The sequence below is a fragment of the Tiliqua scincoides genome, chromosome 3, assembly GCF_035046505.1.
Source record: "Tiliqua scincoides isolate rTilSci1 chromosome 3, rTilSci1.hap2, whole genome shotgun sequence".
Classification (NCBI taxonomy): domain Eukaryota; kingdom Metazoa; phylum Chordata; class Lepidosauria; order Squamata; family Scincidae; genus Tiliqua; species Tiliqua scincoides.
Window position 1 is genome coordinate 24,916,100 of NC_089823.1, and position 144,179 is coordinate 25,060,278.

Sequence of the window (144,179 nt, forward strand, 5' to 3'; positions counted from 1 at the left end):
ATGACAAGCTGCACCTGCTGAAATTCTCTCTTCTATACACTTGTTAAAGGTCCAGCATCCCTAAAGTTGAAAGTTTGAGCACCCCTGCCCTGGACCAAAGCCTTATTATTATTAACAGTATTTACACACTGCTTTTCAGCATAAAGTTCACAAAGCAGTTTACAGAGAAAATGTATATACTGTGCATGCATGTATGTAGGTATGTTAGTATATACTGTGCACATATGTGTATGTATGTATGTAAATATATATACTATGCATGCATGCATGTATATATGTATACACTGTGCATGTATGTACGTACGTAAGTATATACTGTGCGTGCATACTTGCATGTAGGTATGAAAGTTATATACTATGCATGTATGTATGTATTGTGCATGTATGTACATACGTATGCTTGTAAGAATATAATGCGCATGTATGTATGTATGCACTGTGCATGTATGTATGTATACACACATGTAAGTATATTCTGTGCATGCATGTATGCATATGTACTATAAACCACTTCTGCATCTTCTTACCAGCTGGCTTTTCTACGGCCAAACCCAAGAGGTCAGAAGGGAGCTGAGGGAGCCCTTAGGAAATGGAGGTGAAAAGAGACTGAGGTGAAGGGGGATCAGGGGGAGGAGGGGCGGGACTGGCACCGCGGACGACACCGCCCCTTTCCCTCACTGCTCCCGCCGACGCCAATCGGGTCGTCGCTCGGCCCAGGCCCCGCCCCCCGAGCCCCTCGCCCTTTCGCAGTTCGGCGTGGCAGACGGCGTGCATGTTTGTAGGCGGGGCTCGCGGGGGAGGGGCGGGTGGTTCTGCCGCTCGCTAGTTGGGTCGAGCGCCGAGCCCGGTGGAGCGTCGAAGCCGAGGGTCTCGCGCGCGCGGGAGCGCGCTGCTGAGCGGACTGAGGCGGCGAGTGGAATGTGGCGCGAGGTGAGGAGGGGGGCGGGGGAGCGGCGCGCGCCCCCGAAGACCGTTATTTTGATAATAAACGACCCCCCAAAAACCGTTGTGTGGAGCAGAAGCGCCCCCGCCGGCGGAGTGCCGAGGAGGGAGCCCCGCGTTCCCCCGCTCCTTGTGCCCCCCAGAGTTGGTGCTTGTGACTGGGGCGAGGGGGCTCCCGCCGTGCGACGCCACTTTCCTGGGAGCGACCCCACTGGACGCAGCGCGACCGACTTCTTGAGGAGACACGCGTGGGTCGTGCCCTGGCCTCGTCGTGTCTGCCCGGGAGCGAGTCCCACTGCGTCCTGCAAGGCTCGCTCCCGGGCAGTGTGTGTGCGGGACAGGACCGCGCGTGCAGCCTCAGGTTGTCGTCCAGGGCCGAGCACCCTGGTGGGGGCAGCCTCTCCGCCTGGCTGCTGGAGTCTGCTGGGGGGCTCCCGCTGGCTGAAGGTGCCCCTTCTCTGCTGCCTGCTCCCTGTTCTCCAGACAAAGTGCGCCAGTGATGGGGGAGGGGGCGTGAGGGGTGGGCTCTCCCCCACCCCACCTCCCTTACTCCCCCCACATCAGGTCGCCCAGGGGCTTTTGTGACCTGCTTTCTGCAGACTGCCTGCCTCTCTTCTTCCCCACAACAGGCAGCTGCTTCGTGGAGAGATCTGCCTTCCTCTCCACTTTGTCTCCTTTCTCTCCTCTTCCTCACCCCCGCACCTTGGAGTTTCTTTCTTTCCTGTGTGTGTTTTGTGCCAGAGCCTTGCAACAGACCAGGCAGACCCAGTCCTGGCTCCATCTCCCCTGAGCCTCCCGGTTTGCAAATCTCCAGTGCTGAAAGTAGGTAAATCCTCTCTTAGTGCAGTTATTTAATAACAGGTTTCCACAGAAGTGCTCTCTCCAAAGATCTCGTTCTCACTTCCCACTTGGGACTTCTGCTTCTGTGGAATTGAGCTCCAGGGGCAAGTTTTCCTTTTGGAGGAAAGAAAAGTTAACAGTTGTCAGTACTGGGGGGAAAAAATCCTAAGCTGCTCGAGCAGTGTTTCTCAAACTGTGGGTCAGGACCCACAGAGGGTCGCGAGCAAATTTCAGGTGGGTCCCCATTCATTTCAATATTTTATTTTTAATATCTTAGACTTGATGTTACCCTGCCTGTGACTGCATTTGGGGAAATGTTACAGACCAGTATTTTTAACACGCTTCTATGTATATTATTTTAACAATGATAGTCAATGGGACTTACTCCTGGGTAAGTGTGGGTAGGATTGCATCCTAGGATTGTTAAGAATTTTCCTGTTTGAGGATGTCACTTCTGGTCATGACAACACTTCCAGTGGGTCCTGACAAGATTCTCATTCTAAAAAGTGGGTCCTGGTGCTAAATGTGTGAGAATTACTGTTCTAGAGAGGCCTGGGTTAGGTTAGCAGTAAAGGCAGGGTACCCCACTAAGGGCCCAATCCTATCCAATTTTCCAGCACCTGTGCAGCGGCAATGCAGCCCCAAGGTAAGGCAACAAATGTTCCCATACCTTGAGGAGGTCTCTGTGACTGCCTCCCCACCATAGGATGCCGTGTACACCCCACTGGCACAGCTACACCGGCACTGTAAATTGGATAGGATTGGGCCCTAAAATGTCAGCTCCTCATCCACAACAATAACCAGCCAGGGGTTTAAACAATGAATACAACATCAAAGTATGCAAAACCTTGCATTTTGTATACTTTGGTGTTGTATTCATTGTTTAAACCCCTGGCTGGTTGTTGTTGGGTATGAGGAGCTGACATTTTAGTTGGGCACCCTGCCTTTGCTGCTCATAATGGAGTTAAGAAAGACTGAGGTACAGTAACTACATTATTTCAACAGTAAGATGCAAAAGGAGGAGGAAAAGTTCATTAAGGGTTACAAGTCATAGTAGGTATGTGCAAGCTCTTGGTTTTAGAGGCAGGCTGCCTCTGATTGCCAGATGCAGGGGATGGCACTGGGATGCAGATTGTGTCTGTTGTTGTGTGTGCTTCCTGGGGCATTTGGTGGGCCACTGTGAGAAACAGGAAGCTGGACTAGATGGGCCTTTGGCCTGATCCAGCAGGGCTCTTCTTAAGTTTTTATGTTATGTTCTTAAGGTGAAATATGGGGAAGAGTGAATACAAGAGACCTAAACCAGCATTAGGACACTGTTGAAATATGGCTGCAGAGTGTCCATAAGAGAAACTTGAATGTTGCCTTAACACTCACTTGACCGAGATTGTTTGGGTCTTGCTTTATTGGGACAAAATACTGCTTCATTAATTAACAAAACTGTTTGTATGGTTTAATGTAAGCTCTAAGGCTTCTGTAGCCGGTCACCACGTAAAGAAGGATTCATTTTCTAGTTCTGAGGCCGCAATCACAAAGTCTAGATTGTATATGATCTAGACTTTGTGATTGTGACCTTAGAACTTGAAAATGAATCTTTCTTTATGTGAGTATGGTTATCATGAATTTGAATAAGTGTCTTTCATGTACCAGCATTCGTGCCTTTGTAATATCAGAGCTTAACTACTAAAGTGGAGCTATTCCTGAATAGAAAGCTTCAACTAGTGCAGAAAGTACAATTCTATTGACATTATCATTCCAGTCCAAACTATTGGTGAGGCAAGCTTAACTATGGCTTTGCATTATATCTCAATTGACAAACTATTGTCGTTTACATTCAGTTGGAAAACCACAGAGTGAACCTGTAGTTTGCAAACTATTAGTTTTGCTAACTGTGATTTGGCAAAATGTCTGCTGGAACTGGCAGCAGGAAGACTGTCTGCCTGAGCTAGTGCAGGTATTGCCCCCTTCAGGTGAGCCTACTACCAGACATTGGCAAGCTACCACCAGCATTGAGTTGGGAGGAATAGCCGTTCCCTGAGAGGGCAAGTAACACCCAACCCCTACGCTGTCTGTTCCGCATGGAGTTGAATACTTTTAGATGCCCTTTGCAAATGTTGAGTCACCACCAAAGGGATGCTCTCCAGGGGCCTCTCCTTTTCTTTTTCATTTTGACCTTCACTTCAGTGAGATGGTTGTAGAATGGTTAGGTGAGAGGAATAGTCTTGACCTTGTTGATTGACAGGTACCCACTTGCAGCCAAATAACCTCTGTGTGGGGGAGTAGGGAAGTGATGTAGGGAGGGAGACAGTGATTGGAGAATTATCTTATGATGACTTTTGTGCAGGAGATGTACTGTAGTATTGACAAGGCACACTTATTGACAGCAGGAGCTCACATCCACCAGTGGCCCTTTTAACAAATAACACTTCCCCAAACTCTTGCGGCACACTTGCAGACCATCCATGGCACACCAATGTGCCACGGCACAGTGGTTGAAAATGGCTGGGAGGTGATGGTGTGAGAAATGAAACTTGGGGGTTTGAGATATATGCATGAGGGGCAGGCAGTATTGTTAGTGATAGAAAGGGACAAATGTGGTGGAGATTGGGCATGCCATTTCAAGAGCAGAGACTTTAGGCACGTGCCTAAGAACATCAGGAGCCCTGCTAGATCATGCCAAGGCCCCGTTTAGTCCAGCTTCCTGTATCTCACAGTGGTTCACCAGATGCCTCAGGAAGCACGCAAGAGAACACGATACCTGTATCTTGTTGCCACTTGCTTTCATGTGACAGTCAGAGATAGGCTACCTCCAGCAATTCCCAACTTTACCAGAAAGTAGCGACCACTAAGTATTTGCCAGGGTAGGTATCAGCACTTCCACGATCATGCTGCCGCCATAAAGAAAAGTTTTTCTACATACCTGGTTGTTTCTTTGGCCCTCCAGAGGGTCAGGGGGTGTACAGCCCCCTCTGAGGGCTTCCTTGCACTTCAGAATGGCTTGCTGAAGTGATCACGAACCACTTCTGGTTTTTGTCACAAAACCGGAAGTGGATTGTGACAGCTTCACGGAGCTGTCCTGAGGCTAGCAGAGGTAGCCATGGACCCTCTCCTGCACCCTCCAGAGGATCGTGGCAGCCCCCAGGTATATAAAAAACCCCTTTTCTTTGTGACGGAAGTTCCGTAATCATTGTCATGATGTTGCCACCTCAGGGGGTAGCTACCATTTCCCTCTGGCTGGGATGTCACAGTGCCCCAGTTTGGAAACTGCTGGGCTACCTCTTAAACTTAGAGGTTGCATATTTGTTACAGTATTTATATACCACCTTTCTTGTAGACTTAAGTCTTGTAGACTCATGGTGGTTTACATTGGCAGGCTGACCATAAACCTAATTTTTTTCAAATGAGGTTTTTACAGGTGTTATTCAGTGAGGAAAACTATAGAATCCTTCATTTCTCCAGATGTTTTGCTTCATGATGCAATAGTCATTCTGATTTGTCTAGCTCTTGCACTTTCCAAGCTTACACAAGTAACTGCAAAACATGCTGGTTCTCAGAATGTTATCAGTTTCTTGCCAGTCCACATTCCTTCATCCCTGACCAGCAACTTCTGGTCACCTGAAGGGTGATCCTGAGCTGATGCTTCTTGGCTTTACAGGCAAGACAACAGCTCAACCTCCAGACCGCACCTCCTTGTGTGGCTGTGTTAGACTTAGGGCCCAATCCTATCCAATTTTCCAGTGCCAGTGCAACCATGCCAGTGAGGCATGCGCTACATCCTGTGGTGGGGAGACAGTCACAAAGGACTTCTCGAGTATCATCAGGACTGAGTTGGTATCATCATGATACCTGAGTTGGTATCATCAGGACTGCGTTGTAGCTACACCGTTGCTGGAAAGTTGGACCCTTTTGTTAGACTTTTCCTCCATAAACCAATCTACTTTAAAAGGCATCTTGGTCAGGTGCCATCACAATATCCTGTGGGAAAGAGTTCCATAGATTAATTATCAAACTGGGTAGATATTATGACCTTCGGGGAGATAAAGTTGAGTAGAAATTTAGTAAATAAGCAAATATAAAAAACAAAAACCATTACAGCATCAGAAAATAATTTGTTAGGCTTTGCTTTTTATTAATATGGACTTTCTTAAAAAACCGAGACTCCGCTGTTTACTGCAAAGCCAACATGAGGTGAGGAAATGAGCCTCTTTTGTGAGGTCATTCGACAACTTCTCATTGCTATCATGAAGACCCTGTCATTGCAAAGGGTCATATTTCTAAGGGCAGGCACTATCAATTTAACTTCTATTGAATTTATAATCCATAGTACTATGTGGACAGAATGAAAGCAGATGTTTGTGTTCTAAAATATTGTTAGCACAAACCATTACTTGTTTTGATGTCTGAACTGGAAACATTACCTTGACAGTGTTGCTTCTTTGGAATCACATCACTTAAGCGTTTGCACAGATTTCCCCACAGTAGTTGAAAACACTATAGCAGGGGTGGCCTAACAGTGGCTCGCAAGCTGCATGTGGCTCTTTGACATATAAGGTGCGACTCTCAGGAATAGATTAGCTGAGCTCCTTTTTGTATCATAATTAACTTGAAAGTTAAATTAGAATTTTTCAAGCTTTATAAGTGTTTACTAGGTGTAAACTGAGAGTCCACTGCATTAAAACATAGGTTTAATGTTCATGGTTAGCAAATATACTTAAGAATTTATATACTTAAATATTGCAGCTCTCAAACATCGTTCTTGCAGCTCTTAAGCATCTGAAGTTTATTGTATATAGCTCTTGTTTTAAGCAAGTTTGGCCACCCTGTGCTATAGGGTGTAGTTTGCTGCAAGACTTGTGCCCTTTTCCATATAAAAGTAGGTGAGGAGATGCATGCTTTAGTGCTGTTTTCTGCTGTTTTTCTGTTGTATTTAGATTTCTGATGGTATGTTATGTTTGATGCTGATATGCCCAGAAGTGTAAGCTGACAAGTATGTGTTCTTCTCTGTTAGTAATAAAAGCACTACGATGATGTCGCTGTTGTTATCATCAGTAGCTGACAGCGCAGACTGATGGCAGGTCCAACTTATGAGAACCGTGTATGGATGAGTGCATCTCCCAAGGCACAGTCACAGATATCACAGCTAATAGTCACAGCCATTATCTATGGCTGCTTTGACATAGTAAGATAGGTAATTTCAGCAGATTTTGCTGTTTTTCTTGTGTCATCATCATTGGCATCCTTCAGTCTCGGGAGACTATGCTGTTGCGCTCTGAAAAGTGGTTCTGGAACAGCATCTAGTGTGGCTGAAAAGGCCAATTTGGGAGTGACAATCCCTTACACACTGGGAGCAAATGTAGTCTGTCCTTGGCCTGTCTCCCTGGCAACGGGCCTTCCTTCTTTCCTTCAGTCTGTTGGGCAAGTGTCTGTTCAAACTGGGAGAGGCCATGCTGCACAGCCAGCCTCCAAGCGGGCTGCTCAGATGCCAGGGTTTCCCACCTGTTGAGATCCATTTCTAAGGCCTTCAGATCCCTCTTGCAGATGTCCTTGTATCACAATGTGGTCTGCCTGTAGGGCGCTTTCCCTGCATGAGTTCTCCATAGAGGAGATCCTTTGGGATCCGGCCATAGCCCATTCTCACGACATGACCAAGCCAATGCAGGCGTCTCTGTTTCAGCAGTGCATACATGCTGGAGATTCCAGTTCGTTCCAGGACCGTGTTGTTTGGAACTTTCTCCTGCCAGGTGATGCCAAGGATGCTTCGGAGGCATTCTCATGTGTACTTTCAAGGAAAAGTAGTTTTAGGTTGGTTAGCAGTTTAGAAAGCTTCAGGTAAAGCAGTACTCAATGCCATTTTGGTAAGATAAGATTAATATATTCTCCCATTTGTTTATTTTTCATTTAAATGATGCTGCCTTATATTTAATATATTATGTGTGAATTTATTACCTCATAACTATTGGTCCACAAACCCATTGTTTCACAAACACAGCCTCCCTTCTGTTTGTTCAGTCTTCAGCATTCCCCACCAAAGTAGGAACCATCTGTTCATAAGTGCATGTACTAAGATATTCACAGTTAATGGCACTAAGCCAATACAGTTCCCACAAATTTGCTTATCTGTGGGGAACAAGAATGCAATTTACCTTGAGCCATCTGCTTTCTGTTCTCGCCTATCTATGGCGGCTATCCTGCAGCTGTCCGAGGTGGCATTCCGAACAAGGTTAGCTACCCCTTAACCCATTGATCCCATAGGATCAGTGATTTGGTATCCACTGGGTTTTCCATGAACCTAACCCTCGCGGATAATGAGAACTGTTTAAAGAAATAAAACAGTTCCCGAAGTCCTACTTGGACTTTGGAAATGTGATAAGTATTTGTGGGGGCAGGGCAGGGTGAGGCCCAATGGTACAGCAGCGATCGTGATGACACCAGGAGCAAGAGGATTTTAAACTTATCTGGGTGGTTGTGCTGCCCTCTGGGAGGGTATGGGAGGCTCACAGACTCCTCTGTAAACCTCCGCGCTGCTCCAGATTGCTCCAGTCCTAACTTGTGCTTTTGCATTTGATGTTGTAAAATTCCATGCACGTTGTTGGTAATAGATGAATGATCATAATTAAATGCATAGGTTTTATTTAGTTTAGATCAAAAACCTTTATAGCATCTGTGCTTAGATCTTTTATAGAACTAGCTAAAGAACTTGGATGAAATGCTCACAATATACTTTTGTATTTGGCTACAAATTAGCTTAGCAATGTGACTTAGAGCGCAATCCTAACTCATTTTCCCACACTAAGGGCAATGCAACTTCAAGGTAAGGGAACAAACATTGCCATACTTTGAGGAGGCCTCTCTAACTACCCCCCCCCCCCAATTGCAGGATGCAGCACATGCCCCACTGGCACAGCTATGCCAGTGCTGGAAAGTTGGTTAGGATTGCACCCTTAGGCATGGACTACAACACTGCTACACTATTATCAATGGGAACTTGTTTTATAACATGGCTATCAGCAATATGTGATGAGAGAGATGCTGCGTGCAAATTAATTCTTTGAATACTGCCTTTTGCATGTATTTGGACGTTCTCTGTTGTGTAATTGTGATGTGATGCAACATTTCCCACATGTTCACTACTAATAACAATAGAAAATATCACTGACTTTAGATACATGTCTAACGGGCAGCCCAATCCTGACAGCCCTATGCTGTATCCAGTGCAGTTTAGGAGGCAGCTGGAGATCACTTCAGGGTGAGGGGTATTTTTTTTCCTTACTCCAAGTAAAACCCCAGCCATCCTATGGGGCTTCTTGGATCTGTTTAGCTTTCGTAAATTCAGGAAGTGTGTGTAGGGCTGCCTCACTTTGGAGCAGGGGTTAGCGGTGGATTCTTCCTCCAACCCACCTCTCTCAGACCTGATCCTTACCGTTCTGCACTCCCCAACTTCACCCTCTCTCCACCTTCAAACCCCTTCCCTTGCCTTCAAACCACCCTCTCCCAGTCCCCTTGCTGCCCAGAACAAAAAATGTATCTGGCACTGCTGAGCTGGCATGGGCCTTGGTGCTGGCCCAGCCAGCTCTAGAGTAGCTGCAAAGTGCCTTTGGCATGTTTGCAAAATTCTGGGCCAGTGCAGGGACAGCCAGGCTGTCCTAAGCTGCAGTTTGGATTTTGCTGTGATTTACTTTCACCATGAAAGTGTTCTGTTCCCATTCATCCCTCAAAACCCTGTTTCAGTGTAACTGGCATTTTTTAATCAGCCCAACATATGAATGGAAGCTACATATATAGGGAATGTATGTTTAGTATAGCCTTTTCTCCATGAGTACTCTGATGGGTTTTTAATCCTGGCTAGTTAAGGTATGTTCCGTTATTGCACTTTTAAGCCACTTAAGCTTTTTAAAATTGATAACATAGTTCTGTATTGTTGATTGCACAAACATTGTGACAGTTATAAAAGCAGTACACTTATACTATACTTTTGGATATCTGCTCAGTTTCTTGGGATTCTTCACCTTGCATATTTACATCATAGACTCTATTAAGATTAATTTAAACAAGTTAAAACTTTGCTTAATCCCCAGCTCAAACATCAGCTATATCAGTTGTACAGGAAAAGGAAATTTTTTAAAAAAAATGTGTGTATAGGAGTACCTTGTTGAACTTTAATTAGCTTCTATTGGAACTCTTTTCCTAGATGATTTGTGTCTTTAGCTCTGACAGGACCCATGGCTAGCATTTTTTTCTCTTTAACCTTGATCATATTGATTAAGTTTGCATCCTTTTATTGCTCTTAACTGAATTACCACTTATAGACCTTAATCCATAATGGAAATCTTTTGAAAAGTTCAGGTTACAAAACATGTGGCTAAGAAAAATGCTTATGCATTCGTTTTAAAAGCCTGAACAAAGTAACAAAAATTAAAACAACAAATGAATATGAACTAATATTTAGTGAACAGAAAACTGAAACTTTTGCAAATGAGAACCTAGTTGCTTATTTGGTTTTTAAACATCTTCTATAGCACTAAAACATCGACTAGAAAAGTAGATATGAGTTAGAAAGTAAATTTAATGTTTGATTATTAAAACAGAAAACAAAAAGCATGGTGTATTTGCTTCTTTGGCAGGTAACTGAGGAAGGATGCACTGAATACAAAAGACCCTATCCTGGTTCAATCATCTGTTACATCTTTAAATCTTTAAATCCCTGTTTCCACTCCTAAAATTTTACAGTACTTTATTGTGGAAAGTATATGAAAGGCTTTAAAGCAGTGTTTCCCAACCAGTGGTACTTGTACCACCTATGGTACTTAAGGTGGTTCTTTTGGTACGCAGTGGATCTCCCAGGCACCTGCTGCCTGGCAGTGATACCAGCAATGCAATGCAACAAGCAGCAGTCGGAAGCTCGGCTTAGCTGGCAGAGTTCCCGCATGTGCTTTCCACATGCTCAAAAAAGCCCTCCCTTCCTCCTTGAGCTTCTTATCAGTGTTGTGTTGTGTCTGGCTTCCCAATCTAAAAGTAACTGGTGATGGCATTGCCAGTGACTTCTGGTAGGTGGTCCAGGCAGAATGGTACAGCAGGGAACAAATGTTGAGAAATGCTGCTTTAGAGGGCCATGTAAATAACAAGAAAAGGCACATTATCTAAGAAAGAAAAGAAACCAATTTCCAGTTGGTGTTTTTCTCAGTTTGTCATCAATATGTGTGTATCCTGCTTAGGTCCACTACTTTCTTTCAGTGTACCATGCCCTTTTTTCATCTAAGAGCAATTTTATTGATTCTACATCAGAATCTTAGTTCCAATGCATTAGTGACTAAACTTTGATTCTACTTATTTGTTGGTTTGTCTCCCAATGCACCCTACCATTATCTTCTACTTTCAAATCACCTTGTTTGCTGCAAAAGGCAATCATGAACCAAAACAATCCTCGTTGGTTTATGCAAGCTCACCAAGGTTTATGATCTGTCAGAAAGTTCTTGAGTTTTTCAGTCTGTATGTATGGTATTTCTCCTTCATATGACTTCAAATGGCTCTTAATTGAAGAGCATGCAAAACATTATTGTATCCAAGAATTCCTCTTGAGATCGGTCAGTTGCCTATGTATTTTGTGCAACTCAAAATGTTCTTTGTGAGATCAAATGTATTATAAAAGAATTGTTGTTTTAAAGTGTCTGTACTGTCATAATTGCTACATTTTTGTGAAGGGGAAATTTTCTGTTCAAAATATGCTGAAGAATCTCCTCTTCAGCTGAATCAAATGTTAAGTATTTTTAAATTTTTAAGCAGACTTGAACTCAATGACAGTGACACCACTTGGATTTCAAAACAAAACTCTCATCCTTCTGTAAATGATATGTCCAAACATGAAATTTCTATCATATCTTGCTCATTCTATTGCTGAGTTGGGCTACAGAGCCAGAACCAGTGACCTCTGTGGTTAACCTGGTGTGCTATTTGGAACTGTATATGCTCAGGAATTCTCATTGTCAGCGTTTTTGAAAGGAAGGCAGTAAACTGCTTTCAGTTATCCAAGCAGAATTCAAATACCCAGTTTTTGTCTATAACTCGTCAATCAAGCCGTATGTTTGTAATCTCTTTGCAATCTCACGTAGAGTATTGAATCTGCAGACTGAAGGTAAGACCTTCTAAAAAGCAATAGAAGTGAGGACTTTATCATATCCTTGTTCATATACTTTGATGCTTATTCCATGAGCTAAGTTACAGCTTCCTGCTCAGACTCCATAGCAAGGAGTACAGCAAGGATGGGCTGCTCGTAATAGATACCAGGTTTGAGATGTGCAACGTGTGCACTTGCCAGTCCATACATTGAAGGATTGGATTTGTAGCCTTTGTTCTTTATAGTTGTAATCAAGAGTTACCAATCAATTTTTTTTGGCAGATGTAGGGGTAACTAAAATTCTTAAGGGCGCAATCCTAGAAACTACTTTGGCTAGCGTAAGTCTTTGTGCTGGCCCGGGAGGGTCGCAAATGTGCCATAAAGCATGTTTGTGCCTCCTTGAGAGGAAGCCAGGCCGGTGCTCTGAGAAGCGCTGGCCTGTGGAGGCTGACATAAGCCTCTGCGCTGGCTTCCCCTTGGATGCTTGAGTTGGCCCAGCTGGCCTGACATGAGTAGAAAAGGGAAGCAGGGAGGAGGTGGGAGGGAGGTGTTCCTGCATAGGGGGAGGGCGGTCAGTGGATGGCCCCAGGGACGTGTGGGGAGCAGGAGGCGGGGCTGGGATTCTGCAGTTATGATCCCTGGGATCATTCCCAGGGAGAATGGAGAGGCTTTAAGCCGCTCCACTCTCCTCTGAGTTGTCCACCTCGAGGTGGCGCAAGTCTGAGGAGACCCATAGGGGTCAGTGACCCTTACCCAGGGATAAGAGGAAAAGTTTCCCCTTGCCTCTGGCTAAGCCGCTTCTGGCCACAATCCTGTGCTGGATACAGTGCAAGCCTCTTGGCTTGGCTGTTCCAGTGCAGGATAGGATTGCGCCCTAAGAATAGCAATCCCCAGAGTCAAAACACTGCTTCTACAACCTCCCCACTTTTTTTGTTGTTGCGAGCCATGTGTCTCTTCACCATAATAGAAGTAGTAATCACTACTACTGTGACTGCCTTTAATTTTTCCTTGCATTTTCCTTAGCTTTACAGTTGTGTGTTACAATGTTGCTTGTTTCACTGTTACTGAGGTCACATTACTTGAGGTTGACCATATTATATTTTGGTTTTTGCTGCTTTTTTCCTGATTTCCTGTGTAATCTATCACCTTTTCCTCCCAACTCGTGCTATTGAGTATGGCTTAAGTGGGGAGGCTGCAAGAACCTTAATAGTGCTTTTTTTGTTTATATTTCCTGGTAGTCAAATGTAGAACTTAAGGAGACCATAAACACTAGGGATTGGACAGCATATGAAAAAGATGTAATACTATCTACCCACGAAATATTTGTCCATGCCTGATTTATATACCGTATTTTTCGCTCCATAAGATGCACCTGACCATATGACACACCTAGTTTTTAGAGGAGGAAAACTTACTTTTAAAGTAAGCCTGCCCTCCCCCTGTGGCGCCTGTGCAAATGAGGACCTTGCCCCCGGTGCAGACCTTGCCCCCTTTGTTCTCCGCCTGCCCTTCCCCTGTGGCGCCTGTGCAAATGAGGACCTTGCCCCTGGTGCGGACCTTGCCCCCAGTATTCACTCCATAAGACGCACACACTTCCCCCCCCCCACTTTTTTTTGGGGAAAAAGTGCATCTTATGGAGCGAAAAATACGGTAGCTAAAATAATATTGATTTATTTCAGTGGACACGTTCATTAATTACCTTGTTGGGTTTCATATCTACTTTTTTCCTGATAACTACAAGTTTAACTAATTAAGCATCTAACCTTCACTGTGGCTATAGTAATATGCACTCTGAATAACTGTCATGCTCATGACTTTCACATCTGTCTAGATTTGAAAATATTCCACCCCAAGCAGAGCTTTCATCTTGCAAAAATATTAAAATGTTTAACTGAATTTTTGTAGTCTTTGAACAAATAGGGAACTCTCAGGTGATCATGAGTTCAAGTATTTTTTATGTTAACTGACGTATAATGCTGGAAAATGAAAACGGTCTACCAGAGATTCTAAATATTCATGAAACATGTGGCCCTAAGTATTTTCAGAAATGTATTAAAATAATGCTAATTCAAATTACTGTATTAATGTAAAATAACTTAGTATCCTGTGAGAAATGGTCTGATCTGAGTATAAATACCTGTCCACACAGGACGCTGTCTGTTTTATCTTCAAATTAACAACTTCTTTTGGCCTCACTTCCTTCCACTGAGAGCAGGCAATTCACTTTTGAGTTATTATCCAGGAGTAGATAACCCTTTCCACTTGCTTTAGAGGTAGAATTAAGCAGATTATGTCATGCTTGATCACCTTCAGTGGATTAATTGGACCCCTACTTTCATCCTATCTGATTCAAAGAAACAAGGTTTTTCACAGAGTTTTTGTCATGCTTGTACCTCACTTTGACATTCGTTTAGCTGCTAATGGCTGACCCTGACCAGGGAAGCTTCTGCTGCATTTCTGCTGATTGCCTCTTGGAGGAGAAATGCATAACAGCAGTGTTTTTTAATCAGTGGTACTTGTACCATCAGTAGTACTTGAGGTTGTGTCCTGTAGTACTTGCAGGACCCCAGACCCCTGTCACCCAGCAGCAAAACCAGCACTGCAAAGCAACATGCAGCGGTAGGAGGTTTTGTGTGGCAGGCAGAGCTCCAGAGTGTGCTTTTCACCTGCTTGGAAAAAGCCTTCCTGAGCCTCTTACCTGTGTTCGTTGCATTGCATCTGGCCTCCTAATCTGGAAGTAGCTGGTGATAATACCATTGCCAGTTACTTCTGGTGGTACTTCAGTAGGTGGACTATGTGAAGTGGTACTGCTGAGGATAAATGTTGAGAAATCCTGCATAACGTGTTATAAGGAAGATCAGGGCTCTCTGTCCTAATTCTGGCTAGGAGATGCAAGGGTCCTGGGCTGGGAGCATCATCATTTCATCTAGCCACAGGGCTGACTAGCTTACATAGAGGAGCAAGCCGTGTTTCATTACTAAGGGGATCCATGGCTTCCAGACTACTTTTGGTGAGCAGGGCAAGCAGATACAGTGTATCCACTTTTGCCTGACAGTGGGGCTGACTGTGTAGAAGGGAGGAGCATGGTATACCCAGAAAAATGATTAATGCATGGTCATTGAGGAATTGATTTGTCTTAGGATTGATGATTATTCTACTGCCTTTAATTGCTGTTTTAAATATTTTTTTAAATTGTTACTATTCACTTTTGTAAACTAGTGTGAAAGGAGTAGTTGAAGTTGTATTGATAGTCCATTAGAATAAAACAATTCTTGTGAAGCAAGGAGAGCCTGCACACATGCATAAACTTTAAATAAGTTACTCAAAAATTTGTTTTATTTACGTATATTGCATTGGTTTGTTGTTCTGTTAATCTATCTATGGGCTGAATGAAAAATTAAAATGGACAAGATCAGTGGTTTCCAATCTGGGAATCACAACCCCCGCAGGTTTTGCATTTGAAAAATCCTCCCTGCTTAAACCATTTCTGCCCAACATTGCATATATGCAACAGGGATCATATGTGTACACCTGTGGGCTGGGCAGAAATGGGTTAAGGGGCAAGGTGACTGGTGGAGACCTGTAGTGATGGCGCCCGACACTTCTGGGTTCTTCCCACTGCCACTGCGATAGGGAAGTAAGAAAAGGTTTTTAATGGGGCATCTTACCTCCCTGTAGTCAGCAGCAGTGATGGGGAGAACCTGGAAGTAACAGGCATTGTTGTCTACAGGTTATCAGTAGGTTCCCAACCCTGTCTTAAAGGAACAGGAGGTTGGGAATCACTGGACTAGGAAATGTGCGGATGCCGAACTTGCAGATTAGCACGGGCCCCTTGTATATGTTAAGTATTGGCAAATAAAAATATTATCTATAGAAAAGTCTGTTTTGAGGTCTGTCAGCTGGAGACCATTTAGCTCCCATTCCAGTTGTATCCCTGAGTGTGCTGTGCTTCTCTCATAAATGACTGCAGTTCACTCTTGTGGGAAAATATTGCACATTCATTTCTAAGGGGAATGGTGAAGTCCTGCACTTGGGGACAAAATCTGGATGGCTACAGAGTGGGTCGATTTAAATCAAGAGAGAAAAGATTAATGGAAAGCTTGTTTTAGATCAGATTATTTGTTTTGCAGTTCATGTGTTTTCTAGACAAATGCATGTGCTCATTGGCTGGTACAGCAATTAAAACCAGGTTGAACCTTTTATACCTCCCTCCCTTTCAGTGCATCTTAGTACTTAAAACTGCATTACCACTTGTGAAGACATTTTTAAATAATATTTTACAAAGGGAAGTACTCTGCTTCAGCATTCTGTTAGCCATCTTATGTGGACTTGTTCCTGAATGATGGAATATAGATATTTTAAATAAAGGGTATATTTGATTATTCAGCAGCAGTTTATTCAGTAATATAGTTTGAATACATCTGTAATCAGTAAAAGTCTTTAAGCTGTATGTATAGTCATATAACAAGATATGAGGCTCAAGAAACAAAGCTTAACATTTTACTGCAGTTCCCCTGTAGTTAATTTGTGTGCTGTTTGGAATTTTCCCTTGAGAAAGCAGTTTTGTAAAACTGTATGTTATTTGCCAGTCAAGCAGGGTTTTTAAGGGTCTACCTACAAAAGCTTTTGGTTTGGGTGTGTCCTCAAGTTGAGTTCCTGTAAAACCCTGGATTTTCCAGGGAGAATATACCTTGGAGAAGTGAAATTAGCTTCCTTAGTGGAAGGGAAAGGCTAAGTTCAGAAAGCACAAAAGATTACTAGCAGCAAGACTTCCAGCATTGCTGATACTGGCACCCCCCCTTCCCCCACCATGAGATGAGCAAGAACAAGAGTAGATTCCAGTTTCTTCAGCACTAGGGTCTTCATCCCAACCAGTAGTATTTGAGACCTTTTGTTCTTGTTCTGCAGTGGCAGCTGCTGCTTTTACAAACCTTTTTGTGTATGTCTAAGGCTAATGTTCTGTTTTTTTCTTTCACAGATTGTGAATCATGCCATTAGTCAAAAGGAACATTGAACCTCGGCACCTTTGCCGGGGAGCTCTTCCTGAGGGAATTACTAGTGAATTAGAATGTGTAACCAATAGTACTCTTGCTGCTATTATTCGCCAGCTGAGCAGCCTAAGTAAGTCACTAAGAGAGTTTAAAAAAATCATTTTCTTTATTTAAAAAAACAATTTCTATGCAAAGTTGAAGAGTAAATGCTATTTTTAAAGGTTATCTTGACAGGCTTGAGGGGTTTGGGGTTAGCAATGCTAGCAACCATGTTTAAGAGGGAGAACTAGTGGGAAGGATGCCATGCCTTCCTGGCTTCATATCCTGTCCACACAGTGCAGCTTTCTTTTGGATGCTTCCTTTCACAGCTGCTGTGAGGTTAGACAAACAGAGAAAGTACTTTGGAGATTTTTTTGATTGGATTACTGAATAGCTTCACTCACCCTCTTCTTTCTAGCTGCTTTTTCTTTTTATTTGAGGACTTGGAGATCTGGGCATACCACATTTTTGGCTGCAGAATTGTGCCCCAAAAGGTATGGTCTTAGGGCGCAATCCCAACCTGTAGATGGGCTGGTGCAAGTCCCTTGCGCCGACCCAGTGGCACCCAGAAGTGCCATAAAGCACTTTCATGCCACCAAAAGAGCAGGCCCAAGCCCCACAAAGGTAAGCCTGCAGTGGCCGAGTCAGGCCAGCATGGGGGTCTGAGGGGGCATGGGGAGGGCAGGAAGGAGGTGTTTCAGGGTGGGAGGAGGGTGGGCTGTGGGTGAGCAGGGGTGTGTGCCGGATCCTAGTTTGTGCCAGATCCTAGTCCTGGGCAGCGCATAGGAGCACTGGGCTGCTCGGATCTGTGCTACTCATGAGGTGATGGAAATCTCAGTAGCTCCATAGAAGCTGCTGCAGCTTTAACTGGGATAAGAGGAAGAAATTCCCCTTTTCCTGGACTGAGCCCCAACTGGCCCCAGACTTACTCCAGATGTGGGGCAGGCCTACAGGCCTGCCTGCTCTAGGGCACGTTAGGATTGGGTTGTTAGTCAAATTACAGGAAAATTGTGAGAGTGTTTCTGCTTGTTAACTTGTATACAACAACAGTGTTATAGTAAAAATGTTTAACTCTCTGAAAAACCTCATGTCATTTTCTGTGCAAAAAATATAACAGTAGTATGTGTCACTGTGATTAAAACTGTTTTAAGTCTTAGGAAGATGTCCTTTTCTATTCCTACAGGCAAGCATGCTGAAGACATATTTGGTGAGCTGTTTAATGAGGCCAACAACTTCTACATCAGAGCAAATTCCCTTCAAGATAGAATTGACCGCCTTGCTGTCAAAGTTACCCAATTGGATTCAACTGTGGAAGAAGGTAGATAATTGCATTTGAGCACTGAGCTAGAAGTGATATTGACAAAAGCATAGTAATGAATTGCACAACAATCACTACTTTTTTCCTTTGGAGTTGGTATTTAGTGATATTTCATCTTGCTTTTTCTTAAATGTTATAGCTTTGGGAAAAGACTGGGAGGGGGGAAAAGTAAAAAAAACAAACACATATTAGAACCAGTTATTTCTAGCCAGGATCCATGACCTTTCTTCTCTAGCAATTAGATTCTGTTTAATTTTCTCATGTTTGGGTATACAGTTAATACATTTTTTATTATTATTCCAAACTATGTGAAACACAGTTATTAACTGGTGTTGAACAACTGATACAAGTCCCAGCCTGAAACCTAAGTATCAACTAGGTATCAGCGACGTGTGTACAATGTTCTTAAAAGTGCTATTTTTGCAGATCTAATGCTGTTATTTTGCAACTCTATTGAGTCTTAGGGCACAATCCTAACCAGGTCTACTCAGAAGTAAGTCCTATTTTGTCAGTGGGACTTCCTCTCAGGAAAGTGTGGTTAGGATTGCAGCCTTAGTAATCTGTGCAATTTTACTATTTTCATATATCAGTTGAGACACAGTCTCATCTTTTTCTTGGCAAAGTCTACACTTAGCGTTTTCTCCTACTTTCAGGACTTTAGCCTCCATAACATTTGTTTGCGATGCCTGTTCTTGTGTGGCAAAAATCAGACCTACGGTTTCTTGAGGAAGATGATGAATATTTACTGATTTTCAACAAGAGTCATTCACAATGTAGTTTACATAGTAAACTTAATCAATAAATGATTCTGTTGAGTACGCAGGAGTGCTGCTGCTCCAGAGACCCAAGGTCAGGCAGTTACTCCCAGAAAATAACGAGGTACAATCACGGCAGTGCACCACCACCAGATGTCCCTTTACTGAAGTATGTACAGTGCTGAGGCAGCACAGCAAAGCAAAACAGCAAAGATAGAATTTGCCACAATCTCCAGTCACCAACTCCACTGACGTAGCTTCCCGCAGACACTCCACATAATATCTCCCACACAGCAGCATGTACAGGCTTAAATATATACTGGGACTGGCCAATGGGAAGCAGAATATGATGTGGTGACAGTATGACGCAGTCTTGTGACATGATATTGCAGGCTATTGCATCATCCATACTGTGCCCTGTTGCATCAGCCAATCCCATGATGCAACAGGGCTACACTGTATCTACTCAGGCCAAGACATCAGGGCCTAACCTTACCCTATCCAGCCTGCAAATTCCTATAGGCCTGGGGCATATATCACAACAGATTCCCTGTTCCCGAAGGGCTCACAATCTTTAAAAACAAGCCCAGAAGACACCAGCAACAGCCACTGGAAAAGCTGCAATTCTGGCATAAAGACAGACTTAGCCTTCTGTATATTAATATGGATGCAGAATTGATGGGGCAATGGGATGTGCACAACCCGTAGATGTAGTGCAGCGGACTGCAGACACCAACAGTAATCCAAGGTAACTCGAAGAAGTAATGAAAACACAGGCAAGGCAGATTTCCACCACCAAACTGTATTTACATATATTACAGATAGCAAGTCTCAGCAGCAGCAAAACAGCAAGCACAGTCTTCAAATACTCCGACATAGCTACATGTTCTTCCAAATTCTTCACAACAACCCGCAAGGGTAGGCTATGGTAGCCTCCCTTTTATATTTCCCTTGACCAATCAGGTAATGGATGGCCTCATCCCCATTACCTCATCTCCTCATGATTCTATTGCATCAGCCTCCCAGGATGCACTTGTTCCTCTTTCATAGATATACATTGAGGCTGCATACTCGCAGTGACTCAGCACATTTACATTGTCTGGATTGGTCAGTTCAGGGTCATGTGGTATATGTACATTTAGCCTTACATTGGCTTACACAAAGACACAGGGCCCAGGCTTTCAGGCCTTGCCATGCTCAGACAGCAAATTTCCACAGGATGGACCTGTGGATGGATCCTGACAAGAATTAATGCTTATCTCCATTGTATGTCATTTATTTTGTGAGCATAATTCTGGTAGGATGTCATCCTGGACGAATATAGAAATTTGCAGGAGCATAAACCTCTTTAATAGTTCAGTATTATAACTTTAGAAGTTCTGCAACAGTGCATTCCTGTCAGGATATTCCCAAGTAATCCCAGGATCCTTGGATTTTTTTTTTAATAGAGGCAGAAATAATTAAAAAGCATTGTTTGTAGTTTCTACTTCTATAACCAAAGTTACAGGTATAACCTAATTATCCACGGATTTTTCACCTGCAGTTTTATCTCAATATGATGAGAAGGCCCCTTTAAATTAAATCTCATTAGTGCGAGAAAGAGCAGCCAGCTGACAATCCATCAATCGTTCTCTCTCCAGGCACTTAGAACAGCTTCACTCCAAGGCAAGCGACCCCTCCCTTCCCCCTGAGCATGTGAAAGAAAGATAATCACTTTGCATTCTTTCCCAATGCTGTGCTCTGGTTGATGGTGGGGGTCTTTGAAGTCTTTCTAAGTGCATGGAGAGAGACAAATTGATGGATTGTCTTACGAATGACTCTGTTTTGCATCACAAAGGCAAGCAAGGCTGTTTTTAAATTGCCTAGCAAGGCGACACTTTTTAAAAATGGATTTGCTTTAATGCGATTTTTGCCATCCACGGGAGTTCTAGGAATGGAACCCTTGCGAATAACAAGACTCAACCTGTGTGTGCAGTCTAACCTTTAAAAATATTGAACAATATACTTCGTAATTTGTAAATACTGATTTTTGAATTTAATTTGAATTCTAATCACAACTGTAGGAGCACAATGCATTTCTTTCAAGGTGGCTTTATTAATTAATGAATTGCTCAAGAGCTGAACCAAAACTTTGATCCATGTAACTCTTGCATGTCACTTGCATTATAGAATGTGGGCCCAGTCCTGTCCAACTTTCCAGCACTAATGCAGCCATCAGTGGGTGAGCGAGCAGTCACAGAGCCCTCCTCAAGGTAAAGGAACATTTGTTCCCTTACCTTGGAGGGACATGGTGGCTGCGTTGGCACAGGAAAGTTGAAAAGGATTTGGTCATAAGAACATAAGAACAGCCCCACTGGATCAGGCCATAGGCCCATCTAGTCCAGCTTCCTGTATCTCACAGCGGCCCACCAAATGCCCCAGGGAGCACACCAGATAACAAGAGACCTCATCCTGGTGCTCTCCCCTACATCTGGCATTCTGACTTAACCCATTCCTAAAATCAGGAGGTTGCGCATACACATCATGGCTTGTACCCCAAAATGGATTTTTCCTCCAGAAACTCGTCCAATCCCCTTTTAAAGGCATCTAGGCTAGACGCCAGCACCACATCCTGTGGCAAGGAGTTCCACAGACCGACCACGCGCTGAGTAAAGAAATATTTTCTTTTGTCTGTCCTAACCCGCCCAACACTCAATTTTAGTGGATGTCCCCTGGTTCTGGTATTATGTGAGAGTGTAAAGAGCATCTCCCTATCCACTCTGTCCATCCCCTGCATAATTTTGTATGTCTCAATCATGTCCCCCCTCAAGCGTCTCTTTTCTAGGCTGAAGAAGCCCAAACGCCGTAGCCTTTCCTCATAAGGAAGGTGCCCCAGCCCCGTAATCATCTTAGTCGCTCTCTTTTGCACCTTTTCCATTTCCACTATGTCTGTTTTGAGATGCGGCGACCAGAACTGGACACAATACTCCAGGTGTGGCCTTACCATCGATTTGTACAACGGCATTATAATACTAACCGTTTTGTTCTCAATACCCTTCCTAATGATCCCAAGCATAGAATTGGCCTTCTTCACTGCTGTCGCACATTGGGTCGACACTTTCATCGACCTGTCCACCACCACCCCAAGATCTCTCTCCTGATCTGTCACAGACAGCTCAGAACCCATCAGCCTATATCTAAAGTTTTGATTTTTTGCCCCAATGTGCATGACTTTACACTTACTGACATTGAAGTGCATCTGCCATTTTGCTGCCCATTCTGCCAGTCTGGAGAGATCCTTCTGGAGCTCCTCACAATCACTTCTGGTCTTTACCACTCGGAAAAGTTTGGTGTCATCTGCAAACTTAGCCACTTCACTGCTCAACCCTGTCTCCAGGTCATTTATGAAGAGGTTGAAAAGCACCGGTCCCAGGACAGATCCTTGGGGCACACCGCTTTTCACCTCTCTCCATTGTGAAAATTGCCCATTGACACCCACTCTCTGCTTCCTGGCCTCCAACCAGTTCTCAATCCAGGAGAGGACCTGTCCTCTAATTCCCTGAGAGGTCCTGTATATCTGTTTGGAGGAGCAAATGTGAAATTGAGCAATTTATCCTCAGTTTTTTCTCTGTGTGTGGATTGTAACCAAGATCACTTACTTGAAGGCTGAGTTCCAAGAACCTTGCTCCAGGAGCAGGGGTTGATAATTACTGGGCAGGACTGTGTTTCTCCATTATTTGTACTTTAAATATCCATTCAGCAGTACCGTAAATATCCAACAGTCTAAATATACACAATAATATACATGACCTATTGTGTCATATTTAGCCTTTTGACTCTTGAGGCCAAATATTTTTACCCAAGTGAAAAGCAGGCCTTTAGCTCAATGTCTGTTTTACAAAGGATGCTGAATTCAATTTAAGAGATTGTGAATGTAGAATGTAATATGTTTATTGCATTTAAAGGACAGTTACTATAAATAGGATTTTAATGTTTTACACTTTGTCTGAAAACTCACTTTTTATCCAGTCATGGGTTTAAAAAATCAGAAAAACTCTCTATGGTGAATCATGATATATGTGAACCGCCTTGGAAAAAGTCAGAGGAGTAATCCGATGACCAGAAAGGCGTTATATAAATACCATTATTATTGTTATTGTTGGAGAAAGTCTGACCTGCTATGTTTTTCAAGTATATTTTTATACAGTTAGTCATCTGAATTTAGTTTCAGTTCTAGTTCTTATTTTACTATTTTGCAAGCCGCAAGATTAACAGAATATTCCTGAGAAATATGGGTGTTAGTCAAAGCAGAAAAGAGCTAAACTGTCTTGTTCACAATTCTGTCATGTGTATGTAGATAACATGGTTTATTCTATAAAAAAACTATTCTGTGTAGAAAATAGAATTTAATCAGTTTTACTCATAACTTTAACTGACCATTTAATATTGCAATCAGATGTTCTCAGTTCTCAGATGTTCTCATCATGTCTATACCTATTTTTTTTAAGTCTCATTACAGGATATCAACATGAAAAAAGCATTCAAAAGTTCCACTAAACAGGACCAGCAAGTTGTTTCAAAGAACAGCATTCCCAGCCCTGTGGCTGATATTTATAATCAGAGTGACAAACCACCTCCATTGAATATCCTTTCTTCATATAGGTACGAAATGGAAATTTAAAATAGGTCAATTTTGTTGGCTGTTGAACTTTCTTTCCTTTGTTATGTTTGTGGTTATGAAGTAGAATGAAATTAAAAATATCTAGTTGAATATGTAAGGTAGTAACTTCTGAGTTTCAGTGTTGGTATTTGAAGGTGCAGGGCAACATTAGGGCAATTTCATACTTGCAACTGAAATAGACATTTATATAGGTAACTGCTTATTCTTCCATTCCGTTTCCATTGTTGGGCATTTCACTGAGATGGTGGTCATGAGGACTGATAATGGTAGTTTATGATATAATTCTGATTTTCAGATGATTGTTATGATATTAATTTTTTTTCTTGTCCAGTGTAGTCCCCAGATGGATACACTGACCCTGGTGAGTGCAAGATCCTCCTGATCAGCTGGTGGGCGGGACATGCAGCATCACTGATCAGCTGAGTGATAGCATTATCTGGGGAAAGGGGGCTGGGGCTAATTCCAGCCCTTTAAAAGCTTCCAGAAGCAGGATAAGGGTAAGAAGAGGATGGAGGTGAAAGACAAGAGGGAGAAGGAACACAGAGGATAGCTTCTGAAGGAAAGAACAGAGATGAGAAAGAGGCCAGAGTAGAGGTGAGACTGGCAACAGAGATAAGGAAAGACAGAGAAGAATCACCCACTGGCCATAAAAGGAGTGAGGAGAAGAGACCATGTTGGAGCTTGGAGGTGGAAAGAGATAAATGAGGGTGAGCTGAACCTAAGACAAATGAGGGAGATGGAAGTGGATTGGAGGCTGGAAAGAGATGGTAGCCCTACTGCAAGTACCTGGTGGAGGGCCCAACAAGCAGGAGGCAGCTATAGACCCTGACTTATATCCACCAGGGCATGAGATAGGGACTCGATCCTCAGAGACCCAGATTCCATCCCAGTCAGAGACCTGGGAACCATACTTGGCCAACTAGTAGTTTGAGGTCTCTGGTATTATGGAACACCCTACCCTGGAACACCACTCCTGCCAAATAGCTTCTATTTGGCAAGTGTCCCTAGAATTAGGTAGTGGAAAAGGCAAAGCCATCCCAGAGAGGTGGGACAACCCCTCTCCTAATTTTGTTAACTTCTTGTTTGGATTGAATAAACAAACTGTTAATCACAGCCTAATATCTAGACTAGTATGTCAGTAGCCTCTGTATGCTCCCTGGGGTTGAATTGCTTTCTTGTGACAAGAAGGTGGAGGTGGCACCTGTTATGTAATTGTTTCTTTATAGCTTAATGGCTATAAAGCTTCATAGCTTTATAGCTTTGAAGACTATATGGATACAGTCTTCAAAACATTAATCCATCACCACCTAGTTCAGTGGACTGATTTATTTATATTTGTAAGTTAATATGCTGCCCTTCAGTTTAAAAATTTCAGTGAGTGGCTAAAGCTAACAAGTCATTGAACAGATAAAAACAGTAAAACCATATACAATTAATAAAAACACAGTCATAATAGTTGAATTGGCATTGTTATTGTTAACAACAGTATTTATATACCACTTTCCAATGAAAAGTTCACAAAGCGGTTTACAGAGAAAAATCAAATAACTAATGATTCCCTGTCCCAAAAGAACTCGCAATCTAAAAAGATGCAAAAGAACACCAGCAGACAGCCACTAGAAAAGACTCTGCTGGGGTGAGGGCCAGTTTACTCTGCTTAAGCTTAAGAAATAAAAATTTAGGAGTAACATTTGATGAGGATCCAAAGGCAGGTGGCCACAACCGAAAGGTCTTTTCCCTGGTAAACACTAATCTAAACTCAGAAGGCAGGGGGCACTTGGAGAAGGGCATTTGAAGATTATCTTAGTGTGTGGGCATATTTTGTGTGAGAGGACTTCTGTAAAGCTACTCTAGAGTGCATGTGAAGTAACCTTATCTTATACTTTATTATTTATTGAAAATATATCTGTCATCAATTGGAGTTGGAGTCCAAACTTTAGTTGGAGTCTTGCTCCACCTTGTCCTGTATTGTCTATTCTGGCAGGCAGCAGCTCTCCCAGTTGAAAGGATGAGTAAATATACTGAAAATTCAATTGTTATTTTATATAAAATTAATTAATTTTATATTAGAGATGCTAATTTGTACACATAAAATACACTCAGTTTTTAAGGCATTGCTGCCTAATGTTAGGCAGCAATGCCTACAGCAATTGTTGTACAGCAATTGCTTCTATTTCTACAGCAATTGCTTCTATTATTCATTATCCCTGTGTTTTCCCAGGTGAAATAAACTGCAAACATGCTAACCTGCTTATGGTTTGTGCTGTCTGAATAAATTTTGTTAGTAGTACTAGATCCACTCATAAGCCCTCCACCATGTTGTGTAAAGCTGCAGTACTTATGATAGATTAGCTGTTGAGGAATGTCCCAGGTTCAACCTTTGGCATCTCAAGGTAGAACTTTGAAAGATCCCTGTTTGAAACCTTGGAGAGCTACTTCCGGTCAGTGTAGCCAGTGCTGAGCTAGCTGGATCAATGTTCTTACCATAGGAGATGTCATATGTTCAGATAGCAGATCTGTCTCAGTATTTTCTTTAGAGGGGTGATAAATCTGTTGGCTACTGCCAGGGTCATGTGACAAATTTCCCCCCCCCCCCATTTTCTCAATATTTGTTCTATTTTGTTCACAGAGATGATAAAAAAGATGGATTAAAGTTCTATACTGATCCCTCTTATTTTTTTGACCTCTGGAAAGAAAAAATGTTACAGGATACAGAAGACAAAAGAAAAGAGAAGAGGCGACAAAAGGTAATTAAAGTAGCCTATTGAATGTGCACGAACATGATTTACCAGTCATAGGGGATAAATGAGTCTTGTGGTTAAAATTTCTTTGATGTAGGAATTGCTTTAAAAGTAACTGCAGGATTATTCTATCAATGCTGTCATTTTACCTTTTAACTGTAAAAGTTTGCCTTCTAATCTGTTCTTCTATAAAAGTCTTATGGGCACCTGCTAATGCAGTTGCTAGTAAAATAGCCTTCAGTTAATAAATACATCTTTGAAAAATAGCTTGAATTTGTTTTCACATAAATTCCTTTGTTTTAGTGGTCTTCAGATAAATTGGTTCTACCACAGTGGTTCCCAAACTATGGGTTGGGAACACCAGAGTGTTGTAACCTGATTTTTGGTGGGTGGCAAAACTGACAAGCTGATAGCTGATAAGGAAAATGTATTGAGCCCTATGGAAACTGAAATGGAGCAGCATATGCACATTTACTTGCAATTAAGCGGCTGTGCCTCAGTTCACTTTGAAGGGCAAGCCCAAGGGGCTCAATGTGGGTGGAGTTGATGGTGGTGCAGCGCCGCCCGCAGCTGTGCTGACAGGGGAAATTTGCCCCTTCTGACCCCCCTCAGGTATGGTAGTGCCTCCATCATAGTAAAAAGGATAAAAACAGAGGCTTGAGCAGCTGGTTAGGTGAAACAGTTTTTTAATGTCTCATAAAAAATCTTGATAGAGTGTGGTTTTAAAAAGTGGGTCCCAGTACAGAAACGTTTGACAACCACTGTTCTACCACATAATGCAAATTGAAGAACTTCTTTCTCTAAGAATGTTCTGCTTTTTATGGATGCTTTTGTGAATGAATATTCAGCATAGCTATATCTATAAATGTGAAATAGACTACATATTAGGAATGATATGTTTGCTGCCTTATATGAATGTGTATACATTCATAAGGGAATATAGAATTCTGATCATATTGCTAAGCCAAGGCTTCCAAAATTGCGCGTCATGACTCCAGTGGGAGCAACTGAGCCAGGTGCATCCTGGGCCTTCTGATCGTCCAGTTGGGGAGTTCCCTGCTTCCCTCCCCCCACTGTGGTATGCCAATAATGTCTTTTTGTTAGAAAAGTTATTTCTCCACTTGTGAAATACTTATTAATTTGAAAAATTTTGCTTAGGGATGTTGAAGTTTTAAAGTCAGACTGGTAATAGTACCTTATACTGCATTTGTGAACAGATTATCTTATATAGGCTTGCCAGTTGCTGTCAGTGCCAATCTGATCTATCCTCCTGGACATGTGACCTGTTCTACAGTGAAAGTATGGTGACTATTGTGTTTCAAAGTTTGCAACAGAAAGAATGTTTGAGCTAATGTCATGAAAAGACATTAGGAGTTTTTATTACATAAAACTGACAGGGAGTTTACATAAACACTCTAGGGAGTGTTTTGAAGTTTGGTCTGCTAACCATGCTGCTGATTGTTTAGGAATGTTCTTTGAAAGCCATAAATTTTTTAAGAGGTGTGTTTGTAGAGTAGCTAAACTGCTGTTTAAACTTTGCTAAGTTTTAAAAAGTGGGTTGGGGAATTGGAGTGAGATCTTTCTTAGACTGCTGTTGCACTTGCAGAAATAGTTTCATGATCTAAAGAGTAGTTTCTGAGAGAGGAAAATTTTGAGGGGAAAATGGACTGCTCTAGTAGTTTGTGGTCACTGTGCAGTTACATGTAATGGAGTTCTGCACATGTGCTGAATTAACCTCAGAAGCTTCTAAACCTTTGTGGAATATTTTGCCCCAACCCTCCACTGGGAAGTTAATAATAATAATAATAAACTTTATTTATACCCCGCCCTTCTCCCTAAAGGGACCCATTTCCATGGACTCTGAATGGCTCAAGGGTAGGAAGGGGAACACCCATTCCATTTTTTCCTTCTCTTCAACCGCTGCTTTTGCAGCTTCACTAAGGAAAGGCATTAGCGATTTGTCTTTTTAGTTACAGAAAGACACACATATCAATTCTTTGTTTTAAAAAATATTTTCAATGTTTAATTAAAAATGTTTTTAGAAAGTTGCTAGCCATATGATAAGCCAAGTTTCTTTTTAAAAGTGTATTATACAATGCAAAACTTCCATCTGCTGATTGCCATGCTTTTTCTACCTCTGCCTGGAAGGAAGCCATGTTGTGGACTTCAGCAGCCACTGTAAACTGTTCTTAAAGCAGACAAGGACAAACCAAAAATATTATTTGAAGTCTGCATTGTTGAAGTCAGTGCTTGTACCTCTTAGAACCACATCAGCTGTCCAGAATGACAGCATAGTCCACCCCTCTGTGATCAGCATTATTGATAGCATAACTGAAGCAGATGATAAAATGTGTGCATAAGTCTTCCACTGAGAAGCACCCACAGCAAGCAGAGTTTCAAATGGGACAGACCTGCAAATGGCAGAGGGACTAACCCAGCAAAACATCACAAATTAGCTTCTAGGAATATTGAAGAGTCCCTGTTACCAACACTTGGTTAGTTATTCAGGCTGCACTAACCAACATCAAGTCTGTACTCAAGTCCCACCCAAGCTAGCAGAGCTGATATTGAAGACAGCATCACCAGGTTCTGCAGTGGGCTCAGTAATACTTTTCCAAATTATTTTGATGGGTCACATCATACAAACTGTTAACTAATCCAGTTTCCAGAAGGAGGTGAAGACTATATCTCATCTCATATCATATCATATCATCTTATATCTAAGTAGAAAGGAAGAAAACAAGTCAGGTATGATGAAATGGAGGGAAAATGGAGCATTGTGATAATTAGAGAAGTGCAATGGGCTTACAACCATTTACTATTAGATTTGCAAATCTTTACATTAGCAGCGATTTTAATGTGAAGAAAGTACTAAGTAAATGTGTATTTTTTGCTATAGAAGTGTTACAACACTACTGATTGCTTGCCAGCTACAACCTAAGAAATCTTTACTGTGTGCAGATACTTTGTTCATTATAATTCTGCTTGGCTCACCAGCATATCTACTTAATTTCTTACTCTTAACAATATTTAACTTGGTCTTCTTTTTCTTGTCTACCTCTTGCATGCTTTCTCTTTTTGTATAACGTTAGGAACAAAAGCGTATAGATGGCACAACCCGTGAGGTGAAAAAAGTTAGAAAAGCAAGGAACAGGCGCCAGGAGTGGAATATGATGGCCTATGACAAAGAGCTTAGACCAGACAACAGGTTGTCTCAAAATTTATACCATGGAGCTTCATCTGAGGGATCTCTGTCCCCTGATACTAGGTGTGTTTACAATGAGCTACTTTGTTGTTGTATTATATATTTAGATATACTATTTAGCTTCTGTTTTTAGAGTAACACTGTAGCACTACAATAAAACAGGCCCATGTGACTTAAATGTGTCACTGTTGAATTATGCATCTGTTTTGCCTGCACATATGTTCAGTGCATCTTTTCTGGATTGTCTATGGCATTATTTTTTTGCCAACTCAGTACATATATTTTCCTCTGCTAAACAATTACAGATCTTTCTATGTAGGACTGAGCTTTCTAAAGAGAGATTAAAAACATCTTGGAGTGTAAAAAGTAAAACTTAAACATTTGAGGGAGAGATACCATTTTGCTGTCATTTTGAATAATGCACAACTTTTTATTAACATTTGGTTTGTGTTCAAAAGAGAGCTGCAGAACTAGAAGTCATCTTTTTAAGTAGAACAAATGGCCTTAAACAAAAAAGACTTTCCAGTGTGCACAGCAGAGTTTGCTATTGGTATTCTGCTCTCTGTTTTTTGCTCCCTTTGAGCTAACTGAGATGTCTGTGTACAGGGAAACAGAATGTTCAAGTCTGTTGGCCAAGCAATCTTAAAAGAGATTTTGTGTGTTCTTTTCTTTCTTTGTATTTTGTCCCGCCAGTTAATCTAATTAAAAGAAAAGACACACAACAAATGGTGCAGCCTCGCGTTGCTTCCCAGTTCCACTAACCTCTGTTACAGCTTGCTTATGCCTTCTTCTAGCTATTTATAAAGCAAAAGGAGATCGATATTTTCAGGTCAAGAAGGATCCAAGAACTGACTTCCATGGATTCAAAGTTTAAAAAGGAATTACTGCTATCTAGTGTTGGACATTCTTTGTAAAACAGTAGGAGGATAATATTGCTGAAAATGTAAAAATTTCTGTAATTTGTTCAGCTGGCAAGTTCTGCTCTGCAACCTTGGGGTACAGATTGCCTTCCCTTCCAAACTGGATTAAATGAATTAGTTTGATTTTTCCAGTCTTATGTGCTTACAGTGGTGTTTATATCTGCAGCCCTCAAAAATCTACTCAGGTTTGAGGGAGAAACAAGATGGTTAGTAGCATGGGAGGGCTGGAAAGGTAAGGAGGAATGGACTGAAATCTTTCTTCCACCTTGTATGATTGGAAGACTGTGAACAGACAGGATAAGATTATTGTAATGCTAATCGTTGCATTAAAAACAAGTCCGCACAAGTTCATACTTTGTTATAATTGTGATGCCCAAGTTTAATATGTAAAATTAAGGAACGTGTCCCTATCGTGGTCCTGTTGTAATTTCAAAAATTGGATGTTTCCAAACTGCGGAATCTTCTTTACTATGCATTTATACTATGCCCATTGTGATCCAGAGAGAAAGACACAAGCTGAATCCAAGCCGACACCAGCAAATTAATGTGAGGAAAGTAAGAACAAGAAGAGAAGAGTGGGAAAGAAGGAAAATGGGCATTGAGTTCATAAGTGATACAAAGAAACAAGAACAGGCAGGAAGCACAAAAGAGGCCAAGATGCCCAAAGGGTTTGTCATTTTGTTTTACTCAAAGCTCTGGTGCTTTGTTGCTTGCCCAGCTTCTAGTCTGAATAAGATGATGAGCATCAATTTTACTGACATCCTTTTTTAACCAAATGACAGTATTGCACAATTTATTTTACTAATGCAGCTTTTTGCAGCTTGGATGTGAAGAGATCGTCCATTGAACTTAACTGACAAACACTACAGACTTTGCATCTTTATGAGCTCTGTGTTCAACTAATAGTTCTTTCTCAGTCTCTTTAATCCAATTGCTTATTTGCAGAAAACAAGCAACTTCTGAGAGATAAAAGCCTTGAAGTTAGTTTGTTTTGAAAAAGATGGTAGTCTTAGTGTTGGTTTGCAGTTTTGCTTTCACATCTTTGCTTTCCTTGTTGTTACTGCTTGTTGCTATTTTCCCAAGAACTAATATCCGATAGGACAAGAAGCACATCCCCACCCACCCACCACTCTTGTATATCCTAAGAAAAGGAAAATCTGTCTACTTAAAAATTCAGATCATGTGAGGTGCACATGGCTGTTGCATTAAGTGTTGCTACTGTATTGTGACCCACTAACAAATAATAATTGGACATTTTCAAATAGGAAGTTGTTCATAAAGAAAGATCTTTGGTCTATTGTATTAATCCTAATGTGTGAATCCTAATTCACAACTAATTTTAATTCAAGTTTACTTCTTTTCTAACATGTATTTTAGATCCCATACCTCAGATGTTACCAGCTACTCATATCCTGCTACTCCAAATCATTCCCTCCATCAGCAACCAGTGATGCCTTCCTATGGAGCAGTAGATGGACCTCAGTACATGCTTGCAAATCAGGGCCTTGAACAGGAATATAGGCCACCTTCTACAACAGTGCGACATGCTACCTTAAACAGACCTCAACAACCGCCTCCTCCCCCACCCCAAGCTCTGGATGGGCCACATGGCACTGTACCTTTGGTACCAGCAGATTATGGGTAAAACTTTTGTTTTAACCATGGTTGATCTTCATAGAAATGCGATTGGGAACATGTTATATAATAGGTTACTATACTTCTTAAGGCTTACATCATGTTGTAGATAAAAAAGCCCCTGCAATGTAGGTAAGAGAGCGTTTACTTGTTTCTAGTGGTGCATTTCAGCTGCTTTAGGTAAAAGTTGGGGTGTGTGAATATGGAAACTGAGAAATGTGTGCCATTTATTTCAAAGTTATTTATGTATTATTGAATGAGTAGGAGGCAACTGGAAAAGCCTGTGGTATGTGTATGTAAAGTTTTCTAGCATATCCAGGGAAAATGAAGAAAAGCAACACAATATAATTCAGCATTTCTTATGTAACTTAAGCAAAATGGACCATTTATTTGAAGGGTACACACTGAGGATCTGCTAGTCATTTCAGTTAACAAATATTGTGTTCTATTTTATGTATAGGATGCTTGCAGCTCAGATGGTGGATTATTACAATCCTTCAGGACCCCCGCCGCCTCCCCCTCCACCCATGATTCCTTCTGCACAGACTGCTTTTGTTAGTCCTCTCCAAATCCCTGTGCCACCTTCCCATCCTGGACTAGTGACTGGATCTATGTATTCTGCTGCTCTTCATCCTCCTTCTACTGGACTTGTTGTTACAGCTCCCCCTCCTCCAGGCCCGCCTCCTCCCCCTCCAGGCCCTCCTGCTGCAGGATCCTCTCTCTCCTCCTCTCCGATGCATGCTCCTGCAGTGGCTGAGGCAAAACGACATGAACCCACACAGTCACCAGTTAGTGATGCTCGAAGTGATCTTCTGGCTGCTATCCGGATGGGTATGTGCCTATCTAGTATTTGCAGGCTTTTCATTGTGTGTTCCCAGGTATCAAAGTACCTGGTTTTTGGAATGTTTAATTCATGTCATTAATCTGTCAGTAGGATGTTTGAAAGATAGGAAATGACATTTTGGTCATTGATGTTGAGTTCACCTTTTCTCCTTGCATACAGTAAGTGGTTCCTAACCACAGTGTGTTGAGATCCATGTGGGATTTGATAGCTTCTAGAGAGAAAAAAATACAACATGTTTGGTTCTTGAGCCACTGGGCAAATACCATTTTGGGGGGCAGGGCAATTTTGTGATAAAGTAGAACACATTTTGGATTCAGGAAGCAAGAAAGAACTAGGTTCACATGGGTCTCCTCATGGTAAAAATGACCTACAGGATACAAAGTGAGCTCATATAAATTTACCACGAATTGATTGATCAGCTGTAGATAGTTGCTTGTAGATCTTCCCTGGATAGGAAACAACTTTTAATTTCTGCCATAATGCCTGATTATGAAGAGTTGTAGACTAGTGACACTTACTGGTAAAAAAAAAAGTTCTTTTTTTATTGGACAAGAATTTCCCTAACTCCTGGTGTTTCAAATGCATCTCTCATAGTGTTACTGTCCTACATAAATAGCATTCCTGTTGATGTTTTGGGAAAACCATTTTTGCTTCTTAAGTGTTTGGACAACTTTTCAATTAAATCAAGACAGGTCACAATAGTAACTTGACAGAATCTGTTTCAAGTCGTTTACATGTACATGTCAATCACTGTCATTCTTTCACTTCTAAGAAAGTCAAATCTGAAAGTTCATGGTGTGAGATACACTCTATGCCACTGTGGATCTTGGCCACTATTTCTTTCAGTAGGAATGGGTGGAGTGTATGGACGTGCATGTATGTATATCTGCATATGTATGGGGTATCAAGAGGATAAGAGACTTATGGATAATTTATGTATTGGTATGCTAGCAGTTGCAACTCACCGAAGTTGTTACCATTATGCAGTGATCTGAAGGATGGTGCTGAGAAGAAACCAGAGAAGGTGACTGGCCCAAGGTCATCCAGGAAGCTTCATGGCTGTGCAGGGATTTTAACATAGTTCTTCAGGTCTAAGTCCAACTCTTGAACCACTACACCATCCTGGCTCTTTATGAAGATAGTTTATTCCAAAAAGGAAAAGTTTTATTAAAACAAATAAGAGAAAATGGAATACATAACTAACTGAACTTCCCACATGCATTTATAATCAAGACAACTTGACTTGTAGGTGTCTCCTGGAACTGGAAGGGTAGAACACCTTGGGAGTTTGCTTTTGCCGGATAGTATCAGCCTTCTTGCAGCTCTGCAGCTTCTTGTACCCACAGTAGCTGGTTGGCTCCTTTTTAACTCTTTTGGGGGAATATGACACTCTAAGCTGTGACTAACTAGTCCCCACCCACCTCAGTCTCCTGTCACCAAGTTCGATAGTTTGAATTTGGTCCAGTGACCAGGTGTGAAGTAAACGCAGCAGGGTTTCAGGGGTTTTTGGAAAGATTCTTTGTTTTCCCTTGTAATACCAGACAGGCTGGCTTGCTCAGCCCACATTCTAGGTTGGGGTGTCAAACTTGTTTCACACAGAGGGCCGGAGTTAGCATTCAGGGCTCCAGCTGAGGGCCAGAAGTGATGTCATTAAGCAGAAAGTGACATCATTAAGAAGCTAATGGCCAGAAATCAGACCCTGTTCTCATATAGAAACTCATTAACTGCAAATGGCAGAAGAGAAAATATGCAAATCTTGATCATATTTCAAGATTTTGGGAAAGCCCAATTTTCTTGTGGGCTGCCATTTCAGCTGTAACACCTCAGCAGCTGAGAACCTGAGGGCCGGATAAAAAGCTTCCAGGGGCCGCCTTTTATAGCTCTTCATCACATAAGAGGCAGGGATAGGAAAGAGATAACTTGGATGTTTTTCTTAAATGTTTTCTCTGAAGTGTTCAGTACCTCTGAAACGTGCAGTATGACCTGCGAATAAGCCATGACAATCAGACTAATTGTGTTAAAACAAGCTGTAAGATTCTGATTCCTATGTACTTGAAAATTTTCTATTTCTCAAAGAAAAAATTGTGCCCATTAATTATGACAGTACTACTTGTTGTTTACCTTCAACAGGAATCCAGCTGAAAAAAGTACAGGAGCAGAGGGAACAGGAAGCTAAGCGTGAGCCAGTTGGAAATGATGTGGCCACAATTCTTTCAAGGCGCATTGCTGTGGAGTACAGTGATTCAGATGATGAGTCAGAATGTGATGAAAATGACTGGTCAGACTGAGACCTGAAGAACACAGTACCAAAGCATTCTGAGTTTTTTGGGAAATTATCCATGCCATGTGAGCAGTGATATATGTTGGAACAAGTAACCTAGATCAGCATTTCTCAACTTTTATTCCTGCCTTACCACCTGGCACAATCTACCTTTTGGAAGCACCACCGGAAGTAACTGGCGATTATATTATTGTCAGTTACTTTTGAATTGGGAGGCCAGATGCATTGCCACAAACATCAGCTCAGGGTGGACAGGAAGGCTTTTTAGAACATGTGAAAAGTGCATGTTAGATCTCTGTCTGCTGAGGCAAACCTTCTACTGCTGCTTGTCACATTAGCATTGCTAGTCTCACTGCCAGGTGGAAGAGGTTTTGGGATCCTGTGTGTACCACCAGACACCATCTCAAGTACCACTGGTGGTATGAGTACCGCTATTTGAGAAACACTGACCTAGATTTATGATATACAGAGTGTTGCAAATTAGTCATAGTTTTGTTTATGCTGATCCAAAAATCTGTCCAGTATAAGCATAATACGCAAGTGGCACTGAATGTAGCAAATAATGTTCTGTCCCAAGGGAAGGAAAGAGTTTTTTCTTGACCACGAACATCTGCAACATTTGTTTATAATTTCTAGTCTCCTTTGATAAATTGATGCTGACACAGTTTAGGTCTTGGAGGTTAATTATTCTAAAAGGCAACACAATATCTGCAAAATTGTAAAATGGCACAAGTTTGCATTTTTTGTCCATCTTTGCTAAAATATAGAAAACTGACAGCAGTTAAAATGTCTCTCTTGCTTATTTTTAATGTCCTGTTCTGTATGTATGTTGTGAATGAATGTTTATCACAGTAACTACGTATATTCAGACTCTTGGAGCCATAGTAGAAAAATAGCTAGTATTTTGTTCAGGTTGGCAATTCCTCCCTTTTTGTGTCTGAATTTTGTTTTATAATCAAATTGTAAAAAATCAATTCACTTGTATCAGGTTTACTGAAGTCTAGTTGAAAAGGTGCTAAAACAGAACTCTTACTTTTCTTAGAATAGTTACACTTGAATGGAAAGAGCACTTGAGTAGTTTGCTCATTCCATATCTGTTTTGTGGATAATTGGAACAGGGAAAGCTTTCGTTAAAGTGAATTATGATAAACTACAAATGTAGGTAACTTCCACTTTTTTAAAAAAAGGGGGAGGCTACACAGAACACACACAGAACAAAAGTATACCCTTAAGCTGACAAAGGCATTACATTCTATGCTGAGTATATGCAGCCATACAGAGATGAGAATTACTTACATTACTAACTTGAGTTTAAACATCAGTTTAATATTTGGAAGATGTATTCAGGTGCTAGCAACGGAAAGCAACCATTTTCTTTTAATGATGCTAAAATTATAATCTAATAATGTGTTGCAACTTATATTTATTTAGTGGCTATGATTTAGGATGTTACACTAATGTTTCATAGAGCTGGAAGCAAATTGCTGAAATCTGTTGCTACAAAAATACATGTAATTAGATTTCTGCATGTGTTGCTCTGCTCACTTCTAAATTTGTAAATTTATCCCTACCTTCTAAATTTGCAAATGGGAAGAAAAATTGTATAACTTGCATATGATATGATTAAGCAGTTTGTTTTTGAACAAGAAGCAGTGTCTGTCTACATTTTCTGTCTGCATTTTCTAATTCCTTGGCTCTAACAAATGAAGGATCTTTTAATTTTTTTTCAGAGATGACTGCTCTTTGCCTTATCCCAAAATCATCATATACTGTATGCTACTTGGTGGCCTTATATTTGACTTTTACATAGTTATCAAATTTGTATCTAAAGGCAAAAGCAAGAAAAACATGCCTAGGAACCAGGGCTAGCTCTAAACATTTTGTTTTCCCAAGGGAGATTTTTTTACTCTTTACTCTTTACTCTTCATCTCAATCCTAAAATGCTATCATATAAATCTAATAAAATAAAGTTCTGAAATTCATGAAATTTAGTTTAACATGTAAAATGCCGTTCCTGTACAAGGGGCACTTGACCTCTGGCATAGAACAGGAACATTTTTTTTATGGCTCTAGTTATTAAGATCTGAATCACTGTGTTCATTAGGAATCATGGATCTTTTGCTGGTCAAAAACTAGTAGAAGGGGCAATGCAACATGCTAGGCTAAAACTCTGCTCCAAAATCTGTTTTCAGCCCCAGGGCTCAGTCTTGGAATGTGTAAAGTACAAATAATGTGTCCCTGAGCAAATTCTGAGTGCCTTTCCCTCACTTATTGAGTGATCATGTGTTGTCACATTTTTAGAAATATAAGCAGTGGGGAACAATATTTCTGAATGATTGGGTAACTTTAAACCAATTTGATTTTTCTCAAAATCAGGCATGAAATTCACACATCCAAGAAATGTAAAGGGGAGCGGAAGAGAACGTGTTTTCAATTGGAATGCAAAATGAGAAAGCATGCAGTGGTTTTTCATCTTCCTTACCAGTGGATTTCCTAATATTAGCATTTTATATTTAATGTCCATGCCTGGCCTTGCTTACAGCAAGATAACATAATTGGGGACCTATTCTACCAGTACAAAACTTGGACATGAAAATGAAACTCAGCAAGACCTGGTTGCAAAAAAGAGTGCATCAATAGCTGATCTGTACTGGAAGAAACTCCTTCCTAACCCAGTGCAGAATACGTTGTTTAGTCCTGATTCTAAACTATGATGGAAACCTGTCTTCTGAACCAATTTTACAGTAGAGAGCAAGAAAAAAACAACTGAAGACAGATTGAGGTAAAACTTAATTTCTCAAACCAGATGTGGGGGGAGGCTGTGTTAATGTGCATATATTAAAATAAATGTACGTGAAAGGGATCTCAATAAAATGTACACACTTTATAGCAGTAGTTCCCAGACTGTGGGTTGGGAGCCACCAGTGGGTTGCAACCTAATTTTTGGTGAGCCACAAAACTCACAAGTTAATAAGGAAAATGTATAGAGCCCTATGGAAACCAAAACAGGTAAGCATGTGCACATTTACTCAGGCGTAGGTGACCTTGCCTTGGTCCACTGCAAAGGGGACTGTTAGCCCACCAGAATGATCCTGATCAAATGAATGTGGAGCTCAGCAATGCTCCAGAGGTGGTTCCCCACTTCCACAATAGTCAAAAAAATAAAAACTTTGGTTTGAAAGGCTGGTAAAGTGAAACCTTTTTTTAGTCTTATAAAGCTAGCTGGGTCCCAAAAGAGTGTCATTCTGCAAAATGGGTCCTGGTACTAAAATGTTTGGGAATCACTGCTTTATAGTGTCAGATTTATTATGCTATAATTCATACATACTGCATGTAGTGTACACAAAAATAGCTACTTGACCCAGTTAACCCATTTTTTGCCAATGTTGCATATACACAACAGTTACCAAATGTGTGCACCTGTGGGGTGGGCAAAAATGGGTTAATTAATTAGACCAACTGTTTGAAATGTTGTGTGGTTCCACACATCTCTTCAGTTGCTTCCCTTAAACCAGCAATTTTCAACCAGTGTGCCACAAATGGTCTGCAGGTATGCCATGGCAGTTTGGGGAGGGTCATTTATTAGTAGGTCCACTGGGCATATGAGCCACAGTTGGCTGTATGGTGTGCCTTGTCAGTTGTCCCAAAACTGATGGCGTGTCTTGACAATTTTAGCACTTTGTCAGTTTGCCATGAGTTGAAAAAGTTTGAAAATTGCTGCCTTAGGCATTCAAATGTTTCAGGTCTTCTACAATGAAGTATGTATGAATTAGAGTTCATTAAAATGTTCTGACACCCCCTATACACTGATGAAAAAGGGCTGGGATAAATTCTCTGACAACCTTACAAACTGCCCATATCATATTATGCCAGTGTAGTGGGAACTAGAATACTTTTAGCAGTGAAGTTTAGTATGTGACCTTGGGTAAATAGCACTTCTCATCTGAGGTAGTTGGGGGGGGGGCTGCCTGGTGCCCCCATGAACCTCCTTGGTTTTTATGGAGGGGATGGGTGGAATACAAATGCTACTAACAAAGAAGACATTTCTGAAGCCCTTATGAAGAGCTAGAAAGACAAAAATTGGGTAGTAAAGGTCCGGGGCTGCAATGTTTGTAGCTAAAGTTACAAAGTTCGTAATAAAGTAGTCAGGGACAGCCTAAAATAAACACAGGTCCTTGGCCTAAAACTGTAATGAAAAATTTCTGGCATGTTTTAGTTGGGGCAACATATAATTGTGTGTAACAGAGCTTGAACAGGGCTCTTTCCTTTCGTGAGGCTGCAATTTGCGTAATTAAGGGTGTTGTTTCCCCAGTTGTTTTATTTCCCTGTTGCACTTGCCCAAATGCTTCTTGTAAGCAACCATCTAAAACACTGGGAAAACATTTGGAGTGGATTTTAAAGCAGAGAAAAAGCAGGGCTTCATCATGTGCACCTCTGCTCAAAATTTCATTTTTAAAAATATTGGAGCTTTTTTCTATAAATGCGTGTAATACATCATTTACAATAGTCAGAACAATTGAATAATGCTAAAACAAAAGTTCATTAAAAAAATCATAGGTGTAAAAGTTACTGTTACCTCCTCCCCATTCTGATTTTAATTTACATTATACAATCAACAGAAAAGGTCACCCTTTTCCTTTTATACACTTTCATATATCTGCAATGGGTTCTAGTCCACACAGGTTTTTGCAAGAATGTCCTTAAGCTGCCAGAAGACTGTGTGTGTGTTCTGTTACAAACTAACGTGGCTTTACTCCCAAGAACAACTCACTCAGATAACTGATTACACTGGTGGCTGCCTGCTGAGAAAAGCATCTGCTCAAGCGTGGGTGGCAGATTGAGCTGAATCTGTTGTCTGATTAAATAAAAGAAACAGTATGAGTCTGCAGAAGTAACTTTCCCCTCTTTAACTGCAGTGCTCAGACAAGTGAAAATTGTACCTCTACACTTACATGCTGTGCAAAACAACATGCTAGCCAGTAAAAGAAGCTACTCATGCTGCTCTGAATCCAGATCATTTCTTTGTCATCTCCTTCTCTTTCTTCCCCAGCACAGTCTATGAAGCAATCTGGAGAAAGGATTTTCTTTGTAACATAAGCAGTTTGGAGCTCACTGAGGTCAATGACTGTAGCACCCCCAAGCAGGTGATTGGCCTGGCCCTGCTCTTACTGCTATAATGGGTGATTTGTTTCAAGGTATGCAAGCTTTAAGGCTACAAAAGAACCCCCTAGAAGGCAGTATTTGGGTCTAAAATTTATGAAGCTGTGGTTTAGTTAGTTTTATTTTGTACAATAAATTTTTTTTATAAACGACATAAAAGGCTACTGCATTGTGTAATGACGGTATGATGGCATAGACTGCTTTTTTCTCAATTATTCCCATTCAGAGTCTGAAGCTTGTAGTGAGTAGAACCTATGTAAACAAAGCACAATCTCCAACTCTACCTGAAGCTCCTGCGGTCACTTAATACCTTCTTAGAACTGTACTCATGATTTGCCTTAAAATACGAGAAGAAACTGCTCTTGGCCTTGCGTGTGGAATTGGGATGGATTTGTATGCATGTATTATACCAAAAAAAGATCAAGACTTACCTTAGTATTGTCTAGATCACTGGTTCCCATAGTCCTCTATGGGAAGAGGGAACCACTTGAGTCTTTGGAGGGGCAAGGCTGTAGCAGCGACATGATCCCCAGGTTTGTGCCACTGCTGAGGCAAAAGGGTTTTTTTTTTACTTACCAGAAGGTTACATCAGCCTCCAGGGGTTGCAGAGAGCCCTGTGGAGCCCTTTGCAGGGCCCCCCAGCCTCTGATTCACTAAAAATAGTGATCAGGAACCACTTCCGGTTTTCAGTAAGTGGTTTTTGAGCACTATCCTGGGGATTGCATCAATACCCTCTCTCCCACCCCTTAGAAAGGGAATAGGCCAGTGCTTCCCAGGCTGGTAGGTCATGACCCACCAGTTTGGGAAATGCTGGTCTAGATGGTTCCTCATTCTGCTACTTTCTCAGACTTCTAGTGTTGAATAATAGAATGCAGAAATAGTCACTAGTGAATCAAATTCATCTGATCACTGTTCTCAAAGCATATACTGCACCTGGAATGGATATCTGATAATACTGGGTGGACACCTGATCACTTTTACTTTCTGTAGTTCAGCACTATAGTAGTTTGAGAAAATACTAGAATTAGTATTTGCATATTCATTGCATGATGGTGGTAGTCCTCCATTGTGCATCATATGATGGTACTGTTAGCCATGAGGATCTAGATTTTACTAGATATAGTTTGACATGTTACTCTTGTTGAATGCATATAGGCAAGCTGCAGTGTTTCCCTTGTACTGTCAAAATGTCCTCAGAGGATTTTCTTTTTATGTGTGCTGAGATGTTCACACCAGTTGTTTCCACTTTTAAGAAATTTGCTATATTTTTAGGAGCAAAGAAACTGAATCACAGAATATTTGTGTACTGAATTAATTTTAAACCATTAAAATGACTAATTTTTAACTGAAAAAAAATTTCATAGTTAAGTGGCCAAGTTTTGTTCTTTCTAAACTTGAAGTATTTTGTCATCTCCTTTCAGTATTTCATCAATAAAAATGTAGGCTTTAAGTTTAGTCATTTAGATTTGATTTTAGATTAATTTTTATCTTGTTTGTATAACCTTGAGTCATGTAAAAGTAATAGTTATGAATAAAGCTCACTTTTGAACTTTGAACTTTGTATTCAAATAGATTTTTCTTCTCATTTCATTTCATTCTTCCTAATGGAAATGCACATACAGTATACTTTTGAGCGGTGTTGTCTTGATTGCAGTTTTTTGTTCAGATAGACAGTAATTCTAATTTGTTATCTTTGGGCTATTTTTATCTATCTAATCGTCCATATAAAGATGTGCAAAATTAATCCAGCCACAGTAAAGCACATTTAAGTTCCAATTATTCCAGTGGGAAAGAACTGCATGCTTAACTCTCACCACTAAAATAAATAGGACATGCAGGTGCTTATCTGAGTGCCTGCGCTTTGTGTGCCTGCGCGAGTGCCTGCAGGGTGCCCCAGGTCAGGGAAAGGGAGAGTGGAGTGATCTGCTCTGCCTCCGCAAAAGCAGAAGTGGAGTGCAATCACCCCACTCTCCCTTTCCCTGACCTGGGGAGCCCTGCAGGTGCTCACGCAGGGCTCTCCACACAAAGGGACGGCTGCTGCAGGGACTGGAGGGTGCACCCCAGTCCCTGCAGCACCGTCAGAAGGGAAAGCGGAACGATCATGCTCTGCTTCCGGTTTTGCGGAGCGGGGCGCAATCGTTCTGCTTTCACTTTTCCTGACCTGGGGAGCCCTGCTGAAAGTTGCGCAGGGCTCCCCGCACCCCCGAGAGGCTGCAGGAGGCTTGGGCAAGTGCACCCAAGCCCCTGCAGCTCCCCTGAGCAGCGTGATCCTGCAGATCAGGCTGCTGTCTTCCCCCTGTCTCCTGGCTGCCCCCCCTTAAGGGGGCAGAGGCCAGGACCCACAGGCTGGGGCGTCGCGACGCCTGTTTGAATACCATTGTTCTTGGGGATCACAGTGTGCTTAGTCTGCATCAGACTGTTCTTTGGAATTTTTATCTTAATAAGTACATTTACATATTAATGTGCTGGTGTACCAAGTCAGTTCCCTCAGTGTTTAGAAAGCCCTGGCTTGTTTTGCAGTAGCCTTGTTTCCTTGCAATCTGGTAGCAAATTCAGGTGATCGAGTACCTATTAGTAGACGTGTGTGAAAATGGTGTTTTACTCAGAAGTAAACGCATTGTGTTAAGTCTGGTAGACAGTGCTGGGGAGGAGGTAGTGGTTGTGGTGCATGTCGGCACCAACGACATGAGCAAGTGTAGCCAGGAGGTCCTGGAGGCCAAATTTAGGCTATTAGGTAGGAAGCCAGGACGTCAAAGGTAGTGTTCTCTGAAGTCCTACCTGTTCCACGCACAGGGCCAGCTAGGCAAGCGGAGATCAGGGGTCTCAATGCGTGGATGAGATGGTGGTGTAGGGAGGAGGGGTTTAGATTTGTTAGGCACTGGGGAAAGTTTTGGGACAAGCGGGGCCTGTGCAAGAGGGACGGGCTTCACTTGAACCAGAATGGAACCAGACTGCTGGCGCATAACATTAAAAAGGTGGCAGAGCAGCTTTTAAACTAATCCCTGGGGGAAGGCCGACAGGAGCCGAGGGGCATCTGGTTCGGGACTCCTCATCCCTATGGGACGAGGATGGGGAGGTTAGAGAACAACAAGACAAAGGCAGAGTAGGAGAAGTACGTAACTGGGAATGGTAGCATGATGGGATGTGATAGACGGGTTGGCACAGTGAGAGAATGTGGGGACAAAGGAGCGAATAAGCAGCCCATCCTGGGGCATTCCATGTACAAATGCTTTTATGCAAATGCCCGAAGTCTCCGAGCAAAGATAAGAGAACTGGAATGTCTGGTGACAAGGGAAAACATTGACATAGTGGGCATAATGGAAACCTGGTGGAATGCAGAGAATCAGTGGGATACTGCAATCCCGGGCTAAAACTCTACAGGAGGGATAGGGAGGGGCATGTTGGAGGTGGGGTGGCCGTTTATGTTAAGGAAGGGATAGAATCCAGCAAAGTAGAGATTGAAGGCAAGTCCGACTCCACCGTAGAATCTCTGTGGGTTAAATTACCAGGCCTGTGGAGCGATGTAATACTGGGGGCATACTATCGTTCGCCAGACCAGAAATCGGAAGGGGACCTTGAAATGAGGAAACCGATCAGGGAGGTGACAAGGAGGGACAGGGTTGTAATCATGGGGGACTTCAATTATCCTCATATAGACTGGGTCACTTTGTGTTCTGGTCATGAAAAGGAGACCGGATTCCTTGACATGCTAAATGACTGTGCCTTAGAGCAGCTAGTCATGGAGCCCACCAGAGGACAGGTGACACTGGATTTAATATTGACTCTGGATTTAATAAAAACAGGACCTGGTTAGAGATGTCAGTGTTACGGAGCCATTGGTGAACAGTGATCATGCTATGATCCGTTTTGACATGCACGTCGGGGGAAGAATACTGTGCAAATCTCTCACAAAAACCCTTGACTTCCAACAGGTGGACTTCCCTCAAATGAGGAGGCTGGTTAGAAGGAGGTTGAAAGGGAAGGTAAAAAGAGTCCAGTCTCTCCAGAGTGCATGGAGGCTGCTTAAAACAACAGTGATAGAGGGCCAGCAGAGGTGTATACCGCAAAGAAAGAAGGGTTCCACTAAATCCAGGAGGGTGCCCGCATGGCTAACGAGCCAAGTTAGAGAGGCTGTAAAGGGCAAGGAAGCTTCCTTCCATAAATGGAAGTCTTGCCCTAATGAGGCGAATAAAAAGGAACATAAACTGTGGCAAAAGAAATGTAAGAAGGTGATACGGGAGGTCAAGCGAGACTATGAGGAACGCATGGCCAGCGACATTAAGGGGAATAATAGAAGCTTCTTCAAATATGTTAGAAGCAGGAAACCCGCCAGAGAAGCGGTTGGCCCTCTGGATGGTGAGGGAGGGAAAGGGGAGATAAAAGGAGACTTAGAGATGGCAGAGAAATTAAATGAGTTATTTGCATCTGTCTTCACAGTAGAAGACCTTGGGCAAATACCGCTGCCCAAACGGCCCCTCCTAACCAAGGAATTAAGTCAGATAGAGGTTTAAAGAGAAGATGTTTCAGACCTCACTGATAAATTAAAGATCAGTAAGTCACCGGGCCCAGATGACATCCACCCAAGACTTATTAAGAAATTAAAGAATGAAGTTGTTGATCTTTTGACTAAAATATGCAACTTGTCCCTCAAAACAGCCACGGTGCCAGAGGATTGGAGGATAGCAAATGTCATACCAATCTTTTAAAAGGGAAAGAGGGGGGACCTGGGAAACTATAGGCCGGTCAGCCTAACATCCATACCGGGTAAGATGGTGGAATGTCTCATCAAAGATAGAATCTCAAAAAACAGACGAACAGGCCTTGCTGAGGGAGAATCAGCATAGCTTCTGTAAGGGTAAGTCTTGCCTCACAAACCTTACAGAATTATTTGAAAAGGTCAACAGGCATGTGGATGCGGGAGAATCCATGGACATTATATATCTGGACTTTCAGAAGGTGTTCCACACGGTTCGTCACCAAAGGCTACTGAAAAAAACTCCACAGTCAGGGAATTAGAGGACAGGTCCTCTCATGGATTGAGACCTGGTTGAAGACTAGGAAACAGAGAGTGGGTGTCAATGGGCAATTTTCACAATGGAGAGAAGTGAAAAGCAGTGTGCCCCAAGGGTCTGTCCTGGGACCAGTGTTCTTCAACCTCTTCATAAATGACCTGGAGACAGGGTTGAGCAGTGAGGTGGCTAAGTTTGCAGACAACACCAAACTTTTCTGAGTGGTGAAGAACAGAAGTGATTGTGAGGAGCTCCAGAAGGATCTCCCCAGACTGGCAGAATTGGGCAGCAAAATGGCAGATGAGCTTCAATGTCAGTGAGTGTAAAGTCATGCACATTGGGGCAAAAAATCAAAACTTTAGATATAGGCTGATGGGTTCTGAGCTGTCTGTGACAAATCAGGAGAGAGATCTTGGGGTGGTGGTAAACAGGTCGATGAAAGTGTCGACCCAATGAGCAGTAGCAGTGAAGAAGGCCAATTCTATGCTTGGGATCGTTAGAAAGGTATTGAGAACAAAACGGCTAATATTATAATGCCGTTGTACAAATCGATGGTAAGGCCACACCTGGAGTATTGTGTCCAGTTCTGGTCGCCGCATCTCAAAAAAGACATAGTGGAAATGGAAAAGGTACAAAAGAGAGCGACTAAGATGATTACTGGGCTGGGGCACCTTCCTTATGAGGAAAGGCTATGGCGTTTGGGCCTCTTCAGCCTAGAAAAGAGGCGCCTGAGGGGGTACATGATTGAGACATTCAAAATTATGCAGGGGATGGACAGAGTGGATAGAAGGATGCTCTTTACACTCTCACATAACAACAGAACCAGGGGACATCCACTAAAATTGAGTGTTGGGAGAGTTAGAACAGACAAAAGAAAATATTTCTTTACTCAGCGTGTGGTTGGTCTGTGGAACTCCTTGCCACAGGATGTGGTGATGGCGACTGGCCTGGACGCCTTTAAAAGGGGATTGGACAAGTTTCTGGAGGAAAAATCCATTACAGGTTGCAAGCCATGATGTGCACGGGCAACCTCCTGATTTTAGAAATGGGCTATGTCAGAATGCCAGATGCAAGGGAGGGCACCAGAATGAGGTCTCTTGTTATCCGGTGTGCTCCCTGGGGCATTTGGTGGGCCGCTGCGAGATACAGGAAGCTGGACTAGATGGGTCTATGGCCTGATCCAGTGGGGCTGTTCTTATGTTCTTATGTCTTAGGCTGTAATTCTATCTTCCTTACAGGAAACAAACATCTCTATTAGTGCAGCGATTCTCAAACTCACAGGGAGTCTGAGACCGCAGGTAAGTCTTGGCCAGGAGAAGGCTGGGCTTGCAGGGGCTTATTTTAAACTTATCCCTGCCCACAGCTGGCTCCTGAGAGTGTGGGGTGTCCCATGGAGCCCTCTGCAAGGTTCCCCGCACCTCAAAATATTTTTTTAAAAATGCGATCGCACCCACTTTGAGGTCACGATTGCATTTTTTATTTTGAGGTATGGGAGCCTTGCAGAGGGCTCAGTGGGGCTCCCCGCACCTCAGGAGGCTGCAGCAGGCAGGAATAAGGTTTTTTTTAAGCCTCTGCAACCCTGGCAGCAATGCAGTCCTGTGGATTGCATCACTGCCTTCCCCACCCCTTAAAGAGCCAGGGGCAGTCGTTCTCAAGCTGGTGAGTAGAGACCCACCAGTTTGAGAACCACTGTATTAGTGTATATACAACAATATATATGACAGCAGTATCAGGTTAAGTTTTCTTTTGCTTAAGTGAAATCTGGTTTGTCATTGTATGAATCACTCTTGAAGTATGGAGGTAGCAGCCTTTAAATGGGCCAAGTTGTATCCCAGAAGCAAGGATAGTTGTATTTCTGTGGAAAGACATTGACCTCTGCTGGCCAGTTAAGGTAATTGTGATTCAGCCAAAGTCTGTCTAAGCAATAGACTAACCCTGCGGTTTTCAAACTCTCCGGGAGTTTGAAACCCGCACTAAGTCTTTGCAGGGGTGGGGGGGAGGCAGCGACGCGATCCCCAGGATTGCGTTGCTGAGGGATGCACTCACCAGTCCCTGCAGCAGCCATCCCAGTTTTGCGGAGCAGAGTGCAATCACTCCACTTTCACTTTTCCTGATCTGGGAAGCCCTGCCAAAGGTTGCGCAGGGCTCCCCGCACCCCCAGGAGGCTGCAGGACACTTGGGCAAGTGCACCCAAGCCCCTGCAGCCCCCCTGAGTGGCGTGATCCTGTGGATCGTACTGCTGCTTTTCCCGTCTCCTGGCTGCCCCCGCCCCTTAAGGGGGCAGAGGCCAGGACCCACAGGCTGCGGCATTGCGATGCCCCAGTTTGAATACCACTGGACTAACCTCTAATGATAGGAAGAGAGCACATGGGAAGTGTGCAGACAAAATATAGAGAACATGAAGCACATACATAGTGCTGTGAGGTTTTTTGGAAAATGCATTCATACCAGCAAGTCACAATGGTTTATCTTTTGGTTCCTCTTCTCTCTGGTTGACTGCCTCATTACTCTTGCCTCTTTCTGCTGCAGAAAAAGCATTCTACAGCTAGTTGCCTGAGAGGAATGTCTGCTACATCCTAGGAACATAGTCGCTAATGCATACTGTCAAACGGCACCTGCTGAAATTCCCTCTTCTCCAGAGCCAAAAGGAAGAATGTAAGCCAAGTAAGACTCTGTTCCTTTTATCCTGCCAAGGCAGAGAACTGTATAGGCCTTACAACGTTTGGAAAAGAAAACTTTCCAGGTCCAATCTTAAGCCTCCAAATGGGGACCCTTCACCCTTCCAACAACTAGACATAAGTAGATACATTGTCCACTGGTCTGTTTAAAGTTGACACTATTTCCCTCTGGGAGCCCCTCATGTAGCTCTCTAGATTGGGCCATGACCCTAGGGGGGACAACCCATGAGGTCTAAGAGTGCTCTCCTGCCAAACCATACAAAGAAAATTTACAGTAAGTAGAACTTTACTGTTCCTTAAACTTTAAATTATGTCTTTTAATTTGTTTTAACCTTTTTTGTAAGCCACCTTGAGTCCCTCAAGGGGAGAAAGGCGGGGTAAAAATAAATAATAATAATAATACTGTCTCTTCATGGAACATTTTTATTATTCACTGGTGTGTGTTAGTAAAGAAATTCTTATTGCCTGCACCTGCTGCCTCCTGCAACAAAGAAATAGAAAGCATGCACATTATGGAGAGCCTGAGCTAAGTCCTAATTAATGACCAGAGGAAAATGCAGTTGACAAAGCAAGAAATACATCCAAGTGTAACTTATTCCCTGTGGGTAAAGGATCGAAATTGCAATTTTCTTGCACAAGCTTTCCAGCTTTCTACTCTCCGACTCCAGATATTTGTCTTCGTTCTCATTCAGGTCTACAGTTTATTGCCTATTAATGCTGATCTGTGAAGCAAAAGGGAGATTCAGTCTGCCTTTGTTCCCAAAGCTGCCCTTCATTTTTGAGTGCAAATAACTTTATGCTTGGTGTGTTGTGCAGAAAAAAATAGTGATTTTCCCTCTTCCGCCAATTGCATTCTGTTTTCTACTAGTCTAGAGATGGACCCTGGTCTGATATAGCAAAGCGGGTCTGTTGTTGCAAGGGTAGTGCCTCGATTCATACATTTAGACATTGGTGTTGAAATGAGTGGTTTTGGCAAAATAAAATGTTTGCCCCCATTTATGTTTGTTCACCATTTCAAACTCCTGTTCAGCAGCCTTGGTTCCCTTGTTACCAAAAAGGCTATTTTGTTTAGGGGAATTAGTATATTAACCTTTTGGAAACTTTTTAGGACCATAGGCTGGATAACAAGACAGCGTAGAGCAAAGAAATCCCTTGTTTAGCTTAATGAGGAGACTGGGAGAAAGGTAACTTTCAATCAAAGGATTATACTTTTATTGCAAAAACACACAAAGGTAAACAATACACATGGAGACTTGATAAGTATAGGTTTGTAATACTTGTGTATAGTGTACCTAGCTAGTGGTGGCTGCATGTGCTATGTATTTGGGTGCATCCGAAAAGGAATCAGAAACGGATAGGGTGTAGGGAAGTATTTAGGGGTTCCTTAATCTGCTAAACCCAGTTTGCTAACTAAAGATGGGGGAGAAGGGAGGAATAGATAGGGAAGAAGGTAGGGAGTTTAGACGCAAGATATACTTACCTGTCCGGGGGGGCAGTTGGAGGAAGAGTCCCGTGTAGGACCACTCCCGCAGGAGGGCAATCAGAGAGAGAGCGACATGTGCTCTCAGCTTACTCTTAAGGGGTTGTGTCTGACCTAGAATGACCCGGATGTGTCGTAGTGCTGGTCTAGATGCGCATGCTAAGTACACGTGGAGTATGTAAAGAAAAGGTGGAAGGGTCCATAAATCAGCTATCAGCAAAGCCTGACTCTGGGGGAGGGGGAGTAGCTTACTTCCTGTTGCTACTGGATTTTGGAGTCTGGAGGTGGCTTAATGGCTGTGATTTAGTTAACAATAGGTGATAGACTTTGCTGCCAAAGTCCTCCTCCTTTAAGGTGTTTGCATATTCAGTGACTGACTTAAACAATAAAGACAGTTCCAGTGTCTCTAGAGAAAATGAGTCTTCCCAGACTGACAAACAACATGAGAAATGAGTGAGCTTATGATTTGACTCCTTTTGTGGCCTGAAAGAGAAGTTTTAGGCCTGCATTTTAGTCCAAAATACATAACTAGATATAAAAACACAACTTGGAAGGAAAAAGGGGATTTTCATGTAACACCCTGCTGCCCCTGCTTAAATGTCACTTCTCCCTCTCTCTTGCGGGGGCTCCATCCTGAATTAGTCTCTTGAGCTATCCCACCCAACCAGGGATCACATAATGAGTTGATGGCATCCAAGGCAGTGATGTCATCTAATGTCAGTAAAAGGAAATTGCAACTAGAGTTGGTTATGTGATGATGTCACTGAGGGCAAGGACCGCAATCAAAATGAATAAATCGGCTTCTGCAAGAACTGTTGAAAATAATGCCAAAAAATTTCATAGCCTGAGTTGTTGTGCTAAGTATCTCCTTTTGCTTACAGGAAATTGCCTGTAGGTCAGTTTCATTGGCTGACCCCCTGGTTGTAGAGATGGAAGAGAAGGAGAAAGCCCTCTCGCTCCCCACACACACCATGCATAATTTTATAAGCCTCAAATCATGTCTTCCTTAATTACTTTTTTGTAAGCTAGAAGCCTCAAATGCTTCACCTCATCAGGAAATGTTCCAGCCTTCTGATCATTTTGGTTGCTCTCTTTTGCACCTTTTCCAGTTCTGCAATGTTCTTAAGATGTGGTGACTAGAACTGTACGCAGCATTCCAAATGTGACTGCAGCAGAGGTGTGTGTAAACTGAAAAGGCATGATAAGATTAGCAATTTTGTTTTCAACCTCTTTGCTAAAGATCTCCGGAGAGCTGTATCTCTTGTCATAACTACTGCTGACTGACAGCTGCCTAGCCATGTTGCACACATTCTGTCAGTTCCTGGAAACCTCTTGCAGTACTAATTTGCACTTCCTTAAATTGGAAAAAAGTTCAGGTGGCTGAATGTGGGAATTTTCTTTTAGCTGAGTCTCTTTCCGTGTGTGTTACCACATAGTAGTAGAATTGACCTTGGTATAAGCAGAGCCACAAAGGGAAACTTGATCTCGTATGTGAATTGTTCTCTCAGAACTGGGGGATACGGTTTTACACACAGGAGTAATTTGCTGGGATGTCCCATCACTTGCAGTGGAGCCAGCTCTAGGTTTGAGGGGACCCCTTCTACATGGGTGGCCTCCTTAAGGTTCTGCTGGTAGAGTTTACCCTGGAAGCTGGGACCAGGATTGGGTCTCTTTTACCATATGCATTAGCAGCAGGAAAGCTTTTCCCCTGCGGCCACTGTTCTCTTTCCCTCTTTGGACCCTGTTTCTCCCTCCAGCACTAACAGGGATAAAAGACACATGAAAGACTTGAAGCCCTCTGCTACTTCCTTTCTTCTCTCCACAAATGGTAATTTGCCTAGAGGCCCACTGCAATGATGCAGAGAGGAGTGGCACCTGGTAGTAAAGGTAACAGTGCTGCTTTCTGAATTGAGATGGCTGATCTATCATTACTACTTCCAGGCATTCTCCTCATCTAAAAATAGGAGCTTGCCCCAGAATTGTCTGTCTGTGGCTGATGTTTTTAACAAGTCATCATGCAATTAGCTGACAGCATCAAGGGAGTTGTCTTGGGGTCTTGTATTGAGTGCATGCAACTACTGACATGATCACTGGCACTAGCTTCCATAAGGAGAACTGGCATCAGTGGTACTAAGCTAATTTATGTCACTTAAAGGCTGTGAAAACCAGCAGCAGCTCCTTCTTATTTGACTACACAGGCCTACAAAATTGAGGGTCAGAAATGTTTTTCGCAAACTTTATGGTGGTTTGATATGAATTTGGGGTGCTGATTCCAAAAATGGCATCCGTTTTGCCCTATCACATCTAGTTTTGGAGATACAGTATAGCCTCTTTAGTGAATGGTTCAAGCAGCTTCCTCATGAGGAAACCATGGTGTAGGCTTCCTCATCAGGAAGCTGCTTGAACCATTCACTAAAGAGGTTATACTATATCTCCAAAACTAGATGTGATAGGGCAAAATGGATGCCATTTTTGGAATCCGCACCCCAAATACACCCAGGAATTGGTGTAACATTTAAGGAAGCAAAATGTGTGTTGGCCTGTGCTATCTGCTAGCGGAATGTAAAAATAAAAATTGACATGCATACAGTGAAATTCTTAAACGTCACTGGGACCCACTTTTAAAAATGACTATCACATCCTACTAGACCAGGGGTCTCTAAACTTTTCAGCCAAAGGACCGCATCAAATATCTGGCACAGTGTTGAGGGCCGGAAAAAAAAATTAAATATAAAATTTAAATAAATATATTAGAGATGAAACTTAGATGAATGAATAAATGAATGAGCTCAAATGCCCAGAATTTCTCCAAGCACCAACACAGCCCATCAAATAAAACACACGCTTAAATGAACCCCTGTTCCCCCACCCTACAAGCACAACTCTGGTTGTGTTTGGTCAAGTGGGCCAGAGGCTCTCAGGGGATCAGAGGCTGGCTGCGGGCCAGATAGAGGCTGGCCGTGGGTCGCATTTGGCCCCTGGGCTTGGAGACCCCTGCACTAGATGAAATATATTATTTATTAATAATAAAAATTACATTTGCTAGGCCCTCCCTAGAAATGACATTCAAGGATTGTTCTCACAAACCTTGACAGTTGTTCTAGGGTACCCAGAAGGCTGAACTGGAGAGCAAGATGTGCAGTTAGGAACTTCCAGGCCAGACAAAAGGCTGAAACAGCGTTCGTGCTAATTACTGGGCTTACTAATTACTAAGAATAAAGATTACCTTATACCACAGGTTAGCATTGCAGCTAATGATTTTTTTTCTGCAAGAAGAATTGGGTAGGGGTGCTTGCAAAAAATGTTTTTGTTTCAAAAAAAAAAAAAACTGCGACCCACCAAAAATTTGCGCATGAACCACTGGTGGGTCCCAACCCACAGTTTGGGAAACACTGATATAGTGCTTAAAGGGTTGTTGCCATAAAGTGAGTTTTATAATTCTCATATTGCAGCTAGGAAACTGAGGCTGAAGAAGAGCAGGCCTAACCAAAGGCCACCTAGTGAATTCATGGCAGATGTGAGATTCAAACTGGGGGAGTCTTGAGTCATACAAGCTCAATCTTGTAACCACCACACCACACCAGCCCTTCAATCGCACAAAATGTCTTAGATGCGGGACCTCTGCTTTCCAAAGTACTATCATCCCAAAGCTCCTTCCAGTGATTACATATTCCTGTGATGTAACAATGCCTGAGTGAAGTGTTGCTCATTCTTTGCAACCAAAAGGATTTATGCAGAATCGTGCAATGCTGTGATTCTTGAGCCTATTACTTAAAGTAGGGGGCTTGAGCATTGCAACTCAAAGCTATATTTTGTAGTCAGGCTTTTGCTGACACATCAGCTCTGAATCCGGCTCCCTGAATGTCAGCTAGCGTGACTCACATACTAAGAGTAGGATATAGCAGAGCACTGCAAACCAGATATAAGCAAGCAAGAGAGTACAAGACATGGCTCGTTAAACTGTGACAAAAATCCATTTTGCCCACCCCTTCTCCTCCCTAAACACCCAGTTCAAGGAAGATTCCTTTGAGACTCAAATGCAACCATGTGGCATTGCCATGTTGCTTTATGTTCAGTGTTTAAATGCAGATTTCTCTGCTGTCACATGTATAATTATACCATTCTGCCATTACCTTGGTGATATGAGAAACACCACAGCATGTTGTATTCTTGTGCTGCTCCAGCAATATCACATGACTGTGTCATACAGAAACATGAAATTGCCTTTTGGAATTAGGCTCCACTGGTCCGCCTAGCCCAGTACTGAATGGTGGCAGGTCTCTGGTGTTGCTTTCCTGACCCTACTATTTGATTTATCACATTTATATCACCCATTCAGGCACTGACTAGACCACCACCCCCCTCCCCAAAAGCTTTAGTAAGGTGGCTGTATCATGTGCCTTCAGACCATGACCTGGGACTGTTGCCAGAGACCTTTTCAACAAGAGAAGCCAGGGACCTTTTGCATGCTAAACCTACACTTTACCACCAAACCATGGACCCTCCCAAGCCAGTAATGTAGTCCCCTCCCATGTCAGTCTTGCCTTCCCAGGAGTGGAGACAACATGGCATGAGAAAGAGTTGTGACCATTGTGACTTTCAACATTACCTGAGAAGGGTGACCAGATGTCATAACCGCAAAATGTAGGACATCCAAGAAAAATGCCCTACAAATGCATTCTCCTACAAATGCATAATCATTGCAAGCATGTTAGGTCTGCAAATGTCTATCATTTAGCACTGTCACATACTACTGGATAGCAAGAATACCTAGAGTACTTGGCAAATTGTGTAGGTACTCTTCTCCAGGCCTAATCCTATCCACCTTTCCAGTGCTGATGCAGGCCCAAGGAGGCCTTCATGACTGCCCCAAATGGCAGGATGCAGCACATACCCTATTGCCACAGTTGCATCAGTGCTGGAAAGTTGGCTAGGATTTGGCCCTTAATCAGTTTGCTAGCAAGTAAAAAAATCAGTAATAATATGACCAATCCAATGACTCAGTTACTACTACTACATAGAAATACTTCTATTACACTCCTATGTAGATCTCAGAAATCAAGGTGATGCACAATTGGCTCTACATTACCATGAATGATTTGCCACATGTCTCTGATACTGGGACTAAACTGACACAAGAGCAAGATTTCAGTTCTGCTTCTTAAGCCATTACAATGATCAGAGTTGTTCTGGGGCAAGGATTTAGCAACAGCATGGGATATGGGGCAGGGGGTGCAGAAGAGGGCGGCAATACCTGGAAGCCACAAGGGGAACTGCTAGTGAAGTAACATTCATAGTATTGCTGAAGGTCTTCCAACCCTTCACGATGGATGCAGGCTATCCAAAGATAACTAGTTACATATTAATTTTTGTGGTATTCATGTTTCTGAATCACCCACCTCAGATAAGCACAATTTGAAAATGAACCAAAAATGTAACTATGAGTAAACCACTGCAGTTCTCTGGGTCTTCACTGAGTTGTGTAAATAGAAGAAAATGCTTTAAAAGAGGTTTAGTGAGTTTTTACCGGGTTGTTCTTGGTACTGTAAATATAATTCCAACTCTCATTTCATTGTTTTTTAATCTCTCTCCTTTAAAAATTATAGGCTTTGTGCAATTTATATCTGTTCACACATTACTAATAATTATGAAGCATGAAAAGGAAGAGGAAAATCTTGAGAGATCTTAAGTACATCAGAGTTGTGCAAGGTCAAGACCCTCCCAAAAGGAAAGAACAGACATGATTAGTAAGGTGTCTGTGACAAACTAGTCAACTAAAAAATATTAAAAAAACACACAAGATCATAGTAGTCTGCTGGACCAAAGGTCCATCTAGTCCTGCTTTGCTCAGTGGCCCAGGAGATAATTCTGGATAGCCCAGAAGCAAAACATGAAAGCAAACAGCCTTTCTCTGCTATTGTTTCTCAACAATGTTCATGGTAAGGATATATACCTCTACCCTCCATGAATTTTTAATCCCTGTTTAGAGCCATCTAAATTGGTGGCTATTGCCACATTTGCTGGCAGTGAATTCCACAAATGAATTACTTTCAGAGGGGTAAGCAATTTTGTTTGGTTGCAAAACAAACACCAAGTCTTGCAGCACGTTAAACACGGCCACATTTATTTCAGCTTTTATGGGCCACCATCCACTTTATGGCTGTGCTTCAGAGCCCTGAATGTATGGGGGTTCTCCTGCTCTTCTAGACTCGAGGAAGGAAAGCACCCTAGCAGTGCATGAGAATTCCCTACACATGCACTGCTTATGGAGAAGTGGAGCAAAGATCCTGCACACAGAGTTTCACTGAAGAGTGAAGAGTTTCACAGAGTTTCATTAAAACTATTGTGGCTTTGGGGATAATATCCATTTAATTGGGGCAAAGACTGTTATAGGCAATATTATATATTCCTTTTAAGGGATGAATGAGTGGCACCAGGAGCAGGAAAGAGAACAGAAGTCATTATGTTGTTGCTTTTATTTAAATTTTTCTTGTAATCACTTCTTTAAAATCTCAAAACAAATACGGTAGTTTAATTCTGCAATGCTGGGGAGACATTTAGATGTGAAAGGAGCCCCGATTGCTGAGCATGGGTGCACTGTTGGTGCAATCCAATCTATTCAGAAGTCCCATTATGTTCTATGGGACTTACTCCCAGGAAAGTGTGTATATAGGCTTGTAGCCTGTATTGTCTAGGCCAGTGGTTCTCACACATTTAGCACCAAGACCCACTTTTTAGAATGAGAATCTGTCAGGACCCACCAGAAGTGATGTCATCAAGCAGGAAAAACTTGAACAATCCTAGACTGCAATCCTTCCCGCACTTACCCTGGAGTAAGTCCCATTTAATAACATTGTTACAAGCATATCCATAGTAGCCTGTTCCCCAAATGCAGTCACATAACATGGCAGCATCGAATCTAATACATTAAAAAAATATTGAAATGAATGGGGACCCACCTGAAATTGGCGTGCAACCCACCTAGTGGGTCCCGACCCACAGTTTGAGAAACACTGGTCTAGGCTATTCTTCAGACAATCTGCTGCTGCTATAATTAGGGCTTCCTTGTGCTGTTCACATCACCACATGCACACTGTCAGGGGAAGCACTGGAGGCTAATCAGAACAGGAACTAGCCAAGGGCCCACCTGGCCAGACCAACTCCTGAATCCTCACTCCTGATGACAGTGGCAGTGCCCAGTGTGCTCTCAAGCCATTCCATTGGGAATCCAATTAAGTGCCAGTCAGTCATTGCTTTTCCACCTGCAGTCATCTGTAGAACTGCACTGCAACATTCCCTCCACAGGGCAGCTGATACAGCATGTTTTGGAGAGGTGGTAGACAGGCCCCTCCATTTTTACCCTTCTGCCATGTGCCTTTCAAAAGAGACAGAACAGTCGTCCTAGCAATCATCTGCTCCTGTGGTGGTGTGCTGCTGAACTGTTGTTTTTTTCCATTAAGGAATGTTTCCTGTTAATAATTGTGACAAACCAAGTATGTGGAAAAGACAAATGGACAATGAATGAGTGACAATGTATGCACCACCCCATAGAGAGTGCATGACTGAAGTGTGACAATTCTGAAATAAACATCTGATGGAAAAGCCCTCACTTGTTCCCCCCCCCCCCCGTATCTCAAGGTCCCACACCTCATCCCCAAATGCAAACACAGAGTGATACTGCTCTGTCAGTCACAGCATGCTTGGGAAATCTGAGGAATTGCACCTCCTCTGTTCCCTTTCTCCATCCGCTTCCTTCTCTTGTCATACCTGGCTTTTCTCAACATCTTTTTGGTAGGTCACAATTCCTGAGTACTCATCTGCTAAGCCAGGGGAGTCAAACTCATTTCATACAGCGGGCTGAATAACATTCATGATGCCTGCTGAGGGCCGGAAGTGATGATGTCATTTGGCAGGTAGTGATGTCATTAAACAGATCAAAACCAGAAATAAGTACTTTGTTCTTGTGTAGGCACTTGTTAGCTGCAAACTACAAGAGAAAATACGCAAATCTTGATCATATTTCAAGATATGGCGGAGCTCAATTATCATGCGGGCCACCCTTTCAGCAGTGAGACCTCAGCATTGCTCAGCAGCTGAGAGCCAGAGAACCAGATCAAAAGCTTCTGAGGGCCGCATCCGACCCCTGGGCCTTATGTTTGACACCCCTGTCCTAAGCAATCCCATTTTGCCTTTAAGCATGTGTGCGCATGAGAGCACAGGTGTGTTGTTTTCAGGAGCGCCTTTGTGTGAAGATAGCATTCCTCCCATACACAATGCTATAAAGTAAGATTTTTTTTTTAAGATGACGTTATGGCTGGAGAGAGGGGGTGGGGCAAGCAAAAGAAGAGACTGTTAAATGCTGGATAAATATTCTTGTGTGAATGGAAGCCAGAAGCACTTCTTTTCAACATACAAATAGATCCACTGTGAGCTTGTGACATGCAACTACCAAAAGAAACTGATCTATAATCATGCACTGTCCTTCACAGGTTCCCAACATCTGACGTATGACAGGGCAGGGCCTTCTTGTAGTGGCGCGGAAGCTGGGAATGCCCTCCCTAGGGAATTTCAACTCATTCCTTCTTTATTGGCTTTTTAGATGCCAGCCTTCTTTTAGTAGTCTGGCCCTTGAATATCTTTCTATTCTTGTGGCTCTGATCAAGCTAGCTACTAATTAGTTTTTATGAGCTGTTTATTAACAGGTAGTATGCTTTTGTATGCTTTTATATGACTAATTTTTTGTCAGCTGTCTTGGAGACATTTAATTGAAAGGCAGGTTATACATATTTTAATAAATCCATGCATACATCTCAGATCTGTTCTCCACTATTTGCGCCATAACAAAGCACATCTGCAGCCGTTCACCGGCCAGTTCCAAAAGCAAGAGTTTGGGGATGCAAGTACACAAAAAGAAACAAGAATGCAATTGAAAAAGAGCCACATTTATAATGCTATAAAATCATGATGTGACTCATGACTCTGAACATCTGGGGACACATAGCACTGAAAAAGCTATTAGTCACTCCCAACAGGCTGAAAGACTCAGCTGGTGGAAAAAGGGTTAGGGACATGCCAGGGCTTTTTCTTGCAAATGAAATGCTATACACAAGGCACACAGTTAATGATACAGAGCTCACACTGGGGCAATTCACAGCTGAGCACGCAGACCAGAGCTGTTGCTAATTAAAGAAATTCTAGTTGATTTAGCTATACGAGTTTTAAACTATATCAATTAATTGTCACAAATTCAGTCAGATGGTGGTATTAATTATTATTATTAACAGTATTTATATACTGCTTTTCAACAAAAAAGTTCACAAAGTGGTTTACAGAGAAAAATCAAACAACTAGTGGCTCCCTGTCCCAAAAGGGCTCACAATCTAAAAAGATGCAAAAGAACACCAGCAGGCAGCCACTAGATAAGATACTGCTGGGGCACGGCGGGCCAGTTACTCTGCCCCTGCTGAAAAGAGGAGCACCCACTTGAAAAAGTGCCTCTAACCCAGTTAGCAGGGGTTGTATGGTCAATAGTGACACTTTACCCTGCTGACCCCAGACTCTCACTTCTGGTTAAGTCAACAGGAAGGATAAAAGAGCACTATCAGATCCTCTCTCAGCCTTCTCTTCTCCAGGCTGAACATACCAAATTTCTTCAAGCAAGCCCTACAAGGAAAGGTTGAGGGAACTTGGTATGTTCAGCCTGGAGAAGACTGAGAAGGGATATGATTGCACTCCTCAAATACTTGCCATATGGAAGAAGGGGCAATTTTGTTCTCGACTGCCTCTGGAAGTAGAACTAGATCCAATGGGTACAAACCGCAAGAGATTCTGATTGGTTATCAGGAAAAAATTCTTGACGGTAAGGGCAGTGGAAAAGAACTTTGAACCCTCATGTAATCTATTCTAGCAAGTATAGAGTTATTGGCCAGTTGTTGGCCAGCCCTTCCCTGACCACAGGAACTGCAGCTAAGCAGGGGTCTTGTCTATCTATACAGTTACTCTAGTTTTTATTGTTTTCAAGTTTGCCTCTAATTTCAAGATCTGATCTGGTCTAAATTAAAGGACCTGATTTTGTCCTTCCCCCCTTTCTTTTTGCCTTTTTGCCCACTTGCTTTTTATTAGTCACTTGCCTGGTTCTTTCTGATCAAAGCAGAGTGTTGTTGCCCTTCTCTCTCTGACAGACACTACAAGGGCAAATGTGAGTGCTTAAAAGGCGCAGTTGGCCAGGTCACCTGGCTTTCAGGAACATTCCTTTGGCAACTGGCTTCTGGACTGAGGGGCCTTCCTAACTGGGCCCACCCCAGATAAGGAGGTGGGTGAGGAAGGGCACCCTTTTTTGGCTCTTTCCCTCTTAGTGGCAGCAACTACCACCACCGACAGAGAAACACTGATGGCTGTACTTGATACCTAGAATCTCATCAATCTGTTAATTTGGTGCAATATACAGGTAGCTTGGAGGCAATGGACAAAGAGCATCTCTGGTAGATTTTTCAAAATTTGGGTAATGTTTAACCAATCATCATTTAAAAGAGACATTTTGAGACATACAAAATTATGCAGGGGATGGATAGACTGAATAGAGGGATGGTCTTTTCCATCTCACACAACACCAGAACCAGGGAACATCCACTAAAATTGAGTGCTGGGAGACTTAGGACAGACAAAAGAAAAATATTTCTTTACCAGCATGTAGTTAGTCTGTGGAACTCCTTGCCACAGGATGTGGTGATCTGGCCTAGATGCCTTTAAAAGGGGACTGAACAAATTTCTGGAGGAAAAGTCTATCAGGGGTTACAAACCATGATATGTATGTGCAACCTCCTGATTTTAGAAGTGGGCTACCTCAAGATGCCAGATGCAAGGGCACCAGGATGCAGGTCTCTTATTGCCTTGCGTGCTCCCTGGTGGGCTACTGTGAGATACAGGAAGCTGGACTAGATGAGCTTTGGCCTGATTCAGCAGGGCTTTTCTTATGAATTCTATGAATGGTTTCTTCAGGTATCAAACAGGAAATCGCATGTACATCCACTACATTCATATTAATGTTATGCAAATTATGGGTAAATAAAATGTGAAAACAACACAGTCTTTCAGCTCATGATACTTGGTGGTCTTCAACACTAAATGTTCTGGAAGCACAGGAAGTTGCCTTATATGGAGTCAGATTATTGGTTCATCATGCTCAGAATTGTCCAAACTGATGGACAGCAGCAATACAGGATCTCAGATAGGGGTCTTTTCCAGTTTTACTTGGAGATGCCGGGACTTGAATCTGGGACTTTCGGCACACAAAGTATGTGCTTTAACATTGAGCTAACGTGTCTCCCCAAGCATATCAACAGGGTTCCTGAACGAATCCACTTTCAAATACTGTTCTGCACAACAATTCATGCATAACTCTTTTAGAGACTGCATTCTTCTAGTATAAATCAAAATTAGGGCACTTTCACAAGTGACATTGGATTCTAGCACTTGGAAATTTTTTAAGCAAAAGCAGGTTTGAAACCCTATCAAAGGGAGGGTGAGAGAGTGAGTGAGAGACAACTGGACTGAGAGGGGGCAGGTTGTAGCACCAAAATGGAGCACAGAAAAAGCCTTTCCCCACTTGCAAAGTTTGGCTCTTAATGTGAAATACAGACCAGAAAAGCACCATTTTAAATGAAATGTATCTTCTAACTTATGATTGATGTAGGTTTTTCCATTTGCATTACAAACATTAAACATGCAAAAGCCTCACCACTTGTGCAAATGGCCTTAGCATCCTATTAATTTTTTTTCTTCTTTAAAATCTGTCCATGCGTTATCTCCAGAACCATTCTAGAACTATAAGCAGCACTGTGCATGCATATCTTGCTGCTCCTGCTCAGACTAGGAAATGACATCTGTGTGTCCCTGATACTCTCTCCAGGGAGCACTTGGAAGATCTGAGGCCTTGTTCAGAGCCAGAGGCTATGACACAAACTAGTAAGACAAAGAAATAGGTAGAATGAATATCTTGGGGAAGAATATAGAAGTTCTCTGCTTTCTGATGAATCCTTTCATCATCTCTGAGAACTACAATGGCAGAAAATGACATCTACATTTTCTGGCCTTGTATTTATATTATTATTAATTATTATTAACAGTATTTATATACCGCTTTTCAACTAAAAAGTATTTTTGTATTTATATGTGCATAGATCCCAGTCCAAGAGCTTTGGCAGGGAAGTAATTTGAACTTAAGATATAGTAAAATATAAATCTTGATGATGCCTCACATGCAATCAAGTTACTATTGGCTCGGCAGAAATAAAGTCCATGAACCAAAGGAGGGACAAGAGTAAGAGAAAAGAGAAGCACGGATATAGCTAGTGCTTTGCTTGCTGTAATCACTGCAGCTACTGACCCTGCCAAAGTGCACATCTAAACAGCGGCTTAGAATTGTGAACATGAGAAGTGTGGCAGTGAAAGCAGACAGCAAAATTGCAGCCATTCATACAGTTTTCTTCCCCACATGAACAGCCCTTCTTTGGATCCGGTTTAAAAGCTTACATGAAGGTCTACAGAGATGTCAGGGACTGAACCTGGACTTTCCGGATGTCAAAAATGTGCTCTACTGCTGAGCAACAGCTTCACCTACTTCTCACTACTGCGTATAGAATTGAGGACTGCGGGGGGGGGGGGGGGATTGATTCTGCAAGTTTGCATCTGAAGCCAGTTGTGTATGGTAGTCATTGGCTGGTGATGTTTCCAAAAATCTCCCTATCCCCAGAGCAGTTTTACACTTTTAAGGTTTGCTTAAGAAAAAAAATTAATGAACCAACAGATAAGCCTCCATGGAGCAATTTCAAAAATGAAAAAGGGCAGACAGTCTGCCTGAGGAATGGGGGAGGGGAGCGTTTGATCTCTGAGCTGAGCCAGTATTTGATTTACTACTATGTAAATCCATCCTTTCAGTTGTGAGCTCCTCCTGCAGCTGAGGGAGGCACTGTGAGATCCGTCCCAAATACGTCTGTCTTCACATTTAACCCAAAGAACAAACTGAAATGCTAAAATCTCCATTCCTATCAATAAATCACCTAACCATTAAAATCATGGAGGTAAGCTATCTTCCATGTTCCATTGCCTTTTGAAGTCTGATGGACAGCAACACATTAAAGGGGCTTTTCAGTAGTGGCCCTCACTTTGGAATTCCCTGCCCTCTTGCAGTGGTGCATGAACAAGAAGTTACATACTCCTTTCTCCCCCCCCCCATTTTTTTCCTCACTTCTTTCATGGGGTGGTATAATCTGCCACTACATCAAAACTGGGCAAATAAAGGTTTGCTTGCAAACCCAAACAGGAAGCCTCACCTTGATTATGGTCTGGTTTCCAGGTAAATGATGATTTTCTAAGAACCAGTAAGTAACAGGATACTGTATAGCAGAGAAAGGTGTCAATGAGGACATCAAAGATAGGATCTCAAAACACATAGATGAACAGGCCTTGCTGAGGGTGAATCAGCATGGCTTCTGTAAGGGTAAGTCTTGCCTCACGAACCTTATAGAATTCTTTGAAAAGGTCAACAGGCATGTGGATGCGGGAGAACCCGTAGACATTATATATCTGGACTCTCAGAAGGCGTTCGACAGGGTCCCTCACCAAAGACTACTGAAAAAACTCCACAGTCAGGGAATTAGAGGACAGGTCCTCTCATGGATTGAGAACTGGTTGAAGACTAGGAAACAGAGAGTGGGTGTCAATGGGCAATTTTCACAATGGAGAGAAGTGAAAAGCAGTGTGCCCCAAGGATCTGCCCTGGGACCAGTGCTTTTCAACCTCTTCATAAATGACCTGGAGACAGGGTTGAGCAGTGAGATGGCAAAGTCTGCAGACAACACCAAACTTTTCCGAGTGGTGAAGACCAGATGAGATTGTGAGGAGCTCCAGAAGGATCTCTCCAGACTGGCAGAATGGGCAACAAAATGGCAGATGCGCTTCAATTTCAGTAAGTGTAAGGTCATGCACACTGGGGCAAAAAATCAAAACTTTAGATATAGGCTGATGGGTTCTGAGCTGTCTGTGACAGATCAGGAGAAAGATCTTGGGGTGGTGGTGGACAGCTTGATGAAAGTGTCGACCCAATGTGCGGTGGCAGTAAAAAAGGCCAATTCTATGCTTGGGATCATTAGGAAAGGTATTGAGAACAAAACGGCTAATATTATAATGCCACTGTACAAATTGATGGTAAGGCCACACCTGGAGTATTGTGTCCAGTTCTGGTCGCCGCATCTCAAAAAAGACATAGTGGAAATGGAAAAGGTGCAAAAGAGAACGACTAAGATGATTACGGGGCTGGGGCACCTTCCTTATGAGGAAAGGCTACGGTGTTTGGGCCTCTTCAGCCTAGAAAAGAAGCACCTGAGGGGGGACATGATTGAGACTTACAAAATTATGCAGGGGATGGACAGAGTGGATAGAGAGATGCTCTTTACACTCTCACATAACACCAGAACCAGGGGACATCCACTAAAATTGAGTGTTGGGAGAGTTAGAACAGACAAAATAAAATATTTCTTTACTCAGCGTGTGGTTGGTCTGTGGAACTCCTTGCCACAGTATGTGGTGATGGCGTCTGGCCTGGACGCCTTTAAAAGGGGATTGGACAAGTTTCTGGAGGAAACGGGTCTACCAGTGGCTTCTAATTATGATGTACCATTCAAGCTCAGCATCTGTGTCTCTCTGAAGATCAATGACGGGAGCAACAGTGGGAGATAGACAGGTATGATGCCTTCATGCCCTGCATTTGGCTGGGTATTATGAAAAACAGGATGCTGGATTAAATGAGCCTTTGGGCTGATACAGCAGGGCTTTTCTTCTTAATAATATAAGAAGGACCCTGCTGGATCAAACAAAAGGCTGATCTAGTCCAGAAGTGGGATATGTGTGGGAAAGAAATAAAAGAGGAAGGAACCTGAGGCTCACTGATGTAACACCAGTGCATGATTTGGTGTTGCATTTGAACTGAGCCATGGACTAAAAGAAGTTGGTGGGTAGAATCAATTTCTCTTCCAGTCTGGTCATCTTATTGACTTACATGGAATTAGGTAGGAGGCAGTTTACAACCTGCACAGATAACAAATCACAATTACTGGACATATTGGAGAAAGACAGAGAGAACAAGATGTTTTCTACAATGTTTTCACAAGTTAATTTTTGACAAGATTTTCTGTTTGTCTTAGCAAGACAATACAATTTTAAAATCAATTTCCTTTTTTTTAATTTTAGCAAACAAGTCTAACATGAAGTTTGTCATATTTCATACATTTTACACTTTGTATAAAAATTGACAGTATTCACCCTAGACCACATTATGCCTCCTTGTTAATAATAAGAAACTGGAAATTACCAGGACTGCTTTAATATACAAACATAGACAAAGAAATGTATTATAGTATTTTGAGACATGGATTCTTGCTCAGATCTAAGCGTCTGATGAATCCAGAAGGTATTGTGGGTTTATTACACCATTTTGGGTAAGTCCTTACAATTTTACAGATGAAAACCTCAAGCTAGAGTCAAATTTGGCATAAAAACTAAGTTATTGCCATTTATACCCCTATGGTCTTACACTCCTAAAGTCTCAAACAAACTGAGACCTATGCACACATATGAAATCCTGTTCTGTGTATAGCTTACAAATTGTTAAAATCACAGAAACTTGCCACAAAAGCCACAATCATCAGAATAGTCACATGAAAAGACAGGGAGTGAGGACCGATTCAAACATGCTTAATTGAGGAGGTGCAGCCCTTGCACTGGGACTGTACCACCTCAATTTTCAGGTGAAGAGTTGTTCGTTTTAAAGTGCCCCCTGTAAAAACACAGCAAATCATAGACTGGCTAGGCTGCAAAAACTCTCCACTTGAAACAAGAGGCTATCAACCCCACAGCACTAGAAGACTGTACTATGACAAATTTGTAAGATTGAATCAGCCCTTCATTTAGTAAGATTGAATGCCAGCAATATGGTAACTTCTTCCATCTATATACTATACTGGTTTTGTTTTTTTAAATATAATTTTCAATATTTCTGTTTTTACATTTTAAAAATTGGAACTGATTTATACAGAACAATACTAATGAAACAATCTACTCAATTTCTAAACATTCAGAAGATATGTAAACTCATGATAATGCATAGCAATCACATTCCTGGACATCCCAGGTCCAAGTTCATAAGCTTCCAGGCTTACCTTGCCCTCCCCTCAAGCAGCTCTTCAACCCCTTGCTCCCCCTCCCCAATAATTCCTGGGCCTTCAGCCAGATCCTCTCCTTTATTGCACCAAAGAGTTGTCATCTTTCTACTGGCAAAGTTTTGGTGCTTATAATGGCTGCATAACGGGCAGAAATTCAATAGGTGTTGCTTTGTCTGACATGAAGATATAGTGACAGGGACACCTTGCTACAGTGCTGCGGGCTTTGCAACCATTAAAGGCACAGAGTCTCAAAACAGAAAAGGGGCAATCCTGTTAGATTTCCCAGAAATCCTCAGATTTTTTTTTCTAGCTGTGGTCTCCAGGTTCATGCTTTCTGTCTGCTTGGCAAATGGGAGAAGCCTTGGAGCTGGGTATCCTGCTGACTGATGCAGACCCCAGGGATCTCCCCTCCGTGGCTCAGACACAGCAGTATAAGTGCTTACATTTCATCAAAACTAATAATGAGTTAGCACAAAAACGCCCCTTAAATTTTACACATTAGAGAAGATTTTTTTAAAAAAAAATTCCATTAAGATTTTTACCTTTGTCCAAACACAAATCACACATTGAAACATAGCCCTGCATCATAACACTCTTCAGAAAATGTTGTCTTGCACAAACACAGATTTAATTATTCATGAGAAGAACCTTCCTCTTTCACGCTGGAATTAATACTCTGGGATGGATCAGAATGACATGCCTACAGTACTGTGCTCTGAAAATGGGGGTGATTTGTTGTCTTTGCTAGAAAAGTAGAAAACATGATTCATATGCATTTTGCTATATGGCATTTCCATCTAATGTGCTCAAACTAGAAACTGTTAAACTTCAGAATCTGAGGTCAGAGTAGAATAAAGAGACTGTCATGTCATCATTTTATTAAATTGTTCTCGCAGCCTGGAAGATGACTATTTAAAAAAGAATTAACAGCCCCCAACATAATTCTTTTTCACCAGCCTGCATGTCTCCCCTTGTGTCATCAAGTGTCACAGCATGCCAATGTACACAACTAGTGAAACTGTTACTCCCCCAAAGCATGTGGGCAAGTGGCAAATTGCAAGACTGTCTGGGAAACTTAATCCCGTTGAAAAATGGCATATACTGAGCTTTATTACTGCGTCATAGCGCTCTCAATTATTGCAAATTAGTTGCTCAGAATGTCTCATCATAAACCCCAAATTAGGCAATACTAACAGGGCTATTAAAGATTCCTGTTGCTTTGACAGTTTGGCTCATGTTAAAATGAACTGAGGTATGGTTTATGTTTGTTCATTCTGGGCCCAATCCTATGCAATTTTCCAGCTCTGGTGTAGCCACACTGCAGCCCCAAGGTAAGGGAACAAATGTTCCCATACTTTAAGGAGGCCTCTGAGACTGCCTCCCCATCACAGGATGCAGTGCACCCCCCCCATTGGCAAGGATGCACTGGCACCAGAACATTGGATAGGATTGGGCCCTCTGCCTGCTAAGATTGAGAAGGATACTTTTGTGACCAAAAAAAAAAAAAACATGCAGCATAATTGGTCTCAATTATGTACACAATTTAGAAAAAAATTTTTTTTTGCTTGATCAGAGAAGTGATGGGAAGCCATAGAGAGGGGCTGCTTGTGAGGTTACCTTTTAAGCAAATTTCTGTGCATCCCTTGCATGGGATACAAAAGATGCATTCCCAGGCTTCCTTTGAGAAGTTTACAGTCTGGAAAGCAAGTTTCCAGGCTACCTTTGCTAAAACAGGAACCATGCACAAAGTTTAGATATAGATATACATCCACACTGGGATGCACATCAGAAAGCAAAGAATCCCATACAGGTCCCAGCCACACTCCTTTCCACTTTGTAGTCCCAAAGGGAACATACATCCAAATGGATGTCTCAGGCTACTAGCTGCACATAAGGCTTCATGGTCTGTGACTAACTCTTCTTAAACTTTATTTGCATGTGTCCAAAAATGTGGGTCATAAGATAAATACCTCTTAAAAACATCAGAAGAGGTCCTGTGAGACAGGCAGCCCACTGACTATAAAGTAGTCCTATTAAAGTCAATGGAACTACTCCACTAAGTTGGTTGTGGGTTGCAGACTTTGCCCTGATTTGGAGCTCCATGTGCACTTCGGTACACACACAGAGTTCCTGTACCAGTCGGCTCTCCATTCACTCAAATGGAGAAAGCAGGTTTGCACATGCATCCCTTTCAATTCAGAAGACACCCCCTTTGTACAAATTAACAGTGAAGCCTGCAAGAAACTGCTGGATCAAAGGAGGCTGGCCTTGTTAAATAACAAGAATAGAACCTGAGCAACACTCAAAGTTGACAAGAATATGATTTTTTGCTTCCAGAAATGTTCCTGAAACTATACAATGCAATGGCTATCCACACATTAAACTGTAACTGGGCCCATCTGTGTATTCAATACAATACTTTTAGTCTGTACCTGGGAACAATTATTCACACATTTCATTCAACAAAGTTGGAAACTTTATACAGTGTACACAGATAGCTGGTTTGTCATCGTGAACCCAGATTCAGCCACTCTCTTGGAACTATGTACCTGGGTACAGACATTCTGTACTTGGGCAGACTATAACATGTGAACACCCTAAAGTTTACTTTGGTCACTGGGATTTTTCTTTCTGAAAAGATCAATACCCCCTGTGGCTTGAGCATGAATCTATTATGTACAATTTAATGAAAGTTGCGAAGCCATATAATACGCTAGAAAATAGATACATGTCCTGCTATCTCTCAATCAAACATCACTGGGTGATCTCGCTCTTGCAGAGAGGTTAGAAGGAATGCAGCCACAGCAGATGAGCCAAAGTGCCTTCTGTATTTCTTGATTTCGAAAAGCATATATTACAGGGTTGATGATGGAGTTGTATGTGGCCGGAAGGAGGGTAGCATAGGTGTATATAGAAGGATAGGTGTAATCAGCTATTAAAGAATACAGTGTAAAAGGCATCCAGCAAGCAGCAAAGGTTCCCAGGATAATCGCTAAAGTTGACACTCCTTTTCGGGTTGTCACATAGTGGGAAGTGGCCAGGAAATGGTGTTGCAAGGCAATCTGATGGGCATGGCGCATCACGATTTTACAGATCTGAATGTATAGCTGTAGCATGAGAGCAAACATAAGCAAGAAAGAGACAGAGAGGACAGCAGCGTTATTTTTAGTGAGCGGTCTGATAACACTGCAGGTGGATTCGTCCTTGAGGCAGTTCCAGCCCATGACAGGCAGCAGTCCAATACAGATAGAGGCTCCCCAGAGCAAAATGAGCATGATATAGGTGAAAGTGACAGTCCTCTCGGAATTGTAAGTCAAGGCGTAATAGAGGGAGAGGTAACGATCGACAGTGATAGCCAGCAAACTGCCGACAGAGGCAGAGAAAGAAGCAACAATCAGTCCGACTGTTACCAGCTTAGTAGATTCCGACTGGACAAGGTAGGCAAAAATAAAATTGAAGATCAATCCAATTCCCGCTAAGAGGTCTGCCAAGGCCAGGCTGCCTATCAGGAGGAACATGGGGGCACGAAGGCTGGGATTATGGAAGATAATAAGGACCACAACAGCATTTTCACAGGAGATAAGGGTTCCCGAAGTACACAAGACAATATCCCAAGGGTTTACTATAAAGCCAGGCTTTGGGTCATTGACAGGAATCAGAGAGGTGACAGCAGCCGATACATTCTCAGTCGGGCTGGCTTCTAAGTGATCCTGAGGCAGCCACGTTACATTAACCTTCAGGTCTTCGTTCATATTTAAACCCGTCTTCTTCAATGAAAAGACAATTTTTATTGCAATTTGCAGATTATAGCAGCACTGAGCATGCAATTAACCTTAAGATGTCTCAACAAACAGGCAGCCACATGTTACATAAACATGACTGTACAAGACGATGGGAGGACACATCAAATAGTCATGAGAAACACTTTCTCTCCTTCACACAAACACCAGAGGAAAGCTGCAGGAGGGTCCTGCTGTCCTCACCAATGCAGGGCCACACCACATCAGGACCTGCCGGAAAGATGCTGAAAGTAGATACATCTCTACCTAAGTTGAGATACTGAAAGAGGCAGGCTGCGCCCAACACAAAATCCTCCTCAGTCACCATTTCAAATTCATGACACCCCAAGCCTCAAAACAGAGCCTATTGGAGGTTTGTTCTGTATTTTTTTTTTACCTCAATTAAGAGAATAAGGCTGCAATCCTATCCACGCTTACCTGGGAGTAAACCCCATGGACCATAATGGGACTTACTTCTAAGTAGGCATGCATAGGATTGGGCTCTCAGGTTACAATTCTGTCCATATTGACCTGGGAGTAAGCCCTGTTGACTATAATGGGACTTACTTCTGAGTAGGCATGCATAGGCATGGGCCTGAGGCTGCAATCCTAGCCACATTTACCTGGGAGTAAGCCCCACTGACTATAATGCGACTTACTTCTGTGTAGGCATGCATAGGATTGGGCTCTCAGGCTGCAATCCTATCCACATTTACCTAGAAGTAAGCCCCATTGACTAAAATGGGACTTACTTCTGAGTAGGCATGCATAGGATTGCTCTCAGGCTGCAATCCTAGCCACGTTTACCTGGGAGTAAGCCCCTTTGATTATAATGCGACCTTCTTCTGAGTAGACATGCACAGGATGAGGCTCTAAACCCCCGAGCGGGGGCCACGTCCTATCGCAGCTAAATAGGTGGAGGGAGGGGGAGGGGAAACGGATGCTGCAGCAGAACCTCTTTGGCACTGAGTGAGCATCAATGGGGGGGCAGGGGCAGGTAGACAGAGGGGGAAGAATGTCATGCAGGGGGTGGTGGCGGGAGACGCAGCAGCTCCCAGCAGCAGGCGCATGGGGTGGACATGGACGGACAGACAGACACAGGCACGAGCACGACAGCCGGGACGAGCCCTCTGGTCACCTTGGCTTCTCCTCTGGAAGAAGAGGAGGAGGAGGAAGATCGCCGCTTCCCTTCTATGCAGCAAGGCTGGCTGCTGCCGCTGCCGGCACGCTCATTGTTCGCAGCGCAGCGCAGCGCAGGCACGAGCGACGGGGAGCAGCTCCAGCTCCAGCCCCCGCGCCGGGGCTCTGCAGGCGGGGAGCGCAGGTGCGGAGAGCAGCACCCCCTTCAGCGCGGCATGGCATGCGGCGCTGCCTGGCGCATCTGGGGGGAGGCGGCGGCGGGATGCAGGGCGCGCCTGGCAGCAGCAGCCCAGCCTGCGAGCACGTGAGCCGCGCGGCCAGCAAGGTGGGCTGCGCGATGGGGGCGCCCAAAGCGAGGCGGCGGCTGAGAGGGAAAGACCTGCTGCTGCTCCGTCCGTGCGCACGCGCCGGCGTCTCCAGGGCATCCGGGGCCGAGCACACCCTGGAGCTGCCTGCAACCTCCCCAAGTCTCCTCCATAGGCTCAGAAGCCTATACCCCTCCCCCCTCACCAGCCCCTCCCCAGGGCACAATCCTATGCCTGCCTACTCAGAAGTCAGTCCTGGCGCCTTCAGTGGGGCTTACTCCCAGGAAAGTGTGACTGGGGTTGCAGCCTGACTTCACACCCTCTTACCTCCCCCTCCGAAACCCAGACACACACTTCGCCTCGTTGCCCAGGATGAACCTGACTGCAGATAGTGCTTTCAATAGCAACAATTCAGGCCTGGGTCATCTGATGTGGTGATAATGGAGAGGGTGACCTTGGGCATGTGCAGAGTGCCTTGCTTTCTCCCGTGTATTTGAGTACCCACAACCACCCCCTACACCTTTGATGGGAAGAAAAGGCTTCCAAGCCAAAGAGCTGATTTGCAGATAGGCACTGGCCACCCCTCACTTCTTTTCGTCTAGGGTGCTCACATTCCACCAGCCCTACAAACCCAGGCATCTTCATTTACATAATATGTAATTAAGCAGGCTAATTGGCATACATAGAACAAATGCTGCTACATTAGCATTCTGTATACAGATCCCTGCAAAGTGTGAAATTCTCCAAGTATGACTTGAAAGCTCTGATTGTCAAATTTAGGGTAGGTCCAGTCCTGAGACTGCAGGTTTTGTTGTGCCTCTGCTCTGCTTTACTGCACTGTTGCTGAGTATCTGGGACAGTGTACTAGTCAGTGGCATAGCTAGAGGGGGTGCAAAGCACTAAATTTTACAGGGAGTTTTGCCGCAGCATGAAAGCTGTCCCTTCCCCTCCCCTTTGGAGCCATTCCGGGCAGTGAGTGCAAAATGGAGGCATAGTTGCACCCCCTCTACCTATACCTATGCACCCCCTCTACCTATGCCACTGGCACCATGTATTAAGGGACTTTAAATGGTTTAATTTCCCCTTCCCAGGGAAAACTAAAAGGGGTGTGAAATAGATCATCTGCAACACCAGCACCAAGAAAGGATTGCCTCAATATCTTGAGGGAAGTCATGACAGTTAAGCTGGCTTAAGGACAATATAAATTTGGAGGGTGGGTAGGACCCATGATACTTCCACATAGTAGCTTCTTCAGCACCTGTAGCTCCAATAATAATAATAATAATAACTTTATTTCTACCCCGCCTTTCTCCCCGAAGGGACTCAAGGCGGCTTACAACATATTAAAAAACAATTTAAAAAACAAATAAAAACATATTAACACATACTAAAAACAGCAGTCAGAGTAAAAAAAAAATAGGTAAAAAAGAGCATAGAGCAGCAGCAAGTCATAAAAGAATCAGGCCTGTAAAAAAAAATATTAAAAGATGTTAAAAAGATGTTAAAAGGCCAAGAACTCAGAAGGCCTGTTTAAACAGAAGGGTCTTCAGGCCTTGCCGAAAGGTCTCAAGAGAGGGAGCCATTCTTAAGTCAAGGGGAAGGGAGTTCCATAGCGTTGGTGCCACTACTGAGAAGGCCCTATTTCTTGCAGCCGCCCCACGTACCTCCCTAGGCGGCGGCACTTGTAAGAAGGCCTTCTCTGATGACCTGAGAGGGCGAGCCGGATTGTACGGGAGCAGGCGATCTCTAAGATACCCTGGTCCAGAGCAGTATAGGGCTTTAAAGGTCAATACCAGCACCTTGAATTGGGCCCGGAAACGAATGGGCAGCCAGTGCAGCCGCTGGAGAAGCGGACTGACAGAGTCGAACCGCCTACCTCCAGTAACCACACGGGCCGCCGCATTCTGCACTAGTTGCAGTTTCCGAACCGTCTTCAAGGGCAGCCCCACATAGAGTGCGTTACAGTAATCTAATCTCGATGTCACCGAGGCATGGATCACCGTGGCCAGGTCTGCACGATCCAAGTACGGCCGCAGCTGGCGCACCAGCCGAAGCTGAGCGAAGGCCCCCCTTGCCACAGCCGCCACCTGGGAATCCAGGAGCAGCTGCGAGTCCAGGTGGACCCCCAAGCTGCGGACCTGCTCCTTCAGAGGGAGTGCAACCCCATTCAGGGCAAGCCGATAGTCCAGCACCTGTATCGAGGATTTCCTAACCAGGAGAGCCTCTGTCTTATCCGGATTTAATTTCAGCTTGTTAGCCCCCATCCAGATCCTCACTGCCTCCAGACAGCGCTCCAGGTCCTCAACCGCCACCCAAAACAGGACATGGAAAAGAAAGAGGATCCTCAAAGAAAAGTGTGGGCTCATATGCTGCTGTTTTTGTACTATGGTACTGGTCAGAGACGTCCATTAGGACAATTAGCAGAAATTAACACTGATATCAACACAGTCTCTTAGTGTTGGATAACACGTTGCAGGTCATGACAACATGCTGATTCAGGGCTGGATCCTAAGGACCCAGCGCCAGCAATGAGTGTCACCAGTGCTTTTTTTGTAAATAAAAAGGTGCAGGAACTCACAACTTGTTAATCTTTTATTTATTTATTTTTAAACCATTTTTTATTGGAGAAATAAAATATTTTTTATGTGCTTCCGCCCTAAAGATGAACTTACTTCTGAGTAGACATGCATAGGATTGGGCTGTCAATCTCCACATTCCCTTCCCCCTAGCTATTTTTTCTACACATGCGGAAAAATACTGTACAGGTGCACTTGTAGCATGTAGTATGTAGTGTGGCACTACTTCGAGGAGAGGAAGCAGTGAATGGATTCCGAAAAATGGCTTACATGAGTTCCATGTAATAAAATTACTCTAAGTAACTGTGGGAGTAAGAACAAAAATTCTTACACGAGAGGGGTCCTTAGGTGCACATAGAAACAGCTACGTTTGCAAACAAGCTATTAAATATGGTTTAATTCAGGTATCAGAATACTCTGTGTCTTTGGGAAGGTGCTTGGCATGCAATTGTATGTTCTCTGCTGCCCTGAGCAGCTGCTGTGCATTGCTGGAGAGGAGCTGCAAACGCTGGCTGGCGGAGGGCATGCTTGTGGGGGAAGAGGAGGATCTCTGGCAAGGCTGGACAGCACATTGTACACACATAGAATCCCTTTTCACCTGCCCTTAGCATGTGAAAACGGGTGCAGATATATATCTCTGCCAGGATTAAGAGCCCAATCCTAGGTATGTCTACTCTGAAGTAAGTCTCATTCTAGTCAATGGAGCTTACTCCCAGGAAAGTGCCTAGGATTGTAGCCTAAGAGCCCAATCCTATGCATGTCTGCTCAGAAGTCCACTTTAGTGAATGGGGCTTACTGTGGATAGGATGGCAGCCTCAGGGCCCAATCCTGTGCCTGTCTACTCAGAAGTCAGTCCCATTAGAGGCAGTGGGGCTTCCTCCCAGGAAAGTGTGGACAGGACTGCAGCCTCAGAGCCCCTCCTGTGGCTGTCTACTCAGAAGTCAGTCCCACTAGAAGCAGTGGGGCTTCCTCCCAGGAAAGAGGACTGCAGCCTCAGAGCCTTCCTCTGCCTGTCTACTCAGGCTGCAAGGCTATGGCACTTTCTCAGGAGCAAGCCCCATTGAGCCCCACCCACCCAGCGAATGCCACCCTTGGAGATGGGGGCAGGAGGGGGTCATTGTGCAGTCAGGCAGGGGCCAGGCACCCACCCACCCTGCACCCCCCAGCACCCACCCAGTGAATGCCTCTATTTTGCTCCCCCCTCCTGGAATGCCTCCAAAGGGGAGGGGCCCCTGCAAAAAGGTGCCGGAACTCCGTCCCCCCCCTTCCATTAGAAAAAAAACCCTGAGTGTCACAAACATGCCTTAAGGCACACCAGCAAGACTCACTGCCAGGTCAATGCTGGTGTCAGATCAGCCCGCTCTCAGCCAGAGGCCCATTGCATGCTGCCCAGAGCAAAGGACAAGTTCCAGCTGGTGGAGAGGTGAGTGAGAGCAGGGGGATGTGTTCCAAGGGAGGGAGTGGGTACGGCGGAGCTCTGCTCCACCAGATCCAGAACACCTTGTCTGGCCTCTCACTCTGTGCTAGCTAAATATCCGGCAAAAACTTGAGTAGGCCCATTGTGGTGCCTGCTTCCTTCCCCCAAGGAGCCAGTGAGCAGTGGATGCAGCTGCAACCGTTTTGGTCCTCTGGGTGCTGGGCATATGCCTGCTTTATGATTTTCAAACCTACTTGGAAATTCTCTCACCTCCACAGTGTTTCAATCACCATCCAAACCTTCTGCAATTATGTATCTCCTATTCATAATTAGTATGCTACTAGTCTTGCCCCAGATGTTTTCTCCAGCGCCTAGGACCCAGAGGATATCTCAAGTTGAGATAAGGACCAAGAATTTCAGGTTTTTATCTCCACACTCTCTGACCCAGATCTTCCCTCTTTCCATTTCACCTTTTGGAATTGAAACAGATGAATTCTACAAAAGCAACAATGAACCTTTGTTTTGATGAAACAGTTTCAGGCATTATCAACTCCAAATGGAGACAATCTCTGTGTAGGTGGAAAACTTGCGTTCTGAAATGTGACACGGGAAGACTATTTTCCAAAAGTACTACGCACAGAAAAAGAAGCCACATGTGAAGCAGTAATCATTTGTAGGTGATGTAGATGTCATAGTATAACTTGACATGACAGAAGCCATAGATGTTTGTTTCAATTATCTAGAAAGTTTGACAGATCTATCATTCACATTCCCCTGCACAATATATTGGCAGACTACATTTGAAATGAAATTCCCTGGTTGACTGACAGCCCAGTCCAGCCCTCAGCCCTGCAGAGGGAGTAGCAGTGCCAAAATGGCCTCCACTACATCCTTTGTGGGAAAGGAGGCTGCCAGCAGGCACCTCGGAGTAAGGGAACATTCATTCCTTTGTCCCAGGCAAGTGCCAGCACCCACAATGGGGCTACTTGGCCTTGCATCAGCAAAAGAGCTGGCGCAAATCCAGGCAGCCCCATGTTGGGAAATCAGGCCTGGGAAGGGGGATAGGATATGGTGGAGGCCTCTGCCACAGTTCCCACCTCCTCCTGGGGCGGATTCACCCACTCCCACCCTCCCTCTGCCCTATTACACCCTCTCTTCACCTCCATTCTACCTTCCCCCCACCCCTTCACTGGCCTGCAAAAACATTGTCCTCTTTGGTGGGCTCAAGCCTTTGACTGGCACCAGCAGGCCAGCACAGGCTTTTGCGCAGGCACTATGCCTCTTTGCACTGCCACAACATGCCTAATGGCACATTTTTGATAGCGCATATGCCCATCCCACCTACAGAGGCCAGCATAGGCCTGTGTAGTGAGTCAAGAATGTGTGCTGTTTTATGATTCCAGTAAAGGCAGCTTCAGATTAGGCCCTGGTTAATGAAACCTTTGAGCCTTTTGATCTCATTTTCAATTTGTTGCAAAGTTAAATTCACATTAATATATTATTTGCTTTCTGGGCCTCGATGCCAAATCTTTGTGAAAATTAATGTGTGTGAGTGGATTGTTGTATAGAGTATTGCCTAAATAATAGCAATGTACTGTTACTTTGGATGTTCTTTCTTCACAGCAACCTGATCTATTGTACTTGCTCTCTGTTGGGCATAATCTAAGGGAACTTAACATTGAACTCAGTGGAATTGTCGAATGCCTAAAGCCTCATTGTTTTCAATGTCACTTTAATAACACGAGTTTCTTGAGTTGGTCCAACTTAATAATAGTGAGCCAGTGTGATGTAGTGTGTGGACACTACACTTGGGCTGGGAGTCCTAGATTCAAATCTCTATTCAGCCATAAAGCTCAGTGGGTGATCTTGGGACAGTTGCAAATATTCTGGCACCCAACTAGAGGTGTTGAAGAATGACCCAAGGCATAAAGCCTCTCTATAGAACTACTGCTACAAATGTTTAACCAATTCTTTTGTTGGGAGTAAAAAAGGGTGAGGAATGTGGGCAGGAATGAAAGAGTGGAAGAAAACATTTTGTCCACATTTTTTTTTTGTTGAGATTAGGGTGATCAGGGCTTTTTTTGTAATGGAACGCACTGTTCCGGCACCTTTTTTTCCCCCTCTCCTCCTGGTCCCCACCTTTTCCCCCCTCCTCCTGGCCCCCACCTTTTTTCCCTCCCTGTGCCACCCAGCACTGCTGGCTAAGGAGGGATTTGAACCTCCAACCTTGTGCTCCACAGCCCAGCACTCTCTCCATTGGGCTATAGGAAAGCCTAGAGTTATAGTGTTCAGAACTAATATATAAGGTCCTGAGCCCAGCTGGTGGCCATCAGCGCCTCAAGTATTAGTTCCAAATACTTTGAGCCTAAGACTTCCAATGGCTCAGTTACTAAAGTGCTGGTCTGTGGAGCCAGAGGTTGGGGGTTTAAATCCCGGTAAGGAATAATTTTTTTTTTTCTTCTTCTTTTTTTAGGTGGGGAGGTAAATAAATAAAAGATTACACTTGTTAATCTTAAACTTGTTCTTGTAAGTGGGTTCCTGCACCTTTTATTTTTTTTTTTACAAAAAAAAGCACTGCCCCTGCCTCACCGCACTCAGCTCTCCCCTGAGCCCAGCCCGCCTTTCCTCTCCCCGCGCTCTGCTTCCCCACGCTCAGCTACCAAGCCGGTGAGGGCGTGGGGACATGTGCTGAGGAGGACAAGGAGGACGACGCCGACGAGGGACAGCAAGCCAGGGAGACGGGTTGCAGCACCCAGGTACTGGCTTGGCAAGAGGAGGGGGGGAAGGAAGCTGGCTGGTGCAGCCCCTGCACCTGAGACAGCCTAGGCATGTCTACTGAGAAGTAAGTCCCCTTGTGTTCAGTGGGGCTTACTCCCAGGAAAATGTGGATGGGATTGCAGCCCAAGCCTATGCAGGTCTACTCAGAAGCAAGTAATTCATTCATTTTTATAGTTATTAATATAAGGCTTGGCTGATCTAAATTAATTAAGCAAAAATTATTACTAATAATTTAGTAGCTTTGTAATGTCATCAACAGGAGATTCAGGTTTTTAACTATAAATGGGGAAGCTTAAGTGTCCTTGCTGCATTATAACAACAGGAAATATGTATTCCTCTGTGCAGTAGGTCAGATCATTGTTGTCTATTAATTTTTGGTTTTTTTAGACTATATTTAATAATCGCTATTATTATAATGGGGAATGGGGACATAGTACACAGGGGAAAGGGGGAACCACAAAAGATGGGTTAATGAATTGATTAAGCTATGAAGTTATGAATCAAAAATCATGTGGTCACACACCCTCTATTGGTTCCAGATGAGTTGTAAAATAGATTATATTCCGGTATTATATAATTTATCTATTTTACAATTCATCTTTTGTGTTTATTCTTCTGCTCCCCCCCTTGTGTGCTTATATTGCGCATTCATTGTTATCTGATCACATATTTCTTTTTTTTTTTTGCACCAATCATGTTTCAATGTCTTGAGCCAATAGAGGGTATGTGACCACATGATTTTTGATCCATAACTTGTTTATTAATCAATTAATTAACCCATCTTTTGTGCCCCCTCTCCCCTGTGTGCCAATTGATTTGGGTTCAAACAAATCTGTAGAGTGATGTAATGTAATCATTTTTTATATTTTGCCATCATCAATTGTTTTAACCAATATTTATTAAATGTTTTAAAAGTTTTAATTAATTTTTTTGGTTGTTACATATTTGCAAATACATGCAACAAGCCGTGATATAATCCTTGGTGTGTGCTCCAGAGGTGGTCCGTCTCTTTTTGTTCTTCTCTCTTGAAGATCTCCCCTCATTTTCTAGTTCTTAAGTAGTTGGGGAATGGGGATTTAAAGAGAGAGAAATGAGATGAATGAATGAATGAATGAAAGATTTATTTTATTTTAAATAAAAAAAATATTTTATATATATATATATATATATATATATATATATATATATATATATATATATATATATATATATTATTTTAAATAAATTTAAAAATAAATAAAAGATTAACAAGTCGTGAGTTCCTGCACCTTTTTTTTTTTTTTTTTTTACAAAAAAAGCACTGAGGGTGATTATACGAGATCATAAGAGGTTGTTCTAGTTAACCATCTCATCTACTTTTATCACCAATCTGAAAGTGCAGTAGCAGCAGTAAGTACCCTAGAATGGAGGGAGGCAATGAGGAAAGGCAGAATATTGCTGTTGCTGTATATATTGTACATAGTAAAGAGACGTTTGGTGGAGGACTTCTGCCGTGTGTCGTCTTTGTTCCCGGGAGTGCCTACACTCTGTCCTTGAGAGACAGGTGGAGAGTGCATCTGGACAGCTGCTTGCTGTGGAAACTATACCTGCACCGTAACATTATCTGTATTTGAAGAGGGAGGTAACAAGAGGGGAGAAGGTGTGGTTTGCAGGTTGAGCTATGGCCTTGCCTGAAAAGCTAAGCAGGATCAGTTGCTTGGATGGGAGACCGAGGCTACTGGTTTATATCTGTGAAAGAGTGGAGTGTGGAGGAGTCAGGTGGCTAAACAAGAACTTTGATTAGTGCAGCTGCTGTGAGAGCTTAGAAAGGTGCGAGAAGTTGGCAGCCAGGAGGATGACTGCACTATGAAAGGAAACTTCTGAAGAAATGGATTCTCTGTGAGATTTTTTTCATGGAATAATACTTGTAAAAACCCCATTGAAAAATGGAGTTTATGTTCAGTCTGCCTATGTAAACCACCTTGAGTCTATGAGAAAGGCAATATATAAATGCTGTAGTAAATAGATGGGACTCGTCAGCCTGGGAAGGCAGCTCATCTGAGAGAAGGAAAACTCTGATCCCAAACCTCCACTGCCTTGTGGCTACATCCAGTTATGGAAAAGGCTTCAGGAGTCAACCTCGAGGCAAAATCCGGAGCCGGAGTCCCTGAGGCAGTTCATGGCTGAACACAGTCACGTTCTGGCAACTCCTGCGACGCCGCTGGAACCAACCGTATGGGCCTCTGCCTTTCCATTGGACCATTTCAGCGACGTGGAGAGGGGGGATTTGCTGCATGGGTAACAGCCTATCCTCCATGCCTACTTTACCCAGGCTTCGCGCACTGGAGAGGACACTCTTTTCCAGAACCACCATTCAGAGCGCGATACCATAGTCTTCCGAGACTCAAGGATGCCAACAGTAGTAAATAGATAAAAGATGTTAATCTTAGCCTAGGGTGTTGCATGTGCCATGGACATTCATGTTTACCCATACAAAAAGAGACACTTTTTCAAGTGGCACTCCTCTTATATTTAGCAGAGGGAGAGTAACTGTCTCTATTCACTCCAACAAAGGATCTTCTAGTAACTGTTGCCGATGTTCTTTTTCTGCATCTTTTTAGAGTGTAAGTTCTTTTGGGACAGGAAACCATTTAGTTATTTGATTTTCTATGTAAACAGCTTCATGAATTTTTTTGTTGTTGAAAAGCTATATAATTTATTATAAATGTTATAATAATTACAATGTTTATAACCTTAATAAGAACAATGTACATAATGTGTTGGTGTTGTCTTGTGGACAATGGATTGTTCAGATAAATAAAATGCTTGGAGTAGGGGTTTGTGGAATATAAACTGCCTAATAATTACTGGGGATAAAGTTTCAGGTTCCCCTTTGTAATTTTTCCAATCCATTGTAAGGATTGCATATTCACCAGTGGTAGTGGTACCATAAATCCAAATTAAAAAATAAAAATTGTTACCAGTGGAATTCTTTTACCATAAATTATAGTTCTTCCAGACACTGTAAAGGCATATACTGTTCCTCCATGAATTTATTTAACAAGGAATTCTGGTAATATTGCCATTAAATGTATCTGTGGTGACACCTTTCCTGTGAAGCTCTTTGGTGGTTTTAAAATGGTTCATTGAATGCTCCTCAGAGGAAAAAAAAAAGGCACCCAAGAATTTATCAGATTACGTAGCAATGAGCTCTGTGTTTTTTATTTGGGTGGTGACATGCCTCTGCTCCATGTGCTGTTGTATATCACTTGTTTGGTTGGTTGAAAATGGCCCATCAGGGAAATCAGAGCAGCTATAAAAAGCATGCCTGGGGATTTTGAAGGCAGTAAAAGGACTCATTTCTCTGGCAAGGGCTGAACTGTGGTGCGCTTTCTCAGTGGAACAAAAGGAATTGGAAACAGCAGTCATGGGAAATCTGCTGTGTAGCACCAGCTTGTATTAATTTAAAATGCACATGTGCACATGCATGCATTCATGCAGGCTTGCACACAACACACAGCACAGCATATGGATTTTGTGCCTTGCATTATAGTGATGCCTGTGCATCTGTTGTGAGAGAGTGTGCTGGGCTGCTTTTTCAACTTCTCCATATAGTAATCTTAATCTAAGACAAAAAAAAAGCTTTATCAAGCAAATGCCCTAAACAAGAGAAATACTATGCAAAGGTGCTGAAGAAAGTTACATCTACATGCGTGTGGATTTTTAAGAATTAAAAACACTGAGTGTCAGGTCTCTTACTTCTGGCTCTTAATAATAACATCCATAATTTTAGGTTAGAATGTATACCAAGAACAGGCACTATTCATATGTTTTACAACACAACCCTGTGCCTGTCTACTCTGAAGTAAGTTCAGTTCAATGAGATGCCCTCCCAGTTAAGCCTATATTGGAGTGTATCTGCAATATAGTCCTAAGCATGCTTACTATAGTAAGGGCACAATCCTAAGCAGGTCTAATCAGAACTAAGCCCTAGTGTGTTCAATGGAACTTACTCCCAGGAAAGTGAGGCTAGGATTGCAGCCTCATTGGACTTGATGGTGGTTATTCCCTAGTTCAGTGGTTCTCAAACTTTTTAGCACAGGACCCACTTTTTAGAATTACAATCTGTTGGGACCCACTAGAAGTGATATCATTAACCTGGAAGTGATGTCATGGCCAGAAGTGACATCATCAAGCAGGAAATTTTTTTTAACTACTCTAGGCTGTGATCCTATCTACACTTACACAGGAGTAAGCCCCATTGACTATCATTGTTAAAAGCATATACATTTTAGCCTGTGAAAAGTACAGATCTCCCCAAATGCAATCACATAGCATGTTGGTATCAAGTCTAATACACTAAAAATAAAATATTGAAATGAATGTGAACCCACCTGAAATTTTCTTGCAAGCCACAGTTTGAGAAACAGTTCCCTAGTTTGTGTATTTGGGATTACAACTGGGATCCATGAAACCGCCTTCATTGCAGTCACACTTGTTGGTTCAAGTATCGGCTTTCCTCATATTCAGTCATTGGTCTCTGTGTGAGAACCTTTCCAAATAGATGTTATGTGGTAAATTGCCAGCTAATGTAGTTAGACTTGTTGCCAGCAGTCAAATGTTAAATAATGTCAAAAATTTGATGATATTGCCATGTGAAGTGCTGTAGTGAATATGACATGGCTGATCATGACACAGTAGAGTAGGAGTGTGGATGATGGTGAAGAAGGAAATGCAGGGGGCTGGAGGAAGTTTAATATGCAGCTGCTATTTGACACCTTCTCTATGAGTCCAGCTCTTGCCAAAATATCAAGTCAGAATGCTGGTGGTTTCCAGTTCCCTAGTACTTTCCCATCCTGACATGGCCGTGGGAGTGGGGAGGAAAGGGTGCAGTAGCATAGCTAGAGGGGGTGCAAAGCACAGCCCTTCCCCTCCCCTTTGGAGGCATACACCTCCATTTTGCTAGCAGCCCAGAATTACTCTGGGCTGCTTGCATGGCACGGTGAGGCTCCCTGCAAAACTTAGTGCTTCGCACCCCCTCTAGCTACACTACTGGCTAGAATACAAGATGAAAAATAAGGCTGCCACTGTTGTTTCTAGAACACTCCCTGAGCCTTTTGCATGACAGGCAGAAATGCAACCAGTGCAGACTTCACCTTTGTAGGACAATTACACAGGCCTACAAAATTAAGGGTCAGAAAAGTTTTTCCCAAACTTTATGGGGGTTTGATATGAATTTGGGGTGCCAATTCCAAAAATGTTATCCGTTTTGCCTGATCGCGTCTAGTAGCCATGGTGTAGGCTTCGTCATGAGGAAGCTGCTTGAACCATTCACTAAAGAGGCTATGCCATGTCTCCAAAACTAGATGTGATTGAGCAAAACGGATGCCATTTTTGGAATCAGCACCCCAAATATACCCAGGAATTGGGGTAACATTTAACGAAGCAAAATGTGTGTTGGCCTGTGTTATTGCCACAAAACCATATCCTGCTGAATTTCTGTCTGTTGCACAACTGTTGAGAACAATCTAGTGCTGCCACTATGTCACTGGTTTTGATCTCAACCAGGTAGATTTGCAAAGTCTTATCACAAGGGGCAGAACAGTAAAGAAAGTGGTTTTCAAAGCCCATGTCCTTTGTTATTGGGAAGTGGCAACAATGAGGCAGTACTGGTTCGGTTTGTAGTTTTTCTGCTCCTCAGCAGCAGATCTTTGTATACTCAGAGATGGGATCAATCAGGGTGAGATTGTGCCATTGATTCAGTAGTGTTGCAGGTACAGTCCCACTCACCAGTCTGTCTTCCAGATGAAAATGGGTGGTGACTGCCCTGACTCAAAAATTGACCTCCACTAGCATTTTTTCTTAAATTGTTCACCAAAGAAAAAAAATTACAGCCCTTGCTGATCCATATGGAGCTTGGCAGTGGACCATTGCAGCCTGGTGTAGAATAGAAAGGCATGAGCAATGAGCTAACAATCCCTGGTTCGAATCACAGTTCATTCATCATATAGCATAGGCAAATCATGCTAAGTCCCAACGACCATCTGCATATATCTGTACAATATATAAATAAATTATGTAATATATTACATTTCTGTCTCATCCTTCTTGCCAGGAGCTCAGAGCAGTATACAAGATTTTCTCCTTTCTGTCCTGCAATGTTCATGTTCTGCCAAGCTCCCTGTTCTGAGCTTTGCCTAGAGATCCTATGCCCACTTTAAGGCTAATTAGTTCCCCCAGCCTGACTACAGCTAGATGTGCCAGTACCAGCAGGAAGGAGACCAGTAGGTGGCTTGCTTGTAAGCCTGCAGGGCCCCAGCTCTCTGAGCAGCAGTCCTTGCAGGTACAGCAGCAGCACCTCAGCTTTCCACCACTCAGTAGTCTGGTTGAGTAGTCCATTAGTTAGTGAGCCAGATAATCAGTCCAAAGGGCCAATATGCCATTTGCCAGTCTATTGGTTTGTTAGCAGAATCATGGGTCAGTTCATGAGTCAATAGCCATGTCAGTTACAGAAGGTCAGTCCATTCAATCAGGAAACAAATCTCCTTTCCCTCCTCCACTACAGCTCACAAACCTTTCCTGCATCAGGTGCTCCTTATATCACTAGGGTCCTCATTGCCTCTAGTGGCTGCAGTTGTGCAGCACACCCTCTGCTCAAAGCCCAGGCCTTAACCCTTAAAGGGGCCACTACTGCCACCACATGCTATCTCCTCGTCTGATCTTCCGCGATTCCAATACAGTTGGTTAGATTGAGAGTGGATGATTGGCCCCACAGCACCCAGCAAGCTTCATGGGTGCTGAGTGGGGGATCAGAATCGGATTCTCCCCACTCCTACTCAGCACTCTAACTACTACACCATTCTGGCGTTCACATACATTATGATGTGCAGGAGTGACGCCTCTCCTCCCAGTAGCCCAGTGGTATTCAAACTGGGGTGTCGCGGCGCCCCAGCCTGAGGGTCCTGGTCCCTTTCCCCTTAAGGAACCTTGTGCGACCTTCGGCAGGGCTCCACGGGTCAGGGAAGGTGACAGCGGAGCAATTACACCCTGCTCCGCTAAACTGTAAGCGGTGCGCGATCACCCCACTTCCCCTTTTGACTGGGCTGCAGGGACTGCAGTGCGTACAGAGGTCTACTTTGAGCAGCAGCAGAGTCCTACTTGTGAGTAAGAGCCCAAGGTCTAGGCACTTGGAAAAATAAATAAAACAGAGGAGGATAAAGTGGAAAGCAAGTTTTTCTACTTGGTTTAAATCAACCCTATACTTAACCCAAGTTAAACTTAATCTAAGTTAGAACATAATCTAAAGGTTCAGTAAATTAGGACACAGGATCTAGGTGAGAGCAATAAATAAAATAAAGGTGCACACTTAATAAAAGCAGGATTTTAGCAGGACTAAACAGGATTTAAACCTTAGTGTACAAGTTCTGCCAAGCCAAAAAACTCTTAAACCAGTGCAGTTTAACCTCAAATAAAAAATCAATTTGAGGTTCAAAATCAGTCCAGCCTCAGAGAACTGAAGTAGGAGGATAAGAACCTAGGAAGGGCCAGTTCCCACCCAGACAAGGCAATTTAGCATAGTCATTGTCCTTTAGGTCATAGCAGTTGCCCTTTAGGGGTTGTTAAGAGCCCCATTAGGCAAATCCAAGCACCCTATTCAGGGAAATCTCACCTGGGAAGACCAGCCCCTTTTCAATCAGCAAGGAGGGAGGGAGGAGGAGCTAGCTGGCTGGCTAGGAGTATAAAGCTAGTGCCTGCCCATGCATGGCCTCTGGGAACCCCAGTGCCTTGGGAACAAAGTGTCAGGTAAGGCACCATGAGTTTAGCATCTATGTGAGTTCAGCAGCTGGGTGAGGAAGCCAGGGCCCCAGATACAGCCCTTCCCTTGAGAAGAGGACTGCTAACCAGTGTAGGGTTTTTAAGTACCCCTAAACAAAAACAAACAAGCAAAATAAAAAAGCTATGCAGTAAGTAAGTCGGTCAGACAGCAGCAGGGTGGGGGCTACCCAGTGTTTTGCATCGAGTGCCACATGTATGACTGTATGCCTCTGGGGCATGTCATGGGTGTGTCCTCCGTGCAAGGAGCTCCAGGGACTTGGGGAACGCATCTGCTCCCTTGAAGCCTTGGTGGCCGACCTGGAGAAGCAGAGGAAGGCAGAGAAGGACTGTGGGGAGATTTCAGGGGATGATCAGGCTTCATCCCAACCTCAGGTGTGCAGCTCCTCAGCTGCCTGGGTGGGAAGTCTCGGGGCTGGAGGACATCATCCTGGAGAGGAGGGAAACAATCCCCTAGGGGTGACCCCTTCTTCAGGGGGTGGACCTGTATCCGAACACATGCAGGATACTCCTCGGTGGGAGGGGGGTCGGGGGCTTCTTGTAGTGGGGGACTTGATCATTAGAAACATAGACAGGGGGGTTTTGCGACGGATGTGAGGACCACGTGGTGACTTGCCTGCCTGGTACGAAGGTTGCGGACCGCACTTCTCATCTAGACAGGCTGGTAGATAGTGCTGGGGAGGAGGTAGCGGTTGTGGTGCATGTTAGCACCAACGACATGGGCAAGTGTAGCCAGGAGGTCCTGGAGGCCAAATTTAGGCTATTAGGTAGGAAGCTGAAAGCCAGGACCTCAAAGGTAGCCTTCTCTGAAGTGCTACCTGTTCCACGCACAGGGCCAGCTAGGCAGGCAGAGATCAGGGGTCTCAATGCGTGGATGAAACGGTGGTGTAGGGAGGAGGGGTTTAGATTCGTTAGGCACTGGGGAGCGTTTTGGGACAAGCGGGGCGTGTAAAAGAGGGACGGGCTTCACTTGAACCAGAATGGAACCAGACTGCTGGCACATAACATTAAAAAGGTGGCAGAGCAGCTTTTAAACTGATCCCTGGGGGAAAGCTGACAGGAGCCGAGGGGCATCCAGTTCAGAACTCCTCATCCCTGTGGGATAAGGTTAGAGAACAACAAGACAAAGGCAGAGTAGGAGAAGAAATTGGGGATGGGATGTGATAGATGGTTTGGCACAATGAGAGGATTCAGGGATAAAGGAGTTAATAAGCAGCCCATCCTGGGGCATTCCATGTACAAATGCTTTTATGCAAATGCCCGAAGTCTCCGAGCAAAGATAAGAGAACTGGAATGTCTGGTGACAAGGGAGAACATTGACATAGTGGGCATAATGGAAACCTGGTGGAATGCAGAGAATCAGTGGGATACCGCAATCCCAGGCTATAAACGCTACAGGAGGGACAGGGAGGGGCGTGTTGGAGGTGGGGTGGCCGTTTATGTTAAGGAAGGGATAGAATCCAGCAAAGTAGAGATTGAAGGCAGGTACGACTCCATCATAGAATCTCTATGGGTTAAATTACCAGGTCTGAGGAGTGATGTAATAGTGGGGGCATACTATTGTCCTCCAGACCAGAAATCGGAAGGGGACCTTGAAATGAGGAAACAGATCAGGGAGGTGACAAGGAGGGACCGGGTTGTAATCATGGGGGACTTCAATTATCCTCATATTGACTGGGTCAATTTGTGTTCTGGTCACGAAAAGGAGACCGGATTCCTTGACATGCTAAATGACTGTGCCTTAGAGCAGCTAGTCATGGAGCCCACCAGAGGACAGGTGACACTGGATTTAATATTGTGTGGTACTCAGAGCCTGGTTAGAGATGTCAATGTTACTGAGCCATTGGGGAACAGTGATCATGCTGCGATCTGTTTTGACATGCACATTGGGGGAAGAATACCGGGCAAATCTCACAAAAACCCTTGACTTCCGACGAGCGGACTTTCTTCAAATGAGGAGGCTGGTTAGAAGGAGGTTGAAAGGGAAGGTAAAAAGAGTCCAGTCTCTCCAGACAGCGATTCCATGTTTTGACAGCTGTTTGATAGTTCTGGGAAGGGCAGGGCTGGCTCCACAGTTGTAATCAATCAAGGCCAATGGAGACTTGGTTGGACACCTGAGCTTCATTTGACCCTGATGGGGCTTTGAATGAGCTAAGGAGGTAGCTCACAGCTGAGCTGCATTTGCCCTTAATGGGACGCAAAGGATAAAAGGCAGCTTCAGAAGTTCCAAAAGAGCCAGAGGGAGAGCAGGAGCCGGACCCTGACCCAGACGCTACCTGACCCGGAGGGAACTAGACCAAGAGGGCTACCTGACCCAGACCTACAGGAGAAGGGGACTGCCAGGACTCTGCTGGAGGACATGGAAGACTGGACTGTGCTGTGCTTTGGAGACTGGATTGGACTTGAATTGGAGGCTTCAGACCTTTACCCACTGAGTTAAGCGGAGTTTTGGGGAGGGAAAGCCTCTGGACAAGAGGACTTGCAGGGAGTGTCTGTATTCATAGCAATAAATTTGGGTAGTTGCTATAGATAAGGAGTTCTATGTTCATTCCTCTGCACACCACAGCGGTCATTCTAGAGATAAAGAGGGTGTTAATTAGCCAAAAAGTGGGCATTAGAAGGGAGTTGAGAAACTAGGACAGGACAATGTCAGAATGCCAGATGCAAGGGAGGGCACCAGGATGAGGTCTCTTGTTATCTGGTGTGCTCCCTGGGGCATTTGGTGGGCTGCTGTGAGATACAGGAAGCTGGACTAGATGGGCCTATGGCCTGATCCAGTGGGGCTGTTCTTATGTTCTTATGATTGGGGTGCACCTTCCTGTCCCTGCAGTAGCCGTCCCTGGCTGCAGGGAGCCGGGAGCGAGCACCTGCAGGGCTCCCCGGGTCAGGGAAAGTGAGAGTGGGGCGATCGCACTCCACCTCCGCAAAACTGGAAGTGGAGCACAATTGCCCCAGTCTCACTTTCCCTGACCCAAGGAGCCCTGCAGGTGCTCGTGCCTGGGTAAGGAGTAAGGCACTCCTTGGGTCCAGTTCAGAATGGGTTTAATTAACTTGCAGTAATCAGGAATAGGACTGCAAAGTTTACGGCCCAATCCTATCAGATTGGGACCTCTGGCAGAATGTGTTTTCTGCCAACAGAAGCAAAGGATCCAGGTGGAAGCACCTGGAACTAGCACCCAATGCACAACATTGTTGCACTTGCTGGTGGGCAGTGCAACGAGGCCACCAGTACAGTCAATGGTAGCCACATAGACTTGCGAAACCTTGTGAGGACCCTGTCCCCTGGCACCTAGAAAGGCAGGGTTGGGGGCAGATGGTAGGAGGGATGAGGAAAGAGTGGGAAGAATAGAAGTGTTTCTGGGCAGGGAGGGAGAAGGAGTTGGGGGAGCAGGGAGAAGGCAGGAGAGGGCGGATCTGGCAGCAATGGTGCATGCCTGAACATATACCCTCTTTTGTAAACTCGCCTCTTTGGACATACCTCTCCAAAATATATGTCCAAGAAGACCCATAGACGACCAAGGGTTTGTTTGGAGGTAAGTACAAATGTTTTCTACTTATCTCCAGTTTGCCTTCAGGTTGCCCCCCACCATAGGATGCAGTGCATACCTTTTTGGTTGGTGCTGGACGATAGGATTGGGCAAGTACCATAGCTAGAGGGGGTGCAAAGCGTACACCTCTGTTTTGCTCTAGCAGCCCGGAATGGCTCCGAAGGGGAGGGAGAGGGGTCACTTGCGCAGTGTGGTAAGGCTTCCTGCAAAACTTAGTGCTTTGCACCCCCTCTAATTACGCTACTCAATTGGGCTGTCTATCAATCAGATTAAATTAAAATTCCTTAATTGATGAAAAAGTACCCCCAATTTACTGGGTAGTTCTTTAACAAAACTGGATGGTAAGTGTCCCCTTGAATGAAGAGTCCTTCTCCCATTTTTCATGCAGGAGAAAGTGCCTATTTTAAGGTAGCGCCTCCTGCTTCTTGGACAGGCACCAACAAAGAAACCATGATGTTTTTTTTTTCTTCACTGCTGTTTATTTGTGTACAGATTGAGTAGGTTAGTTAATCAACAGATTCATTAAAACCTGCTCAGTGAATCATCTACAGCCCTAACCTGGAGGACATCTTCAAAGCTCACAATGTGAGATAAAGTAATGAAATTAGCAAGAACACCTTGCTTGGGGCTGTTGGAGCACAGTTAGTTTTCTCACTTGATGCTGGCTCCATTTCTTGCTGGCTTTGTTTTCCTCCTGCCAAATTGTCTTCAGTAGCTGCAGAGGAATATTTTAAGGGTCAGTGAAAGGTAATATGTTGCTTAGAAGGAACTATGCTAAATAAAGACAGGTGTAATTTGGCTAGGAATTTGGTTCAACTCCAAGGATGCTTTTAACCCAAATACCTGACTGCTTCCCTGTATTTGTTTTTCTAAGGACAAATCCTCACTGTACATTTCATACTCAGGGAAGTATTTTCGAGTACCCATAAACACACCTCTCATCTCACCTGAAGGAACTCATTTGGTCCCCTCCCCCAAACTGCTGAAATTTCCATTTTGACCAAAGATGTCCTGGATCAAAGGGGAGCATTAGGAAAAGCCTAGGAATTGGCAAGGGAAAATGTTTGGATAATTTCTCATTGGCTTAGCTGTGCCAGTGGGGCATGTGCTGCATCCTGCTGTTGGGGGGCAGTCACGGAGACCTCCTCAAGGTAAGGGAATGTTTGTTCCCTTACCTCGGAGTTGCATTGCCCTTACCTCAGTGCTGGAAAATTGTTTAGGATTGCACTCATAGTTACTGAATTGGAAAAGTAAAATCCACCTGGCCACTTCACCCCACCCCTTTATGTAGGCAGACAGATTTGGGTGCCTGTCTGGTAAGTGCATGCTAATCTCAGTAGGACATTTAGGGCGCAATCCTAACCCCTTATGTCAGTTCTTTCCAGCACTGGCATAGCGGTGCCAATGGGACGTGTGGTGCATCCTGTAGTTGGGTGTCACTCACGAAGCCATCCTCAAAGTAAGGGAATGTTTGTTCCCTTACCTCAGAGCTGCATTGTCCTTATGTCAGTGCTGGAAAGCACTGACATAAGGGGTTAGGATTGTGTCCTTAGTTATGCCAGGCATGAAGAAGAAATCTACCTGAGAACATGGTTGTGAGGTAATGATGTTTCAAACAAGGGCTGCTGCCAGATCATAACCCAACAACTTTTAGGCTCCTGAACCAACACAGCAGCTTTGGGGGAGGGGGCGTTAGAAGTGTCAAAAAGTAAGACAAAAATAAGCAAAAATGGAGTGGGGGAACAGGGCATTCATCACATTAGTTAATGTAGACAAAATGATGACTGTACTTGCCTGTACTTGATGGCAGTAGCATAGCTAGAGGGGGTGCAAAGCATTTGTCTCTGTTTTGCTCTTGTGGCCCAGAATGGCTCCGAAGGGGAGGGGCCACTTCCATGGCGCAGTGCGCTGCCTGCAAAACTTAGTGCTTTGCATCCCCTCTAGCTGTGCTACTGCTTGATGAACCGATATTCTGACCGCTATAAGGCCAATGTTCAAACAGAACGTACAAAGCAGCCTTGATCATGTGACAGTGTCTGATACTGTACATGTTTGGCTAACACAAAATGGCTTTGCATGACACATCAAGAGCAAATATTTTGTCAAGGCTCTTTCATAAGATGCTGTAGAGGTGTTATTACTACAGAGGGGCTGCAAACATTGCACTGTGTGGAAGGGATGTTTTCTGTATCATACATAGCACATACAACTGTCTTACTGAGTCAAGTTGCTAATTTATCCAGTATCCCCATGTTGTCAAACATACATGTCAGAACTGGCCTGAAGGCTTTGAAGGAAAGTTGTTTGAGGCTCACAGAAGCCTTGATGCATTCAGCCCCCTGCTTATTAGGAGTGAATCCATGTAACTGTTTTTCTCTCATCAAACAATGGTTTTTGCAGTCATCCTGAAGTGATCATATCTATGAGGAATTCAGTCTGATGAAGGTTCTGCCAAGAGGTTTGCTCCAAGCAGTTGCTTTGCTAGATGGGGAGCAAAGCACTACATTTTGCAGGGAGCTTCACTGCAGCATGCAAGCAGCACTTCCCCCTCTGAGCCATTCTGAGCAGTGGGAACAAAATGGAGGAGCCACTTGCATGCTGCGGTGAGGCTCCCCAAAAAACATAGTGCTTTGCACTCCATCTAGCTATGCCATTGGCTCCAAGTATGCCACACAAAGCAATTGAGCTAAACATACATCACACTCTTTCTCAAGATCAAGAGTTGTGTCTTCAGCTGAGTCAATTGGTCCATGAAATATTAGCATATTGCCAGCTCTGATTGGCAGCAGTTCTTTCAAGCTACTGGCAGGGGTCTTTTCCAGTCCTATTACATACAATCCTTAACTAGCGGTACAAGGGATTGAATCTAGAACCTTCTGCATGGAAAACATGTGCTCTTTCACTGATCCATACTATCTCTTAGAATCCCGGTCGCCCAATTAAAAGGTGATCGGAGTTTGTTTGGCCTGGCCGAGACATGAGAGTCCCTCCCCAAGAGGCAGGAGAAAGGGGCTGGGTCTGGCAGCTACAGAGGACCTTTTAAAAGGGTATGAGACCCAGCCCTCTTCCTTCTTTGCATGTGGGCACCATGGGAATAGAGTGGACCTGACCCCATCCAGCCACCTTAGCACCAGTGCAACTTAGGAGGAGGCCTCCTGTGCTGGATCTCATGTGCATCGTGTTTGATCTGTAAGGTGGGGATGGGGGTTTGGACAGGCTCTGCCCAAGGAAGGATCAGGTGCAGTCCAGGCACACTTTCCTGGGAGTAAGCCCCGGGAAGTGCAGGGGGACTTGCTTTCCTGGGAGTAATGAGGCATTTTGCTTTCCTGGCAGCCATGAGGCATTTTGGAACGCAGCTTGGGCACAGCCCTGCCATGCAAGCTGGCTGACTGGCCAAGCAAGGGATGCGGTGGGGCCAGCTGCTACCCGCAATGGCAGAGTAATTGAAGGAGAACGTGTCATCTGACATATTGGTGATCCACCTGTGCAAAAATGATCTGTGTGGGATGTCCAGGGCTGCCGCTCAGGCCCAGAGCAGGCAAGGAGCTCGCCACCCTTCAGGGTTGGCTGCCCAGCATCACGATGGTCTGGTTGGACTCCTACAGCAGCGGGTGTGGCGTGGTGCCAACCACTGTGCTGAGGTGGAGAGGATGAGGTGGAAAATTGCCAAAGAGATTGGCCAGTTTGTGGCACGGACCGGTGGATGGGTCATTGTGCATCCAGTCATTGCCTTCTCAATGCCTGCTCTCTACAGAGGAGATGGCTGCACTTGTCTGAGCAGAGGGCGGACATCTTTCTGAGAGACCTGCAGGATGGCCTTAAGGCACTTCTCCCCCTGGTTGGGAGTGGGGGGTCAAGCGCTAGGCTGACCCCTCCTTGTGGCAGGTGGTGCGGGTTAGGAGACATGAATGGGACTTTTGGCATGCACCTTCAGGCAGCATAGGCAGGGTGGAATCCTATTTCAGTCCTCAGGGGCTCGGCGGCATGAGGATGTAGACGGGGCCCTGGCCGGGACCGCGGGGCACACCTCAGAGGCTCAGCGGCTCAAGGTGGTGCAGTCCGCGGTCCGGCTGCCTTCCCCTTAAGGGATAGACATGGATGAGAAGTGCCGCCCAGCAGCGGTGCGTGACTTGGAGTCGGGTGCATGCCCACCTGGGGGCAGAGGTTTCTGGTACCGCCCAGAAGTCCCTCCCCACACCACAGGGGCTTTCGCTGCCTCGGATGCTGCAGGTCTCAGCCTCTGCTTCTCTTGCTAATGTGAAATAAAGTGGCCCTTTCTCTCATATCTGTTGTCTCGAGTGTTCATTGGACAGTGCCGAAACAAAAAAGTGAGGAAGGATGTGTGAGTGATTTGTGCTTCCTTTTCTCTCACTTCTGAATCTTGACAAAAGGGTGATACAGCGGGCCCTTGGAATCTGCCAGCAGACCAGAAGTACCAGAAGTTGCATCTGTGGGGCTTTCTGAGGTGCGGGGAGGCTATGTGCAGGCTCCGTGCATCTCAGAACACCTCCTGGATGCAGCCAGAAGCCACCCAGTCACATCCAGAAGGCCCTCTGAGACCTTCCAGCTGTGGGCTCAGAAACTGTGGATGTTCAGATCCATGAATGCTGAGCCTGCAGATAAGGATGGTGCACTGCACATATATTCCTCCTGGAGAGATGCGTATTCTCTTTGTGCAGTGAGAGAATGTGAATCTCTTTAAAGGGGACATATTCCTCTCTCCAGGCAAGACCTGGAAATGAGTGGAGTGGATGCTGGGACTGCCCAATTCCTGAGGCCAACTGTGGTGATCACCTCAGGAAGCAGGTCTAACCTACCATATTTCACCCCTCCACACTTTCTTTTCTGCTGTATTCCCCCTTCCTTTTCCAGTCCAGAAAGTGGAAGAACTGGGGCTGACACATCACCATGTAAGAGGGCAGCATTTGGCCTGCTTCCTGTACTTCCAACAGGGAGTCCTGGTGGAAGTACATATCTGTTATGCATCCCCTCTCACAGCTTCAGTAGAATGTTTGAAGCAGCTCTCAGGTCAAGAAGGCTTGTGCTATGGTATGACCGTAGCCTGTGCAGTCATGCAGTGGGAGACTGGCTGTGTGAATCCTCCTTACAATTTTGTGTTTTTGCTCCTTGGATATTGCAGGACAGGCATTGGACATATCACAATATGTTCATTAGCTGTGAGATCTGTCCGGGACAGCTGGCTCACCTGGGTTGGAAGAGGAGAGAGGCAGGCATCAGGAGGCCCCCTGTGTCAAGTGGCAGTAGTGGCTTTGATGGAGTAGGGGCAAAGCTTTGCACCTCCTGACATTGGGAGGGGAGGGGTTGGACCTGCGCTTGCCTGGGCTGCTGTGGCTGACCACACCTCAGTACCCTCACCCTGTTGGCTTGCCTGCGAGCAGCCAGATCACTACAAGCCAGGATCTTCCAAGGACCTGGTGAAGAGTGGGGGGCCCAAGCCAGGGAGAGCCAGGTGGGTGGTGTGCTGGAAAGAAGGACTTCTGACAGTTGGCAACCTTCAGTCTCGAAAGACTATGGTATCGCGCTCTGAAAGGTGGTTCTGGAACAGCGTCTAGTGAGGCTGAAAAGGCCGATTCGGGAGTGACAATCCCTTCCACACTGGGAGCAAGTGCAGTCTGTCCCTGGCCTATCTCCCTGGCTATGGGCCTTCCTTCTTTGCCTCTTAGCCTCAGACTGTTGGCCAAGTGTCTCTTCAAACTGGGAAAGGCCATGTTGCACAGCCTGCCTCCAAGCGGGCCGCTCAGAGGCCAGGGTTTCCCACTTGTTGAGGTCCACTCCTAAGGTCTTCAGATCCCTCTTGCAGATGTCCTTGTATCGCAGCTGTGGTCTACCTGTAGGGCGCTTTCCTTGCACGAGTTCTCCATAGAGGAGATCCTTTGGGATCCGGCCATCATCCATTCTCACGACATGACCGAGCCAACGCAGGCGTCTCTGTTTCAGTAGTGCATACATGCTAGGGATTCCAGCACGTTCCAGGACTGTGTTGTTTGAAACTTTGTCCTGCCAGGTGATGCCGAGAATACGTCGGAGGCAGCGCATGTGGAAAGCATTCAGTTTCCTCTCCTGTTGTGAGTGAAGAGTCCATGACTCGCTGCAGTACAGAAGTGTACTCAGGACGCAAGCTCTGTAGACCTGGATCTTGGTATGTTCCGTCAGCTTCTTGTTGGACCAGACTCTCTTTGTGAGTCTGGAAAACGTGGTAGCTGCTTTACCGATACGTTTGTTTAGCTCGGTATCGAGAGAAAGAGTGTCGGAGATCGTTGAGCCAAGGTACATAAAGTCATGGACAACCTCCAGTTCATGTGCAGAGATTGTAATGCAGGGAGGTGAGTCCACATCCTGAACCATGACCTGTGTTTTCTTCAGGCTGATTGTCAGTCCAAAATCTTGGCAGGCCTTGCTAAAACGATCCATGAGCTGCTGGAGATCTTTGGCAGAGTGGGTAGTGATAGCTGCATCGTCGGCAAAGAGGAAGTCACGCAGACATTTCAGCTGGACTTTGGACTTTGCTCTCAGTCTGGAGAGGTTGAAGAGCTTTCCATCTGATCTGGTCCGGAGATAGATGCCTTCTGTTGTAGTTCCAAAGGCCTGCTTCAGCAGGACAGCGAAGAAGATCCCAAACAAGGTTGGTGCAAGAACACAGCCCTGCTTCACGCCGCTTCGGATGTCAAAGGGATGTGATGTGGAGCCATCAAAGACAACAGTGCCCTTCATGTCCTTGTGGAAGGATCTGATGATGCTGAGGAGCCTGGGTGGACATCCAATCTTGGGGAGAATCTTGAAGAGGCCATCCCTGCTGACCAGGTCGAAAGCCTTCGTGAGATCTATGAAGGCTATAAAGAGTGGCTGTCGTTGTTCCCTGCATTTCTCCTGCAGTTGTCTAAGGGAGAATACCATATCAGTGGTGGACCTGTTGGCTCGGAATCCACACTGTGATTCTGGATAAACGCTCTCTGCAAGTACCTGGAGCCTCTTTAGTGCAACTCGGGCAAACAACTTTCCTACAACGCTAAGGAGAGAGATGCCACGGTAGTTGTTGCAGTCACCCCTGTCGCCTTTGTTCTTGTACAGCGTGATGATGTTTGCATCCCTCATGTCTTGAGGTACTCCACCTTCTCTCCAGCAGAGACAAAGGATTTCATGCAGCTCAGTGATGATGATCTCTTTGCAGCACTTTAGGACTTCAGGAGGGATGCTGTCTTTTCCAGGTGCCTTGCCAAAGGCAAGGGAGTCCAAGGCCACGTGAAGTTCTTCTAGGGTTGGTTCACTGTCAAGCTCCTCCAGCACAGGCAGGCACTCAATGTTGTTCAGCGCTTCTTCGGTGACTACATTTTCTCTGGAATATAGCTCAGAGTAGTGCTGCACCCAGCGTTCCATCTGCTGCGCCCGATCCTGGATGACCTCGCCTGTTGCAGACTTCAGAGGGGCAATTTTCTTCTGTGTTGGACCTAGGGCCTGCTTGATACCATCATACATTCCCTTGATGTTGCCCGTGTCAGCTGCTATCTGTATCTCGGAACAGAGCTGGAGCCAGTAGTCGTTAGCACATCTCCTGGCAGTCTGCTGGACTTTGCTGCGAGCACCTCGGAGGACCTGCAGGTTGTGCTCACTGGGACAGGCCTTGTATGCTGCTTGAGCTCTCCTCTTTTCCTCAATGACTAGTGTCAACTCCTCAGAGTGGGCTTCAAACCAGTCTGCTGCCTTGTTGGTCTTCTTGCCGAATATGGACAAGGCGGCGTTGTAAACGGCATTCTTGAAATGTTCCCATCTGTTGGATGCGTTTGCATCGACCGGGCCTGGAAGAGATTCCTCAAGCGCTCGTGCAAATTCCTCCACTTTTCTCTGATCCCGGGTCTTGCTCGTATCAATGCGAGGTCTTCCTTCCCTTTTCGTGTGATACAGTCGCTTTGTTTGCAGTTTCACTCTGCTGCACACCAGCGAGTGGTCGGTGTCACAGGCAGCACCCCGATAGCTGCGTGTGATCTTGATGCTGGGAAGGCTGGAGCGTCTGGTGAGAATCAGGTCGAGCTGGTGCCAGTGCTTTGATCTTGGGTGTCTCCAAGAGACTCTATGTTGGGGCTTCGTGTTGAAGAACGTGTTGCTGACACAGAGACCGTGATGACAGCAAAACTCTAGCAGGCGTTGGCCATTTTCGTTCATCTTCCCAGTGCCGAACTGACCTAAGCAAGTGGGCCACGAACTGTTATTAGCACCAACTCTAGCGTTGAAATCACCGAGGATGAACAATGGCTCTTTTACGGGGATCTTCTTGATAGTGGTGGCCAGGTCATCATAAAATTTGTCTTTGGCTTCTGTGGAGACGACAGAGTCGGTGCATAAGCACTGATGAGAGTGACAGGTCCTGCTGATGACTGGAGCTGCAGGGACAAAATTCTTTCACTTCCCACAGTAGGTGGGATGATGGATTTCAGCAGGGTATTTCTGACCGCAAAGCCAACACCATGTTCCCTGGTTTCATTTGGTGGTTTTCCCTGCCAGAAGAATGAGAAATTTCGCTCCTTGACAGATCCGGAATCTGGCAGCCTTGTTTCTTGAAGGGCGACAATGTCCATCTGCAGTCTGCTCAGCTCCATGTTGATGACAGCTGTTTTGCATGCATCGTCTATTGCTTGCAGGTCATCAGAGAAGCCAGGTGTCATTGTCCTTACATTCCAGGTGCCCAGCTTTAGGGCAGGAGTTTTCTGTTTTCTATTGCATGGTGCAGAGTTGTCGATCCGCTTGTCGGTTTTCACCCTAAACCCCACGCACCCCGTGAGGTTAACGGACCGTGGCGAGGCAACACCTTACTGGCTGGGGACTGCCCAGCTTAAGGCGGGCGGTAGCTGCCCAATGAGATGCAATGATCTCTCCCACCGTCAGAAGCAGCCCCTGGTGTCATGCCCTACGCCAATCGAGCAAAGACTTATAACCGGTAACTGCTGCTTCCCGTGTTGTGCCGACACCGTATGGCGAAGTTGGAGTGTCCTCTCCAGTGCGCGAAGCCTGGGTAAATCACCACAAGCCAGGATCTTCCAAGGACCTGGTGAAGAGTGGGGGGCCCAAGCTAGGGAGAGCCAGGTGGGTGGTGTGCTGGAAAGAAGGACTTCTGACAATCACCCTGAAAACCCAGATCCCTCCCCCCCAGGCAACTGGCCTCCAGGGGCAACACCCACTAGGAGCTTGACCCCTTCCCAGGACAGCAGCCATGCCCACAGCCCCAACCACAGGAGCAGCCAGTGGAAGGGCTGGGTCTGAACAAGGTGTGGGTAGATAAAGAGAGGGGCTCCAGGGGCAGGCCTTATGACACCACTGAGGGACTGTCCTCCCACATAAAATCCAGGCCAGCCAAGGATGAGGGTCAGTATTGGCTAAGCTGCCAGCTGGTGTGGAAGCTGGTCAGTACCTGAGCTAGGAGCCACAGAGGTTAAAGACCCCACAGGGGAGAAGGACCCCTGGGTGACACAACCCCCTTCCCCCACAACCCTACTGAGGCCTTTGGGGTTGGGTTGTCCATGCTGGGGCCAAACCTGGTGGTGCCCTGCCATTACCCCTCAGGGACCCAGTGGGCCTCTGCAGCCTGACAAGGTCCTACTAGTGTTCTTTCCAGATAGCTCTGTAGCTGGGCCTTATCATCCCACGTGGAAGCCAGACAGCAGAGACACTGTGTTATGAATCATCATCATCATTAGAGGAAAAAACTAAGCAAGGTGTAAAGTGATGATATAATCATTAATGGGCTGTGTGGGTTCTTCTCCTGATTTCAACTTCCTTTGCTTTGCATGTAGGAGTGTATTTGTATTTCTGAGCTGTCTGCTTTAATTTCCTCAGTTGTCTCTTTCATCTGTTACTCTAAAGGGAATATTAAAGGTGATGGAAGGGCAGGTTCTTGTTTATTCAGCATGCTAATGAGTGAATGTACTTCTCCCTATGGCACAAGGTGTTCTGTATCATGTCAGCAGCCATGACAGTTTCTGTTTCATTGTCACAGGAAAACAAATGTGTATGACATGTTAAGCAATGGGTCCCCCGTGAAGGAAGGCACTGATGGCACAGTCAAGTCTTCATTACGTGGATCTGAATTGTACAACTTGACCTGGAGCCAGTTGAGGTGAAACACCTCCAATAAATTCTCCTGACTTGAATTTCCTTGCAAAAGAAAAGAAATTGGGTATGTTGTCCCAATGTCTTTTTATCACATTTTAATTTAGGAGGCTTAAAGAAAAATATTGAATCTAGCAAAATGATATGTAATATAATTCATTTAATTGATCAACAAGACCTGAGAAGGAACCCTATTCCCAGCACTCAAGGTCAATTTCAAAAGTAAACATGGAAACTTTCCAAAGTGCAAAAGTTTGAAAGGATCCTGAAATATTGTCAGATATTGAATTTGAACTGAAATTTGTGCTTTCAATACTGGTTTTCTGATGATCTGAATCCTGTATAAATCTTCTGTGTAGATTGATCATGGTAACGTCATCGCTGCCCTTCAGCTGTTGTAACTCTCTTGAAGCCAGCGGTACTCCATAAGGATCTGCTTCTACTTGCTGCAGGGCACAATCCTAACCACGTCTACTCAGAAGTAATCCTATTTTGTTCAGTGGGGCTAACTCTCAGGAAAGTGTGGTTAGAATTGCAGCTGTATTGTTACGTTAACATTGTATATTCTGACAGTGCACTGCTGGTAGTGATTTTGAGAAGTTATAGTGATATGTACAGCATTCTGACCCTATGCCCCTTCTTGCTCTCTGCTTGCCATTTACTAAAACAGTAAATGAATGGGGGAGAAGACTGGTAGTTTCTATCTGCTGCCACCATCCTGGTTTACAGAAACCTGGGGAGCCATCCAGGAAAAAAAAACCCTCCCAGGACATCACTGAACCCCAAATTAATTAAAAATCAAATTAGTTCTGGGCCAGTGGTACAGCAGTGACTCCACTGTTTGGCAAGCTGTGGCTACCAGTGCAAGTGGATGAGGCTGTGTGCGGAGACAGCAGTCCTCTGAACCTCTGCCATCAGCTGCCTCCAGTAAGGTGATGGTGGAGGTGTTTTGGGGGAGGATCATGGGTGGTTTGGGGTAGGGAGCAGGTTGGGCTGGAGGCTGGAGGGGGCAAGAGAGGGAGGATCTGAGGGCTCAGCAGTGCATGCTCCTATCCCCCCTTCCTGACCTGGACACACCTCTCCAGGAGTCTCCTTGGACTTACACCAGCAAAAGAGTTGGCATAGGTCAGATGAGATCCATTGAAAGCCAGGTGGCCCATAGAGAGGTAAGTATAAAGGATGAGACCAGCTGTCTGGTTGCACCCCCCCCCCCAATAGCATGCATACTCCAGCAGTGGCGTTGCATGCTATGGGCAGGCAGGAATAGGATTGAGCCCTTAAAGTTTTAGTATCAAGATTAAGGTGTTTTTTTTTTAAGATTGCTTTTTAATTTTAGGATTCTTTTGTTCTGTAATTGTTTCATCTATAATTGAGCAACGTAATGGAAGTTTTCAGAATCAGCAATGATACTGCTGCATACTTCATACGTACTTATATTTTAATGGGTATTATTTTGACATCTTATTGCCATACTAAGAAAATATCCTTGTACGTACAGTATGTTCATCCAGTTCATTTCATCCTCCGTGCATAGCTCACTTCCTGTGGATTTCAGTGAATGTAGCCTTGCGATGGGTATAACAACACAACAGTGTCTCTTTATACTCACTTGTATATCTTATATTAATGCAGCAATGCTACTTCTTTATGCTGAACCCAGAGTTTTAAATGATAGAATATTAACTTGTATGAATGTGAAACATGTATAGTGATTTGATCATTAACCATCACTGCAGCTTTTTCCTGCTCTGCATTTAAGCAAACATTTATTGTATGTGATCCCTATAGTGGCCATACAGTTTGACTGCATACTTTTCAGAAAGCCATTAGAGGACAGCCATGGACTGGTGTGGGTGTAATGTAGACTACCGTTTCTCAGCCTTTGTCCCCTGCTGTACCACTTTGCATGATCCACCTATTGGAAGTGCCACTGGAAGTAACTGGTGATTATGTCATTGCCCGTTACTTCAAGAAATACCAGTAAAAAGCTCAAGGCAGATGGAAGGGCTTTACTGAGCAAGCAAAAAGTGCATGCTGGAGCTCTGCATGCCATGCTAAGCCTCTTACTGTTGCTTGTTGTGGTGCATTGCAGTTGGCAGGGGTCTGGGGGGTTCCTCAAGTACCACTAGTTGCAAGTACCACTGGTGTAGACTGACCTTTTAGCCATGGTTAAAAAGTGACATCTTTCCCCTCTCTCACTCCCCTCTTTGATGCAAGAATTTCCACTCATTAGTTTTGTAGCTAAGCATAGTTAGCACGACATCTGTGGTGCTGTGTTTTCTAACTAAAATTACCTCCAAATGCCAAGGATTGGACCGAGACCTTCTGCATGTCAAGCATGTACTCTGCTACTGAGCCACAGCCCCTCCCCACAAGCTGCCAGGCTTGTGGTGATTTTGAGGATGTTTAGAAGTGTCAGGGCAAAATGGCTGCCCAATGCTGTAGAACAGGGGTGCCCAAAGCCTGGCCCTGGGGCCACTTGCAGCTCTTGAGGCCTCTCAATGCGGACTCCAATGAGCCTCTGGACCTCCGGAGATTTGTTGAAGCCCACACTGGCCCAACGCAACTGCTCTCAGTGTGAGGGCGACTGTTTGACCTCTCGCGTGAGCTGTGGGATGAGGACTCCCTTCACTGCTTGTTGTTTCATGTCTGTGATGCAGTAGCGGCAGCAAAGGAAAGGCCAGCCTTGCTTTGTGTAAGGCCTTTTATAGGCCTTGAGCTATTGCAAGACCTTCATTCATTCATTCATTCATATAAGTTCATCTTTAATATATTCATTTATGTAAACCTATGTAAGTTCATTCAAATTTTAAAAGTAAATTAATTCTGTTTTTCCCCTGGCCCCCAACACAGTGTCAGAGAGATGATGTGGCCCTCCTGCCAAAAACTTTGGACACCCCTGCTGTAGAATGACTGTTCAAAATCAGCTGATAGAGAAGCGACTCGTTAAACAATAAAGAGAAATCCCCTTTCAACCTAAGAGGGTGTTAGTACAGTGCCTACAATACTAAATGTAACTCTTTTGAACAATCCAAAAGGGAGGACATTGATAATGAGAACTCACAGAAGCATCGCATGGCAGTGGGGGGGGGAGAAGCAATGATAAATAGAAGTAATTTGCTACAGGGATAAAAACTCAGATATAAATTCTCTTGCCTGCAGGGCCGGGGACTTCATTGTTTATATCCAAATCATCATAATATTCGATTTAAAGATCAGCTTGGAGCAGAAAGAGGTTTACATAAAGGATAAGTAGCAAGGAGAATTTACAAACAGGCATCAATCAATCACATTAGGTTTAATGAAATCTTGCTAAAGCCTGGATGCCTGAATATTTACTGCAATCTCTAAGAGCAAAGTGCCAAGATGAATCTTATCATCCCACCTTTTGAAAGCTAGAAGTTGGCTGCTAGCAGAAGCATTCTGGTGTGGAAGTGCCACAGAAATCAATGGGGTTCACTGCAAATTAAAGTGGTGTCAATGGTGTTTGCTCTGCTTGGGCCTGGGAATGAGCTTCGTACATGTGCCACGCTTGCTTCAAAAGAACAGGTGGGCAGTGTCAGGACTTGAATTCTTCCCCTGCTTGGATTAAAATCTCTGCCAGATGAGCATTCCTGGTTGAAGTCCCCCTCCCCAGCTCCTCCAAACCACACTGCAGAAGTTCACAGGAAAACCACATGCACCATTGGCTGCCATGACATTCTTGCAGCACAGAGATGTGGGCAAACTCTTTGGCCAGAGGGGCCACTCTGGACCATAGACATTGTATAACCAGCCGTAATGCAGGCAATCTCATAGGTGGCTTTGGGTCAGTGAAGTAAGAACTTGCCTACATTCATGCCCCCTGAACCCTCATCGCTGGTGATAGTGATCATGCCCAATGCACCATCAGGGAACAGGCGGGAGAAGGTTACAGAGGCTCAGTGCAGAGCTTTACTTTCCCCCCAGGAGCTGCAGCAACCTAGTGCTAGCACTGCCTTCTCACTGTCTATTTTTTTCTCCAGCTCTCATTTTTCAGGAATTCTGGGGCGGGGGGGGGGGGAGAGCCATTTTTCCTTTCTGGCACTCTTTGTTGTTTACAGCATGTTCTTTTAGACCCACACTGCTTTCAGACAGACACACCTTCTCAGGCCAGTCTTGGCATGGTCAGTTGGTTAGCATGCATCTGTGCTCTTTGCAGTGCACATGCCCTCCTTGTGGGCATGTGCCCAAATGTGGCAAGTGGTGCCAGCACTGGGGTGTGCATGTGCAGGGGAAAGGCTGAAGGTTAGATTGCTATTATGGATGGGGAATGTTTGGAAAGCCAGACTGGATGCTACTGAGGGCTGCATCTGACTCCAGGTCTTATCTTATCCTGTTGTGCTAGTGGCATGCCATAGGGAAGAGAATGAGAGATCCTCTTCCAGGTGCAGAAGCATTGTCCAGGTGCTGCCCTGGTCCTTGTAAATTTTAAAGGTAAGGGGGGAAATATTTGGGGGGATTGAAGAGGCTGGGAAGATTAAATGCTGATGATTTTGGATTGCTCAGCAAAATAAGCCAAACTTTCCAGATTTTCTAGAAATAGCTCAGCAAATCCAAAGTGGGCAGGAAGACATTTGCCCAACTCCACTGCAAATCCCCCAAGCTGCTGTACAAAGCAGTGAGCCATTTTTGCTATGAGTTGACACTCTCAAATGAATATGCCTAAGCATGGTGGTCAGGCAGCTTAACACACCACAGAACTGGGTTGACCCATAGAAGGGGAAACTCGGCTCAAGATGTCCACCATAGTGATGTCATGTACTGTGGTGACTTAAAGCCCATCCTGAGCTGCCTGGTGTGGGGCTTCAGCGGTGCCGAAAATGGCTGCCATCCAGTGCGCTCCAGGCAGCTGCCACCTCCTCCTCGGGAGAAGGAGACTCCCTCCTGCCCCACCTCCTCCTGGCATGCCTCCTCCCCGCTCTCCCTCTGCCTCCCCACACCCCAGAACACCTCCTCCCCGCCTCCCCCCACACCCCCACCTACCTCTCAGCTGCTCAGTGATCCACACAACTGCTGAGTGGCAGAGCTCTGGTGCTCTACTGGTGCTAGCCCAGCACCAGCCAGCAGTGAGCCAGCGTGCACTGCTTAGAATTGGGCTCTAAAAGAGCAATCTGAAAAGGATCCTGGCTGAAAGGTTCAATTCTGATCACAGCCACATCAGGCAACCTGCTCTCTTTCACATTCAGCCCCTCAACTTTAATATGAGTGTTATGTATGTAAGTTATGCAGGATCAAAATCCTGCATAACTGATTGGCCCAGACTTATGGCTGGCCAATTGGGTGATGGATTGAAATCCTACCATCCAATTGGCCCTCTAGTAAGGTTTCAGTTGCACCAATCACAGGAAGTCTGGGCAGAGTTAAAGGCTACAAAAAGCCAGGGGTTTGCCTTGTATTCAGCAATGTTCTTTTCTGAAGATGGAATAAACTTATTGAGCTGTTATCACTATGCCTTCCTTTATTCACATGGACCCACTATATAACAATGAGGATAATAACTACCTATCTTGCAGGGCAATTCTAATGGCATCAGCGTCACTTCCAAGATTTAAATGGGTTAGATTAGAACACTCAAAAAGTGCTATATAAATGATGATTATAATTATCTCTTCAACAGGAAGTTGACTTACAAATGCCCACTTTGGGAACAAATAGCACTGTGTGTGTGTGTGTGTGTGTGTGTGTGTGTGTGTGTGTGTGTGTGTGTGTGTAAGGGGAATTTTCAGTGGGAAAATGGGTTCTGGGAGACCGAGTCAACCCCTATGTCTAGATCCAGATCTATGCTTTCTCCTGCAGCTGTTTTTTGCAAATGAAAAGGCGCTTCCAGTTTCATCTCCCAAAAATACATTTATGTCCTATAGTCTGCCCTAAGTGTAAAGTTTGGTCCTAAGTCAATCAAGACTGCAGAATGGAGGAAGGGCCAGTGTTGTCACAACCTCCCCCACTCTTAAAACTTTACTTCTGTCTTCAGTCTGACAAATATAGTCTTAGCATTAACATTTCCTTAGGAAACCACTTGGATCTAAGGGAAAGGAAGAAGCTGTGAAGAACAAGGTAAAATCACTGGCTTCAGCCTGATTCCATCTTGTAGGCTGCAGCCATTTTTCGGCAGTTGTGAGAACAGAGCTTGTTAGCAGGCTGAGAAGAAGCTCTTTATCTGCAATCTCACTTTGGCAGGGCGAGAGGCATGATAATATGTCGGACTTCAGGGTCTCTCTAATTGAAGAGCCAGTTGTGAGGTTCCAGTTGGGAGGGGTCAGTGACCAGCAGTAACACCAGCTGGTGAGGTAACTTGCCAGAAGGTTCAGCAGGCCTGAATCTCTGGTTGGCTAAGAGCAGTAAAAAACCTTGTAGTTGGGAGTGAGTGAGTTGCTCTTTGCTATTCCATCATGATTGTCTGTATCAGCCATGGTATGACAGGTAGAAGAGCTATGCTTATGCTCAGTTGTTGGAAAGATCCAGGTGAGCATTAGGAACAGGAAGCTTATAAGCTTAGCTTTATTGTTTTAGCATTGTGTATTGTATTTATTCTCTCAAATACCTAAATGCCTTTCAAGATATTGTGTAATCATAGTTCTGTTCTTGAAATGAACCATTTATTATTATAGGCTTGTGTCCGTATGAGTAACAAAGGAATGGATCCATCTAACAGCCCAATCCTGAGCTACCCAGAGTGCCCAGGCTCAAAAGGGCTGCCGCCAAATCCTGCGCCGAATCCACTACCACGCTCCTCCACGCCCTACCCCCGCCCCTGCCAGCCGTTCCGCAGCTCGGCAGTCTGGCAGACCACTGAGCCACGGAAGCTGGGCAACCGCCCTGTGCTAGCCCAGCACTGGCCGGCGCTGGGCTAGCACCAGCAGGAGCCCAGCGGTGAGCCCCGCGAACTGGCCTTATGGCACGTTTGTGACTGTGGTTGGCACGGAGTTGTGCCACCAACCACAGGACTGGGCTCTACAGCCCAGCCCAACCCAATCCTATCCACACTTTCCTGGGAGTAAGCCCCATTGACTATAATGGGACTTACTTCTGAGTAGACATGTATAGGATTGGGCTGTATGTCTACTAGGATGAAGCCAACCAAAGCCTTGAGGCCTTGGAGTTTGGGGAGAGCTCAGAGTTTGCAAGGGCTAGGGAGTTAGTCCATTTCAGCTTTCCCTTGGCTGGAATATTGGCTGCTATAAGGCCTGATGACAGCTACTGTACAGCAGTTTGCCCTGAGGACTTGAAGACTTAAAGGGCTAGGAGATGCTGAGGACTGTGACACTAGCCATAATACAATTTCTTTCTTGTTCATTTGTTTTTCCTCTCTTCTTTCATTGGATGAAAGTAGACAATGAACAAGGTTTCCTGGGCTTTTGGATTAAAAAATAACCACAGATGGCATTTCTGTAGGAGATTATCTTGTGGGGTATACAAGTCTCTCCAACATTTGCATCTTGTTTCCTTGTATGGTGATTGTTCTGCTGGGAAGCAGCTGGCCTGAGTCCTAGGGAAGAAAAAAAAACACCCTAATATCAATAACACAATTGGCAGGAATGTAGGCTAGAGCCAAAGCAGTTGGTTCCAGGAGAATCTTTCCTCATAGGTGAAATGGTGCCAGGGTAACAATCAAGCAATGTTGCAAACTATGCACAGGAGAAAATGAAAATTATCTTTCTTCACATGTTACTGCTGTCCTTTGTATCAAATGTTCTGAGCATGTCTCTGAATGTTCTAAAGCAAACCAAAATCTCATTTAATTGAATGTTGGATGTCATTTAATTTAGGAGATTCTGTAGCTGAAGTCCTTCTCTCTCTCCCCAGCTTATACAAGTTTCAGAAGAAAGAGAAGAAAAAGCTAATTCTCTTACTCTCTTTCCATATGCAGTGGTATCGCTAGGGGTGCGGGGGGTGCAGGCAGCACCAGGTGATGCGCGTGGGGGGGTGATGCGCTAAAACCAAGGCATTAGAAGATACTGCATCATGCCATACACCGTTGGATGCAGAATTCCCAGCGGAGTGCAATGCAAAAAACAGAATTGAAATCGCTCCTTTCGTTCAAAAGTTATCGCCAAAAAACCAGAAGGAAAAAATGAATGGATCCCTATGGAAAGTGAAAGTGAGCTCGTGTGTTTACTCGCAAGCACCGTATTGCCGTAGTCTGTCGGAAAAGGCAGGCTGAGAGGAATCCAATGACACCAGAATGGTGCCGATCCAATAAATGCAGCCCCCCCCCCAAAACACCCAAGGAGGTCCCTGCCTCCCTCCCAGTTGCGTCTAATGAGCCTGTAACAAAGCCACATGGCTGCATTTACTCACAAGTAGGTGAACTTGCTTTAGTCAGTCAGAAAGGGCAGGCAGAGAGCACTTCAAGGATGTCAGAATGGTCCTCATCCAATGAATGTAGGCCCCCAAACACCAAAAGCAGGTTCCTCCCTCCCAGCTGCGAGTCTATTGAGCCCTATGGAAAACAAACTCAGCCACATGGTCGTGTTTACTCACGAGTAGGCAGGCGTGCCTTGGCTGGTGGTCAGGCCAGGCAAAGGGGAATGTGAGGACACCAGAATGTTCCAGAAGGCAGCCCCCCCCCCCCCCACTAAAAAGGACAAAAAAGTGGCTTGAACTGCTAAGGGGAAAGTTTTCTATTTTGCACTTGCAAAGCCAGGTGGGTCTTTGTATTGATATGCTTGAAAAAGAATAATTTTAATCTGGGCACTGGGGAGGGCAGGAAATCTCACTGATTATTTTTGGGGGTTGTTATTGCAGGCAGACTACAGAGTAAGCTCCACTGACCACTATGGGACTTACTTCTGAGTAGACATGCATAGGCTTGAGCTCACAGGCTGCAATTCTACTCACACTTTCCTGAGAGTAAGCCCCATTGACCACTATGGGACTTACTTCAGAGTAGATTCACGGTGGAACAGGACTGGCTCCCCCTTATTTAATTATTCTTTTATTTTAATTTAATTATTTATAATTATTTATTTTAATTTGCTTGATGATGTCACTTCTGGCCATGACATCACTTCCAATGGGTCCTGGACAGATTGCCATTCTAAAAAGTGGGTCCCGGTGCTAAAAGTTTGAGAACTGCTGGAATAAGGTGTTAGTAAGTTGACATGGGGGGTGTGTGTATGTGTGTGCGACTCTACAAGTTTTCAAAATCACTAAAATCAGAATTTGGAGGAATAATAACATCATGTTATATATCAATCAATGTGTAATTTCATGCAGAATGCAATGAAACAAACCACATTGAAATATCTGTGTTCTAACAAAAGGTACAGCCAAAAAACCAGTGGGGGCGGGGTGATGGTACGTCACCGCGCCCACCACCCGAGGCGTTATATGGCTAATATTATAATGCCATTGTACAAATTGATGGTAAGGCCACACCTGGAGTATTGTGTCCAGTTCTGGTCGCCGCATCTCAAAAAAGACATAGTGGAAATGGAAAAGGTGCAAAAGAGAGTGACTAAGACGATTACTGGGCTGGGGTACCTTCCTTATGAGGAAAGGCTACGTTTGGGCCTCTTCAGCCTAGAAAAGAGGCACCTGAGGGAGGACATGATTGAGACATACAAAATTATGCAGGGGATGGACAGAGTAGGTAGAGAGATGCTCTTTACACTCTCACATAACACCAGAACCAGGGGACGTCCACTAAAATTGAGTGTAGGGAGAGTTAGAACAGACGAAAGAAAATATTTCTTTACTCAGTGTGTGGTTGGTCTGTGGAACTCCTTGCCACAAGATGTGGTGATGGCATCTGGCCTGGATGCCTTTATGGAGACAAATGGAGATTTGTCTTTATATAAAGCTGCCTCTACTTGCCAGCTTTTCACCTGGGGGAACTTATTTGTTTCAGTGTCCAGACACATTACTGGTAGGATGAAACTAGCTACCAGATTGTGGGGTGGAAACTACTCTGCAGGAGAAAGAATACTCAGAAGCCAGGATAATTAAGTAACAAGAATAAACTTTTACTAGATACATTATATTGAGTTTAAATAAATAGGGAAAGCCATTTGAATGCTTTAATAATAATAAAAAACCCTTCCAAGAGAGCAGAATGAAACAGAAAATAAATAAATAGGAATAGCCACAGCCAGCTGGCCCTAAGGAGGCTCGTTTCCCTACCAGCCAAGATTTAGAGGCACAATCCATTCAGCATTGGCACTAGTTACTTCTAGTTACTTGGATGGCTTTCCAGGCAGCATCAGGTCCTCTGAGTCTCTCTTCAGTTTCCGTAATCACCTCTGTCCTGTTGAGCCTCCTTCCTGGAATGAGCCCAATTTCATAGCAAATTCCGTTTCTCCAGAAATTGTTTTTAGCTCACCATTTCCCAATAATTTTCTTCAGTTTTTACTGTTGATTCTGAACGGAGGAGAAACATGGTGGTTTTGATGGAGGAAGCAGGCATTTAGAGGCAAGTCATGAAACCCTTGCATTGCTGCTGTACTTAATGATTACTCTTTATTATTGAATCTGTGACATTCCTCTCCCCACATGAATTTTGGAGTAAAGATCAGAAAGCTTTGACACGAAGTTTGCATCCACCATAGATTCATAAAGCCACATCCCATTCTTCTTTGCCATCAATCATGCTCAAACTGCTTACAGCGTATTTAGACAAATTCATTTGCTCCTTTGTCATCAGTCTCCTGCAGCTGGGTCTCTGTATTTACTCAACAATTATGAATATGGATGAGACCATTAATTAATGTCCACCTTTTAAACTAAGAAGTCAAGTGAGCTGTCAAGGAATTATAGCCAAGTGAGAGATGACATGTCACAGATGCTTTCATTTCCTTAACTCTAGGCACAGAGCCAGTGGATTTGTGAGTAGCTGAGATAGCTCATTCATTCTGCTGTGCTGACCTGTGAACCGGTCCTCCCTCCATACCAAACCTAACAGATCAATTTAGATAGATTTCTTGTATCCACTAGGCAGCCTTTGTTCATGGAGATCCTCGAGGCATTTTCATGACTTTTCAGATTATTAATTATGACAAAGATGTCCAATAAAGGTGCAATTCTTTGCCAAGTGTCAATAAAGCAAGAAAATAATTGAGGTTTTGGAAAGATTATGGGACCTGATAAATGGACACCCAGGCTCTTGCCTGGAAGGCCTTCCACATAATGTTTATTCATGAATTAGAAAGCTCTTAATTCAGAGGAGCTGCCATTATTTTGTGCTTTCAGACCTCATGTTTGCCCCATGGTATTGGCATTTGTTAGGATGGATGGGTGAGGGACTGTTGCTCAACATGCAGAGTAAATGTTTCACATGCAGTTGGTCCCAAGTTCAATCCCTGGCATCTCTAGTTGAAAGGTAGTAGCTCTGGCATGAACTTTTGGAGAATTACTTCCAGTTAGGGGTAGATAGTCAGTGTAAGGAGGGGAGGCAACCCCATCTTGCAAAAGTTCAAGATGCAAGAATGGGGTCCACTGAGTGAGGGAGGATGATAAAAAAGATGGAGGGTGGAGTCCCCATGCCACCCACAACTTGAGGGTCCCCCAACCCTTTGGAGGGGCTTGAGGGACTTGTTGGGAAGAAAGGCCTGGAAGACCCCTTGCATGAGATGCATTTTCATTCATTCATTCATTGACATAGAAGATAGGTAAAGTGGAAGTGCAAACAGAAGTGGTGGATATTTATTTGCCATTGTGGTTATACTTTTTAAAAAATGTTTAATTCTTGCCTGAGCAGGTATTGATAGCTCATCCTTGTGCATGTGATTGTCATTGATTTACATGAGATTGATTTGTCATGAAAGACCACAAAGGGTGACAATTGTACCGGAATGATGACTGCAAGGTTGAATCCCTGTTGTGCTGCCCTTCTGTCCACCTTCTATTTTGGACTCGGTTCTTTGGCCAAATGACTGAGGTGCAAGATGGAGAAAGAAATATGTCACTTGCTCTCTGCCACAAACCAAACCAGAGACTTCCGGCATCAGGCTGCTATTCCTTGATTTCATCAGCATCTGTCTTGCTTTTACCCCCCCCCCCCAAGCGTCTTAGAGAGAAGCGTTTGGGAAATGGAAATAACTTGTCAGCTGTGACAAGCTGATGAGGCTTTGACAAGCGGTTTCATTTGCTGAGAGATCAATGAAATAGATAGGCAGTCGGAGGAAATGGGATAGTGTATTGGGGGGATGATTCAGGTAGAAGCTTGTTAATTAAACTGGAAGATATCTCACTCCTTAGATCCCTACTCACAATCGCTAATGTGGATTAAAATTCCCACTGGACCACTTTAAGCGTGCACAGAAAGGACCAAACTAAACATGACAGGAATCCCAGCAGTAATCCCAGCTTGCTTTTCCCTCCTGTAAATTGCATGGGTGGGTCACAATCCAGATCGAGGCTGTGACGGGGGTAGAGTGAAAATGCCCTAATCCTCCACCAGGGTCCCTATCCATATCATATACCTGTACATGCTTTTTATTGAAGAGACAAAAACCAGCATAGCTGGGCTAATGACATCATTAAAAATAACATCTAGTCTGGTCAAAAATTGGGGCAAGGACTCATTTTTATCATGTCAGGGATAACTAATCTAAGAGTGACTGCCTTAGGTCAGGGGTTCTCATATGTTTTAGAGGTTCCAGAGGCCACTGCCTGATTTATAAATGCCAAGGGGTGTGACCATAATGGTGATTGGTCAGCAGTGCTCCCCCCCCCCCCCCGTAGCAGCTTGTTAAATCCTTGATGCACATTGCCTAATCTGCCCCGTCAGTTTTGTGAACCACCAAAAATTGGGTCATGACCCACTGGTGGGTCTTGGACCTACAGTTTGAGAACCACTACTTAGGTGTTTGCTGGGGTGAGTAGTGCTTGGTGCATAAAGGAGACACTGTATCTACAACATTTTTGTTAAACATTCTATGCCTAGAACTGCTGGAGACATAAAAGGTAAACAATGACTGACAGAAACAGCTACATTAAATGTATAGTGGGAAATAAAGGAGATTATCTTCCTCTCATATGGTTCATACGTACAGTATCTCAACTGAGGTAGTTTTAAGTGCCTGCTCTATATACAGTGGTGGCAACCATAAGCAATAGTAAACTAGCTCCTGTTTTGACAGGCAGCCCAGTCCTAACCAGTGCTGGCACAGAAGGGCCAAGTGGTCCATGCAATATCCTGTGCTGGTGAGGAGCACGCTGGATGTCTACTTGGAGTAAGGGGACATTTATCCCTTTACCCTGTGTAAAACCCCAGCCTGCCCAATGGGGCTTCTCAGATCTGTGCCAGCTAAATAGGGTCTGAGAAGCCCGTGTTGGGGGGGGGGGAAGGCTTGGGAATGGGGCATAGGAGATGGCAGGAGCCTGCTTTGCTGATCCTGCCCCCTTCCTGGGCCTGATCTGTCCTATCTTGCTCAAAAACATCCCCACTCCATCTTCATTCCGCCCTCCCCTCTTCCCTGTTGATTTTATTGAACTTTCATATTCATAGATATTTTGGCTGTTTAGTTTTTGTACACCACCCTGAGACCTTCAGAAGAAGGCTCATATAGAATTTTTTTTTAAAGAAATACATGCTTTTTATGCTAAGGACTAGAGGTGACACATGCCTTTGCTCTGCTTGAATTCCCTCAATACCTTGAATTCCGCCAATAGTGCATGGCCTCACTCCATGGACGAAGGGGAGAACGGGCGGCAAACTAGTAGACGCGCCTCCATCTCTCCTTCCCTTTACTTGCAAGCACACAGTATGCAGCCTCCCTGATCTGCATGGCTTCTTTTCAAAATGAATGGGAGCAGAGAAGTTTGAACCAAGCACCCCTTGCTCCTGCCTATTGCAAACAGGTGCACTGCAGGGCAAGTTGGCTACATGGTGCACTCTTCATAAGGGAAGGGTTGGAAAGGGAATGCGGGGGGAGTCTCCAGATTGCCAATCTTTTCCAACTTGGTGCTTTCTTTTTCTTCTTCTTCCAGCAACATTGGAGGGAGAAGTGGGCTGCCACTGCTGTGATCCTCTTCTGACTTTCTGCCAGCAAATTGGAAGAGAATCAGAGTGCCCAGTGGAGTGACAGGCTAAAGAGGGTGGCAGACAGATGGGCTGGGGGCTCATCTATTCACCACCCCTCCAGGGCTGGCCAAAGGTGCTGCTCCACCTGACCTTTTTGGGTCACTCCAAGGCAAGGCTGGCCCTGCTGAGCACCTTCTACCAGCCTCCCCTCCCATCTTCCAGGCCGTGATGGCTTCCCAGCTTCCAGAGAAATGTCCCATTAAAAAAGATCAACTCTTTTGTCAAATCTAAGATTCTGTCCAGGGACAGTCTCAGGTGAAGGCCCATTAGGACAGGTCCATTTACCAGGAATCGGTTTCAGGACAATATATTCCCAAAAGTTCACTGTAGTTGCCTTTTTGACATACATGGTGGGGAGAAAGATACGTCTTCCATGTATACCTTTCTGAGAAGCTGAGATGATTGGATAGCAGTGCCCAGTGGCATCACTAGGGGGTGTGGGATGCAAAGGATGATGCACATGGGGGTGTGTGTGTGTGACACCACTACTGGTTAAAATTTTTAAAATCTAGAATAAGACCATCATGTTATATATCATTCAATGTGTAATTTCATGCAGAATGCAATGAAACAAACCACTTTGAAATATCTCAAAAGTTCTCAAGTTCTCTCATATCTCAATATGTCAAAAGTTATAGTCGTCGTCCCCCCCCCCAAAAAAAAAACCCAGCAGGGGCAGGTATTGGCCCACACACTGCATGGGAGGAGATTCATCGTGGGGGTGACATGCTGGCCTCCTGCACCAGGAGATGCAAACCCTAGTGACACCACTGGTACCGCCATCTCTTCAGCTGGTGGCCGCTGCTCCTGAGCCACTATTGACCCTCTGCTGGCCAGAGGGTGGCCCAAAGTCTTGCAACAAACTTCTCCCTGAAGTATAACAGATCTAGAAGCTTGCTCCTTTTCTATGGGCAATCATTCAGGCAGGTTTATCATGGAAAATGTTCGTGGGATTATTATTAGTGCCTGCTTTCATTGTTTTGATTTGTCCCTGGGGTTGTTTTATTGTATTTTATTGATTTTATACTGTTCTTGGGAGAAAAAAATAGATGCTCCCTGGTTTTCAAGTTTTGCGTGAAAACAAATTACTTAAAATTAATAGTTTAAATAAATACATTAAATAAAATGCTATTAATTATAAAATGAAATTATATTTTTAATTGAAGTAATTATTTGATTATTTTAATAAGCCAAGCCACGACTCAGTGTTAGAGACTCTATTTATAATGTTATCTATCATTCCTTGTTATTGAAAAGTAACACGCTAGCACCAGAATACCCTCTAAAATAAACTAGGATGCCCTAAACTCTCAACCACATGATGAAAATTTATCCTTGCCAATTTAAATTGGTCCCACTGAAGTTAAATTTCATTTGATTAAACTGTTGGTTAATAGCCCAATCCTATCCACACTTTCCTGGGAGTAAACCCCATTGACACTAATGGGACTTACTTCCGAGTAGACATGCACAGGATTGGGGTCGTCTATTGACTGACAACCTTGTCCTATCCCTCACCATGTGATAGGCACATGCTGCATGCTATGATGGTCTCCTTGGGCCCACACCAGCCATTTTGCTGGAGAGGAGAACCAGGGGGGCATTCCAAGGTGGGGTTTTGGGGATAGGATCCTGGTGCAAGTCACTGCCATCAAGATGCAACACCTTCCTTCCCCAAGAAGCTTTCTGCCCTCATCCAATTCTCCCCATGCCCTCTCCCTCCCCAACCATGACACATCCCCATCACCGACACCAAGTGTAGTCTGGGATCCAAGGCAGTGGGGCTCCTATGCTCTTGCAGCTTTGCTGCAGCAGCTCAGCCTGGCCCAGAGGTGGTGCTCTCTGTGCCAAAACTGGGCATTTGCAACCCCAGGGTGCTCTTCTTGCTGTCACCAACAGCCCATAAGATTGGGTCATGAGGCTGTAATCATTACACACATACTTGGTAAGTCTCTTGAATGCAATGGGACTTCCTTCTGAGTAGTGATGAATAAGATTGTGCTGTAATAGTACAATCCTATGCATGTTTAGTTCAAAAGAGGTCCAGTGGGGCTCAGTGGGATTTATTTTTATGTAAGTATATATAGGATTGCAGCTTGTAGCCCCCCAAAGGTAACACTGTTTTAAAGTATGTTTTTTTTAAAAATTAAGACTGTGTGAAACATGCTTGAATTGCATGAGCTGAACCGGCCCAGTCAATGTGTACTGTGGAGTGATAATTTCTTTTTTTCCTAGGTATTTGTGGTTCCCCCAGATTCATCAGGAGACCATTTCTTGAGAGTCCATACCAGAACGATTTCCAAAGTTTGTCATATATTGTGATGGATTCCTGGAATGCTGCATCAAGTATTAAAATTAATTTCTCAAAGCTACACAGAAGCCCATTAAATTTATATTGATCACAAACTCAGTGGCTGACTTCCAAAGTATATATATCTTCTTTTTTTTCCTCCCCAGTGGTTATGGACCAGCAATTGACTCCCTTTGCCAGAATGTGAAATTAGATTTAAATAGTCAGTATGGTCTTCTGCCCTGAGAATGATGATTAATTATATGGCTGGGTAATACATAATTTGCCTTGATATCTGAGATTTATTGCTGCATAGGCATAACTCTCAGATGATGTCAATACTAAAAAGTCAGCTAGGATGATAAACGCAATATTCTTAATATACTCTTAAGACACTGAAATCTATTGCATGCTAAATGAAAGGACTTATTCTTTTTGTTGGATGATGAAAGTGTGACAGTGCTAGAAAACCAATGAATTCCAAAAGTGCAGGTCAATGATTGTTTTAGGCAAAGGATTGAATAGATCATGTCAGAAGCACATAGCAATTCCTCTGATTTCATGTTCTGTTAATCTATTAAAACTGTGTATGGCTACAAGTCTGCATTTAAAACCCAATAGCGACACAGAACATCTAAATGGATTTTAACTTAGTTTCCCCCAAAGGAACTCTGGGAATTGTATTTTGTTGTGAGAGATTTGCTAGAGATAAGTTCGTTTGTTACATTTTAATCCTGCCATTAGTCCAAAAGAACTCAGGGTAGTGTACATGGTCATTTCCCCTCCATTTTAGCCTCACAGTTACCTAAGGCTCTAATCAGCTGAAGGATAGTGACTGTGAGCTTCATAGATGGACAGAAAACTGAGCCCTCTCACCTACCACCCAGTAGGTTGGACTTGGGTTCACTGAACAGTGAGAATTAGTCAAAATTCATACAAGAAAGTAAACATATATACAAAACAAATGCACCAATTATACATGTATTTAACACAGGGTAATGCCTGTCAAGAGTTATATGAATATCATAGATTAGAATCAGAGTCATAGAATTGGAAGGGACCTACAAGGTCATCTACATACATATACACATATATAGGTACAGTGGTGCCTCGCAAGACGAAATTAATTCATTCCGCAAGTCATTTCGTATTGCGAAAATTTCATCTTGCAAAGCATGGTTTCCCATAGGAATGCATTGAAATTTAATTAATGCGTTCCTATGGGCAAAAAAAGTCAGAACAAAGTCAAATTTGGTTTACAAAGTGTTTATTAAGTGCTCTTTAAAGGCATACATACTGTACAGAGGATTTCAAAAATTTCAAGCACAAAACTTCAACTTTTTAATTTTAAAAATTCGTCTTACGAAGCACAGCCATAGAAAAAATTCGTCTTGCGAGTCACCAGAAAAAAATCGCAAAAACGCTTTCGTCTTGCGAGTTTTTCGGTGTGCGAGGCATTTGTCTTGTGAGGCACCACTGTATTTATATACTGCCTTTTTCTCTTTTTTTAGATGGCATTCAAGGCAGTTTACATCGGCAGGCTAAGCTAAATCACCATTTTTCAGTTTTTTTTTTAAACAATACATTCTGTGGAAAAGACTCACAGAACCCTCAGTCACCACATGTTGCCTTTGCAGTATGATTATCTCTTCTGGCTGTGTGCCTGTCCAACCCCCTGCGTGGTAGTCCAACCCCCTGCCTGAGGCACAAAATCCTCCTAGAAGAGCATCTCCAGCATGTGCCTGTTGAGCCACTACTTGAAGTGAGGAAGACTCCTCCACCTCCCACATATGAAGGGAGGGGGAAGAGAAGCAGGCTTTCACAAAAAATTCAGCCCTTCATGCATTTCCCAAAAGGTCTGTAAAGAGCCCCCACACGTATGGATCAATTCTATGCTGTTGGAGCAGGGTTCCCCAATGCCTGGAAAGAGTCTTATGAATGCACAATAGTGGCAGTTCTTTTCAGCCTTTATTAAGAACATGTGGAGATCTGGAACACACAATCCCACTATCCCCCTTTCCCACACACATATAATGTCTGAATGGGATAGGTATGATTTCTCCTCTCTGCTGTCAATAAAAGTGAAAAACAGAGAAAGGAAAGAGCAAGTTCCCTTCCTGCATTTGGATGAATGAAATATTCTGCCCTGTAGAGGCAACCATCCAATTTAGGCCTCACTCACTACTTTGCAAAGGCCAATGCAGTCACAAATTATATCCAATACCAATTTTTCATTCAGTTGACTGAAATCTAGAGCCACTCAGAGACAAACAGCAGAATATGTCCATAAATTATCTTCATTTGGAGTCAAATGGATATTTTAGCATCCAGTTGCAGAGATAAGACAGGGTGACTGTCGTTTTATTCCAGAAACTCTCAACAAATAATCTCCATCCCATGCCAGTTTTCTTTAAGACACTACAAAACCTACTTTCATTATAATTTCATTATCGTAACAAGAAGAGTGTAAATTAACCCATATTTAGTAAAGCCATGTGAGATGCTTTCCATTTTGTGCAAAACAGAGATTCAGTATACAGGTCAGGTCTTGTCATCTACAAATTTTGCATCCCCAAATTTGACTCAATGTCCCATCCAAAAAATGTTCGGTATCCTGCCTACTATGCCAATTTGTTCTATCCAAATGTTCCAACCCCCTTCTAATGCCTGCTTTCTGGCTAATTAACACCCTCTTATCTCTAGAAACAACAGCTGTAGGGTGCTAAGGAATGAACACAGAACTCTTTATAGCAATTAAGGAGACTTTATTGCTACAAACACTTATTCCCTGCAAGTCCTCTTGTCCAGAGGCTTTCCCTCCCCAAAACTCCACTTAACTCAGTGGGTAAAGGTTCAAAGCCTGCAGTCCAAGTCCACTCCAGCTCAATCTCCCAAAGCATAGTTCAGTCTGCTGCAGCAGAGTCCCTTCTCTGTGTCCTCTCCAGCAGAGTGTCTCCTCCAGCAGGGTCCTGGCAATCCTCTCTTCTGTGTCCTCCAGTAAAGTCCTGGCAGTCCCCTTCTCCCATAGGTTCTGGTCCATCCATATCCCACAGGTCTTAGTTCCTGTGGGTCTGGGGGTACCTCTTGTTCAGGGGCTTTGCTCCTTCTGAAGCTGCCTTTTATCCTTGGATGGCCCATAATCTAAAATGCAGCTCAGCTGTGAGCTACCTTGTTAGCCCCTTGTCCATTCAAAGTGCCATCAAGGTCAAATGAAGCTCAGGTGTCCATCCAGGTCTCCATTGGCCTTGATTGATTACAGCTGTGCAGCCAGCCCTTCCCTTCCCAGAGCTGTCAAACAGCTGTCAAAACATGGGATCACTGTCATGATTGGCAATCTTCAGTCTCGAAAGACTATGGTATAAGCCTACAGCACCTGGTATTCCCATGCGGTCTCCCATCCAAGTACTAACCAGGTCTGACCCTGCTTAGCTTTCGAGATCAGACGAGAATGGGCATGTGCAGGGTAACACCACATCATCCACCTGATGATCTTCTGATCTTCCATTGCACTCAACACGGGTTCTCTGCCCTGCATTAAGGTCCAACCTCTACCCTCTGAACCAGGGCCTCTGAGAGGAATTTTATCAGGGGGTACAAAGTTTCTTTGGGGCCCCTTTGCAAAGGGGGAGGGGTGAAACAGAGCAGGGGAGGGTGGTGATGGGCAAGCAGAATGGGGGCAGGGAGGGGCAAAACAAGATGGGGAGAGGGTGGAGACAGCTGGAAAAGTCTTCTGAGCCCAGGTCTACCCACCCATGTGACATCAGCAGATAGATACAGTAATACAGAAAGCCAAACACACTCCTAAGTATATATGGCTTGCCAGTAGCTGCAGCTGCATACTTGGGGTAGTATCCCCAGCATCCCATGAAGGCAACAAGTCTGAATAGATAGGAAAACGTAAGATCCCAGGAAATTTCTGGGCTTCCTCCTTCGGCTTCTGGGCCCCCTTTTTGACCGTGGGCCCAGGTACAAATTACCCCCTCTACCCCCCTCTCCTAGACCCTGCTCTGAACAAGAACAAAGCTGTATTCCATGGAAAGGCACATCCAAAAACTGAAAGTGCCGTTCTAATGCCTTTGAGAGGCTTTAGCACATTCTCTGGAATGGGTGTTCTGAATTGGGTTCATAGGTCCGGACCGTCTGGGTACCCTGAGCTGTGGATTTGATTCACTGCAAGTTTTGGCATTCATGGGGGGGGGGGAGGGGGGTTCTAGGAACAGAACCCCTGTGGATGCCAAGGCATGGCAGTACTGTATACGTGGGCCTACTATATCTGTGATTCAGGACTTGTGTATTTTGTTATCTGCTGGTCACCAAACCTGCAGGTCAGACACACATAGACTCACTGGCTCAGAATGCCTTCTAAGGCCTCTTGGAGGCCTTAGAATAGTGGTTTTCAATTTTTTTTTATCTCATGGCACACTGGCAAGGCACTAAAATGGTCAAGGTACACCATCGGTTTTTGGGCAACTGACAAGGCACACTGTGCTGTCAGTGGTGGGCTCACATCCCCCAATGGCCCTACTAATAAATGACCCTCTCTGAAATTCCCACAGCACACCTGGGAACCATTCACGGCACAGTGGTTGAAAATGGCTTAGAAGAGTACTTCTGATTTATTTTTTTTTAAAAGGCCTTCGAAAGGCCTATTTGACATTTGAAAATCCATCATACCTTTACTTTAGAGAAGTCCAATCCATCTTCCAGTTATACTCCTTGGGTATAATTTATGAGGTGTTTAATAAACAGCTTCTCTAGTGAGAGGTGATGTGTTTTACCACTTTCAGAGGGCTCCTTCACATCCGCCCATTTCACTGTCACAAGGGGCAGTTCATAAACCACAAGCCTATACATGTTTACTTGAATGTAAATCCCATTTTATTCAATAGTGTGTGTTTAGGATTGGAACCTTAATCTTTAAAAAATAACCAGGAGGGACTTATTGCTTGCATTTTTATTTGGAAATGTTGTTTAAACTGCTGAAGGAACTGCACAATCAAGTCAAGAAGAGGAGAGTTCGAAGCAGGCATTAGGACAAGAGGTTGCACTCTGGATATTTCTGCTGTACCTTTAGGCAGTGGTTCCCAGCTCATGGTCTGTGAACCATGTTCTTATGTAACCACAAGTGGTCTGTGAGACCCTGAGAAGTGGTCCGTGTGTTCTCAGGAAAAAAATTTGATCACTTCCAGTGTCTTGCTGAGTGAGTGCCCCCCTCCACAGACTACCAGAGAGGGCAGAGAACAGACCACCCTGCAGCCGGCACTTCTAGCGTCCCACCACGCATCCGCCCACGGAGTACCAAATTTAGTTATATTTTTTGTGTGGGGGAGTGAAACGGTGCATATGGTCTCCTATTATCCCAGTTTTTGCCTGAGTGGTCCTCAGGCTCCTAAAAGGGAACAATTGCTTTAGAGTAGTGGTTCTCACACATTTAGCACTGGGACCCACTTTTTAGAATAAGAATCTGTCAAGACCCACTGGAAGTGATGTCATGACCGGAAGTGACATCACCAAGCAGGAAAATTTTTTTACAATCCTGGACTGCAATCCTACTCACACTTACCCAGGAGTAAATCCCATTTACTATCATTGTTTAAAGAATATGCATAGTAGCTTGTTAAAAGTACAGGTCTAACATTTCCCCTAATGCAGTTGCCATACCATGGTAGCAATAAGTCTAATATATTAAAAATAAAATATTGAAATGAATGGGGACACACCTGAAATTGGTTCGCAACCCACCTAGTGGATCCCAACCCACAGTTTGAGAAACACTGCTTAGAGAAATGAGGTAAAAGCAGCTTTTCCTGTCTGCTTCCCCACCCTAATCCTTTCATCCACCCCATCTCAGGCCTGTTATGCATCTTGTTTGCTATGAATGTGGGGAGCAGAAGAAGGCTGGGAAATGGCAGGTGGGAGATAAGAACATAAGAACAGCCCCGCTGGATCAGCCCATAGGCACATCTAGTCCAGCTTCCTATATCTCACAGCGGCCCACCAAATGCCCCAGGGGGCACACAAGACAACAAGAGACCTGCATCCTGGTGCCCTCCCCTACATCTGGCATTCTGACATAGCCCATTTCTAAAATCAGGAGGTTGCACATTATACATTGTGGCTTGTAACCGGTGATGGATTTTTCATTCAGAAATTTGTCCAATCCCCTCTTAAAGGCATCTCGGCCAGAGGCCATCACCACATCCTGTGGCAAGGAGTTCCACAGACCAACTACACTTTGCCTCTGTTCCAATCAGAACACATGTAAAAGTGCAGAGGAAATATTTGGATCATACCCTGTCAGATAGACACATTCTTGTGGTGCTAATTGCATAGGTGGCGTGGGGGACTTGTGGGCCACCCCCCCCCCCCGGCAAACATAAATAGTTTATGATGAATCATAAACCAGTAATCCTAAACATGTTTTCTGGAAAGTAAACTACATCAGACCCCATAGGCTTTACTTCAGAGAAAATATGTTTAGAATGGGAATGTTAATATAAAATATAAGCTATTTCTATTTCAGAAATCTAACAATTGGGACACAGCTGTAAGTGTCCTATGTTAACATGTAAGTGCAGCTGCTGTTTGATTGTGTGAATTGGCCCTCACAAGATCCTCAAAATGGGTTAAACTGGGGTCAGGAAGAAAATGGGATGCTAGGGATGCTTCACCACATTGACCCCAATACTGTGCCTTCCTAGCATCTCTTCATTGTGTATTTTTGTGTAAGTCAACAGTGTGTGATCCTTAATTAAGCCATATCCTAGAAGCTGAGTTTGTTTGCATAGAAATGAGGTGCTAAAACAGGTGATGCTTAGTATTTAATTATGCTAATTCTGGCCAACTAAATAGGATGAATTAAAAGCATCTGATTCATTAACAGGCAGAAGGAAAAGTACCCTCTCTTTCAACTACTGCAGAGAACTGTGTCTAAAAGAATTGCTTCCATAGGCTTCATTGCCACTGAGTGCAAGAGTATTTGCTGGCTTCAGGATCTAAGATGAAAGGAGATGAGTTCTCCATCTCACAGTCATGCAGAGGAACCAACATACAATATACACTCCCTGTTCCTAGGAAACTGTATTGCAACACACATTTTGTGCCTTAATATAGGAGTTTCCAAATGGAAGCATCTTTTGTGGCTTCCAACTCATTTCATGAGACACAATCCTGTTCTATGAGGTGCTTCATAGACTGGGCCTGGTAACCAAATACAATGGCCTGCTATGAAATTGGACTGCTGGCCTGCCTAGCACAGCACTATGGATTCCAACTGCCAGCTGCTCTCCTGGGCCATGGGTTGAGGCCTTTCCCAGCCTCTCTGCTGGGAATCATTTTAACAGGAGTGGCCAGGGCTGAATCCAGGATTCTCTGAAAGCAAGCAGGTCATCTAGCACTAAGCTATGGCTCCTCTGCATGCCAAATAGATGAAACTGCCTTCTCCTATTGGGCCATGGAGCTTAAGGTTGACTACAGTCACTGGCAGTAGCTCTCCAGGGTTTCAGAGGGGGCCTTCTCTTCAGTTGGTTGAGCACATTGAAGCCTCATGGCTTAGCCACACTCTTTTTTTGTGCCTCATGTCCATCTCTCTCTCTCTCTCTCTCTCTCTCTCCAGCAGTAGGCAAAGAGGCTGGATATTTGGCAAGGACAAATCATCACTGAACTTCTGGGTTGCCAAGCTCCCTGAAGTAGCTGTATGGAGGCACAGCTTAGAAGGCAAAGCTTCCCACTCAGTTTGCCATGTACTGGACAAGGCATGGCAGAGCCACCTGCCCAGGCTCGTGGGTCCCTGGGTGTCACAGCAACATAGCCTGAGCAGGTGGCTCTGCCATGCCCTATGGCAGGGGTCTCCAAACCCCAGCCCGGGGCCCAGATGTGGCCTGCTACAAGCCTCTATCTGGCCTGCAGTCAGCCTCTTGTCCCCTGAAAGCCTCTGGCCCACTCAACTGTACATGACCAAGCAGTGCTCTGGTTGTGTCTGGAGGATGTTCTGAGAGTTGAATGAATGAGCCTATTCATTTATTCACTCATCTAAGTTCCATCTCTAACTTATTTAAATTTTATATTTAAATTTTTTTTCTGGCCCTCAGCACCATGCCAGATATTTAATGCAGCCCCCTGGCCAAAAAGTTTGGAGACCCCTGCCCTATGGCATGAGGCAAATTGAGAAGGAGGCCTCCCAATCAAAGCTCTATGTGGGCTGGATGACTTTGGGTGATGGGCTGGATTCCCCCCTGCTATTATTATAGACAATCCACTAATAAGTGGTGTATTGTAATTCCCCCCTTTGACTCTCTCTTCTTTCCCCCCCCCCTCCAAAATACCAATCCCTCTAAGTGCACCATGACCACCAATTAAAAATCCTTTTCAACATGCTTCTTTGGCGTCCCCATGCATGGTCATTCCTACATGTTCCTGAGCAGGTGTGTGGTACACAAAGCAGGAATTCATCTGGCTCTGAGAACACCTAATTCAATGTCATGGCTGAGTGTAGACTGGAACCCTGATGACATCCCTGATCCCAAACTGATGTTCTTGACTGTAGGAAGATGGTCTCCTGAATAAGCTTCCTAGTCAAGACCATCCCAAGACCTCCTGGCATCTGAGGCAGTAGGTCAAATGCTGCTCCCCTTGCCTCTGCAGCTCCCATTCACCAATATTCTGGCCCAGCACTCAATTCCACATTTTCTCCTCTTTCTAACCCCCTCTTCTTTTCCATCCAGGGAGTAGAAGAGAAGAAGGAACAGCAGAGGCAGATACGCGGACAAAGATGGACTCTTCCCACCAATCTGCTACGACTGCTTCAGTTTTCTTCCTGGGTGAGCCGGCTTTGTTCCCAGCACAGGGCAAATTAAATGCTTGTGCTTTATTTTATAGACACCACACTGCACAGACTTGATTAACGAAGCAGGAATTCCATCCATAGAGACATAATTCACAAACATGTTGTGAAGCTGTTTCCAGAGGTTTTGCTTCACCTCACTTGGACTGGAGGCATCCATCAATTTTTTTTCCCAGGTTCTCCCACTGCTGCTTTGGAATGTGGTGTGATTAATGCGAACACATGCAGCGGCAGATATATAATCTCATTAGCAAACCCAGCGATGATACTTGACCTCTACTTTGATTATTGACTGACCTTGCAGAGTGCTTCATGACCGATTAGCTATCACCTCCTTCACCAAATGGGATCATTAGCCACAGGCATAGTCTGGATGCCTTTAACAGCTGCATGCCGAGGAGAAATTCAGTAAGTGAAAGTTTCCCCCACATCGTAACTCCCACGTGGGAGAAAGCTACACTAAGGTGGATTTCTAGCAATGATGGAACTATAATTAAATTTGTTTTTATTTGCTTTCTCATTTTCTCGTATATATCACCCTTCTTCTAGGGAGCTTAGGGCAGTGTACATGGCATCTCCCCTTACTTTTATCTTCACAACAAATGGTTGGCAACCTTCAGTCTTGAAAGACTATGGTATAAGCCTACAGCACCCGGTATTCCCAGGCGGTCTCCCATCCAAGTACTAACCAGGCCTGACCCTGCTTAGCTTCCAAGATCAGACAAGATTGGGCATGTGAATGCTGAAGGTATGTTAGGTATGTTAGGCCCGAGCAGGGTGGGCCCGTTCATGAGGCCAACTGAAGTGATTGCTTCAGGCAACAGATTCATGGAGACTGACCATTTCTCTACGTCAGTTTGCCTTCCTTCCACTCCCTGGATTGGAAAGGGGAAGGGGACAGGAAGCGTGGAGGAAGAGCTGAGCTAGAACATTGGAGAGTGTGAGGAGCAGAGGCTGCCACATCATTGGCAAGGGAGGGCAACATTTGTCATGATGCCATAGGCATCAGAGGCCAGCCCTGGGTGCAAGGTTATTCAATAATCTTCATGGCTGAGTGAGGATTTTTATCTGGCCTTCTGGTTCTGGGTAATCACTCTAGCTATTGCACCACACTGGCCAAGGTACACCTACCTGATAGAAATACCTCACCAACCTGATAAAGGAATTGCTATGGCAGATCCAAAAATGTTTGCTATTTGAAAGCAGCATCCCATCTCTTAATAGAACTGGTACTAAAATTAAAGGTGGCAGGCCCATGTATTTGTTCAGCCAGGATATATAGGGCTCTGTCCAAATGCTGAGTGTTGCACTATAAAATAGAGACTGCAGTCATATGCATGTTTCCTTGAGAGTTAGCCCCTTTGCACTCAGTTGGGCTTACTTTTGAGCAATACATTGGGCCATAAATCTTGACAGTGCATTGGTTTTGCAGGGTATCTATATAGCAGAAAAGTCTTTATAAAAATGTATACATGTAATCTTTATTTCCTCTTTCAGAGATAAATTGAATTCTTGTTTTTCCTGGTTAATCTTCAGCCTCCTATTTGTGACTTGGCAAATGGAAGATGTGAAGGCATCTGTGACTGAAAAATATTTATAAATGGGGGGGGGGGAACTGGTGAGCCGCATTTTTTCCAAATGCCTTTCAGAAATTTTCTATTATTAGAAGTCTATCATAAATGAGATGCTTGCCTTTTATATTCAGGCTGTCAAAATGTCCCCATGTCATTGGATGGGTTTAGGCAGTTTTTTTTTTTTCCTTTTTGGTGCTTTATTTGTGTGTACCAGCACTGAATTCTTCTGTATGTTGGAGATATAAAAAAAAAAAAAACAACCAATGCTCACTTTGCCTCTTAGTTAGTCTACTGGGAGAGGTTCTCTGTGTTCCTCACTCACAACTGGTTTGAGTTTGAATTCAGCTTCTGTTGTCAAGGAAAGGATAGGAAGTATTCTTTGCCTTGCTTAGTACAACGATAGTAAAAGACACTGCCAGCCCATCCATGCTGCCACCTGATTGTGAAGAGTCCAAGGGGGTAGTGTATTTGGGATGCCTTTCACCCTGAGTCTGCTTCCCCTGCCACCTCCCTCTAACCTGCCACCAACGCAAGAAGCAGTTATTCTGCTTTCCACTTGCTTGAGTGAGAAGCAGTAAGGCATCTGGTACCCAGGGGTGCACAAAATTTTTTTAACAACCCCCATACAACAAAAATCAAATTTAATTAAATGAAAAGGTTAATTAAAAGATTACATTAAATTAAAGTTAATTAAAAGATTACAATAAGTATATATTAAAAATAAAATAATAACATACACATTGTGACTTATTATACATTGTAAACTATGCTAAGAGTTCTATTTAGAAGGCCTCCTGGGGCACATCACATTTACCAAGGAGAGCGTTTACATTTAGCTGCCTCAGGATCCGCCATCGGGGGTGCAGGTTGGCACCCCTCAAGGTGTGGTCCCCAGGGCAATATACTCCCTACCCCTCTTAGCTATGCCACTGAGAAGCAGATCATTCCTCTTCTTACTATGTTCTCCACACGCTGCTGCAAAACTTGGAAGTGTGGGAGTTCCAGTTACGTTTACAGGGACGGTGTGTTGAAGCCAGGCTTCATAGCAGTGTGTGGGGAGCATAATTTGGCTCTTCTTTATGTAGAGCAGAGAACCCATAAGTACATAAGAAGAGCCCTACTCCATCAGGCCAAAAGTCCATCTAGTCCAGCTTCAAGGGCAGGGGAGTGGGACTTGGGGCCTTAGCATGGGAATAAATGGATTAGACCAGTGGTTCTCACACTTTTCACACCGGGACCCACTTTTTAGAAACAGAATCTGTCAGGATCCACCAGAAGTGATGTCATGAAAGGAAGTGACATCATTGAGCAAGAAAATTTTTAACAATCCTAAGCTGCAATCCTACCCACACATACCCAGGTGTAAGCCACATTGATCATATAAAAGCATATGCAGAGCAGCCTATTAAAAGTATTGTTGTATTGGCAACCTTCAGTCTCGAAAGACTATGGTATCGCGCTCTGAAAGGTGGTTCTGGCACAGCGTCTAGTGTGGCTGAAAAGGCCAATCCGGGAGTGACAATCCCTTCCACACCGGGAGCAAGTGCAGTCTGTCCCTGGTCTGTCTCCCTGGCTATGGGCCTTCCTTCTTTGCCTCTTAGCCTCAGACTGTTGGCAAAGTGTCTCTTCAAACTGGGAAAGGCCATGCTGCACAGCCTGCCTCCAAGCGGGCCGCTCAGAGGCCAGGGTTTCCCACTTGTTGAGGTCCATCCCTAAGGCCTTCAGATCCCTCTTGCAGATGTCCTTGTATCGCAGCTGTGGTCTACCTGTAGGGCGCTTTCCTTGCACGAGTTCTCCATAGAGGAGATCCTTTGGGATCCGGCCATCATCCATTCTCACGACATGACCAAGCCAATGCAGGCGTCTCTGTTTCAGCAGTGACTACATGCTAGGGATTCCAGCACATTCCAGGACTGTGTTGTTTGAAACTTTGTCCTGCCAGGTGATGCCGAGGATGCATCAGAGGCAGCGCATGTGGAAAGCGCTCAGTTTCCTCTCCTGTTGTGAGCGAAGAGTCCATGACTCGCTGCAGTACAGAAGTGTACTCAGGACGCAAGCTCTGTAGACCTGGATCTTGGTATGTTCCGTCAGCTTCTTGTTGGACCAGACTCTCTTTGTGAGTCTGGAAAACGTGGTAGCTGCTTTACCGATGTGCTTGTTTAGCTCGGTATTGAGAGAAAGAGTGTCGGAGATCGTTGAGCCAAGGTACACAAAGTCATGGACAACCTCCAGTTCATGCTCAGAGATTGTAATGCAGGGAGGTGAGTCCACATCCTGAACCATGACCTGTGTTTTCTTCAGGCTGATTGTCAGTCCAAAATCTTGGCAGGCCTTGCTAAAACGATCCATGAGCTGCTGGAGATCTTTGGCAGAGTGGGTAGTGACAGCTGCATCGTCGACAAAGAGGAAGTCACGCAGACATTTCAACTGGACTTTGGATTTTGCTCTCAGTCTGGAGAGGTTGAAGAGCTTTCCGTCTGATCTGGTCCGGAGATAGATGCCTTCTGTTGCAGTTCCAAAGGCCTGCTTCAGCAGGACAGCGAAGAAAATCCCAAACAAGGTTGGTGCAAGAACACAGCCCTGCTTCACTCCGCTTCGGATGTCAAAAGGGTCTGATGTGGAGCCATCGAAGACAACAGTGCCCTTCATGTCCTTGTGGAAAGATCCGATGATGCTGAGGAGCCTGGGTGGACATCCAATCTTGGGGAGAATCTTGAAGAGGCCGTCTCTGCTGACCAGGTCGAAAGCCTTTGTGAGATCTATGAAGGCTATAAAGAGTGGCTGTCGTTCCCTGCATTTCTCCTGCAGTTGTCTAAGGGAGAATACCATATCAGTGGTGGACCTGTTGGCTCAGAATCCACACTGCGATTCTGGATAGACACTCTCTGCAAGTACCTGGAGCCTCTTTAGTACAACTCGGGCAAACAGCTTTCCTACAATGCTAAGGAGAGAGATGCCGCGGTAGTTGTTGCAGTCACCCCTGTCACCTTTGTTCTTGTACAGCGTGATGATGTTTGCATCCCTCATGTCTTGAGGTACTCCACCTTCTCTCCAGCAGAGACAGAGGATTTCATGCAGCTCAGTGACGATGTTCTCTTTGCAGCATTTTAGGACTTCAGCAGGGATGCTGTCTTTTCCAGGTGCCTTGCCAAAGGCAAGGGAGTCCAGGGCCACGTGAAGTTCTTCTAGGGTTGGTTCACTCTCAAGCTCTTCCAGCACAGGCAGGCACTCAATGTTGTTCAGTGCTTCTTCAGTGACTACATTTTCTCTGGAATATAGCTCAGAATAGTGCTGCACCCAGCGTTCCATCTGCTGCGCCCGATCCTGGATGACCTTGCCTGTGGCAGACTTCAGAGGGGCAATTTTCCTCTGTGTTGGACCTAGGGCCTGCTTGATACCATCATACATCCCCTTGATGTTGCCCGTGTCAGCTGCTATCTGTATCTCGGAACAGAGCTGGAGCCAGTAGTCGTTAGCACATCTCCTGGCAGTCTGTTGGACTTTGCTGCGAGCAGTTCGGAGGACCTGCAGGTTGCGCTCACTGGGACAGGCCTTGTATGCTGCTTGAGCTCTCCTCTTTTCCTCAATGACTGGTGTCAACTCCTCAGAGTGGGCTTCAAACCAGTCTGCTGCCTTGTTGGTCTTCTTGCCGAATATGGACAAGGCGGTGTTGTAAACGGTATTCTTGAAATGTTCCCATCTGTTGGATGCGTTTGCGTCGGCCGGGCCTGGAAGAGATTCCTCAAGCGCTTGTGCAAATTCCTCCACTTTTCTCTGATCCCGGGTCTTGCTGGTATCAATGCAAGGTCTTCCTTCCTTTTTCGTGTGATACAGTCGCTTTGTTTGCAGTTTCACTCTGCTGCACACCAGCGAGTGGTCGGTGTCACAGGCAGCACCCTGATAGCTGCGTGTGATCTTGATGCTGGGAAGGCTGGAGCGTCTGGTGAGGATCAGGTCGAGCTGGTGCCAGTGCTTTGATCTTGGATGTCTCCAAGAGACTCTATGTTGGGGCTTTGTGTTGAAGAACGTGTTGCTGACACAGAGACCGTGATGACAGCAAAACTCTAGCAGGCGTTGGCCATTTTCGTTCATCCTCCCAGTGCCAAACTGACCTAAGCAAGTGGGCCATGAACTGTTATCAGCACCAACTCTAGCATTGAAATCGCCGAGGATGAACAATGGCTCTTTTACAGGGATTTTCTTGACAGTGGTGGCCAGGTCATCATAGAATTTGTCTTTGGCTTCTGCTGGAGACGACAGAGTCGGTGCATAAGCACTGATGAGAGTGACAGGTCCTGCTGATGACTGGAGCTGCAGGGACAAAATTCTTTCACTTCCCACAGTAGGTGGGATGATGGATTTCAGCAGGGTATTTCTGACCGCAAAGCCAACGCCATGTTCCCTGGTTTCGTTTGGTGGTTTTCCCTGCCAGAAAAATGAGAAATTTCTCTCCTTGACAGATCCGGAATCTGGCAGCCTAGTCTCTTGAAGGGCGACGATGTCCATCTGCAGTCTGCTCAGCTCCATGTCGATGACAGCTGTTTTGCGTGCGTCGTCTATTTCTTGCAGGTCATCAGAGAAGCCAGGTGTCATTGTCCTAACGTTCCAGGTGCCCAGCTTTAGGGCAGTAGTTTTCTGTTTTCTGTTGCATGGTGCAGAGTTGTCGATCCGCTTGTCGGTTTTCACCCTAAACCCCATGCACCCCATGAGGTTAACGGACCGTGGCGAGGCAACACCTTACTGGCTGGGGACTGCCCAGCTTAAGGCGGGCGGTAGCTGCCCAATGAGATGCAATGATCTCTCCCACCGTCGGAAGCAGCCCCTGGCGTCATGCTCTACGCCAATCGAGCAAAGACTTATAACCGGTAAACTGCTGCTTCCCGTGTTGTGCCGACGCCGTATGGCGAAGTTGGAGTGTCCTCTCCAGTGCGCGAAGCCTGGGTAAAGAAGGTATGGAGGATAGGCTGTTACCCATGCAGCAAATCCCCCCTCTCCACGTCACTGGAATGGTCCAATGAAAAGGCAGAAGCCAATACGGTTGGTTCCAGCGGCGTTGCAGGAGTTGCCAGAACGTGACTGTGTTCAGCCATGAACTGCCTAAGGGACTCCGGCTCCTGATTTTGCCTCGAGGTTGACTCCTGAAGCCTTTTCCACAACTGGATGTAGCCACAAGGCAGTGGAGGTTTGAGGTCAGAGTTTCCTTCTCTTAGATGAGCTGCCTTCCTAGGCTGATGAGTCCCATCTACCCGGTATTGCAAGGGAGAGCAATACTTCCCTTTGCCTCCTCCCTGCTCAGCCTCTGCAATCCCTCCCTCTCCCAATCCCCCTGGTTTTAGAACACAGTAATTATATTTAGTAGCTACATAGCACTTTTTCTAAATGTATATTGTACTAATATTGTTCTGTGATTTTTGCTGTTTTGTAATAACTGCCCTGAATGTGCTATGGAGCAGTAGAATAGAAGTTAATCTGATAAATTAATTAATCCTCAAAGCACTTCTTATACCTGCTTTCAGCAAAACAATCCTATAGGTATCATCTCCATATTGCAAATGGGCACCCAATGGGCCAAAAATGCTGCTGCTGCATCTTGCTCTCACTAGGCAGCCACTGCCGCCTCCTCAGAAGAAGAGGACTTTTGTCCCCTAGCCCTAGGTAAACTGAGTAGCACCGTGATGGGGGTTCTACTCGATTCTACGGCGATCTACTTGGATCTGCACCACCTAAAGAGATGGTGCAGATCTGAAAAATCTGTTGTTTTGCCCTAGGCCAGGATACGACTTTAGGTTTAAGTTTCTCTTATGGCGGGCTGGGGATGACCACCGGATGCCATATAAGGGCAGGAAGAGCTGCTGCTTCAGGATTGCTCAGGGCCCAAACATCAGTTGCCCTTGGGCTGGTACAAGCTGGCCCAGAGGTGTTGCAAAAGTGCCATAAGACATTTTCATGCCACCTCAGGAGTCAGGAGGCTGGCACTGGAGGAGAGGTATGTTTGTGCTGGCCCACGGGCAACTGAAGCCAGCACAGGGCTCTGGGGAGGGCAGAGGGAGGGTGGAACAGAGGTGTTCCAGTGGGGGGGGGGAGAAGGCGGGCGACAGGCAGGCCCATGGGTGGCCAGGCCTGGGGGGGGCAGGATCCACACCTAGGCTGGCTCCTTACCCGACTCCCAGGCAACCCAGTGCAGTGCCAGATTAAAAGTATAGATCTGTAATATTTCCCCAAATGCAGTCACATACCATGGGAGTATCAAGTCTAATAAATTAAAAATAAAATACTGAAATGAATGGGGACCTGCCTGAAATTGGTTCACGACCCACCAAGTGGGTCCCGACCCACAGTTTGAGAACCACTGGATTAGATCACTCTCCCCCGCACTGTGGCCATCATCCAAATTGCTCTCCTTGCATTGCCAGCATTAGGGAAAATTCTGGGAAATCCAACCCTTGTTGCATCCTTGCCTTCCTTTTTAAGGCAGGTGTTGGAGCACAATGCGGATACTATAGCTATTGGCTGCCCATCATTCTGTTTTCAGAGCCAGGCTGATTAAGTTTTTTTCACTGCATTGCATTTTCAAAATACAAGCTGCCTTTGGAGCCTGCAAAAGACTCTCCCTGCCCCCTCCAAGTTCCCCCCCCCCATTTTCTCATTAAACAACATAGTTAACCTCTTAATCACTCTACAGGTGCAAGGAAAGCCCCAGGGGAAGGAGATATATTAAAAACTGCTGCCTGCTTTGCTGGAAGTGGTGCCAGTTATTGACAATATGCTGGAGAATATTTTTAATGCTTGCGCTCTGCAATAATTCTGATCTGTCCCCAGTGTATGGGGTTGGCAACGACTTGCAGCCAAGAACATAAGGGAATTGCTGCTCATATATAAATATTGGGCCCAAATCTCTGCTTTGCTCTCTCATTGCCTCTCTCCTGGCACAGTGAGCTCTCTGCCGATCCTCTCTGGCAGAAAAAGCCACAGAATAAATCAGCCATAATTGTGTGTGCAACGCTTTAGCCTAGGAATGTTACTTATGATGACCTAAAAAAGTACAAGAATACCGTCTGCTCGCCTGCTCGGGCTGCGCTGGAATATAATGGGAAACCTCAAGAGACTCATTCACCATCTAATTAAAGAATTTGGAAGTAATTTCACATTCCGATTTCCTTTGCAGTTAGCTACTGATGCCGCTGATTGCATTAGGATGCTGTTCTCCTGCCATGAAAGCATTAGGGAATGCTGTCAAAAGCAATCTAGCAGGTTACAGCCAGCCTTGTGCATTTGTCACCCACCCAAATGTGCTATTGCCAGATTGCACCCCATCGATCTTGTGTTTCTCCTCTATTGAAAAGGGGCTGTTGGAGATGTTGCAGCCACAGCTTCTCATGCCTTGTAACTCAATCATTCCCTTTACACACATTCCTTACCCACATTTTCTGTAGTAGACAGGACTCCAATTTTGCCCCACAGCAACTGGGGGGGGGGAGGGAGTGCAAGGGGATCAATGGAAGAATAAACTAGAAGATGTGGCCACATCATCTTTGGCAATCTTGTGATTTTGAAACAGAAATACTGTGCATCTAGTCTGTTATTAGCCAATTAAGCTGCGCACATGTAAATGTTCATTTTACACAATTTAGTCTGCTATTATGCAGTCTGATGCCCTCCTGAACAGATGCAAATTTGTATGAATTGAAAATGGGCCAACCTAGGTTGGGTGCAGTAACTCGGGGCCCAATCCTATCCAGTTTTCCAGTGCTGGTGCAGCTGTGCTAATGGGGCGTGCACTGTATCCTGTGATAGGAAGGCAGTCACAGAGGCCTCCTCAAAGTATGGGAACATTTGTTCCCTTTCCTCTGGGCTGCACTGCAGTTGCACCAGTGCTGGAAAGTTGGATAGGATTGTGCCCTCAGTCCCCAGTATAGTTAAGGAGACCCACTCATGGGAGTAGGCTTCTACACCTAGATTCTGCTGCTGGATTGAAATCTACTCAGGAAGACTGATTGCAGATGTACTTATTGCAGATGTAAAACACAGCTCCACTGCTCTGCAGCATAGCAGCACATTTAGAGAGGGCAGGACTCGACCTTCCCCATCTTGACTTTGTGTGACTTATTCTTCAGCAATGCCTGAATCAAAGGTCACTGGTTCTGCATATCAACTCAATGCTTAAAAGATCTCAGTAGTAGCTGTATGCATGCCACAGGTATAAGTGTGTTGCTTCATGACAGGATGACTGAAACTCTTTCCAGGCATTCCACTGAGTTCACATAAGGAACAAGGCCTGGGACCACAGAGCCAAATCTGCCCCAACCCCTACATTTTAAACTGAACAGTCTTATGAGCATGCAGCTGTAAGCTCATGGGGCACTTTGTGGGGCACTGCAGAATACCCCTGCCTGAAACCCTTGCAAGCTGCTGCCAGTCAGGGTCAACAGCACCAGTCTAGTCTGACTCAGCCTGAAGCTGCTGCTTCAGTTCATAGGAGGCAAGCAGAAAATGAGGTCCTGCGAAAGCAAGTGTTTTGCCCCACACCCATGTTTTAGTTTCTGCAGTGCAGGCTGCGCATCCTTCTGCGTGGCATGGTAGGGACAGGCAGTGTCATAGCTGGGGGGGGAGTCAAAGCACTAAGTTTTGCAGGGAACCTCACCTCAGCATGCAAATGGCCCCTCCCCTCCTTCAAAGCCATTCCAGGTGGGCGGAATGCCTCCATTTTGCTCCTCTGCTGGAATGGTCCCAAAGGGGGGAAAGGAGGGGCTGCGCGCATGCTGCAGTGGGGCTCCCTGCAAAACTTAGTGCTTTGCACCCCCTCTAGCTATGCCACTGAGGACAGGTGGGGGGGAACCAGTGCAGGCTGACATTGTAGGTAAACATTAAGTTGTCCTCTTCCCCCCCCCCACCAGCTCCACTGGAAATCTTCCTCTGTGCCTGTGTGTTCTGTTATGCATTGTACTGCACATAAAGGAAGAATCAGAACATTTGTGCACTGAATAAATACAGCCAAGCAACTTTTCAGTGTGTGCTGACTGTTCTTGACATGTTATCTCAGATCTTCCTTGGCTTGTTTATTACATTTCCAATCTGCTAGTGGGTCAGGCTGGCCTCTTTTTTGTGTGTGTGTGTCAAGAAGGAGAAAGAGCTGCTCAGAAGAGACCGTTTGCTACCCCTAGTGGTGAGCAGTTATTGCTGATTGTGCAGCACATGCTCAGCCATGCTGCCTTTCCATCAGCCAAACACCATAACCAATAGCACAGTCCTAACAAAACGATGAATCTTATACACAGCCACAAAATTAGTGCAAACAGAATCTCAAACAAAATAAAAAGTGACAGCAATATGCCTCCGCAAGGCAGCAAATGTAGGAGGGCCCCTTGACCAAAGCGTTCACGTGAAAGGAGGTGGTTCCTCAAATATTCTGGTTTCAAAGGGGCTTGAAAGGTTAAACCCACTGCCTTCAGTTGTGACCAGAAATTGAGACTGGACCAGCGGATAAAATGAACTTTGAGTGGTTGCATTGAATTCTTCATAGTACAAACCTGATGTTTGAGCTTGTGTTGCAGCTATTTGCATTAGTGCAGAGGTTCTCAAACTTTTAGCACTGAGACCCACTGTTTAGAATGAGAATCTGTCAGGACCCACCGGAAGTGATGTCATGACCAGAAGTGACATCATCAGGCAGGAAAATTTTTAACAACCCAAGGCTGCAATCCTCCCACACTCACCTAGGAGTAAGTCCCATCAACTATCATTGTTAAAAGTATATACATAGTAGCTTGTAAAAAGTACAGATCTGTAACATTTCCCCAGATGCAGCCAGATACCATGGCAGCATCAAGTTTAATATATTAAAACTAAAATATTGAAATGAATGGGGACTGACCTGAAATTGGCTTGTGACCTGCTTAGTGGGTCCTGACCCACAGTTTGAGAAACACTGCATTAGTGAACTGAATGCTGGTTTAAGGAGTTGCTTCCCATGTCAGATAGATAAATCAGGATTCAGTTAGCTTAATTGCTGGGTTTGCCCTTATTGCACTGTTGCTCATGTCCTAACTGGATCATTCTGACTTTCAGTTGAGTCAATATCCATGCCCTACTGGTTTAATTCCAGGATAGAGTATGAGCATGAATCCTCAGTTGTCATGACTCCTGGCCAGATGCTTATGACCACCTATGTAACTGGTTGTCTCTCATATTCACAAATATATATTTTCGCGTGTTGCTGTCAGCCAAACATTAAAAAAAATACTTGATATGAAAACTTCCAGCCAGAAGAGTCTACTAGGGAACTGGATAAATTAATAAACCGGCTAAAAAGACAGCACACGCATATTTAAGCCACCATATTTGGACTGCTACCGTATGCACACATTTTGGGGGGAATAACTACTTTTGAGTAAATATGCCTTATTGTACATATTGAAATTGACTAGCAATAGACTTTTACAGCATAGATTCATTCTCACCAAAAGATGGCAGTATTGCTACATGACAGTAAAATCAACACAGAAGAAGAGATTGGTCCAAAGATGGAGATGCAAAATCTGAACAGGTCAGCTTATTAGGTGGTTAGTGCTACAAAAAGGATATATTTCATGGACGAAATGCAAGCCCAAAAGGTGAGGTGACACCCTTCACCCACCCCCACCCACCCCGATTCCTCGTGCTCTTGAAAGGGAAAGTTTATTATTTATTTTATTTTTCACCTTTTTATACAGCCCTTCCTCCTGGGTGGTTTATATAGTTCCTCCCCTCCTCTTGTCCTCACAAAAACCCTGTGAGGTAGGTGAGACTGAGAGAGAGAGAATGATTGGCCAAGGGCCACCCAGGAAGCTTCATAGTTGAATGAGGATTTGAATCTGAACTGCAAGTGTCAATCTCAGAATAGGTGGGGAAATGCTTAACATTCATTAGATAGAACTTGATCAGGTAGAACTTGAACTCAAGACCAAATCTACTGCTGTTTGTCCATGGCTTTCGATGCACTTTTCTCACTATATTACAAAAATATCTGTGAATAGCCTAGGTTTTTGGGAAGGACTCAATATTCAACAGACCAAATCCAGAAACCAGTATCTGGCGGGCTGTTTATAAGAGCCATAATTATTACATTTCTGTAGTGCTAGAACTCATATTTGGTAGCACCGCTGAGGACATTGCCATCTGCAGCACAAAAGTCTGGTCTGAGCAGTAAGTACTAATAAGGCTGTGCTGACATAAGTAGAAGTTTGATGGTGCTCGTTATTAGGTTGCTCCAGTAGGTAAGGTTATCAGAATCCATTTCAGGGAAAAGAATCACTTTGAACACATGAATGGGTGTCTCTACATGTTTGTGGTGAACTTCTCAAGGGTAGATTTCTCAATTCTGCTGTCACAGCCAATCATCACCACTGCTGTTGTTGTCACTTCCTCCTGCTGCTTCTAGTCTTTCAACACTACCTGCCATATTCTTTGCTTACATGCCTGCAGGCTCAGGTGCAAACTATGTCTCAAGTAAGAATGGGGCAGAGGGGCAGGTGGCAATGTTGATGGTTGCAGTGATTGTCAGGCGGTGACTTGAAGCAGGCCAGTCCTGAACTTCCAGGTGCCTCCTGGAGTAGCGGCACCAAAGTGGCTAGCGCTGTATCCAGCAGGTGCTGGGAAGCAGCCGGAGATCTCCTTACAGCTCCAGGAACTTTTGTCCCCTTCCCCCAGGGAAAGCCCCAAGCCCCTCAATGGCATTTCTCAAGTCTGCGCTGGCTATTTGGTGTGTAGACTTGAGACACTCCGCGTCAGGCTTTTCAGCCCAACATAGAGTTCAGGATTCAGTGAAGCTGAGCTCTGCTGGTCTCACTCTTTCCTGCACTGGTTCCCCCCCCCCCCGCACTCCAGAGGCCGTACTTCCACCCAGCAGTTTCACTTATCCCCAGTGGTAGCACATCCTTCTCCTGCCAGTGCTGGGCCCAGCGCCTGACTGGCTTGGCTCCAGTGCCAGCGCTCCCTGCTCACTGGGTGCTGTAAAAATGCTTGACAGCATGCTTATAGCATCCAGCGCCAGCACTGGGGCTCAGCGCTGGCGCTGGGCTGGTTTAGGATTGGGCCCTAAAATTTCCTAGCATTCTGTGTGACCTGCAAGGCCCTTTTTGGAAGCCCCCCAAAGCCCTGCCACAGCCCCCTCTCCACTGCCTCCCCCTACTTCAGCTGCTTTTCTGTCTCCCTGTCACACTGTTCCAGCTTCTTCTTTGGCACGGCAGAGAGATTGAAAAGCCCAGCTGCACTTATTGCTGCCTCTGCCTCATGTCACAGCCAATTATTTCTTCATCTGTGTAGTCGGAGCATCTTGCCTGGGTCATGTCCCCCCCCCAGCTGCTAGAAGTTGGAATGCCCTCTTCTAAGTATAGATTGTGTGACTTCTAGGGTGACGATGAGAGGACTAGAGCTAGTCTAGAATTTATGCCCCATCTAGAACTCATAAATGATTGTAGTGCTCAGAATGTTGCCTTCTGCACCACAAGTGTTTGATCTGAGCAATGATTATTAATAAGGCTGTATTGACACAGGTAGGCACAAAACTAATTTCATATACTTGAAGGTTTACAGCCGCGCCAGTTAATTTGTCGTTTTACTGGCCTTTAAGTGAGCTGTAAGGTTAATCTAAATGTAAGCAACTTTACAGGGTTGTCTATCCTCTTTACAAGCTTGTTCTACACAGAAGTGTCAAATTAGGGCTATATCAATAGATAAAGGGGAAGAAAATAGAGCCATTGATGGCCTAGTCTTTCCCAGCTGGTATCTTTATACTCTGCTATAAAAGCCAATCACTCTTAATTTAAAGAGGAGAAAACTGTTGACATCTCTATCAAATTGTGCTCTTTAGGAAACTATGAAAGACATGCCTAATTTGAGTGCACGCATCTCTTTGAACAGTAATAAAAACTACATCCACACAAAAGCTCAGTGATATTTACACTACCCAGATAATATAAGTTATTAGTTTAAAGCATCCAATCTCTCTCTCTCTCTCTCTCTCTCTCTCTCTCTCTCTCTCAGGATTATTCTTTTCATAAAGCCACACTTAATAGTTATTCTAGTTTGTCATTGATGGAGGACAAAGAAGGTGTATCAGGTTTATTTTCAGACAAGAATGATTCTGAGAATGCAGCTAGTCTTTGCCTGGGTGCTTCAACGAAATCTGTTTCTTTTTGCTTTGCCCAAATGTGCCTGAATCTGTAAGCACCAATTACTTGGACCAATGATGGACAGTGTCATTGCATGTCCAATTTTCCACACAGTTGAATGATTTTCTTCTCCGTGGTCATAATCTCATCATGCTGTTATTTGGCTCAATAAAAAAGAATCATGGTTTGGTGGGTTCTAGGAAGTGTTTACAAGATTGTGGTTCTAGGAATGTTGAGAATGGACCATGGATGTAGAGATGCCAGCCCCTAAGGTAGTACGGTCTGTGAGAGAATTCTCCCTCATTTCAGTTGTGGATCATTGTAATTAAGGACTATTTCAAAACACACTTTAGAAAAGATTTGGTACTAAAAGAGCTTCATGGCTAGGCTTAGTTAATATGTCCTAAGCAAGGCCATGTGATTAAAAAAGGTGATAAGCCTGATTACCTTGAGGAGTTAGTCAGCTTAGTTATCTGAACTTCATCTTTTTAAAAATCCCTATTATCAATGAAGTACAGGATTATAGTTCCATCTTTCAGGTAAAGGACAGAACTTTATGTCTTCTGGTAAATCTGACAGGTGTGACCTCAATGATAGCCTAGGGATGTCACGCCATTTGGGGGACCCTTTGATGCTGCTAGGGGTCAGAGAGAATTAGCTTGGACAATGTTTATGGATCTGGTTGGGAAGTGGGGGGGGGGGGAATGAGTTGGCTGTGATGCTGCTTATGTTTTTATGATTCTTGATTTTAGACAGTGCTGGCCTAACACCTCCTCAGGCCTGAGGCAGCTTGCCAAATACAGCCCCCTCCACCCCCTTCACCCGGTGATGCAACAGCTTCTCCTCCCCTCAATGCATTCATTGCTTTCTGCTCTTCTGACCTCTGTGCACAAGTGGGCACAGTCCTTGGAAGTCCTCTGACAAAGCCCATTTGATGGGGGGGGGATCGATGGCTGCTGTCTCTGGTGATTTTCAACCAGTGTGCCTTGGCACCTTGGTGTAATGCAAAAGGTTCGTAGGTGTGCCATAGGAGTTTGATGTGGTTGAAAATCATGGAAAAACTCTTCTGGGTTCTGAGGCTCTGTTTCTAGGGCAACTGTCATAACAAATTGTTTCCTAGCGGAATTGTCTGCTGCTTTACCAACAGAGGAATAGGGGCAGACAATTCGTTACTACAGACAGTTGCCCTTAAAAGAGAGCCACAGGACCTGGAAGAGTCTCCTGAAAGTGACAGCACACGAGGCAAAGACCATAGAGATGACCACAATGTGCCATGAGAAGAAAAACATTGAAAATGGCTGCTGTGGATACTCCTTGTTCAGCACTCCCTTCTGATGCTGAAGGATGCGGGGATGCAGTGAGGGGACCACTTTCCTTTTCTTTCCACCTTTACCTTCTTGTGCAGATAAAGGTGAGGCTGCTGCTTTCTCAGTAACACCAGAATACTGAAAAAGGAAGGGCTAAACTGCCTCTTTGTACCTTCCCAGATGTCTAGAAAAGAAAAAGGCAGGCAGTTTGGGTCACTCTTTTCTTGGTGCCCTGTAGTGCTGAGACAGGAGCAACTATGCTGCTGGGGGGGGGGGGATGGGGACAGGGACAGGACACCATGCATATGCAAGCCCACATGCACATGCCAGAGCGTCTTGCAGGATTTGACTTGAGCATCCTACTGAAATGGGGACCACTGCTAGGAACAGTGTTGCTCCCAGAGTTTGAGGCTGCTTGTGGGACCAACTCTATCCAATTTTCCAGTGCCGGTGCTGATGTGCCAATGGGGTTCCCATTTGTTCCCTTACCTTGGAGCTGCATTGAGGCTACACCGGTACTGGAAAACGGAATAGGGTTGGGTCCTTAGTTATTCACAAAAAAAAAAACCCACAATAATATTTCCCAGTAACAATGAAAGTAAATGCAAACAGACTAAAACCACATTTGTAGTTGCAGCTCTTCTGAAAAAGGCCTCGGTCTTGTTGAGTGTTGAGCTTTTGAGTGTTAAACGTTTTCAATGATATGAATGTTTTCAGATAACAAGAGGAAAGCTGATTGGAAGCCAGAGTGTCCCCAGCAATAACCTCATTTGTGTGTGTGTGTGTGTGTGTGTGTGTGTGTGTGTGTGTGTGTGTGCTGGAGTTTTATAATCCTCTCCCACTCTCCAGCATCAAATTATAGCAATATGGATAAAAAAAGTACATGCAACCTCTGCAAGCCTGTAACTATTTAATATGTTCTTTACTACACTATAAAATCCTACTAACCCTCCAGTGGCAAATGGAAGGCTATCATTTGAATTCATAATGTTTAGGAAATTGATTCAAAGGAAATAAGATATGTAGTGACACTGCTGTGCCAGGCACCAGAAGCCCAGTTGAGCAGGGCTTGATTGGTTCCACTCAACACTCAACTCAAGCGCAATCCTATCCCTTTCCCCAAGGAAAGCTCCAGGCACCACAATGGGTTTACTCAAATCTGTGCCAGCTATTTTGTGGGCACAGGAAGGAGAGGTCTCATGTTAGGCTTTTCAGCCCAATGCGGGGGATAGAATCCCACCCACCCCACCCTTCCCCACCCCAGAATATCTTCCTCTCATCCCCAAATGCTGCACCACTGCCCAGCAGTGCTACTTACCCCCGGGCAGGTTGTCACAGGCATCTTCTTGGCACTCAGGTCCAACATTGGACAAAGAACAGACAGTAAAGAACTGTCACATGCAAGAAGATCTCTGCATTCAATGAACTTTCCTCCTATTTTCAAGAGAGCTGTTAGAAATTATTTATTTCCTCTTGTTTTCATGTGCCTGAGGCACAGTACAGAGCTAAATGATCATGGGAGACTCCAGTTGCCTTGCGATGTTTCCTGAACAAATAACTAGGCTGACTGTATTGCTTCAGATTGCAGGAGTGAGAATTTCTTTTAAATAGTTTGCTTCTGTTAGAAACAAACAGCCTGTACGTTATAGTGCAACAATTTCCCTTTCACTATGACCGGAACTTAATCCCAGATTGTTTCCATTCATGTTTTCATCATGCTGGTTTTGTGTGTGTGTGCGTTTTTTAATTTAAATCCTACACTTTGTGGTCAGTTTTACCCTTTTTTCAGTATGCTCATTGGTTAACCAAAAAGGATTTAACCACCTGCAACAATTGAAAATAATAAGTTGTACAATACAGCACAAGCCAATAATAAATCCTAATACAGTTCATCAGTTTGACAATTGGCCACCAGAACTTTTTCTTCTTAAGTATGAACAGGGAATTGGACTTCTCTAAAGGCAACGCATGTGTTAACATTTGAAAGGAAGAATTTAATCTTGAAAACAGCTTTTCAAAATATTGTCCCTTTGCTTGTTAGTTTAAGGAAAATATTGTATAAAAACCAATACTTCACAACAGAGAAAGAGCAGGTGCAGATAAATAAGGAAGAAAAAAATCTAAATGCTTTAAAGTTTTGTGAAATCTGTGAATAATGTTTGATTTTGTGAAGTCTGTGAAATGCACTGATTTTGGCCCAGTCCTATTGAGGGCCTGCACATGTTCCTCCACATGTTCATCCAGTGATGCTGCTGCAAAAGTGCCATAAAAGTGCTTTGTGGCAGAGCAAGGCCCAGGTGTACCAGTGGAAAGGCCAAAGCCTTCCTGCAGAGTACAGGAAACTTCCTGCCAGAACAGGAATGGGATGGGAGGAGGCACCATTTTTGGACCTCCAGCACAGGGATGGGAGGGCAGGAATGGAACAAAGAGCCCAATCCTGAGCTCCCGGGGCATGCAGCTGTGGCGACACTGAATACGGCTGCTGCCGCATCCTGTGCACCCTCAACAGCCATGGGCGGCACCTTGGGAGAAGGGGACTTTCGTCCTCTTCTCCCTGGTAAAGGGAGTAGCCTCGCAATGGGATTACTTGATTCAGCGCCAACCAAAAGGTCGGTGCAGTGAGGTAAGAAGATCAGGATCCGGTGGAGCGATGCTCCCGCCTCCCTCCCTCCCCACTCACTCCCCCTGGCATGCCTCCCCCCCCCCAAATTGCAATATATTACTCCTCACCCCAAAAAATCCACATTAGCATGAAAGTTGAACAATTGAATCATGCTAATAAATGTCTTTTTCGAAATGGAAAAATATTTTTTAAAGTAACAGAATGTGCCCCTTACAACAATCCCAAAAGGACAAAGGGAGTTAAAATAAACCATGTTTATCTTACATTGCTTTTAATTGGTATTTTTCAGTTTTCAAAGAAAGGAAAAGAGATGTATGCATATGTCTATAGTTGGACAATGGCATAGGAATAACAGTAGAGCACAGAACAGTATCTCTAATTGGTAAGTGAGGTTTGTATGTTTGACAGCATTTCAGAAAAAAATCACAAATTTACAATGTTATTCTAGGCATGTCTACTCAGACGTAAGCCTTAGTGAGTTTAATGGAACTTATCCCCAAGTACATTTGTGCAGGATTGCACTTTAAGGCTGCAATCCTAACCATACTTTCCTGAGAATAAGCCCCATTGAACAAAATAGGACTTCTGAGTAGACCTGGTTAGCCCCAAGTCCATTTCTTCCTAAAAAATCAAGAGCACTTTCTCTATTCTGTGTGCAATGTGCAAAAATTATTCTTTATAATTTTAATTTCAATACTTTCAGTTGCATTTTATTGATTTTGACATATCCTAGCCAGGCTGGCCAGGTACAGAAGGCAGATTTTGTTTTGTTCCTTTAATATTTTGGCAGAAACCACAAATAAAATATGACTTCAGCTAGAAGCTGGAAGAAGGGCTCCCCTCCTTCTAATTCCTGAGTCTAGAGTACTGGCTGAGTGACATGAAACTGCAGTGTCTCCAACTCAAGCCCCACTGAACACAATGGAATAGTTGGTCCTTGGTAACTGCAGGGGGTCCGTTCTCAGAACCCCTGAGGATACAGAAATCTGTGGATAATCAAATCCATGATCGAACCTCACAAGACCACTGGATGTGGCTGGAAGTGCCTTCACAG

General features: G+C 44.4%; 2 protein-coding genes across 2 annotated transcripts; one reads left to right on the forward strand and one right to left on the reverse strand.

Annotated features, from left to right (window-relative positions):
• The first annotated feature begins 880 nt into the window (after nt 1–880).
• Nucleotides 881–36,001, forward strand: WASF3 (WASP family member 3). The gene is made up of 9 exons (XM_066621049.1): nt 881–930; nt 16,869–17,011; nt 18,104–18,238; nt 23,481–23,634; nt 26,283–26,400; nt 29,487–29,662; nt 31,897–32,160; nt 32,615–32,985; nt 35,129–36,001. Exons 2-9 carry the CDS (start codon nt 16,879–16,881, stop codon nt 35,284–35,286), a joined length of 1,509 nt encoding a protein of 502 aa, XP_066477146.1. The 5' UTR covers nt 881–930; nt 16,869–16,878; the 3' UTR covers nt 35,287–36,001.
• Nucleotides 36,002–68,570: 32,569 nt separating this feature from the next.
• On the reverse strand, nt 68,571–69,575 carry GPR12 (G protein-coupled receptor 12). Its single transcript, XM_066621859.1, has one exon. It carries the CDS (start codon nt 69,573–69,575, stop codon nt 68,571–68,573), a length of 1,005 nt encoding a protein of 334 aa, XP_066477956.1.
• Nucleotides 69,576–144,179: the final 74,604 nt, after the last annotated feature.

Excerpts from the sequence above, each read along its gene's own strand:
- WASF3 (XM_066621049.1), top strand. The coding sequence starts at position 16,879 with ATGCCATTAGTCAAAAGGAACATTGAACCTCGGCACCTTTGCCGGGGA. Across the intron at positions 18,239-23,480 it reads GGATTCAACTGTGGAAGAAG|TCTCATTACAGGATATCAAC; the intron begins GTAGATAATTGC and ends ATTTTTTTTAAG. Across the intron at positions 29,663-31,896 it reads TCTCTGTCCCCTGATACTAG|ATCCCATACCTCAGATGTTA; the intron begins GTGTGTTTACAA and ends CATGTATTTTAG.
- GPR12 (XM_066621859.1), bottom strand. The coding sequence starts at position 69,575 with ATGAACGAAGACCTGAAGGTTAATGTAACGTGGCTGCCTCAGGATCAC.